This window comes from Periplaneta americana, chromosome 2, assembly GCF_040183065.1.
Source record: "Periplaneta americana isolate PAMFEO1 chromosome 2, P.americana_PAMFEO1_priV1, whole genome shotgun sequence".
Classification (NCBI taxonomy): domain Eukaryota; kingdom Metazoa; phylum Arthropoda; class Insecta; order Blattodea; family Blattidae; genus Periplaneta; species Periplaneta americana.
Genome location: NC_091118.1, coordinates 27,164,557 through 27,308,735, shown reverse-complemented (window position 1 = coordinate 27,308,735; position 144,179 = coordinate 27,164,557). Strand labels below are relative to the sequence as shown.

The following is a 144,179-nucleotide window of genomic DNA, read 5'->3' as shown; positions in this document are numbered from 1 at the left end:
GGGCTTATGTGAGGGCGGCAATGAACCTCCGGGTTCCTTAAAAGCCAGTAAGTAAGTAAGTAGGCCTAAGTACTAATAGGACTTACTAGTCAGGCAAACAGATTTCACAAACGAAAATAATACTGTAATGCTATTTAGTACTCTGAACTCTGACTTAGTAATATTACTTCATGGAAAATCTTTAGTAAAATACGGGAACAGTGATATTACGTGGCACTTGACTTTCCGACTTTCATGAATACTCTGATATTTTTTAAAGTAATGTCACTAACTTATATCCGGGCTTCATGAACATCCTAGTGTTTATGTTTATGATGTCATCAATGGTTACCAAAAACATTTTTAAAGTTCACCGTAAAAACATATTAAAAATGGACCTGATCACTCACAAACATCATATTATGCTTATTTCACAAAGATTAATGTATAAATGTGGCAGTCACATGCTTTTAAAAATAGATTAACAAAATAGCAATATACATCTTATTACTTACCGAAAGTTTATTTCTTTTCCTCACATAAATAAAGCGATGTTTTAACAAAAAGCTAACGCATTCCTTTGTTGTCCAATTAGTTAGGTAAAAACGCACTAGATAACGCTGATGTAGACCTGCCAGCAGTTAACTGAATTCAATGTACTGAAAATTAACGCTGGACGTTTATTTAAGACAAAAATTTAATAATTCAACTTAAATACAAAAAATATAACTATTTTAACATAAGGATATGGCGGAAATATGAACATGTTCATGTATTGGAGACGGTCTTGCCTAGGCCCAGCTACTAGAATAGCAAATTTTTAATTTTACTATCTGACCTTCCAAGGCTTGCCTATAGACACAGAATAACACACGATTTACAATAATGGTTGCATATGAATGGGCACGTGAAAAAAAATATATAGGCTAGATAATAATAATATAATAATACCGGACAAGGGCTGGCAACGACGGTAGTACTCGTCGCCTTCCCTCAACAGTCATGTGGTAGGATCGTACGACTTGTACTGTCATTGCAAGTTATCTTGAACCTTACATCCCCTAAGTCTGTCTTTGGAACTGCACGGTACGGCGTGTACTCATCAACGTAACGGCACGGCAAGGATGCCCCTCCCTCGGGTAACGTGACTCTTTTCAAAAAACGTTGGTTCTTTCACTTTACGGCTCTCTACTGTAAAAGAACTTGGTTCAATACAGACATCATCTTCTCTCGATAGTCCGGTTTTGAGAGGAGAACATAGTTTCGTAGCAAGCTTTAATTAACCTGTAATGAGTAATTATTTAAATATAATCGTGTGTACACTCCTCTCTCATCCGGGCTGGGGACCGGCAATGGAGGAGTTACTACAGCTACTTCTATACATTATATAGGCCTGCATGACTTACACCTTCAGTTAATATGTACATATTCTTGTAACAATATTTTACAGGCTTATTATTTGAATTTACATTAATTTACAATTATACACAATCCATATCCCTATCATTGCTGCCATCATCGCTTGTTCCAAAATTAATTATTTCGTCAATGGCATCATCCATTCGGAATTATCTTCTTAATCGTAGACTATGTACTACTTTCTGAACACGATAGAATTCTTCGATTGTATCCCGAATAACGTGTTGATCGAAGTCGTCCACTTCAACTTTACACAAGTCCTAATTCTGGAATGAAATAATATGTTTAGTAGAACTATAAGAAAATAATAACTTACAACAGTAATTCATTATGTCGTTCACAGTACACACACTATTTTACATAACTATTATAGCAATAATTTCTAAACATTACATAATTATTCTTTCCCGAGTAGTGTGAGGTTCGTTCGGTTGTAATTCAATATTATTCTTAATTCTCTTCACGGAACTAATACTTTTGCCAGAGTATTTAGCCGCTCACTCATATTCCTTAGCAAGAGGTTCCAGCAAATATTTGTTTAATTTTTCCTCCTCGCAACGCTTAATTTTATTATATTTGCGATAATTTCTCTTTCTCGGCTATGGATAACAGCGTTACTTTTTCTCCGCGGTGGTGTGATTTCACCACAATTACTACCCTGTGGTTGCTTCTCCATGTTAACACTACTGGTAGGCAGTGAAGGAAATAGCTCTATGTTTCTTGACAAGAGATTATGCTGCGGAGCATGCGCAAACAACTCAGTTGGCTCCACCCACGTTACGGGCTTCCTTCCCTCTGCCCCTCTGAACCCGCTCAGAAGGTTCAAGATAACTTGCATTAACAATAGGTGTGAGAGGTTCGCTTATGTCGGACTGTGCAAAGCAGCAGCATTGATGATATGAGTCCGAACAGCAATACTTAATTGAATCTTCGTTGCGTGGTTTGCGTCGACTGCTGTAATGTGTGAGCCGGCACACTGAAGATCATGGATGGCTTCACTAAAGATCGGACATCCTCTCTCCTTTCTTCGTGGAAGTTTTCTTCTTGTGAACTTTCTACCCATGCTGAAGCAGGTAGGCTACACATTAAATTAGAAAGATCTCTTCCAACGAAATAGAGTTAGGGAATGATCCCAGGATGGAGGCAGCATTCCGTCGCTGAACCGCTATTCCAATGCGTTGACGAAGGAAATTGATACATCTAGGATCGCCGGTACGGGACAGTAGGCGTGTACCAATTTGGGTGAGTAAAAGGCGACGAGTAGTGCCGTCGTTGGCAGCCCTTGTGAGAAGTCTTGAACTGTATTTGCCAATAAAACGCAGAATACTTAATATTCTGTACGGAACAAAGCAAGGATTGCATTTGAGGGAAGTCTGTACATCGAATTTTGACAAAAAAAAATTGGTTTTTATCGTTAAAAATTGAATTTTTTTTTTCAATAATACCGGACAGCTAGCAGTTTTGCGCGTGAACGACGCTGGTGCTGCTACCTAGGTGGCCGGTGTAGCGATACTCGCGACACAAGCTGTAATCAACTGCAATGTATATTGTTGCTGGGTTAGTTAATAGTTTTATTAATTAGTGCTGTGTTAAAATGTCAGGGTGTATATGTGCTGTTTATAATTGATACAAAATTACAGCATTACAAATTGCTCCAAATCGTACTTTCGATTTCCGAGGGATCATAAAACGTGAGTCAACAACATTCTTTAGTAGGCCTAATTCCTTCGTCTTTGTGTTGATAGAAAAATACAAATTAGCTTTTTTATTTAGACCTAATAAATGAATAGAAGTTAAAATGTATCGGAAATTTTAAGGTTTTATCAAATTTAGTTTTATTGTTGTCCACATGCATTTACTAATTATTACTAGCATGAAATTACTATCAATTTTATATTTGCAGTTGTCAGCAATGCGTATATAAAGCATTATTGTAAATTCATTCTTAATGTCAGAATTGACTTTGTCTCACTAAACTAAAGAAAAAATATGTAATAATTAATAATTATGGAAATTAATATGAAGTATGCAATATTTCTCATAATATGCAGCTTTGGTATAGGATAATAATTCTACATTAAATTTTTATTTATTTATTTATTTATTTAACAATAACATAGGCTATACATAAAAAACGTTAGGCCTATATTAAAATACCCCGAAAGAGCAAAGCTCGTGTTCGGGGACAGTTCCGTTACATAGATATACATACTTTGTAGACAAAATACGTCAGAAAATGGTCACATAAAGATGATTAATAAATTTAGTAAGTAATAATAGTCTACTAGTAATAACTGAGTGAAAAAAGAGACGATATTGAGATTGGTGAATTAATATAAAATTATTATTAGTAGTATAATTAGTACAGGTCATGTTGATATAGTAATCAAGATAAGATAGAAAAAGTATACTTAGGATAGAAATAAACTTAAATAATAAATACTATTCAACATTTCTTATGTGTTTCATATATTATTCCACATTAGTACCGTAACTCAGGTTTTAAACAATGGTCCGAATCCCGCTATGTTAATATTTGTATTTGTGGACGTAATTCCACGCCGCTAGATGTCAAGTCCGCGATATTTCGCACACACGTCAATGCTGCTAGCATACAGCTGTCCGGTATTATTATAGTAAGGTATTTGCTACTAGTTGCAAAAAGTAGGCCGGGTTGGAACCGACAAGGGGCATTCCAAGACTCATGAGTGAATGAAGCTACTTCTGCAACTAAAAAAATTAGTTGTATAGGCTTACGGTATTTTATCTAAGCCTATTCCCCTCGCAGGGATCCTCTCGTGAAATATGGACAGTAAAGTGCCTTAGACATATTAGCAGCGACGATTGTTGTGGTATTGTAACGTATGGTGATCATGAAGTTATGACTTGAAACTACAATTTCGCGAATTATGTGAATTATGGAAACTTTGCTCAAAGTCATTATAGAAAGATGAGCAGGTCCGTATTGTTTCATTCATGCATTCACATATTTATCCATTAATTTACAAATTAATTAAATGACTCATTTATTCAATCACCCGATCATTAACAGACATATTCATGGAATCAGTATACACATCCTACAGGTCCTAGACAGAGCTACGAATGCATTCAGAATAATTACCGGATAGCAAATGTTTCTAATACAATTCTGTCGTTAATGAAAGTATGGGTGTTAGTAATGTTACAACCACAGAAAATAAAAACAATCATACAAATGAATCATTATTTATTTTACTGACATTCAAACGCAACTGACAAGACAACTCATGGTCAGAATATAAAGCAATGAATTAGCTAATTTTTACGTAGTATTTAAAAACACGAACTAAGGACGTAGATTCAGGCTTCTGATGATTCCGCATTAATCTTCAGTCTCCGAATGTTGTTAATGGCTGAACTCTGATGACTCAGCACATTCCTGTTGACTATGGCTGTCGTCTGATACTTCACACCTCACTGCAGTCACAGATGTTGACTATGGCAGATGTCTATGACTCAGAACCTCGCTGCAGTGGTTGAAGTTGACTGAGCTGAACTCTCATGACTCAGCACTCTCCTGCAGTCTTAGAGGTTTACTATAGCTGACGTCTGATGACTCAGCACCTCACTGCAATCGAAGAAGCTGACTCTGGCTGAAGACTAATGACTCAGCACCTCGCTGCAGTGTTGAAGTTGATTACGGCTGAAGTCTGATGACCCAGCACTTCGCTGTAGTCGATGAATTTGATTATGACTGAATTCTGATGACTCAGCACCTCGCTACTCTAGCAGCACCTTGCTGCTGTCGCAGAATGTAGATTATAGCTGAAATCTGATGACTCTCTACGTCACTAGTCGAAAAATACAGATTATGGTTGAAGACTGAAGATTCAGCACCTCACTGTAGTAGTATGCCGATTACGGTTGAAGACTGATGACTCAGTACCTCATCGCAGTCGCAGTAGGCTATGTCGATTACGGTTGGAGACTGATGACTGAGCATCTCACCGCAGACGCAGTAGGCTATGTCGATTATGGTTGAAGGCTGATGACTCAGTACCTCATCGCAGACGCAGTAGGCTATGGCGATTACGGTTGAAGGCTGATGACTCAGCACCTCATCGCAGACGCAGTAGACTATGTCGATTACGGTTGGAGACTGATGACTGAGCACCTCATCGCAGACGCAGTAGGCTATGTCGATACGGTTGAAGGCTGATGACTCAGCACCTCATCGCAGACGCAGTAGGCTATGTCGATCATGGTTGAAGACTGATGACTCAGCACCTCATCGCAGACTCAGTAGACTATGTCGATTATGGTTGAAGGCTGAGGACTCAGCACCTCATCGCAGATTCAGTAGGCTATGTCGGTTATGATTGAAGGCTGATGACTCAGCACCTCATCGCAGACGCAGTAGGCTATGTCGGTTATGGTTGAAGGCTGATGACTGAGCACCTCATCGCAGACTCAGTAGGCTATGTCGATTAGGGTTGAAGGCTGATGACTCAGCACCTCATCGCAGACGCAGTAGGCTATGTCGATCATGGTTGAAGACTGATGACTCAGCACCTCATCGCAGACTCAGTAGGCTATGTCGATTAGGGTTGAAGGCTGATGACTCAGCACCTCATCGCAGACTCAGTAGGCTTTGTCGATCATGGTTGAAGACTGATGACTCAGCACCTCATCGCAGACTCAGTAGGCTATGTCGATTATGGTTGAAGGCTGAGGACTCAGCACCTCATCGCAGACTCAGTAGGCTATGTCGATTAGGGTTGAAGGCTGATGACTCAGCACCTCATCGCAGACTCAGTAGGCTATGTCGATTATGGTTGAAGGCTGATGACTCAGCACCTCATCGCAGACTCAGTAGGCTATGTTGATTATGGTTGAAGACTGATGACTCAGCACCTCATCGCAGACTCAGTAGGCTATGTCGATTATGGTTGAAGGCTGATGACTCAGCACCTCATCGCAGACTCAGTAGGCTATGTCGATTATGGTTGAAGGCTGATGACTCAGCACCTCTTCGCAGACTCAGTAGGCTATGTCGATTATGGTTGAAGGCTGATGACTCAGCACCTCATCGCAGACTCAGTAGGCTATGTTGATTATGGTTGAAGGCTGATGACTCAGCACCTCATCGCAGACTCAGTAGGCTATGTTGATTATGGTTGAAGACTGATGACTCAGCACCTCATCGCAGACTCAGTAGGCTATGTTCATTATGGTTGAAGACTGATGACTCAGCACCTCGCTTCAGTTGTAGTATGTTCATTACAGCTGAAGTCTAGTTACAAAATCATGTTCATAAAAGTTTTATTTCTTCTTCTATGGATATACTGTAGAGATACTTCAGCTTCTATTTCATGTTATATGCTACATTAATTCCCATTTTCATAAATGATTTCTTCTTTATTGTTGATTAAGTGCTTCTTGTTGCATTTCTTCTTGGTAGAATGTATTTCTGTGACTCCTGGTTGGCAGCATACAATTTTCTTGGTATAAGATGTGTTTTCACAGTTGCATTACTTCTTGGTAAACAGTAATGTTGTTTACCTTGAGTTGAATTCCTTGTTAACAGAAGATTTGTGGTTTCTTTTTAGTTTCATTTTCCATTCATTAAAGAATATGTTATTAAAGATAATGTTTTGCTTTAGTTGGAACTCTTCTGTATTGGTGATGCAGTTTTTTTAATTATAGAGGAACTTTATCACTAATGGAGAATTGATTAATATTTCCTGTATGTTATCACTCGTGAGCTCTTGATGTATTTCTTTAGCCTAGAAGAGTTAGGATTCTCATATGACGAGAAATGACATGTTGTTGACTTTATTCTACTTGTTGGATAAGAAGAAAGTATTTGGTTGAAGAACTGGATTTCATTTATTAGAAAATATATATAATTATGACCGATAGTTGATGGCTTTTGTTTGATAGGAGGAGATAATGTGATGAGTTCTTTTTATTGAAGATGAAATGCTGATTAGTGCAGTTGGACTTTGTTATGTTAGAAGATATTATGATTTTTATTGGATTTTTTATAATTTGATTGAGAAGATGCTATAATGGCGATTTCAAGAGGTGGATCTTCTTCCCATTGGAGGGAATGTTTTTTTTTTTGCGTGATAAAAGTTGTGATAGCTTTCATGAAAGTGAACTTTTTTTTTTCCAAATGATTGCGATATGATTTTTGGAATTCAATTTTTTTTTTTCACATGATATTTTCTTTTGTGGGGATGATATATTTTTTTCACATGATGGCGTTCTGATTTTTAAAATGGATATGATTTTTTTTTCAAGTGGTGGCGAGTGATAATTTTGTTGAGTTATACTGAACAATCTGTTTTAACAGTGGCCTTGTGAATTGCTTTCGTTTGTATGTAAAATGTTTTGTAAAAGTTTACACATTTTTGTTTTTGAATTTTATACCACTGTAATAATCCATTAGCGTCCATGTATTTTGTTTTCCTAAATACATGGGAATTACTGAGAGTTCTGAGCTGTATTTAGCATTCTTACTTTTTATTGCTTACTTTTGGCGACTCTGTTCTACCAAAAGTAGTATCTACAGAAAGCATAGAGGTAGGGCTCCATGCTCTCTGTACCGTGCGGAGAAAGATTGACCAATACTTGTATCATCTCGCTCCTCTTATTCAGTTCCTGGATAGACAAACCAGGTAATTATTGAAAGGCACATGGCCGTTTCGTATTTTATGGCATAAGTTAGTTCATTTCCCTCCTTATGTCGAGGGAAATGAACTCAGCCATCTGCAGTCAGTTGCCCTACCAACTGATATTATTCAACTGCAATTTGTACTTAATAGCTTCATTGTGTACAGTTTCATTTTTATGTGTTAAATAATCTTTATAGAAGTAATATGATTCTTTGCAATAAAATTCAGGGTAAATATAAAATCGGTGAATGCCACATTCTTGCAGTCACTGTTAATTTGGAATTTTGATACCAATTTGTTATGACATGAATGCGTGAAAATATAAATTCGTAATATATTTGCTCAATGGATTGTATTACTTGTCTTCGATTTCCTTTGTCAACGTACTTCTGGTGACCATATAGGGCCAAAAGTACTTTTTTTTACAGAAAGCACAGAGGAAGTAGGGCTCCGTGCTTTGTGTACTGTGCAAAGCAAGATTGAGCTATTCATGATTATCTTGTTTTGATTATTCAGTTCCTGGGTAGAGACACTCGGTCACCCCTGAAACAAGTCTCGCCTGATAGCAGCCATGCTGCATTTTGTGGCACAGATAGTGCCTCTCCTCATCTCGGAGGGAACTGAACTCAGACACCTTCCAGTCAGTTGCCCTACCAACTGCTATTAGTCAAGTCCGATTTGGACTCTGTAGTTCCGTTGTGTGCAGTTTGCACTGCGTATATTTTATGTACTAAATATTATTTTTTATAATATAATTAATATTTTTTAGGGAAATATATGATAGGTGATTGTCACATATGTGCAATCATTGTTTTTTTTTTTTTCAATTTTTTATTTTTCTACCAGTTTATTTTTATATGAATGCATGGAAATGTAAATTTTTTATAAATATTTTCAGTGGTTTATATTATTCTTCATACAGCTTTTGATAAGCGTGGATATTTGAATGCATATCGCTTGATAATTAATCTGTATTTCTCATACTTTGGCGAGTTTAGTAATAGAAGTAGTGTTTACAGAAATGATATAGTTAAGGGGGCTCCATGATTTCTGTATTGTGTCGCTGGACATTGGGGCATAATTTACCGCTTTTTCTACTTAGGTCAATATGGAGTTCTCGGGAAAAGGCATCCGGTAAACATTGAAACATGGCTGGACGAAGAACAGCCGTTCTGCAGTTTGTGGCAGAGTTGATTTCTCTCCTTATCTGTGAAGGAAATGAACTCTGCCACTTTCCGGACAGTTTTCGTGCTAGCCCATATTATTGAGGTCCGATTTGAACTTTGTAGTTCTGCTATGCGCACTTTGCAGGGCATAATATTCCCTGTGATACCTCCTATATTTATATGTTTAATACTAATGATTGCTTACGATAATAATATTATCTTTCAAATCGCTTCTCAGGGTTATTTTCCAAATTATTCTGGGAAACATTATTCTGTAGATTTAAATCTGGTTTTTATAATTCATTTGGATTTCCCTCTTTGCTATATAATCTCGTAACTTTTGCTCTATTGTGAGGTCAAGGTTTTAGTTTACATCCCTTTAGATAATAGAGACAGAAATCCTGTTTATTCCGTATTCATGCCGGGGTTCTGTTCGTCCATTCAAAATTGTAAAGTATGTTATCTTATTTGGACTTTACATTCCGGTTACTAAACCCAAACCCCTATTGGAGGTCAATAAAATGTTCTGTTACTTTCTGTGCCTTATAGACGAAGTTTGAGGAGCACATTCCCCGAACCCCGGCAATGTGAATGAAATTTGTAGTTTAAACAAAGCTACAACCACATTTCCCAACCCAACCCCATCCCACCACAACACAACCCATCCAACCCTACCCCAAACCCTACCCAACCCACCCTGTCCCTAACTACCAACTCTAACCCTACCCACCCTTACCCTACTCACACTATCTCTACCCGCCCCTGTACCCACCCCCCTTAATCCCCACGAGGAGTTTTACCTCCATCCTCCACGGCGATCCTGCAGTTGGGAGGTGCGCCCGATGTTCCTCCCACCGCGCCGCCGGTGTACCATGAAAAGAAAGAAACTTTATGTTCAGACAAATTGTTCGCAGTCAACTAACTAAGTGTAAGCTACTTCATAAAACTAAGTCCCATAACACGAGTCGCCAAATAACGCCAACTATGACCGTGCGGTGTTATCTTGAGGGAGCCTTTGACATGTGCGGGCTGTATGGTGTATTTGAGCACATCGCACTTGTGGGCGTAGGGTTTTCTAGTGACTTGTTTTACGACGTTTTATCAATTGCTATGATTAAGTGAAGTTACTTGTGGCTCCATATTGAACGTAGACGATAGCAGTCATTCTAGACTTGCTGTATAATGGTCACAACTTGTGCAGCCAACCACTGTACATACATTGTACATAACATGTTCGACGTTAAGTGGAGCTACTTGTGGCTCCATATTGACGTAGACGATAGCAGTCATTGTAGACTTGCTGTATAATGGTCGCAACTTGTGCAGCCAACCACTGTACATACATTGTACATAACATGTTCGACGTTAAGTGGAGCTACTTGTGGCTCCATATTGACGTAGACGATAGCAGTCATTCTAGACTTGCTGTATAATGGTCGCAACTTGTGCAGCCAACCACTGTACATACATTGTACATAACATGTTCGACGTTAAGTAGAGCTACTTGTGGCTCCATATTGACGTAGACGATAGCAGTCATTGTAGACTTGCTGTATAATGGTCGCAACTTGTGCAACCAACCACTGTACATACATTGTACATGACATGTTCGACGTTAAGTGAAGCTACTTGTGGCTCCATATTGGACGTAGACGATAGCAGTCATTCTGGACTTGCTGTATAATGGTCGCAACTTGTGCAACCAACCACTGTACATACATTGTACATAACATGTTCGACGTTAAGTGGAGCTACTTGTGGCTGCATATTGACGTAGACGATAGCAGTCGTTCTGGACTTGCTGTATAATGGTCGCAACTTGTGCAACCAACCACTGTACATACATTGTACATAACATGTTCGACGTTAAGTGGAGCTACTTGTGGCTGCATATTGACGTAGACGATAGCAGTCATTGTAGACTTGCTGTATAATGGTCGCAACTTTTGCAACCAACCACTGTACATACATTGTACATAACATGTTCGACGTTAAGTGGAGTTACTTGTGGCTCCATATTGACGTAGCGATAGCAGTCATTGTAGACTTGCTGTATAATGGTCGCTACTTGTGCAGCCAACCACTGTACATACATTGTACATAACATGTTCGACGTTAAGTGGAGCTACTTGTGGCTCCATATTGACGTAGACGATAGCAGTCATTCTAGACTTGCTGTATAATGGTCGCAACTTGTGCTGCCAACCACTGTACATACATTGTACATAACATGTTCGACGTTAAGTGGAGCTACTTGTGGCTCCATATTGACGTAGATGATAGCAGTCATTCTAGACTTGCTGTATAATGGTCGCAACTTGTGCAGCCAACCACTGTACATACATTGTACATAACATGTTCGACGTTAAGTGGAGCTACTTGTGGCTCCATATTGACGTAGACGATAGCAGTCATTCTAGACTTGCTGTATAATGGTCGCAACTTGTGCAGCCAACCACTGTACATACATTGTACATAACATGTTCGACATTAAGTGGACCTACTTGTGGCTCCATATTGACGTAGACGATAGCAGTCATTCTAGACTTGCTGTATAATGGTCGCAACTTGTGCAGCCAACCACTTTACATACATTGTACATAACATGTTCGACGTTAAGTGGAGCTACTTGTGGCTCCCAGAGTTCACTAGTTGCTACCAATTTCTGCTTGTCCACACATACACACCCGCACATTGTCACTGTTTTGGTACTTTGGACTCATGCCACAGCGTTAATCGCAGGATTAATTATCTTTCAGTCTGTATTTTTCATTTCATTTAGTCGGTTAAGCGCGACAGGTATGCTCTCTGTCGGAGAAACATCACAGCTGGTTGATTGTACTCTCCTACATTGAGAGGAAAGAGCATTAAGAGGCAAACCTCTGAATAGTGGAAAAGCCTATCAAAAATAACTTCACTAAGCTCGTAAAACTGGAAGGTCTCCACTCAAGTATTTTATTTGTAATGGTCATTGACTAGACTTGCAGCTAGAGCTGCGGTTCTTAATATCGCCCTCTATATTGAGCATATGCCTGATCGTATGAAGTGAGGTTGAAAAGCTAACATTTGAGCCATGTTTGCGTGCTTGTGTTTTCAGAGTGGTGATTAAATAACATGCTATTGTTAACCTACATGGACTTTAGTGTCTTGGTGAACATTTTGAACGCATATCTCTGTTTCCACTCACTTTTCTGAGGAATATGAACCACTATTGAAGGTACTGTAACACTCACTTCTTGATCAGGTTTTTCAGACAGTGTGAAATCACAGCTTAAGGCATTGCGGTGGGAAGGAATATGGAACTAAGTCTGATTAAAATCAATTCTTGTATTATTATTTTTTTTTTCTTTTCCGACCATCTTTTACTACATGTATTCTCCCAGCACGTAGGCCTTATGATGACAGATACTGTTGTAAACGAAACAGTGAAAAGATTATTCCAGTCCAGTAAAATCGGATAGCAATAGAAATGTGTACATGAGAACTAAACTGTATATAATTTCAGTATTCCACAACTCAGACTTGTAGAATAACTTGAAAATTGTATGTTAATTCAAAATAATCACGGTTTTGTTATGTCGGGAACATGGCCGTGGGTTTTATGTGAATACTTCTGCCTTAAGTGGACAGATCTAGACGACATCTTTCGTTTGGTACAAAATTCAGCGTTCTATCACATCGGAATCGCGAGATATACTGCCCTGAAATTATCGCCTATGCCCAAAATGGTCGTCAATCCAATAGATATCATCGGAAGCATATTTTAACTGCCAGTTGGGATACGCCTGTGTCAAATTCATTATCTGAAGAGTATATTGGAATTATTATTAAATCAATGCCTCTTTATTCATTTGAATTCGCTTTATTGTGTGGAATGAAAGAGTGCACATCATCATTATCATCATCATCATCATGATCCTGAACTCCTTCGGTTTCACCCAATTGTAAGCTGATCTCGTTGTCTCTGTGAACTTCGTATCGTCCTGTAGATAAGGGTGACGCTGAACACTCTAATTTTAAGAGCCTGTTCCTACACAGCTTAACTACATTGAATTTTATCATATTTTCCGGTACCAATTTGTGCCACCTAACTAAAGCTGAGCCATGTAGGACTGCAGGACTATATCAAGTTAACTATATCGCGATGTTTGTCGAAGGTAAATAGTATGAAGGGGTGGGGGGTGGTTGCGTACAGGCATGCGACTCAGGCAACAGAACACATTTACGTTGTGTAGTGGACAGACCTCCAGAGTTATCTTCATTACCAATCTTACGTAACGTATAATATTTATAATGGCTGAAACATCAAATATACCAATAGTAAACAAGGTGATGGAGAAATTAGGCACATAAAATGTCGCAGTAAGTGGGGTAACTATCATAATATGAAATTTATGTAGCACAGAAATTAAAGGTACGAAACGTACATTCGTAACACAACATTGTAACACGAAACAACATAAAGCACAGATGACAGTTTAACTGAGGAAGGAGGATAAGAATCGCGTGTAAGTTACAATTCAATGTGTACCACACAAAAAGAGATTTTTCACGTTTTATGTAAAATGATGGTATGTGTCAATATACCAGTAGCCTAAATAACGTTGAAAATACACACTTTAAAACTTTATGCGAAAATACGTAAAAAGGGAACTCCCTAGTCAATCAACTTCTCGGAAATAATCTTCTATATACCGAAATGCTATGATGATGTTATATCTCGCATACGACTAAGTGTAGGAGATAGTAAAATATAGGTTTCCATCTATGGAAGCACAGACGCCGCTGCAAGATTTGTTGCAATGTCGTTACGGGCATTCTTTCACCAGACAAACCCAATAAAACTTTATTAACCTCTGAAATTCGTGAGAAAGTGGATCATTTAAATAGAATCAAAGTTTTCCAAATGCCTATGACCCTCTTATGGCCAGACGAAATAAAAAATGATAATGTAGTTATTTTCATCACGAATGCTACATGTTGAAAGCAGATAAAGTATACTTCAGCTACTTTAGCCGAAAGTTATCCTAGCCCATGGGCTACATCGAATAGCCAAAGAAGTTTCCTCCTGCTACAGTGATGTGAACAGTTTCATATGGAATGTCAAATAAATATTTTCAAGGCACCAAGTCGGGTTACGAAATTCAGAGAAATGGTTCCTGGAATCCCTCTACCGCCGTAACCCATTGTAATGAGATGGACAGAGCTGGATACTGCAGTCTATATTGCTACACATTATAAAAGGTCTGTAGGCGTAATCAAAATGTAGGTAGTGTTTACTGCAACAGACTCCACAATCCAGTATTGACGACGTGACCTGAGCTCCAGTTTATTCGTCATGTGAGTGTACACCTTATTCTCTATTGTTTAGCGTACAGAGTCTGTACACTGACCTTCCCTGCTCTCTGTACTTGCTATGCTATAGTTTGGGTGCACGTAACTTAACGACAAACGTCCTAGATGTCTCAGCTTTACACCTAACATAGAGGCTATGTGTTCGCTATGTTGTCATGGATTTTCTCTAACCCTTCCAGGCGCACTATTCACCTGCATTTTATTCAGCCCCTATCAGAAATGAATGAGTACCAGGGACATTTCCTTGAGGATAAGAACGGCGGGCACGTAGGGCTGATATCCCTACTGGCATTAATGCCGATTGTATAGCTGGAGCCTTAACGTCCCGCGACCCTCTGGGCCGATTTGGCCTGTAACGGAATTGCGTTTACTGACTACTTTGTTCAGTTGTAACTTTTCACTGAGGAATTCATTTTGCCATTCAACATGCGTAACTACTCGCATATTAGGAAGTACCTTCTTCCAACGTAACTTCGGTTTGTTTATTTATCGCATAATTTGAGCAGTGAATTAAATTGTTCTATAGGAAATTATTTTTATAAAAGTCTGTACTCTTCATCTGATCTGTTTAATACAATGAAGGACCTTGCCATGTGACATGCGTAATTGGCACGTGTTTGCATATTTGCTGGTTACGACTCGTGAATCACTTACAGCTGGATTCTGAAGTAGGCCCTACCGTAGTCATGATTTGTTTTCTTCGGCTATTAATAGCGGCCCTACTGTGAGACATGTTCGCCTGTTTTTGTTCCTGTTGAATTCGAAAGGTCTGTGATTTGGTGCTTCCAGTGTAGTAAGTTGCTCAGTTCTTGCAATATGAAGGCGATATTAGAACCTGTGGCGTTATTTGGCTTTTCTCCTTTCCAATCTTTGACTCAGTAAGTCGATGCATAGCACTTGTGTTATTAACAGTGATTATGCTGTATGTGATTAAATCGCTATTAGTGATAGCATATTTATAGTAGCGTTGTTTTAATCGCTTCATAATTTAATGCTATTTTTAAAGTGCTATCTTCAATTGAGTCTGTGACCTCAAAGTATGTGCAGCACTGTCAGAAATTTGACACAAGTACTTTCCTTGTGATTATTCTCTCGTCGATTTACTGAGAAAGTATTTATTTTATATTCTTACTCGTGTTATGAGACTGCATCACTTTTATAAATCGTGATTCCTAAATGTAGGTGGTAAATATCCTTACCTACATGCAGATATTTTAAAAAATGTAATTAGCTTGTTATGACTCTTTACCAACTGCGATGTTTATTTAGCATGTGAATGAGATGAAGGTGGTAAGATAATGCCAGAAATTGAACCAGAAATTACTACAAATTTTGAATAATGACGAAACTGTTAATAACATTTTATTAGAACAAGAATTTAATTTTTGCTGTATAAATATTGATGATATAATGCACTGAGTGTATACTATAAATATAAAAAACTATAACTACAATAACCTATACCTATCCTACACACTAGAACACTAAGAATAATGATAATAGTAATGAAGCAGATTCTCGACTTACCTTAATTGTCTTGGCGACGAGCCCTACGAGGACCGCGGCCGTGCAAGTTTTGCCCTAATCCCGTCCGTCCCTGTGTCTACGCTCCGTCCCGTAATTTCTAAGGACCTTTTCATAAAATTCCAATTGCTCCTTGGTAGGATTAGATGCCAAATATCTTCTGTACAAAGCCTCGTGTTGCTCCTCTGTCATGCCTTGGTGGAAGTCGCGTCTGCCCGTACTGGACGCGCCAGCAGGCTGCGAGGCAGACCCCCCCGGAGTCTGCTGGCTGGCGACTCTGCCCGTACTGGGCTTCCTAGCAGGCTGCGGGGCGCTCTCCCTCGGGGAGGAGCGCCTCGCTTCCTGCTGCCTTTGACGACTTGACCAGGGAGGAATTCTGTCTGTACGTTGTGGGGTGGACGGTCTGTCTGCCATTCCCGCCCGCATAGAGGGTGACGGCTTGTCTTCCTCCCGAGGTATCTCACGAACCTCGGGAACAAGCACAAGCGTCACCCTCTTGCGCGGACGGTCGGCCCCCTGTTCTTCTGGTGTACCCTTTTTGAGAATAGAGCGGGGCGGCGGGGGTGGCGGTGGTTCGGATGAAGATGGATGTGGGGATGAGGGGGGTGACTGTAGTGTCACTGGTGGTGGGCGTGTTGGTGTGCAGGGGGGTGCGTAAAAGTATGGAAAATGTGTGCAATAACGGGAGTGTGCGTGTGGTGACTGTGAAGGCGGAGACGGCGGAGGAACACGATCAGGGGACGTGGAGGCATCACTTCTCTCCGGTAGACGGTTCCATAGGTAGTAGCCCCCCAACCCCACAGTCCCAACGATACCCACGGTTCTTACCAAATCTGGCATACCCCACGAAATCCGCGATGGTGCTTGCACAACCGCAGGTCCTCCCCAGAACGCATTCTTGAGGGATTGGAGCTTCAGAGAGCGAAACTTAAGAGACTGAAAAATTTTAGACATCCTAAAGCTTCAAAATCACAATCCCAAGTGTTTCCAGGGAAACGATCCCCACGTCCTGTGTGTTGAGCATTGTTGATGACGTCGCCATGACAATAACCAAACTGCGAGTGAGTGAGTTCAAATACCTATATAATAAAAGATACGAACGTTTACACTTCTTCATTCCTTGCGATATTATTATTTCCTTGTTTTATGCGAATAGTTAAAACATGTGATTACTATTATATAGCTAGACGAGTAGGTATTGAATACCGACATACAAATACATCGGAATTAAAATTTCTATTAGAAATCAATCAGCTTTCTTATACATAAATTGTAAATCAGGGTCAGTTCTTTACTCGTTTTGATTTCATACGGTGATATATCATTTAGAGGCATCTTCTTGTTTTAATAGTAGCCTATATATTAATGTGTCGTGAGATAAGCAATTCTTACGCCGAGAACAGGAAGATTTTGGTATAGGCTACCACAGATTTTGTTATTAGTTACAGACGGATGTCGATTACCTAAAAATAACTGAAAATAAGGAATTTACTTAATGCCCTTACATTTACATAAAAATATTCTTAACACTTAAGCAGCAATGACCTTAAAATTTAATAAACTCTTTGACGACCTTAAAGTTCAGAGTGTCAGTGCTTGCATTGGGACAAAATATAACTCCGCCGATGGTTTCAATAATTATTTCTTTTTGAATATAAACTGTACTGGATAAATGCATCTACAACATATTACTACCACATATTATGTAATTCATTAATGTTTTAATTACTTATTTTTTTATAATGGGCAATTTTCAATTGATGAGGTAGATAATAAAGATATAGTACATTTTTTAAACAATTCTTTCTTATATTGAGTCAGTGAACCTTTGTGCAGTAGAACTACTCCTTTGTACACTTTGTCCTTTGAAAATTAAAGCAAAGCAGAAGTTGAGAATATTTTCATATCTTTCACGCAGTTGTTTTAGCTATTTGATGGCGGAAGTAGCAATTGTCTATCAGCGATCCTGAAAACATGGACGTTATGTTAATTAAACTCTCAAAACATAGTCCAGTACTTTACATACAGCTGCTTCAAGCAGAAATAAAACCATAGCAGATGTAGATAACACAAATTGTTAGCTAGTATTTGAGACGGTCAGGATGCCAGAACTAACCTTTCTCTGAAGTTTGTATGCAGCCGGTAAAACTCTCAAAGTATAGCCCAATGCTTTCTGCAAGTTATACTTCATATTTGGGGAAATGAAACGTTGCGTAAACTGCACAAGTCGTAGTGTACTGAATAATTTTATTGAACGTTCTGTGGCATGTACAACAGAATAATAATAATAATAATAATAATAATAATAATAATAATAATAATAATAATAATAATAATAATAATAATAATAATAATAACAACAACAATTTGTAAGGCGTAACATGGACACTATTGAGAGAGGAAGTGCACTGGTGGTGGTGGTAGTCGTAGTGGTAGTTATAAGCATTATTTTCCCTTTCAGAGTTAAGCCATAAGGCAGTGATGTTTAAGCGCCTGCACTGCGTGCTCTCAGCAACCCGCACAACATTTCCTTAAATCGATGATTGTACTTTATCTTGCTAGAAGTGAACCTTATTTGATTTATATCGCTTGCGGTATTAGCAGTTAATACAGTCGCTTTGACATTCCTGCCATAAGGTCTTATCTGCCACTAGTAAAAACTATACACTAAATACCATAAATGAGGAGCTTATTTAAGAATAAGTCACACAAAATTACGTAAAGACAATGAAAACACGTGACATAAAAATAACTGTACATGAACATGAACCTAAATAAACAATTGCAGGCACTAATTTAATAGAGAATAATAATAATAATAATAATAATGATTATTATTATTGTTGTTCTTGTTATTATTATTATTATTATTATTGTTGTTGTTGTTTTTCGTGTTGTTATTATTATTATTATTTTTATTATTATTGTTCTAATTATTATTATTATAATTGTTGTTCTTGTTATTATTATTATTGTTCTTGTTATTATTGTTGTTGTTCTTGTTATTATTATTATTATTATTGTTCTAATTATTATTATTATTATTATTATTATTATTATTATTGTTCTTGTTATTATTATTATTATCATCATCATTATTATTATTATTATTATTATTATTCTTGTTATAATAATAATAATAATTATTATTATTATTATTATTATTATTATTATTATTATTATTATTATTATTATTATTATTGTTCTTATTATTATAATAATAATAACAATAATAATAATAATTAGAACAATAATAATAATAATAATAATAATAATTATTATTATTATTATTATTATTATTATTATTATTATTATTATTATTATTATTAGACAATAAAAGTACAAAAGATTTATGGAAGACTTTAATAAAATTACATAAAGTTAAACAAGGTGAAGACTGTTATGTGTAATTAATATAGAAATATAAACAGGGATTAATGAATCAAAATAAAGGAACAACAAAAGGCTATTATCATAGATCCAACTATATGCATGGACAGAGATCTAAACCAAGTTCATCAGTTATATTATTTTAATGTACCGAAGTACATATGATATTTCCATGCAGATATTCTGCGTCATCATACGATGAAAGAGTAATGGAACGGAGAAAAATTCTTTCCGGCGCCGGGATTTGAACCCGGGTTTTCAGCTCTACTTGCTGATGCCACACAGAGGGCGGCCACTAGAGGGAACCCAAGAGTTGGAGCTTAATCTGAGACGATTCTGTCCGACGCCGGGATGGTATCCGGTGTGGCTTAGTGGATAAAGCATCAGCACGTAGAGCTGAAAACCCGGGTTCAAATCCCGGCGCCGGAGAGAATTTTTCTCCGTTCCATTACTCTTTTATCGTACAAGTTCATAGGTTGATCATGAAAAGAGGGCCATTTATGAACCTTGTATTCCCTACCTTAGTGCCAAGTATAACATCCCTCTCTTCAATTGGTCAGTGACAGGTTTATTTTTTGGTGCTCGGAGTTCTTTGCCAAAATTTACATATAGTTTTTTTTTTTAAACAATCATCAATACCATCTTTTGAAATTCAAAAAATCATCTCGCAAATTCTTAAGGATTCCCTGCAGATTATACAATTCATTTATACCACCCAGAAGGTCTTAATTAAGGATATGCTAATTTTAAATAAAATCTTTTATTTATAAGTATAATTTTAATGGCATCTTTTACGATTTCATTTTATAATTGGTATAATCAATGGTGCTTAATTATTACATTTTATTTTCATAACAATATTCATATTTAATTAAATATATTTATTTGCTATTAATTTCCGGATCCTCGTGGTCATCCTTAATTAAGGCCGGACGATTTATTTCTCTCTCTCTAATTTAAACCTTTTATTTCACAAGGCACTAGTTTTATTCAGAGGTACTGTTTTTCAGCAGCAGAGATTTAAAACTTTCAGACCTCGACTATTCCTGACGTCTTGTGACAAAGAATCCCAGGACCGACTGTGGCTATTTTGAAGGAGGCAGAGCACAGGGATGTTGCATGATTCACAGACACAGCAGTAACAGTGGTGGTGGTGGTGGTATTTAACGCCGTTTTCAACTGTAAATGTTCTTTACCGTGGAAACTGAACGTGGGCTAGGTATTTTCGAATAGATCGGTAGCCACTAGCAATAATTACGTCACAGGCCTGGGCCTAGGACTTGTCGCTGTACTGAGAGACACGGTATGACTAAAACCACTTTTTTCGGTATCAGTAATACCGCATGCTACTTACTGACGTTTTTGTTTTGTTTTCCTGTCCCACTTATCTAGGCTAGAGTCACTCGCTATTCTTTTCCATCCACCATATTGTTGCTCCTCAGCCTCCATTTAACTCCTAACCTCCTTCCTCTGTTGTGTTACTCTCCTCCCCAGCTCTCTGATCAGAGCAAATGCAACTTTTCGTTCTGCAAATGTATTTCACAATGTTACATTTGTTGGGATGCAATTTCTGCACATCTGATGGACTGAATTTTGGTTTTGTCCTTTACTATCATAATACACCGCTCTCTTAAATTAGCTGATTTTGGGCATTTTGGAAATTCAATCAATATTTTCCAAAGGAGTCCATGAAATATTTCGTATAAAACTTTTTTTATCTTAGAAGGGAAGCAAAAACGATCAAAATTATATTAAAGCCTTTTGTTTGAAATATCTCAAAGAATAGCTCCCTGTAATTACTTACGGTTCATCCTGTACATTTGTCAGTCACGTGTGGAATAATCATAATGAGAAAAACGTACTGTATAACTATTTATAATTTCTCATAACGGACAGGGTGATTCGAATGGTGTCTGTGAAATGCTAAGTAGTGAACTGTATGACTATTTGGATCAGGAATTATAAATGACTTTCTTTTTTTCTAAAAATATGAGATTGTTTCACCGATATATTTTGCAGTGTAATTTGAAACACTGTGATATTATAATGCGATTTCTATTACGTGGGGTTGCTATTACTGCATTTCGATTGTAGCCAATAATATTATAACAACATTAAAATATCATTAAATAGTGTTTTTATTATTGTAGTAAACTGGGATAAACTTGATCATGTGGGAAAATTTGATCACAAAAAAGAAAGATTTAAATTATGAAGTCATCTCTAATTGTGACCAACAATAAATTATAAAAATTAAGTTCTTAAGAAATGGGGAAGAAATAATTAACATTAAAAACATATTCAGTGCATTCCTTATCACGATTTGAATTTTTTGTGGTCAAATTTACCCCATTTATCAAGTTTCCCTCAGTTTACGATAGTTGGAAATTTCCCGTTCGTACCAGCATTATTATATCTACATTTGTCGTACTATATATGGAATATACCGATTCAGCTATTTCAGGTTCATGACTTACAGTATGTCGTCATCTGATCACCTAATTGGAATAATAAATTATTATGTAAAATAAGACCTAAATATTACAATTAAATTTTGAAAAGGAGCAAATAAATAAGGTTTAAAGTCTTAAGGGTTATCACGATTGGTTTAAACATGCACTAAAACAAGACGTGAGTGCAAGTTTGAACCAATAAATTATTGAGATCTGCGATAGATTAATTAGTTTAGGAAATTGTATATTTATTATGTAGAACTACATTTGTATATAGATCTTTTGTTAAATTATTAAGTTTTGTACTTTCGTGAACTATATCAATAAATCTATCTATAAATCTATCCATCAATAATCTATCTACATTTGTCGTACAAAGGAGCCTTAACCTTTGTTTACAAGCTCTGTTCAGAGTGTCCTGCATCCATAGCGACGCACGCTGGCAGCGTGTAGTCCAACAGCTGTTGCTGCACGTATCAGTAGGTCGGGGTTCGTGACGAATGGCTTCTGATGCTTGCTCAGTGCGCTGCAATAAGTTCTTCTCGACTTAACACTTCTTGGTCGGTTAACTTCCTTCAGGTTAAATTAATTTTAAAATAACCGGTTAACCGATAAACTGTTATTTTCGAATAACCTCCCAATCCTAATGGACAGGTAAAGAAAGACTGCTGTACACGATAATTTGACATCGAGTGTTAGAATGTTATTTATTATTTCGGAATTATCTCGAAAACTATTTCAAATAATGGATTTGTTTATTTTCATTATTTATTCCACATATCTTTATCTTTAATCACCTAGCACTTCACAGATATCTTTTGAATCACCCGGTATAAAACACAGACTAGGACAAACATTGGTCACAAAGTAGATAAAGTCCTATCTGTCTTTCTGTCTTCCTACCTATTATGCATATCTATAACTATACAGCATCGGACTCTGGGACAACAAATTGAGAGTACCAGGAAGTCTGATTTTTTATTTCATTTTGGATACATTTCTAGGCATACCTTAAGTCTGAGATCTGATGCCTTCCCATGTTGACGGTTCATCTCCTAAACCGACACTGAACAATCGTTACTTACTTTAAGTCGCCTACCTACTACACTGATCTATCTACTCCGATACCGATATTGAAATTAACTTAACATGGATGCGCGTGAGTGGGGTATGGATAAAACTTTTAAGTATTCATTCTATTATGGCGCACACTGGAAATTTGTATAATAAATAGGCCTACTGTTTTTTAATTCTTTATATTCATACAAATATCTGTGTATCTATACAAGCACTGTACTTACGTTTTTCTGTACAGCTTTGAAATTATAGTCGCGACGCTGTTATTCCCGGCGTGACTCCTCCTCTTTGCTTAAGTCTTAAGAAGTGAAGGCTCTATAAAGTCTAGGTAGGTAGTATCGTTCGCCATTTTTGTTCTTTTGTTACCGAGCTACCAGACGAGGAATCTATTTGCCACACCGTTAAACATTATCATGTCGTAGCTGCTATGATAATAAATGAAACGCATTGTAATTCAGCAAATAATTGAGCGGCAAATAACGTCCTCGTGTGCTTTCTGCGAACGCCAACGAAAGAGCCAAAATGGCGGGCGATTATATTAAGTATTTATCGAGCCTTAGGAAATGCATGACGTCTTCACCAGCGAATCACAAGAAGCACACATTTAAATGTAGCCGACTTGTAACGTGATTGGCTGCCGGAAATTAGAGCGACGGGACTATATATCTGTATTTCATGTAATCTCTTGTATGTATCTAATTTGACATAATTTCATAATATGGAAGCCTCAGAAGATAATCAGTGTAAGTTATCAAATGGAGGAAGAGAGGAAGTGTGGGCTTTATTAGATTATTTATTATTATTATTATTATTATTATTATTATTATTATTATTATTATTATTATTATTATTATTATTATTATTATTATTTCTATGTGCCTAAGAAGCAGCCCTTCCAACAAGCATTTATTTCCTTTCCAGAAAGCGATGGTTAGTTTACTTATCAGATATCACCCTTAAATTCATTGTACTTGGCAGATTTGGTGCCTACAATCTCTGATATAATAATAACAATGATAGTCAGATAGCCACTGCAGAATAAACCATCGGGAACAATTCGCTATTATCGATATGACTTGTAATTCACTGTTTCTATGGTGATCTGTGCAATGCTATTTCTCTCTCAATTTAATTCCACAATTACTCCGTTTTCGTCCCATTGTCTCGAATATCTGTAAAGGTTTTACAGTTAATAAGAATATTTGATTTTACTATCAAACTTTGAGTTCTTTTAGAGAGTTTTTAAGGGACACGAGATTTTTCCCTTATATATCCCATATAATTTTGCTTTATGCATTTTTATTACGATCTTTGATTTGATCGTCTTTCTGTAGGAGAAATATCAATGTATTTCAAATGATTTGGGCTTTCTCTCTACAAATAACTCACTTTTTTATTTTAATTTAACTACAGCTGTATCATCGACATATTGCTGTTTTTCTCTTACGTATAATTGGTTATTACTGTTCCACATCCGTTCTTTCATTACGACCTCATGACTTGATTGCCTTTCTGTAGGAGATATATGAATATATTTGAACTGTTTTGAGCATTCTCTTTACAAATAATTCATAATTTAATTTCCATTTAACTATAAGTCCATTATCGAAGTAATGATATTTTTTTCATTACATATCAGTTTGTGTGACTGCAACCTGTGTATATTTTTGTGCGGCTTTACTTTGTTTATAGTGCATTTTTTCTCTCTCTTTCTTTATTTCTTGTGTAGCTTTACTTTGTAAATATATAGTGTATTTTTCTTTTGTTTATTTCTATTATTGTATTTGTATTACTGGTGTTGTGGAAGAGAAGGCCTGATGGCCTTAACAACATCAGAATAAATAAATAAATAAGTAAATAAGTAAGTAAATAAGTAAATAAGTAAATAAATAAATAAATAAGTAAGTAAGTAGTAAATAAATAGTAAATAAATAGTAAATAATAAGTAAATAATTAAGTAAATAAATAAGTAAATAAATAAATAAGTAAATAAATAAATAAGTAAATAAGTAAATAAATAAGTAAATAAATAAATAAATAAGTAAATAAATAAATAAGTAAATAAATAAATAAGTAAATAAATAAATAAGTAAGTAAGTAACTAAGTAGATAAGTAAGTAAATAAGTAAGTAAGTAAATAAGTAAGTAAATAAGTAAGTAAGTAAATAAGTAAGTAAATATGTAAATAAGTAAATAAATAAGTAAATAAGTAAGTAAATAAATAAATGAATGAATGAATGAGTGAGTGAGTGAGTGAGTGAGTGAGTGAGTGAGTGAATGAATGAGTGAATGAATGAGTGAATGAATGAGTGAATGAGTGAATGAATGAGTGAATGAATGAGTGAATAAATGAATGAGTAAATAAATGAATGAGTAAATAAATGAATGAGTAAATAAATGAATAAATAAATTCTTTCATTACGACCATATGATTTGAATGTCTCTTTGTAGAAGATATATCAGTATATTTCAATTGATTTAAGATTTATCTTTCCAAATAACCTACACTTTAATTTTCTTTTAACTGTACCTCCATTATCGACATATCACCGTCTTTATCTTTGAATAATATCTGTAGTTTTAATTTAGTAGCGTAATATGGAATTCCATTACGACTATTATATTCAAAGATATACTTTCAAATTGTCGACCTGATATGTATAGGCCTTAACCTTTACATACTGATATGTATAATTATGTTAGCAGCGACATTTCTTGTGGTAGTGTAACGGAAATTGATCTTAAAGTCATGACTTCGAATTACTTTTCCGTCGTGTGTGGTGCATGTAATGCACGTATTTAGGAAGATGAGCATAAATAGGCCCGTATTATTTCATTCATGCATCCACATAGTTTATCCATTAATTTACATTCATTCATTCATTCGTTCAATCACCCGATCATTAAGGGCCGTATTCATAGTCATTCTTAGCGCGGGCTTCCGGTGGATGATCAGCGAACTAACGTTTTTCGTATTCATAAACTAGTGTTAGCGATATGATATGATATGAATCCTGTAGGCCTACAAATAATCGGTCGATAACCGGGGCTAGTTTAGCACGCTCGTAGCGCGGGCTAGTGGAAAGTCTATGCATAGCACCCATTAGACGTATTCCCTGTATCAGTATTATATACATGCTACAGGTCCCAGACAGAGCTAGCTGTAAAGAAAATTGATTAAACATCGAAAATATTACTGGATAGCAAAGGTTTTTAACACTTTTCTCCTATTGATTAAATATATGTAATAGTAATGTTGCAAGTACAAAGAATAAAAACGCAAATAGTAGTATCATTATTTATTATACTGACTCCAAATGGAACTGACAAGACAACTAATGGTCAGAATATAAAACAATCAATTAGCTAATTTTGGCATATTTGAGAAACAAGAACAATGAACGTAGATTTTGGCTGTTGTCTGATGATTCATCACCTTTCTCCGTCTTCAGATGTTGTTAATGGCTGACGTCTGATAACTCAACACCTCGCTGCAGTTGTCAGAAGACTCAGCACCTCACTAGGGTGGTATAAGTTGACTATGGCTGAAGTCTAATAATTCAGCACCTCGCTGCAGTCGAAGAAGTTGCCTATGAGAGAAGAATGATGATGTAAGTGTCGTAATGAACACGTCATTAAGAAGGTTGTTCCAATAATTACATGTAATCCGTGGAATCCTGTTGCAGCACAGAATGTGGAACGATAAACGGAATCTGCAATAGTGAAAGGTGCTTCTACATACTCATAAGCTTGTTGAACGGTGAAATAAATACCTAATACAAGTGTAAAGAAGAGACCTCTCAGCACCTAGCTGCAGTTGCAGAAGTTGACTATTGCTGGAGTCAGATGACTCAGCATGTCGCTGCAGTGGTATAAGTTGACTGGCTGAAGTCTAATAACTCGGCACCTCGCTGCAGTAGAAGAAGTTGCCTATGGCAGAAGAATGTTGACTCAGCACCTCACTGTAGTTGCAGAAGTTGACTATTGCTGGAGTCAGATGACTCAGCATGTCGCTGCAGTGGTATAAGTTGACTGACTGAAGTCTAATAACTCGGCACCTCGCTGCAGTCGAAGAAGTTGCCTATGGCAGAAGAATGTTGACTCAGCACCTCACTGTAGTTGCAGAAGTTGACTATTGCTGGAGTCAGATGACTCAGCATGTCGCTGCAGTGGTATAAGTTGACTGGCTGAAGTCTAATAACTCGGCACCTCGCTGCAGTCGAAGAAGTTGCCTATGGCAGAAGAATGTTGACTCAGCACCTCACTGTAGTTGCAGAAGTTGACTATTGCTGGAGTCAGATGACTCAGCATGTCGCTGCAGTGGTATAAGTTGATTGGCTGAAGTCTAATAACTCGGCACCTCGCTGCAATCGAAGTTGCCTATGGCAGAAGAATGTTGACTCAGCACCTCACTGTAGTTGCAGAAGTTGACTATTGCTGGAGTCAGATGACTCAGCATGTCGCTGCAGTGGTATAAGTTGACTGGCTGAAGTCTAATAACTCGGCACCTCGCTGCAGTCGAAGAAGTTGCCTATGGCAGAAGAATGTTGACTCAGCACCTCACTGTAGTTGCAGAAGTTGACTATTGCTGGAGTCAGATGACTCAGCATGTCGCTGCAGTGGTATAAGTTGACTGGCTGAAGTCTAATAACTCGGCACCTCGCTGCAGTCGAAGAAGTTGCCTATGGCAGAAGAATGATGACTCAGCACCTCGCTGCAATCCTAGATTGCTGGGACTGCTGAAGTCTGGTTGCGTAATGTTGTTTATAAGAATTTTATTTTTTCTTCAGTGGATATAATGTAGAGATATTTCAGCTTTTATTTCATTTTATTTGCTTCAGTAATTTCTAATTTTTGGGAATTCTTTCTTCTTCATTGTTGATTAAGTGCTTCTTGCATTTCTTCTTGGTGAAATGTATTGTTGTGAATCCTAGTTAGCAGCGTACAATATTCTTGGTTTAAGATGTGTTTTCGCAGTTGCATTATTTCTTGATAAACAGTAATGTTGTTTTTCTTGTTGACAAAAGATAATGTGGTTTCTTCTTGGCTTTCATTTTTCGTTCATTGAGGAATATGTTATTAAATATAATGTTTTGCTTTATCTGGAGCTCTTCTATTGGTGATGCAGTTTTTTTTTCAATTAGGGTAATACTTTCACGAATGGAGAATTTATTAATGTTTCCTGGATGTTATTACTTGTGAGCTCTTGATTATTATTTTTTATTATTTATTTGGAAGGGATTTTGCTTGTCATATGAGAAGAAATGACATATTGAGTTGATGTTGCTTGCTGGAGTAAAAAAGAGATTTGTTTGAAGAATATTTCGGATTTCATTTATGAGAAAAGATGTAATTAAGATTGCTAGTTGATGACTTTATCATTGATAGCAGATATTGTGATGAGTTTTTTTTTTTTAAGATTTTGAACTTTTATTGAAGGTCAAATGACACGTTGGATCTTTTTCCCCATTGGAGGAAGGATGTTTTTTTTCACGTCATAAATTCGTGATAACTTTCATAAAGGTATTTTTTTTTCAAATGATGTTGTGATTTTTGGAAATGAAAATGATTTTTTTTGGCATGATTTTTTTTTGGAGATGATATTTTTTTTCACATGATTTTTTTGCAGATGGTTTTTTTTTTCACATGATGTTATGATTTTTTAAAATGGCTATGAATTTTTTTTCAAGTGGTGGCGAGTGATAATGTAGTTCAGTTATACAGTGGCCTTATGAATTGATTTCGTTTGTATAAAGGATGTTTAGTAAAAGGTTACATATTTTTGTTTTTGAATTTTATGCCACTGTAACAATCCATTAATGCCCATGTATTTTGTTTTCATAAATACATGGGAATTACTCATAGTTTTGAGGTACATTTTGCATTTTTAGTTCTCTTTTATTTCTTACTTTTGGCGACTCTGTTCTACAGAAAGCATAGAGGTAGGGCTCCATGCTCTCTGTACCGTGCGGAGCAAGATTGACCAATACTTGTATCATCTCGCTCCGCTTATTCAGTTGCTGGATAGACAAACCAGGTAATCATTGAAATGAGATTAAACGGCACAGGCCATTTCATATTTTTGGTACAGTTCGTTTCCTCCTTATCTCGGAGGGAACTGAACTGTCACATTGCAGTCAGTTGCCCTACCAACTGAAATTAGTCAATTCTAATTTGGACTTACTAACTTCATTGTGTATAGTTTCATTTTTATCTGCTAAATAACTTTTATATAATGTATATTTATAAGATAGGTAATTGCACATTCTTGCAATCACTGTTATTTTGGAATTTTGATACCGATTTATTATTGATATGAATGCAAGGAAATCTAATTTTATAATATAGTTACGCAATGGCTTGCATTATTTGTTTTAGATTTCCTTAGCCTACTTCTGGTGACCATATAGGGACAAAAGTACTTTTTACAGAAAGCACAGAGGAAGTAGGGCTCCATGCTTTGTGTACTGTGCAAAGAAAGATTGATCTATAATTGATCATCTTGTTCTGGTTATTCAGTTCCTGCGTAGAGACACTCGGTCACCCCTGAAACAAGCCTCGATGGATAGGAGCATGCTGCATTTTGTGGCACAGATAGTTCCTCTCCTCATCTCGGAGGGAACTGAACTCCGCCACCTACCAACTGCTATTAGTCAGGTCCGATTTGAACTCTGTAGTTCCGTTGTGTGCAGTTTGCACTGCGTAATATTTTATGTATTAAATATTCTTTATTTAGCATAATTAATATGATCTCCTGAATGTAAATTGAGGATAGGCGATTGTCACATTTCTGCAATCACTGTTATTTTGGAATATTGATAGGTCTGCCAGTTTATTTTTATACGAATGCATGGAAATATAAATTTTCGATATATATCTACTTTCGTTTTTATTCTTTTTTATAAACCTACATATGGTGGTATGCATATCGTTTTCATAATCTTTATATCTCATAATTTGGCCGATTCTAGTAATTAATGTATTGTTTACAGAAAGCATAGAGGTAGGGCTCCATGATTTCTGTGTTGTGTCGGTCGAGATTGAAGTATATTTTATCACCTTGTTCTGCTTATGCAGACTTCTGGGGGAGACGCATACGAAGCAAGGCTGGACGGTTAGCAGTCCTTCTGAAACTGATATGTCTCCTTATCTCGGCGGGAACTCAACTCTGCCACTTTCCAGTCAGTTGTCATGCTAGCCCTTGTTATTCTGGTCTAATGTGGACTTTAGCTCTGTTGTGCTTAATGTGCACTGTATAATATTCCCTGTGCTACATGTACTTAATTGTTTACGATGACAATATAAATAAATGTATCTTCATTTCTGATATCAGGGATATTTTGTAAATTATGCTGTGGTATGCTATTCTGTAAATTTATGTATGACTTTACAACTGATTTGAATTTGATTCATTACGATTTAATTTCGTAAATTTCACTCTGTTATGAGTTCAAGATTTTTAGTTTACATCCCTCTAGACAATTGAGGCAGAAATCTTCCTTTATTCTGTGTTGCTGCCGGAGTTCTGTGCTTCCATTCGGAACTGTGAAGTGTGTTAAGTCAGTTGGACTTCCCATTCGGGTTACGAAACCCATACCCCTATTGGGAGACAATAAAATGTTCAGTTACTTTCTGTGCCTTATAAATGAAGTCTGGAAAGCACCTTCACCGAACTCCGGCAATATAAAGTAAATTAAAATTTGCACTGTTGACAAAACTAATGCCATATTCTCCCCAAACCCACCAACCCCGAACCCTAATAACCCAAACCTACCCCCATCTATCCCACCCCATTCCTACCCACCCCATCACACTCCTACCCCAACCCAACCCACCCATCCCACCCCTACCCGCCCCATCCCACCCCTACCCACCCCATCACACCCCTACCCGCCCCTGTACCCAACCCCCCTTAATCCCCATGAGGAGTTTTACCTCCATCCTCCACGGCGATCCTGCAGTTGGGAGGTGCGCCCGATGTTCCTCCCGCCGCGCCGCCGGTGTACCATGAAAAGAAAGAAACTTTATGTTCAGACAAATTGTTCGCAGTCAACTAACTAAGTGTAAGCTACTTCATAAAATTAAGTCCCATAGCACGAGTCGCCAAATAACGCCAACTATGACCGTGCGGTGTTATCTTGAGGGAGCCTTCGACATGTGCGGGCTGTATGGTGTATTTGAGCACATCACTTGTCCCTACTGGGATTTTAGGGTTTTCTATGTCTTAAGACAAAGCACAATATCTTAGTAAAGCTTTGAATGACATCCATGCAGCTGTACCATCTTTTGTACATTCGACGTTGATGGAGATCTTTTGACTGTGAGTTCACGTAGAGTACAGGAGTCGTGCTAGGCCTCCTGTAGCATGGTCGCACCACGTGTAACCAGCAAAACACATCGTAGGCGAATACTGGACCACTCATGGCTATATATTGAACGAAGTGATAATAATCTCACTAGAACTCTTTCATAATGGCCACAATTTGTGCAACCAATTACATACACAATAGATAAAATATCGACTTTAAGTGGAGTTACTTGTGGCTCCATATTGGACGTAGACGATAGCAGTCATTCTAGACTTTCTGTATAATGGTCGCAACTTGTGCAACCAACCACTGTCCATACATTGTACGCAAAATGTTCGACGTTAAGTGGAGCTACCTGTGGCTCGATATTGACGTAGACGATAGCAGTCATTCTAGACTTGCTGTATAATGGTCGCAACTTGTACAACCAACCACTGTACATACATTGTACATAACATGTTCGACGTTAAGTGGAGCTACTTATGGCTCCATATTGGACGTAGACGATAGCAGTCATTCTAGAATTTCTGTATAATGGTCCGCAACTTGTGCAGCCAACCACTGTCCATACATTGTACGCAATATGTTCGACGTTAAGTGGAGCTACTTGTGGCTCCATATTGGACGTAGACGATAGCAGTCATTCTAGACTTGCTGTATAATGGTCGCAACTTGTGCAGCCAACCACTGTACATACATTGTACATAACATGTTCGAATTTAAGTAAAGCTACTTGTGGCTCCCAGAGTTCACTAGGTAAGACCAATTTCTGCTCGTCCACACATACACACCCGCACATTGTCATTGTTTTGGTAATTTGGAACCATGCCACAGTGTTAATCGCAGGATTAATAAGTATCTTTGAGCTGGCCTCTGAGTGAGTATTTTAAATTTAATTTCATCTGTTAAGCACGAAAGGTCTGCTGTCTGTCGGAGAAACATCATAACTGGTTGATTGTACTCTCCTCCATTGAGAGGAAAGAGCATTAAGAGGCAAACCTCTGAATAGTGGAAAAGCCTATCAAAAATAACTTTACTAGGCTCGTAAAACAGGAAGGTCTCCACTCAAGTATTTTATTTATAATGGTCATTGACTAGACTTGCAGCTAGAGCTGCGGTTCTTAATATCGCCCTCTATATTGAGCATATGCCTGATCGTATGAAGTGAGGTTGAAAAGCTAACATTTAAAACATGTTTGCGTGCTTGTTTTTTCACAGTAGTGATTATATAACATGATAATGTTGACCTTCATCAACTTTAGCATCCTGGTCAACATTTTGAACGCATACCTCTGTTTCCACTCACTTTCCTGAGGATTATGAACAATTACTGAAGGTACAAGGCTCAGATCATGATCAGGGCTTTTATAGACAGTGTGATATCACAGCTTAAGACATGGCGGTGGGAAGGAATATGGAACTAAGTCTGATTCAAATCAATTCTTGTATTAACTTTTTCTTTCCGGAGAATCTTTTCCTACATGTATTACCCAGCACATAGGCCTTACGATGAGAGGTACTGTTGTAAACAAAACAGTGAAAAGATTGCACCACTTCATTAATTAGGATGCGATGTCGTGTCACAAGAATACAATTGAAATGCCGGTAAATTTAATTCAGTGCGTATACAGAGATGATTAGACAAAATGCAGTTACGGAGGCGACGGTTGTCTGTACCGGCTAGCCGTTAATAAGAGCCATTGCACTCCAAAGGAAAATCATTCCTATGAATAATCACTAGTCTGCGACGAAATTCCTGCCTCCAAAGTTTTAATGTTTTTAGGGCATTTTTAGCATGCTGAAATCAAATTCAAAGCCAAAAAGTTCCTATCACGTACCATTTTTTTGTTATTTTAATTTTCTTATAATATATTACGACAATTTATATCGTAATTATTTAAACTGTAATACTTTAACATATGTAGGTTTTGTATGTTAGGATATGCAAACCAAATGTATTCAACATATTTTTAAGGTGTTTATATTGAAAACCAAGGACACGGGATGTTTCTTAGCAGATAGGGGTGCAAGCACATACGGGAATTAGGGTGAAATAACGTGTAGCCTTGTTGTTATTTTTATTTGTGGAAGATATAAATGTCAGCCACTCCTTGGTGAGAGACTGAACTCAACTCGTCTAGTTTTTCTCACATTTCATTAGTCTGCGTTTCATCTGGAAACGAAACGAAATCAGTTTGAAGCTTCATTGTGGAGTGGAATGTTGAAAGTTTTTTGTTGAGTAATAAAGTATTTACCATGTTGCATCGAGGATGTCTAAATAATCCAGACCACTTTTGTTATATAACTTATGTAGGATGTACACATTGTCTAAGCAGAGGTGTAATATTACGGATTTTGTGAAAAAGTCATACCATGCCTATTTTGGAATCAAACTTGGAGTCCAAAGTAAAGCTTGGGCATCACACAAAGTATGTAGAGTATGCACTGAAGAACTTCGTCATTTGATCAATTGGAGAAAACCGTTGCTATCTTCTGGAGTACCTATGGTTTGGAGAGAGCAGTCAAACCATAGTATTGACTGATACTTCTGTTCGTGAGATGTGAAGGAGTACGATTCTAAACATAAAAATCAAATCGTGTGTTCAGTTGTTTCGTCAGCCATTTTACCTGTGCCTAATGTACCAATCCCTGTGCGATCAGAAAAATCTTAAACAAACATCATTCTATTGGTAGTGACAACGTGAAATAGGTTTTAAATACTTTTTCTCCGAAGATGATAATCTTGTATATTGCAGTAATGTGAAAGAATTTATGCTAAAACTTGGACTTCCAAACTATGACCTAAGTGAATGGAGACTGTTCATTGATGCTTCCAAGCGAAGTTTTAAAGGATTTCCTCCTTCATAACGGAAACATTTTTGGTTGAGTGCCCGTTGCCTATTCAGTGATCCTCAAAAAATCATACTCAAATTTGCAACTGCTGTTATTGCGACTAGACTATAGGAACACAACTGGCAAGTTTGTGATGATTTCAAAGTTCTTACTATGTTGCTTGGTCAACAATCTGGTTTTACCAAATTTCCATGCATTCTTTGCCTGTGGGATAGTAGGGCACGAGTTGATCACTGGACTATGAAAGACTGGCCACCTTGACAAAATTTGGAAGTCGGTTGTAAGAATGTTGTGCGCCAAAGCCATGTGAGTTCTTGTAAAGTTGTGCTGCCATCTCTCCACATCAAGCTTGGCTTAATGAAACAGCTTGTAAAAGCTTTAAATAAGGGAGGAGGCTGTTTTAAGTACATATGTGAGAAATTTCCACTACTATCTGAAGCAAATTGAAAGAAGATGTACTGTATATTTAATGGTCCTGACATAAGAAAACATGTCTGGTGCAGCATTTAAAAACAGTATAGATGAAAAGGAGAAATCAGCATGGATGTTGTTTTGTGAAGTTGTTTTAAAATTTCTTGGCAACAAGGATCCTAATTACCGAAACATTGTGGCTAACATGCTTGAAGCATACAAGGAATTTGGTTGTAACGTGAGTATCAAAATTTTCTATTTTCTCAGCTAAATTATTTCGCCGAAAATCTAGGATTTTTCAGCTAAGAGTAAGATGAACGATTTCACAAGGATCTGCAGTAGTTCGAAAGAAGGTGCCAGGGACGCAACTAAGAAGCAAATGGTGTAATTTTTTGTGTGATACATTGTGCTAATTTATACAGCGAATAGTGAAGTAAACAAGGCAAAACAAAGTAAAAATACTCTAGTGACATGTATGAACAACCATACACATAATTTCAGCAAGTTGTGTCTTTTAAATATTGTTTTTGAATTTTAAATAAAAAAGTGAAATGAAAAAGTTTGTGATGAAATTCACGTAATTATAAAATATATTTAAAGTGATTTTGCAAACAAACTTGACGTGATAGAAGCAAATGGATTGAAAATTCGGATTCAGCACATCGACATTATACAAAATGACATTTAGTTTAGGCTACAAACACAAAGTAGAAATTCGCAGGCTAGTGATAATTATTATACTTAAAATTGGATAACAATAGAAATGTGTACATGAGAATAAATCAGTACACAATTTCAGTATTCCATAATTGTAGAATACCTCAAAGATCGTATCTTAATTTTAAAAAATCAGAGTTTTGCTGTGTCGGGTACATAACCGTGGATTTTACGTGAATACTTCTGCCTTAAGTGGACAGATCTAGACGAGATATTTCGTTTGGTACAAAGGTCAGCGTGCTACCACATCGGAATCGCGAGATATATTGCCTTGAAATTATCGCCTATGCCCAAAATGGTCGTCAATCAATAGATATTATCGAAAGGATATTTTAGCTGCCAGTTTGGATACGCCGGTGTCAAATTCAATATCTGAAGAGTAGGCCTATAGGCTATTGGAATTATTATTAAATCAATGCCACGTCATTCATTTGAATTCCTATTATTGTGTAGAATGAAAGGGTGCATCATCATTATCCTAAACTCCTTCGGTTTCATCCAAGTGTAAGCTGATCTTGTTTTCTCTGACAACTTCGTATCGTCCTGTAGATGGAACACTCTAATTTTAAGAGTCTGTTCCCACACAGCTTAACTACATTAAATTTTATCATATTTTCCGGTAACAATTTCTACCACCTAACGTAATTATATAGAAAGTTAGCTTGCTAAAGTTGTAACGCTGCAAGCCGGAAGTTCGCGGGTTCGATTCGCTATGTGGTCATGGATTTTCTCTAACACTTCGAACCGCACTATTCACCTGGATTTTATTCAGCCTCTATCAGAAATGACTACCAGGGATATTTTATTCAGGGTAAGGACGGTGGGCGCGTAGGGCTGACATCCCTACTTCCGATTGTATAGATAGAGCCTTAACGTCCCGCGACCCTCTGGTCCGATTTGGCCTCTAATAGAATTGCATTTACTGACTACTTTGTTCAGTTGTAACTTTTCACTGAGGAATTCATTTTGCCATTCAACATGCGTAACCATATTTGGAAGTAAGTCTACCTTCTTTCAATGCAACTTCGCACAACTTGAGCAGTGAATTAAATTGTTCTATAGCAAATTAATTTTAGAAATACAATCAAAGACCTTGCTATATGACAAGCGTAAATGGTACGTGTTTGAATTTTTGCTGATTAGCCCACGTCTCATGAATCACTTAGAGCAGGATTCTGAAGTAGGCCCTACCGTAGTCAAAATTTGTTTTTTTTTTTTTCGGCCATTAATAGCTGGCCAACTGTGAGACATGTTCGCCTGTTCTTGTTCGTGTTGAATTCGAAAGGTTTGTGATTTGGTTCTTCCACTGTAGTAAGTTGCTCAGTTCTTGCAATACGAAGGCGATATTAGAACCTGTGGCGTTATTTGGCTTTTCTCCTTTCCAATCTTTGACTCAGTAAGTCGATGCATAGTCCTTGTGTTATTAACAGTGATTATGCTGTATGTGATTAAATCGCTATTAGTGATAGCATATTTATAGTAGCGTTGTTTCAATCGCTTCATAATTTAATGCTATTTTTAAAGTGCTATCTGCAATTGAGTCTGTGACCTCAAAGTATGTGCAGCACTGTCAGAAATTTGACACAAGTACTTTCCTTGTGATTATTCTCTCGTCGATTTACTGAGAAAGTATTTATTTTATATTCTTACTCGTGTTATGAGACTGCATCACTTTTATAAATCGTGATTCCTAAATGTAGGTGGTAAATATCCTTACCTACATGCAGATATTTTAAAAAATGTAATTAGCTTGTTATGACTCTTTACCAACTGCGATGTTTATTTAGCATGTGAATGAGATGAAGGTGGTAAGATAATGCCAGAAATTGAACCAGAAATTACTACAGATTTTGAATAATGACGAAACTGTTAATAACATTTTATTAGAACAAGAATTTAATTTTTGCTGTATAAATATTGATGATATAATGCACTGAGTGTATACTATAAATATCAAAAACTATAACTACAATAACCTATACCTATCCTACACACTAGAACACTAAGAATAATGATAATAGTAATGAAGCAGATTCTCGACTTACCTTAATTGTCTTGGCGACGAGCCCTACGAGGACCGCGGCCGTGCAAGTTTTGCCCTAATCCCGTCCGTCCCTGTGTCTACGCTCCGTCCCGTAATTTCTAAGGACCTTTTCATAAAATTCCAATTGCTCCTTGGTAGGATTAGATGCCAAATATCTTCTGTACAAAGCCTCGTGTTGCTCCTCTGTCATGCCTTGGTGGAAGTCGCGTCTGCCCGTACTGGACGCGCCAGCAGGCTGCGAGGCAGACCCCCCCGGAGTCTGCTGGCTGGCGACTCTGCCCGTACTGGGCTTTCTAGCAGGCTGCGGGGCGCTCTCCCTCGGGGAGGAGCGCCTCGCTTCCTGCTGCCTTTGACGACTTGACCAGGGAGGAATTCTGTCTGTACGTTGTGGGGTGGACGGTCTGTCTGCCATTCCCGCCCGCATAGAGGGTGACGGCTTGTCTTCCTCCCGAGGTATCTCACGAACCTCGGGAACAAGCACAAGCGTCACCCTCTTGCGCGGACGGTCGGCCCCCTGTTCTTCTGGTGTACCCTTTTTGAGAATAGAGCGGGGCGGCGGGGGTGGCGGTGGTTCGGATGAAGATGGATGTGGGGATGAGGGCGGTGACTGTAGTGTCACTGGTGGTGGGCGTGTTGGTGTGCAGGGGGGTGCGTAAAAGTATGGAAAATGTGTGCAATAACGGGAGTGTGCGTGTGGTGACTGTGAAGGCGGAGACGGCGGAGGAACACGATCAGGGGACGTGGAGGCATCACTTCTCTCCGGTAGACGGTTCCATAGGTAGTAGCCCCCCAACCCCACAGTCCCAACGATACCCACGGTTCTTACCAAATCTGGCATACCCCACGAAATCCGCGATGGTGCTTGCACAACCGCAGGTCCTCCCCAGAACGCATTCTTGAGGGATTGGAGCTTCAGAGAGTGAAACTTAAGAGACTGAAAAATTTTAGACATCCTAAAGCTTCAAAATCACAATCCCAAGTGTTTCCAGGGAAACGATCCCCACGTCCTGTGTGTTGAGCATTGTTGATGACGTCGCCACGACAATAACCAAGCTGCGAGTGTGTTCAAATAGTGATACAATAAAAGATGCGAACGTTTACACTTCTTCTATCTTTGGTATATTGTTATTTCCTTCTTTTATGCGAATAGTTAAAAAATATGATGACCATTTTATAGCTAGACGACTATTAAATACTGACATACAAATACATAGGAATTAAAATCTTTCTTAGAAATCGATCTGCCTTGGCATACATAGACAGTGAGCCAGAGATATATTTTTAATCGTTTTGATTTCATACGGTGATATATTATTCAGAGGCATCTTCTTGTTTGAATGGTTAATGTTAATTTGTCGCAAGATAAGGAGTTCTTATGCAGAGAACAAGAAAATTTTGGTACATTCAGTTTCGTTATTAATGAAAGACGGACTTTTATTACCTAAAAATGGCTGAAAATAACGAATATATTGCCCTTACATGTACATAGAACTGTTCCAAACGCTTAAACAAAAGTAACTTTAAAAGTTAATAAATGTTGGACGATCTTAAACTTCAGAGTGCCAGTGCTTACAGAGGGACAAAATATAACTTCTGCAAATCTGGCTTTCAATTAGAAGTTGTGTAATTTTCAGGGAAAAATTGTTCCGGAACCGTGTATCGATCCCGCGACCCTTCGCTTTGCGCACGAATGCTCTACGGACTGAGCTACTCCAGGAACTATACACGATACCGTCACAATTCTTCAAAATGTAATTTCATTGATGGTTCCAATAATTATTTCTTTTTGAATATAAACTGTAGCTACTGGATAAATGCATCTGCAACATATTATGTAATACATTAATGTTTTTATTACGTTATATTTTTATGAAAGGCCATTTTCAGTAATATTGATGAGATAAAAAATGAATATATAAAAATTTTAAAATTATTCGTTCTTAAATGCATTCAGTGAACCTTTGTGCAGTAGGACTACTACTTTGTATATTTCGTCCATTGAAAATTTAAGCATAACCGAAGTTGGGAATATTTGCATATCCTTCACTCAATTGTTTTAGTTATTTGATGCGGACGGTATGGCGGAAGTAGCAATTGTCTGTCAGCGATCCTGTTAATTAAACTCTCAAAACATAGCCCAGTACTTTACATACAGGCTAGCTGTTCAAGCAGGAATACACAAATTGTATTTGAGACGGTCAGGATGCCAGAACTAACCTTTCTCTGAAGTTTGTATGCAACCCGTAAAACTCTCAAAGTTTAGCCCAATGCTTTCTGTAAGTTATACTTCATGTTTAGGGAAATGAAACGTTGCGTAAACTGCACTAGGAGTAGTATACTGAATAATTTAGTGAACGTTCTCTGGCATATACAGCAGAGTAATATTCATTTGTAAGCGTAACATGGGCAGTATTGTGAGAGGAAGTGTGCTGGTGGTGGTGGTGGTGGTGGTGGTATTATGCTTTATTTTCCCTTTCAGAGTTAGGCCATGAGGCAGTGATGTTTAAGCGCCTGCACCGCGTGCTCTCAGCAACCCGCACAACATTTCCTTAAATCGATGATTGTACTTTATCTTGCTAGAAGTGAACCTTATTTGATTTATGTTGTTTGCGGTATTAGCACGTAATACTGTCGCTTTGACATTCCTGCCATAAGGCCTTATCTGCAACTCGTTGTAAAACTTTACACCAAGTACCAAATGAGGAGATTATTTAAGAATACGTCACACAAAATTACATAAAGACAATGAAAACAAGTGACATAAAAATAACTGGACATGAACATTAACCTAAATAAACAATTGCAAGTACCAATTAATAGAGAATTATTATTATTATTATTATTATTATTATTATTATTATTATTATTATTACTATTATTATTACTATTATTTTATTACTATTACTACTACTACTACTACTACTACTACTACTACTACTACTATTATTATTACTATTATTATTATTATTGCTATTATTATTATTATTATTATTATTATTATTATTATTAATTTTAATAATTATTTGTACGCACTATTTGGTTATTCCTTGTACACTGTAAATCTTGCTAACTCTTATCTTGTGCTGAACTGTTATTCTCCCCAGGCTTTTGTACAGCACAATAAATATTAGTAAATAAATAAATAAATAAATAAATAAATAAATAAATATTATTATTTCTATTATTATTATTATTATTATTTTTTGTAATTATTATTACTATTATTATTATTATTACTATTATTATTATTGCTATTATTATTATTATTATTATTATTATTAATTTTAATAATTATTTGTACGCACTATTTGGTTATTCCTTGTACACTGTAAATCTTGCTAACTCTTATCTTGTGCTGAACTGTTATTCTCCCCAAGCTGTTGTATAGCACAATAAATATTAGTAAATAAATAAATAAATAAATATTATTATTTCTATTATTATTATTTCTATTATTATTATTATTATTATTATTATTATTATTATTATTATTATTATTATTAGACAAAATAAAAGTACAAAAGAGTTATGGAAATTACATGAAGTTAAAGAAGCTGAAGAGTATTATGTGGAATTATTATAGAAATATAAGCAGGGATTATTGAATGGAAATAAAGGAAATTATAATTTATAACTTTTATTTCACAAGGCACTAGTTTTATTCACAGGTACTGTTTTTCAGCAGCAGAGATTTAAAACTTTCAGACCTCGACTATTCCTGACGTCTTGTGACAAAGAATCCCAGGACCGACTGTGGCTATTGTGGAGGAGGCAGATCACAGGGATGTTGCATGGTTCACAGACACAGCAGTAACAGTGGTGGTGGTGGTGGTGGTGGTATTTAACCCCGCTTTCAACTGTAAATGTTCTTTTTCCGTGGAAACTGAACGTGGGCTAGGTATTTTCGAATAGAACGGTAGCCGTTAGCAATAATTACGTCATAGGCCTGGGCCTAGGACTTGTCGCTGTACTGAGAGACACGATATGACTAAAACCACTTTTTTTCGGTATCAGTAATACTGCATGCTACTTATTGACGTGTTTGATTTGTTTTCCTTCCCCGGTTATCTAGAGTCCACTCGCTATTATAAACACCTTTAAAAACAGCTTAAAAGATAACCTTATTAGCATTTCACTCCAATCATACTGATTTAAACTGTCACTGACTACATTGTTACTTCATTCTATAGACATCATCCTGATAGTGCTATATTTTCAAAATTGTCTCCTAATAATCTCTTTCTATTATCTAATATTATTTGAAATATATTAACATTCTATGTATTTTAGCTTAATTCTGCTACACAGTTTATTTCAGTGTTTAATTAATAGTTCATAGTATTTTGTTGTTTAATTCGTAAATAATAATAATAATAATAATAATAATAATAATAATAATAATTTATTTTGGCTGGCAAAGTTAAGGTCGTAAGGCCTTCTCTTCCACTCAACCTGCAAAAAGTGTATATACATATGCATGAACTTATAAAGAATTCAACAATTTTATTTAGGTGAGAGTTACATGTATACAAGAGTTATTTACGAATTAAACAATAAAGTACTATGAACTATTAATTAAAGACTGAAATAAACTGTGTAGCAGAATTAAGCTAAAATACATAGAATGTTAATATATTTGAAATAATATTAGATAATAGAAAGAGATTATTATGAGACAATTTTGAAAATACATCATTATCAGGATGATGTCTAAAGAATGAAGTAACAATGTAGTCAGTGATAGTGATAAATAACTCTTGTATACATGTAACTCTCACCTAAATCAAATTGTTGAATTCTTTGTAAGTTCATGCATATGTATATACACTTTTTGCTGGTTGAGTGGAAGAGAAGGCCTTACGGCCTTAACTCTGCCAGCTAAAATAAATCATTATTATTATTATTATTATTATTATTATTATTATTATTATTATTATTATATTGTTACTCATCAGCCTCCATTTAACTCCTAACCTCCTGCTTCTATTGCTTTACTCTTCTCCCCAATTGTCAGATCAGAGCAAATGCAACTTTTCGTTCTGCAAATGTATTTCACAATGTTACATTTGTTGGGATGAAATTTCTGCACACCTGATGGACTGGATTTTGGTTTTGACCTTCACTTATTATCATAATACACAATAATTAAAATAGGACATCTGGTCCAGGGAACATTCGTTTTTTTATAGAAGGATAAATCGTTTAATATGTCACTTAATTTAAATTGTATTTAAATAATTAAAATGCGATCATTTTGGTCCAGAGACCACTCATTTAGTGCAATGATAATTCCTTCAACATGTTTCTTAATTGTTATTACATGCAAATAATTAAAATATGATCATTTGGTTCAGAGAACATCCGTTTTTGGTGCAATTTCGCCCCATAAAAATTTTGCTTGGAATGAAACGTATCGGAAATCATTTTTAAAGAAACTTTTGTTATGTAACATTTTTCACAAAAAACAATAATAAGCGAGATATTTCGGTTTATTTAATTCAGGCCCCCTTATAACCCCCCTTTTAAATAAAGTATTTTGAATGCCATATAGCCTAAAATCTAACTTACAACGAACTTAATTTATATTCCAATTTTCATCGAAATCCGTTCAGCCATTATCGCGTAAAAAGGTAACAAACATCCAGACAGACAAACAAAAATTTCAAAAAAGCGATTTTCGGTCTCAGGATGAATAATTATACATGTTAACACCAATTATTTTTGGAAAAGCGAAAATTACCAGAAAAATTTTGGTTAGAGATTTATTATTAGTATATATTATAATATATTATATTATATTATATTATATTATATTATATTATATTATATTATATTATATTATATTATATTATATTATATTATATTATATTATATTATATTATATTATATTATATTATATAAAAATTGTGCTGATAACGGATGTACTCAGATAAGGAAGTTTTTAATTTGTTGTGGGGGCTCTTGAATCTCAGAAGGAACAACTTTTACAACAGCGTAACGTAATCTGCTTGGCTCATTACCCAATTTTTTTGCATTGCATTTATTGCATAAGTATTTCATGTATTTTAACACGATTCTATTGAGCATAGTTAAAATTTGAATTATAAAATAATGGAATGCTAAGCTAACGTACTATTACTGCATACTAAATCAATACACTCTCGTTGTTCGTTAATTCTCTGGGATGAAAATTAATGTGTTCATAAACATTATTTTAAGAAATACAGGAAACGAATATACAGAATAGCCTATCAAATTTTCTGTGCATAAGAAGCTATTTTAATCTTACCTGTCCTCAATTCACTCAGAAGTTACTGTAATAACATTATATCATTATGTCTATCTAGAGAAACTACACTTTCCAATGGTGAAATAATAATTAACTATACAAATCGGTTAATTAGCTTTCGATATTACTTCATGCAAACACAGAAACATTCTCTGTAGGCTAAGTTTCATAGCTTTCGATTGTTGTTGTCCAAAGCCCCTTATAGACAAAGCCATTTGTTTTTATTTAATTGCAGCGCCTTAGATGGCGCTATTTTAATTTTAAAACTCATTTATCTCATGAAATATCAGTCCTATCAAAATTTTGCATAGAATAAAACTTATCAGAAATCACTTTTAAAAAACCGTTTGTTATGTAACATTTTTCAGAAAATTAATAATAAGGGAGATATTTCGATTTATTTCATTCAAGCCCCCTTATAACCCCCCTTTTAAATAAAGTATTTTAAAAGCTATATAGCCTAAAATCTAAGTTATAACGAACTTAATTTATATTCCAATTTTCATATAAATCGGTTCAGCCATTATCCTGTGAAAAGGTAACAAACATCCAGACAGACATACAAACAAAAATTTAAAAAAAGCGATATTCGGTTTCAGGATGGTTAATTATAAATGTTAACACCAATTATTTTTTGGAAAATCGAAAATTACCAGAAAAATTTTGGCTACAGATTTATTATTAGTATAGATGTCATTAAAGGACAGTCGGAGAGATAGAGGAGAGTAAAATATATTTCAAGAGAGGAAATAAGGGATGGAGCGTATGGCCAAGAGATAAATTACCATGACAGCACTGATTATAGATCATATTATAGATTATGATTATAATTGTAATTTTCTAATATTATTTTTCCTCTACAACACAGAAAAGTGTTTCCTCAACTATGCGAAATTGTTTGCGATAACATAATTTGCGATAAGACGCGAATATATTTTAAACAAATGCGAAATTCTGTGATCTGTAATCACAAAGTATAATGCAATTTAGATTTTGACAACGAAAGCTCTAATCCGTTATAGGTTTATACAACAATGTTAGAAGATAGTCCATGACATCATGACACATACGTTGCACGGTACTTTCCAATTAGTGTTCAGCCACTCCAAATAGGGTGCAATGCGGAGAACGTCCCTTCAGTACTGGAGGTCGTCAAACAATTACGAAGTTATAGAGTCGCCCGGAGTGGCGTTTCAGCACAGTCTCTCCCTGTGTAATGTGAGACAGTTCTACTTGCAGCCGAAAGATGTCGCGATGAGTACTCTGGAACGTCAGTGGGAAGTTCAAACGTCATGACGACGCGATACAGTTTTAATCACTTTTAGTGGCGAGTGTGTGAGACCGCATCGTGTGTGAAGTGAAATTGAATGTGTGTTTCAGGACGTTATAATAAGTGACAACGAATCCAGTGGAATTAAAGTGAGTTATATTCATGTATTCTACAGTACACAACATTTCATAACATAATTTACTGCTAGAAAACTTTATGTTATGTTTAGGTTTCGTTGTAAAGGTCGCGACACCGGATATTCTTACGATTTATGCTCTAAATTACACAACTTATATTTTAAAGAAGCTGTCAGTTGCTTTATTATGTCTCAACACCATGTTTTTACCTCTCTTCTTAAAACTTTTTATAATACACACTCTGTATGATTAATTAAGTATGGGAAACGTAGCTGTAGTTTAGGTTTTCTTAGAGTATTTTGATAGTCCCTGCACTATTCCTTCCACGGTTGTTCTGTTAGTACCATATCACGCTTCATTCTTTCTGAATATTCCTTTTAGTTTGAGAGAGGGATTAAATCAATAATTACAAATAGGTCTACGATTATCATCTCATCGTCTGTGAATAGTCTTTGATGTTTTAAAAGGAGTTAAATTAATAATTCAAATTACAACTAACATCTCATGATCGCTTAATAACATCTGTAGTTCAAGAGGGACGATAAATAAATAATAGCAATAAATTATCATCTCGTGATCTGTGAATAGTCTTTATTGTTCTAGAAGGAGTTAAATTAATAATTCAAATTACAACTAACATCTCATGATCTCTTAATAACATCTGTAGTTCAAGAGGGATGATAAATAAAAAATTACAAAAATTATCATTTATCGTCTCTGAAAAGTATTTATTGTTCTAGAAGAAGTTAAATTAATAATTGAAATTACAAGTAACATCTCATGATCTCTTAATAACATCTGTAGTTCAAGAGGAACAATAAATAAATAATTACAATAAATTATCATCTCATCGTCTGTGAACAGTGTTTGTTGTTCTAGAAGGAGTTAAATTAATAATTCAAATTACAATTAACATCTCATGATTTCTTAATAACATCTGTAGTTCAAGAGGGACGATAAATAAATAATTGCAATAAATTATCATCTCATCGTCTGTGAACAGTCTTTGTTGTTCTAGAAGGAGTTAAATTAATAATTCAAATTACAGTTAACATCTCACGATCTCTTAATAACATCTGTAGTTCAAGAGGGACGATAAATAATTAAATAATTACAATAAAATTTATTTTTATGATATTATCGTCTATGAATAGTCTTTGCTGATCAAGGGGAAGTTAAATGAATAATTATAATTTTCATCTCATCATGTGATTGACATCTGTAGTTCAAGTAGGACGATAAATAAAATAATTACAATTTCAATTATCGTCTCTTAATAACATTTTAAGTTCAAAAGGAGCAGACAAGTATTAGGCTAAGTTGCCTTTTACGGTCTTGTTTTCTGTCCATCTCTTTTGAGGTCTGCCAATGGATCTTTTTCCTCTCGGTCGATAATTTAAAATTGCCTTTAGAAATCTGTTGTTGCTTATTCAGTTGACGTGATTTTTCCAGTTTTCTTGATGTCGCCAAATGTATTCCATCAGTTGTTCAGCCTTGAGTTCCTCCATGATATCTTTATTCTGTTTATGGTCGAATTTGGTGTATCCTGCAGTCCTATACTGTCACATAGGAAGTTTCGTAAAATAAACGACGATAAATAAATACAAGAATAATGATAACGTTTATTTGTTCCTGAAATAGGAGATCAGCTAAAATTCTGCGGATGTATGCGGAGCGTTTCTAGTTACACAAGATTGTCAACGTCTTTAACTGCAAACGAATGTCATCGTTCAACAACTACCATATGTCGTAAAAGTTACTTTTTTTGTTTGCTTTCATGTCAAATGATAACTGGAAGCAATCGGTGACTAGAAAATGCAGAATATTTCGCAGCATTTTCTTTTGAAAGTTGTATAAAATTTTAGGCTGATTAGTTTATTGTTTTCTTTCCCGAGTTTTTCACGAACTATAAAGCGAATGTCAGGTACTCCAATGCGAATAGGTATCATCTCACTTTCTCATCTTCATTTCCTTTCTCATTTCTTTCTAATCTTCTGCTATTCCTTTCCTCATTTCCTGTTTTCCTTCTTATCTTCCATTCTCTCCCCTTCCATTTGCTCCCTTCTTTCTCTTCTCAGTCTTATCTGCTTCTTTCTATCCGTTTCCCGCCTCTTCTTCATGTCCTTCACTTCTCCCTTGCCTTTTCCCTTTTTCTCATCTCTTCCATTTTCCTTTCTTTTCCTCGTCATCCTTATTTTTCCTCATTTTTTTTCTTTTCCTCTTCATCTCTTCTATCTTTGCTTCTCTTCCTCCTCATCTTCTCTTCCTGTTACTCATCTCTTCTTTTCCTCATCTTTTTCTCTTTCTGCTCATCTCTTCTCCCTTTGCTACTCTTCCTCCTCATCTGTTCTTTTTCTCGTATTTTTCTCTTCCTGCTCAGTTTCATCCCTTGCTCCTCATCTCCTCTTCCTTCTACTCATCTCTTCTTTTCCTCATATTTTTCTCTTCTTGCTCATCTCTTCTTCCTTTGATCCTCTTCCTCCTCATCTTCTCTTTCTTCTACTTATCTTTCCTTTTCATCATCTTTTTCTCTTCCTGCTCATATCTTCTTTCTTTGCTCTTCTCCCTCCTCCTCATCTTCTCTTCTACCCAGCTTTCTTTTTCCTCATCTTTTTCTCTTCCTGCTCATATATTCTTTCTTTGCTCTTCTTCCTCCTCATTTTCTTTTCTACCCATCTTTCCTTTTCCTCATCTTTTTCTCTTCCTGCTCATCTCTTCTTTCTTTGCTCTTCTTCATCTTCTCTTTCTTCTACTCATCTTTCCTTTTCCTCATCTTTTTCTCTTCCTGCTTATCTCTTCTTTCTTTGCCCTTCTTTCTCCTCATCTTCTCTTTCTTCTACTCATGTTTCCTTTTCCTCATCTTTTTCTCTTCCTGCTTATCTCTTTTTCTTTACTCTTCCTCCTCCTCACCTTCTCTTTCTTCTACTCATCTTTCCTTTTCCTCATCTTTTTCTCTTCCTGCTCATTTCCTTTTCCTTTGCTCTTCTTTCTCCTCATCTTCTCTTTCTTCTACTCATCTCTTCTTTCCCTCATCTTTTTCTCTTCCTGCTCATTTCTTCTTCTTCTGTTTCTCTTCCTCCTCATTTTCTCTTCCCACTCCTCATCTCTTTCTTTTCTCCACCTCTTCGCTCTGTGTCCAGAATTTGTATAGTACTGTAGTTTGAAGAAATCGTTGTACCTGGATAGCTAACCATACAGACACAATAAAATTCTATTTTTCGTTATCATGGACGCCGGAATCTTATTTCTTCTCAAAAATATTGGACTGTGTTTACAGTTGTACAATATTATATTTATATTTCGTACAAAAAGAAATTGAAGACTGCACTAATAGATAATGACGAAATGTATTACTGACTACCCGTTATGTATTCTATTAGCACGTGAGTTAGTATTAATTATCGCCATGAAAGTGAATGTCTTCTATCTGCAGTAAGCGTACTTGAACGCCAAAAACAAAGGTTAACTCAAATTCCTTCTCGGAGCTCTCTAACCCTGAACCTACTCCGAAATATCAAGCAAACGTGTGGTCAGATAAAGGGGAAGGGAAGGCAGCCTCGTCCGCGCACCGCAACGCATAGGGGAAGGAGGGAGACGCTGATCGCAAAACGCGTAAATTGCTTTCGATTTCCGACGCAGACAAGCCTCTTGCTTCCCTTCTCACTCGCCGTCAGTCTGCTGCAGCAATCAAAACACGATCTTGCTCAGCCAAGAAGTCAAGTGGACGTGGTCGAGATTTCTATCACGAGACGATCTCAAGAGATGAGTTTCTGATACTGTTTCTATCGTGTGTGTAATATGAACTAAGGGCAGATTTTACCAACGTGTGACTAATCCACAATTGTTGTAGTTTAACTTAAACACGGAAGTTAAATCATTTATTTTTATTTTTTTTTTATCTGAGTGGGTTATTTTACTACGCTTTATCAACATCTGAGGTTATTTAGCGTCTGAATGAGATGAAGGTGATAATGCCGGTGAAATGAGTCCGGGGTTCAACAGCGAAAGTTACCCAGCATTTGCTCATATTGGGTTGTGGGAAAACCCCGGAAAAAAAACCTTAACCAGGTAACTTGCCCCGACCGGGAATCGAACCCGGGCCACCTGGTTTCGTGGCTAGACGCGCTGACCGTTACTCCACAGGTGTAATATATGTATATATTTTTTTCTCTTGTACGGAGGAGGGACCCAAAGGCTTACACTGCAGCTAGAGGCTAAATCATTTAATTAGTTTACATTTCACCAAAGTAATACGCATCTACACTAATACAGTAGACTAATAAAACTGTAACCAACATTTTTCTGATAATTTTCGCTTTTTAAAAAATAATTGGTGTTAATATGTAGACTATAATTAACTATCCTGGCACCAAAAATCGCATTTTTGAAAATTTTGTTTGTGTGTCTATCTGTCTGTCAGCATGTTTGTTACCTTTTCCCGATTTCTAGGAAAATGGTATATAAATTAAGTTGGGTCCCACTTAGAATTTAGGCTATGACATTTCAAATACTTTCTTTAAAAGGAGTCCTGAAGTCAATAAATCGAAATATCTCGCTTATTATTGATTTTTTAGAAAAATATTGTATATTTAGGCTATGACATTTTAAATGCTTTCTTTAAAAGGAGTCCTGAAGTCAATAACTCGAAATATCTCGCTTAATATTTATTTTTTAGAAAAATATAGTATATTTAGGCTATGACATTCAAGTACTTTCTTCAAAAGGAGTCCTGAACTCAATGAATCGAAATATCTCGCTTATTTTTTATTTTTTAGAAAAAATATTGTATATTTAGACTATGACATTTCAAATACTTTCTTTAAAAGTAGTCCTGAAGTCAGTGAATCGAAATATCTCGCTTATTATTGATTTTTTAGAAAAAATATTGTATATTTAGACTATGACATTCAAATATCTTCTTTAAAAGGAGTCCTGAAGTCATTGAATCGAAATATCTCGCTTATTATTGGTTTTTTAGAAAAATATTGTATATTTAGGCTATGACATTTCAAATACTTTCTTTAACAGGAGTCCTGAAGTCAATAAATCGAAATATCTCGCTTATTATTATTATTGATTTTTTTAGAAACATATTGTATATTTAGGCTATAACATTTCAAATACTTTCTTTAAAAGGAGTCCTGAAGTCAATGAATCGAAATATCTCGCTTATTATTGCTTTTTTAGAAAAGTATTGTATATTCAGGCTATGACATTTCAAATACTTTCTTTAAAAGGAGTCCTGAAGTCAATTATCGACATATATCGCTTATTATTGATTTTTTAGGAAAATATTGTATATTTAGGCTATGACATTTCAAATATCTTCTTTAAAAGGAGTCCTAAAGTCAATGAATCGAAATATCTCACTTATTATTTCTCTTTTTCTCTCTCGTACAGAAACAATATATTTATCAATAGAACTACGTAACAGTGCTAAGAGGAACTTTTTATAGTAAGCTTTCCTGAAGATATCATATGAAATGTAAACTCTAATTATTTTATTTAATCTCGTCTTTAAGTTTACACATTATACCGGGATCACTTTTCTTCTTGCTACATTGCAGTATGTTATTCATATTTCTCCAAGTGGCGGCCTGAACACCTGGAGACTTCTAACACATGAGTACAGGCTGTTACAAAAGAAACATTACAGTGCTTCCATTCCTCAAATGTGGTATAGAAATTCTTATAGCATACATTCAGAAATTTAAAATAAATATTATAGTCCAGACACATGGTCTGAAGACATTAATTCGTCAAATTAAGTACAGAAACTTGATCCTAAACAAAAGCAAAAAAGATTTTTTGAATTCAAGATTTTCTAACAATAAAAAGGAAATGAGTTCAGACAAGTTTGGAGGGCATGCCCCCCCATAACTCCGCCTATGTGTATTACAAAAGTTGTTGTAAAATATTCTATACAAAATTTCGATACGACCAATATTTAACGAGATATATAAATTTTAAAATAACATTGGGTTTTATGTCAGTGCCTCCTCATTCAGACTACAATGAAGTGAAAACAAATGACTCTGCGTTTATATAAGGAGGCGTTGCACAACAAACGGAAGATATTCAATAAATTAACACTATTTTTATGTGGATGTTATTGTAATCTATTATGTGCATATTATAAATGTTTATCAATACTAATATGTAAAGAGAGTGTGTTGTGTGTTTGTATGAAGTAATCTCAGAAGATACTTGACCAATTTCGATAATTCTTTCACCATACTGCGATTGATATGGTGTCTTAAGTGAATATTTCATATAAAATTAATAAAAATGCTGGTATTTAATTATACACTTTTTTGATTTCACCAAAAAAACTTGCATGGCTCTTTTGTTTGTAATATTTTGGTATTTATTGTAGCTTTGCTGTTATAAAATTATAGACAGGATTAATGTTTCCAACAGATTAATATCTTACAATTGCTTTTCTTAATCAGCTCTAGAATTATTAATTAAGAAGGATATTTTCAATTGTGTTATTTCGAATTCTCTTATTTTTGGTAAATGGTATAATATACAGGCAAATAATTATACAAGAAATAATCTATAGCAATTTAATATATTGTAATGAACTGATTTTGATTGGTTAATTAATTTTATGCTCGACCATGCCGAAATGTAGTAATTATACACCTGGTAGCAGTCCTTTAATGCATGTCATTAAAGTACACCTACTCATTAAAGTACAAGTGTTTTCAGCCAATGACAACTCAGCTTACAGGTGTTCAGCCAATAACAAGTCAGCTTTGTACCGTTATAAAACCGCAAGTATCGATTATTCTCGGATATGCAATCGAAAGAGAATTAGCGAAAAGTCACGGAGGCTGGAAATCCAATACTGTCGCAGAAGGTTATGTTCTGTTACTATAATAATTAGCGTTAATTGTAAATAATATTCAAATAAATTGAATTTGTCATCTCGTTTTTCAATGTCGAATTCAATAATCAAGGTTATACCAAGTTTAACGGGATTATACAAGGTCAATGACATTATTGTTCCTAGGAAAAAATCAATACTTTCGCGTCTGCGCACATCTCACAATTCACGACCTAGAGCAAGGTCACTTCCCATCTTGTCAGATACAAATAAAATGTATACATCTGAATACTGTAATTTCAAGTTAGAAATATGGTCGAGCATAAAAAGTCGTATGAAACTCGGCTATAATGGTAATTAAGAAGCTCGTATGAAAATTATGAAACTCGCTTGTGCTCGTTTCATAAACATCCATACTCGCTTCTTAATTACTATCATTATAGACTCGTTGCATAATGTACTATTATGTAATTAAAGTCATTGTTACAATTTCAAGGTTATTTTCAATAATTTAAGTAATTTTATCTCACCGTGCTTGGTTTGTGAGCATATTGAAGTTTCACCAAAAATTAAAAGGTAGTAACAATAAAATTAGAATTGTATGTGGATCAAATAAAGTACAAGTATACATTACTGTGGTTCACTCAAATATGGAATTAAGTATTGAAAATGTGTACTTTACGAAATATTTAATACTTAATATTTGCCGCGTGTATATTTTGTAAAATTATTCCATCTCTCACTTTCATTTGATCATGAAATAAAACAACTCAAATCAAACATCAGTCTTGTGTGTGGTGTGGGACAGAACTCCAGTGCACATAGTGTTGATTCCAGGCATAGTAGGGGCAAGATGTGTGCATCAGTAGCTGGCCCGGATGGCTCAAGCGGTAGGGGCACGCCATGTCCCTATCGCTTGGTCCGAAGGGTTGTGGGTTCGAGTCCCGCCTCGGGCATGGGTGTTGTGATTGTATTAGTATAAGTAAAAAACAAAGGAACCAAAGGTAAAACAAACAGAAAACAAAAATAGATAACTTTGGAAAAACGGCCTCTGGCCGGTCGAAATTAAAAAAAAAAAAAAAAAGTCCGAGAGGAATGTATTTTCTCCATTTGTAGTCAGATAAGCAGTTAAATTTTAATAGTGCTAAATACTGTCGTTTTGATTACATAGTTTGACATTTGAAACGTCACTTCAAGTCTACACCAACTCACATTTCCTGCGACACCCACTGATTCTATAAAAATAACACATGTAAACTTTGGCGGTAGCTTTCTTCCTGTCTCTGATACGTAACTTATTGAGCGAGAAATATACACGAACTTCTGTAGTTTAATCGTATAATATTGTGTTTATGAAACTTCCTTATTTTGTGTTTTCCTCTTACGTACAGTAAAACCTCGATAACACACGCCCCCGCTTATTACGCTATCCCGTGTAATACGCATTTCATATATAACGCCTTTATAAAATACTCCGTTTGTTGCGCTCAAGTCCCGCATAATATTTGTGGAATATTTTCGATGTAATTTTCAGCAATGTACTGTAACAGCAATGAAACATTTTGACCATTGAACTCACTGGTGCCATTAACCTGACAAGTATTGGTATTCAACCCTTACCTGCGCACTTAATCTTGATACTGTACAATACCCCACCCTCTTGTTACGCTCTCTTATTCGACTCCTTACCTGCGTGGTTAAAGCCTACATACAGTTACAATACCTCACCCTCTTGCTAACCCTCTCTCTCAAACAGCATTCCTCACTCGGCCGTAATAAAATTCTGGACATTTGTACTTGTCAGTTTGTTGTCCCTTAGTGCAGCGTTTCTCAAACTTTTCTGAAGTGGGGACCACTTTTTTAAATCAGAAAAGTTTCGCGGACCACCTTACTCTTGTTCCCTTCGAAAGCAAATTGATCATTTATGTAGCATATTTTAATATCAATATACTTACATTTTAATGTAGAAATAATTAATTAAAATTAATTTGATTCTATTAATTTTAATTAATTATTTTAATTAAGATGAATGCTAACGTAGCACCAGTGAGAAGTCTTCATGGGAGATCCTTGGACGGTTTCCGTTGCAGATACTGCAACGAGATTGAAACCTTGGCACACGTCCTAGGATCCTGTCAGCATGGAGAACTCCTGAGAAATTCACGCCATCATAACATCCGAAAACTAATATAGCACAAGCCCTTAGAAACAAATCCTTCGAGGTCCATGAAGAGGTGCACTGCGTTGCGTCTGAAGGCGGCGGAATTAGAAGAGCGGACATCGTGGCTCTAGACAAGACTAATAGTAAAGGCTTTATACTGGACCCAACTGTTAGATTTGAGATGAGCCAGACCCAACCATCCGAGGTCAACAAAGAAAAACAACAAATTTATGAGCCTACTATTCCGTATTTTAGAGAAAAATATCAGATGGAAGGCACCTGGGAAGTACACGGTTTAATGATCGGAGCGAGGGGCACCATCCCACGATTAACTGTAAACACTATCAAAACATTTGGAATCCATGACATCATTCCAAAAATAATTACTTCAACCATTAAAGGGTCTGTGGCAATTCTGAAAAATCATTTATACGGAATATCATAATACCCCCCCCCCTTTTCTATTCGTTAGTGTGTGATTGTTACAAATATATGTACAAATTTATTATTTCTTAAACTTAAGCTCCTAGTTCACATTTAAATTTGGCTCATCTATCTTACTGTAATCATTACTATTCTTATATGTGTGTTATTCTGTGTTTTTGGCAACCCAGGATGCCTGGGCAGACTATTTCTTGAAATAAATTATATATTAACTAATTAAGTTAATGTTAATAGAAGAAAATTTCTTATATCGTTATCTGCAAAAAGAGAAATAAAAAAATTAATGCAGAGACATGCCCGATTTTATCAAGTAAAGATGCAATTTTGCATGTTCTATTATTTAGTATTTATTTATTTAACCTGGTAGAGATAAGGCCGTCAGGCCTTCTCTGCCCCTCTACCAGGGGATTACAGCTATAATATGAACAATAAAATTACAATTAACATTAAATTTACAATTACAATTACAATAAAAATTAAAGTACGACAAGATTACCTGATTAATGAAAGCTAGGCATTTTATCATAGAAGTTAAGAACAAAGAATATTTTTGTATTTACTGAATTACAAATTAAACCTACAATAACAAAAATCTATAGTAATGAAATTACCTGATATTGAAATATTTTGTGATAGATTAAGAGAACTATTTACAAGAAACCATGTCTGAACGAGTCTCAATTACTGACCAAGTGCCTAGTAAGTTTGCGTTTGAATTCAGCTTTATTTCGACAGTCCCTGATGCTAGCAGGTAACGAATTCCAGAGTCTTGGCAGGGCTGTTGTGAAAGAAGATGAGTATGAGGAGGTGCGATGGGATGGTATTGTTAGTATTGTTTCATGGCGAGAGCGTGTGTTCAGATTGTGGTGGGAAGAAAGGTAAGTGAAGCGAGTGTACGACGTACAGTACGTGACCATTTCAATGTGCAAACTATTAAGAAAGTCATTAATATATGAAAAGGTTCGGTACTTTGGTCCTGTTATGAATTCGGGTAGTCCCTAGCTGGGTTATAGGCACGACGCCAGATGTGCAGGGAAAAGATAGCGAGAAACACCACGTCCATAGTGATTTAAATCCCCCCCCCCTTTTTTTGCTGAGAGTAGAATGGGAAGTCGGTAGACGGGTAGGGTAAATAAATTTCATAAAATGTCAGTACTGGGAGAAAAAGTGAAAGGCAATTGCCATGTGTCATTTACAAACTTTGAGATTTTCAGTTATAGTGTGATACACAATTCGTTTGAATTTTATTTTTTCTTCTGTCTTTTTTGAAGGACCACAAGGGCAGATCTCGAGGACCACAGGTGGTCCGCGGACTATAGTTTGAGAAACGCTGCTTTAATGTACTGAAGTTTCTGTGAGTGTGATTGCAATGAATGTTAAACGAAAAGCGCTTTCTGTGTCGGAAAAATTGGAAATCTTACGAAAGTACGATGAAAAAGTACTCTTAATCAGAAACAACTCTCTGATTCATTAGGAATCCCATCATCGACGTTAAGGATGATAATAAAAAATCGCGACTCAATCACTGCAGCTCTGACGTGGGGAGGATGTAAGCGCAGGAAAGCGCAGGACTTGGAGAACATGCACACTCCAAACAACTATAAATTACTTTTTTTTCGAAAGAATTAAGTATCGCACTTGATATTGCACCCACCTGATGTATTCCTAGTTCAGTTAAAATTTTTGGGGCCTTCTTTTGTACGGTTAGAATTGCTACTGTTGCTCATATCGCACCGGTGCGAATTAGGCACCTACAAAATGGTGCGAATTGAGAAACTACGCCATAAGTTATTATTTCCTTCATTCTAGCCTATAATCACTACATATTCGAAAATCCTACTAAGTTAAATGTTCTTTAATACCTCTTTAAACGAATAACATCTTAAGATTATGGATTCCTTTGCGTACAAATCCGTTATTTAGTGACAAAATGTTAGCTAAATATACATCCACCTGAGCGATTACACTATCACCACGCTGTTGACACACAGAAGTGGCAGAAATCAAGTGACATGGTGGAAGTTCATATGGTAACATACCACTAGATGCTACACTACTATAGTAATTTGTTTTAAACTAGCAGTGGTGCGATTTATGCTACTCTACCCTACAGTACATATTATTGTAAAGGACTTTGACGTACATACAGTACTTACATAATGGAATAATACTGTATTACCTTCCATGAATCATGCACTTCAATAAAGAAAAATGCTAATAGATACTGTATATAGGCCTAAGTTAAAATTAGTATACCACCTAATACTCGGTCCCTTGAACAGCGTCTTATCGGGGTTTTACTGTAGATGGCGAGTTCAGTACTATGTGTACATATGGCATATCATGAGACGCCTTCCTTTCATTTCTAAATATTTACAGACTTCCTTTAGTAGCTGCCGCGTAACAAGCGAGTTTAAAAGGAATGGTGAATTCTTCACAACAAACACGCTCTAACCCGTTCCACGTAAGTGTTGTAGCTTGCGATGTCAAGATTGAGAATGAAAGTAAGGATAATTGTGTACTATACTAATTATATGCCTAATATCTAAACTCTCTTAGCCAAATCTTTTTCGGAAGGCATAGTCCGGATCAACTTGCATAATACATACCCCAAGGGTGAGACCTAACCATTTTTCCCCCCATTACTATATATGCTAGTGGATTATGGTGATTTTCTAGTTTGAAGATTGAAGTTTCTTTTGCCAACTTCGTTTCGAATTTCGGTACTGAGAAATATTACAACTGGTAGTGATTTTCTAACTGTTACGTTGGCAGCAGTGATAGCAGTTGTCGGTAGTGCAAATTCTGAAAATTCAAATTGTTCTAGATTTCTGACCGATTTCCTGGAAGCTAGTGAAATTTGAACATAGTAATAATTTGAATAATTTCAAGGGAAAAATTGTTCCGGGGCCGGGTATCGATCCCGGGACCTCCGGTTGAACGTACCAGCGCTCTCCCAACTGAGCTATCCGGGAACTCCAACCGACACCGTCTCAACTTTCCCCTTTATATCCACACAACTCGCGTGGGCTGACGAAACGCCAGAGACCCACATCGAGTGCACACAAACTCTGTGTGACCTGGAATTGTGGTTTTCTGTTACACAGTGACGTATATATTATGCATTGGGAGAGCGCTGGTACGTTCAACCAGAGGTCCCGGGATCGGTACCCGGCCCCGGAACAATTTTTCCCTTGAAATTATTCAAATCTGCTTTACAGGAAACTTCACCTGAAAGACTAGATTTGCATAATAGTAATAATTAATATCAGTATTGATTTAACACATAATAGTTATTTTATGTTTTGCATTGCGTTGTGGTTACAATTCAAGATTAGGGCTATAGTAAGATAAGTGTAAATAAATATAACATACGGTGTGAACTTGGGTGATCGATAGAAATGCCATTTCACATTTTAATTAATTTCTTCCGTGTTAAATTTTTATTACAATGATGTCAAAGAGAGGAAATAGCGTGGCAGTGACACCTCCAAGAAAGAAAGCGTGTGTCATTCTGAGTAGGCCTACGTTTGAGAAATCTATAGTTCATATGTATAATGAAAGGGAAAAAGAAGATAATGAAGAATGAATTATGGGCACGGAGACAACAATTATAACTAGAATAGCAAAATTATTACGATTAAGTATTCTTAAGCATATATTTGAAAGTGACATTCGGTTTTCGAAGTTTGTACTAATCATTTCACGTGATCAAACAAAATACATTTTTAGGTTAGGTCTCGTCAAAGCAATGAATTTCAGTTGTCAGACAAAATACATTTTAATATTAGATCATACTAATCTACTAATTACCAACATAATGTGCGAGAAGAACATTAGGACAAAAACAAAAATGATGATATGTGAATCCATAGTTAAAAGCACATTGCTCTATGGATGTGAAGTTTGGCAGATACCTGAGCGCATGAAAAATAAGCTTCTATCTACTGAAATGGATTTCCTGAGAAGATCAGCCATGAAGTCAAGACTAGATAGGGTTAAGAACGAGGATATTAGAAGACTTGTGCATAAAGAGAAAACAGTCATCGAAGAAATACAAAGAAGACAGTTAATTTGGTACGGACATGTTCAGCGGATGGAAAACGAAAGACTGCCGAAAACTATCTTGAAATGGGTTCCAAATGGGAGAAGAAGAAGAGGGCGACCGCGAGATACATGGATTAAAGGAGTTAATAATGCTATGTCACAGAGAGAGTTACAAGACGGTGATTGGGAGGACAGAAAAAGATAGCAACTAGGATCCGGAAGGCAACCCTTCTCGCCGTGAAGCCGGACACACACACACACACACACACACACACACACACACACACACACACACATGTGTGTGTGTGTGCGAGAGATCCACAAATTATTTATTGGATCTTCCAACATAAGTAAATAGGTAAGGCATCATTATTGTTATAATACTATAATAATTTTGGTCTCAAAACCCATAAACTGCAAGACACTGTTCGAAAGTGAGTGAAACCAGTGGTGATTCCTCCATGAAGGATATGAGGATGATCCTACTGTTTAATTTCGTGCCTCTGAGGATAGAAAACATTTTAATTACAGATTTTATTTTTGATGCGTCCCAATGTAATAATTTTCTTCAAACATCCACTTTCTGTCGTGAGTTGTCGCCATTGCACATCTCAGATCTCAGGAATACTTTCCGAAGAACCATCCAAATATCTTACAGCAAACGGTTTTTTCTAGCAGTGAAGTTACTGGACAGGGGAGAGTGCGGAGGGCGGGGTATGGCTTGTCTTTAACCGCGTTTGAGGATATGACCGCGTATCCTAATACTACGACCCTTCTTTCTGGATGGTGGTGTGGAAACCCCGTCAGAGATTACAATACGAATTTTAAAGTACCCTTGTAGTCTCCTTAAATGCAGTTCATTTGTTATTTTAAAAGCATAGAATAAACGAAATAATAAATAATTTAAAATGTTATAATATAAAAAATAAAATGAATAAAAATCAAAATTACATGAAAATAAATAAAATAAACTATAATAAAACACAAGAATCAACAGAACGGCTCAGTCGATTAAGGCGCTTGCCTGCCGGTCTGAAGTTGCGCTCGGGCGCGGGTTCGATCCCCGCTTGGGCTAGTTACCTGGTTGGTTTTTTCAGAGGTTTTCCCCAACCGTAAGGTGAATGCCAGGTAATCTATGGCGAATCCTCGGTCTCATCTCGCCAAATACGATCTCGCTAACACCAATCTCATCGATGCTAAATAACCGAGCAGTTGATACAGCGTCGTTAAATAACGAACAAAAAAAACAGGACTTTCAGATGACAGGTCTGCCGAAAGAATATCTGAAGTTGTATTTGATCATTTAGAAGAATTTAATTGTAGCAAGAAATTAATTCCGCATACTCTATTATTATTATCGGCTAAGCTTGAGAATATTCAAAGAAAATTTATTTCTCTTTGTTCTTATAGATTTTTACCTAATTCTAATGATTATAAATATGAGATTAACTGCAAATATTTTAATTGCTGTAGTTTATTTGCCAGACGTCAAGATCTTGATTATTTATTTTTTTGTAAAGTTCTTAAGGGTGATATTGATTGTGAATCTTTCCTAAACAATATCAGTCTTCGTATTCCTGCTAAGGGTTTAAGATATCATAAAATATTTTACAATAGAAATTCTAAATCTCTCTCTCCGGTCTGCAGATGTATAAAATATGCTAATTTGCATGGATTAAGCTCGGATCCATTTAATGTGTAGTATATATTTTGAAGTTTTTATCAGTTTTCATTTATATCTTTTGTTTAAATATGTATTTTAATATTATTTCGCTCATTATGCTATGTAGTTTAGTCATCCATTTTATCCCGTCCATTCATTGTCATTATTGTCGTTGTATTATATTCTTGTATATCTTTGTAATACTATTTTACATGATTCCATTCTTCATTTATGATTCCATTATTTCATTTGTAATTATCATTTTAATTAATTTCCATTATAATAATTTTTGTTTGTACTTTTATTGTAAATTATTGCTAATGTTTTTGTTACATTGTTTGTACTGAACTGTAATTGGCCTCTGGCTGTTGTACAGCACATTAAATATAAGTAAATAAATAAATTATTATTATTATTACTATTCTTGCTATTATTATTATTATTATTAATACTATTCTTGCTATTATTATTATTATTATTATTATTATTATTATTATTATTATTATTATTATTATTATAAATTATTATTAGTTTCTGTCTTGGTCATCAGTCGTCAATCTCATATCCTACAAACAAAAACTATCACGAGTCGCCACTGAGTGAAACTTAATATGCCATATCGTCCTCTATAGTACATGCGGTAGTTGAACGCATGGAAGCCCTCTATGCAATTATTTGAACGTTGTTAAGTCATACCTGGCAATTGCTATTGTAAACGCTCCGGTACCTGCAATTAAGTCGATATCTGCACCGTAAAACTTCACGCTTTTCATGCGATACTGGTTTTACTTCGAAAGTGGGCGTTGTCCGTTTTGCAGGCGATGTCCTCAAATGAATGACAAGAATCACGAAGTAGTTAATCATGATGCAGCTGACAATCATTCCGGCAGTTCATAAAGAGACTACATGCTTTCAGGAGCACCAAATTTGTTGATATTGTTCCGGATGGAAGTTCAGCTGCAAAACCAATTACGGCGGAGTGAAATTAACAACGCTTAAAGATTGGGTTGTTAGTAGCAACGAACATTACCATTTGCTGTCATTTGTTTTCTGTTTAGACGAAGTATTGTAATACTGAAAAAGATATATTCCGAAATTCTCGCGAAAATACGTATTTTGAGCATTTCTGAGATAGAAGAAGTGGTTTTAGATATGCTGTTTATCTGTCTCTCTGCGTGCAGTGATTTCTGCTTTGTTATTGTTCTGGTTTTGTTTATATTCGGTATCTATGAGTAAATTTATCCCGAAATGATGTAGGTACATGAAATGTAACACTTTTAGTAACATTTTAAAAACACAAAATGGCTAATAAACTCGAAATTGATTCTAACGAAATTTTAACAATTTTCTTTTTTTTTTTTTTAAATAAATTGTCTCCTATGTTCACGGACCCCTGTATTCCGGAGAAATTAATTTTTATAAGCAGGGTTATCTATATTTTCATTTGCGTATTTTATTAGAGTCCCAAAATCAAATGTTTGAAATAAAACTACTGCATTATGAAAAAATAAGAGAGAAAAATGTTCGAAGAGAAGAAAAATACGAGAGTCGGGAAACTATTCAAAATTACTGCCAAATGCGGGAGATCCCGGGAAATAAGGGAGGGTTGGCAACACTAGTACACTTATACTTCATCACTCATTCATTCAAGTGTTCTGTCCAAAGGCAGGTCTTCCATTGCAAACCCAGAATTCTCCAGTCTTTCCTATTTTCTGTATTCCTCTTTGTCTCCTCATATGATCCACATATCTTAATGTCGTCTATCATCTGATATCTTCTTCTGCCCCGAAGCCTTCTCCCGTTCACCATTCCTTCCAGTGCATCCTTCAGCAGTCAGTTTCTTCTCAACCAGTGACCCAGCCAATTCATTTTCCTCTTTCTGACCAGTTTCAGCATCATTCTTTATCCATTCTTTCCAACACAGCTTCGTTTCTTACTCTGTCCATTTCACACGCTCCTCCCTTCTCCATATCCACATTTAAAATGCTTCTATTCGCTTTTCTTCACTTCGTCATAATGTCCATGTTTCTGCCCCCATACAATGCCACACTCCATACAAAGCACTTCACTAGTCTCTCCCTTAGTTCTTTCTCCAGAGGTCCGCAGAAGATGCTCCTTTTTCTGTTAAAAGCTTCATCATATTAGAGACAAATAGAGGGAGGGTGAAAACAGATTTAATTTGAGGTAAAGGTTGGTAATACTGCGATACGAATATTATTGTGACAGTTCTTTTTGAGAATTTTTTTACAATTTTACTGAGCGAGAGAAGGACCGGTTTTGTGCAGCAACTTGTCCATGAACATTCCCTTAATACGTTGACGCAAAAAACCGATCTTCCTCTCGCTCAGTAAAATTGTAACAAATTCTCAAAAAGAATTATCATAATATTACTCGCGTCACAATATTATCAGCCTTTACCCTATAGCAAAACAATATCTATACTAATAATAAATCTGTAGCTGAAATTTTTCTAGTAATTTTCGATTTTCCAAAAATAATTGGTCCTAACATATATAATTAACCACCCTGAAACCGAAAATCACTTTTTTGAAATTTTTGTTTGTCTGTCTGTCTGTCTGTCTGTCTGTCTGGATGTTTGTCACCTTTTCACGCGATAATGGCTGAACGGATTTCGATGAAAATTGGAATATAAATTAAGTTCGTTGTAACTTAGATTTTAGGTTATACGGCATTCAAAATACTTTAAAATGAGTTTTAAAATTAAAATAACTGCCATCTAAGGCGGTATAATGGAATAAAAAAAAACAAACGACTTCGTCTATAAGGGGCCTTGGACAACAACAATCGAAAGCTATAAAACATAGCCTACTGAGAATGTTTCTGTGTTTGTATGAAGTAATATCGGAAGCTAAATTAACCGATTTGTATAATTAATTATTATTGCACCATTGGAAAGTGCACTTTCTCTAGGTGGACATAATGCTATAATGTTATTACAGTAACTTCTGAGTGAATCGAGAACAGGTAAAATTAAAATAGCTTCTTATGCACAGAAAACTTGATAGGCTATTCTGAATATTCGTTTCCTTTATTTTTAAAAATAATGTTTATGTACACATTAAATCTAAATGACGTCAATCTTTCTTAAACTATGGTTGCATGTAATAAAAATTAGAAACATGTTAAAGGAATTGTCATTGCACCAAATGAGTGTCTCTGGACCGAAATGATCGCATTTTAATTATTTGGATGCAATTTAAATTAAGTAACATATTAAACGATTTATCCTTCTAACAAACACGAATGTTCCCTGGATCAAACGTTCTATTTTAATTATGTAATTACTATATATTTATTTCTGACGGGTGCAGCGGAGCCCACGGGTACGGGTAGTTATATAATAAAGTATAATTTTAGATAATAAAAAGAGTGGGCAATTTTTGCCCAACCTTGGTAATGCTAGGGTTAATGTCAACGATAGCTAATGGATACTTATGATTATATTGAAACAACGGAATTAAATCTTTTTGCGATCCAAGATCGAATTCCCAGCCTCCTGAAGTCTGGACAAGTAGTGAGTGGGCAGAGGATGTTCCGCTCCGGAAGCAGGACTTCCCCGTGCGTTATCGACTTAAATCCTAAGTCTGCGCGTATTATAGAAAGCAGACCGGCCCCTCTCAACAGACTGCTTTCTTCAGTTTGTTATTTCAGACACTTGCTGCTGTCGAGTAAACCGCGAGGCGAGATGTGGGAACTCTCGTGCTGCCTTCCTCTATGATTCAGTGCAGTGGCTACACACCATGCCACCGAGTAGACTGCATTTTAGAAGATTGTCATATTGATGTGTGGAATAAGTCACACACACACACACGCCTATTGCCTGTAGGCTAAATAGCTCTACTTCTTGAAGGGAGAACATCCGGCTAATTATACTCCCTCCGTTTCAAAAATGGTATAGTAACAAAGAAAACAAGTTTGATTATTGCGCATGCGTACACGAATTGTTTCGTGGTGTGGTAATCTGTTCTAATAATAATTTTAATTATTTATTTATTTAATCTGGCAGAGCTAAGGCCAGTAGACCTTCTCTTCCTCCCAGCCGGATTCTAATTCAATAGTTATTACATTAATATCTAGACCATAAAAGAACATGAAAGTGAATAATGAAAGTTAGATAAGTAATGTTAGTGAGACAATAATAAACATTGGTAAGAAATAGTAGTAGTACTTACTTACTTGCTTACTGGCTTTTAAGGAACCCGGAGGTTCATTGCCGCCCTCACAAAAGCCCGCCATTGGTCCATATCCTGAGCAAGCTCAATCCAGTCTCTATCATCATATCCTACCTCCCTCAAATCTATTTTAATATTATCTTCACATCTACGTCTCGGCCTCCCCAAAGGTCTTTTTCCCTCTGGCCTCCCAACTAACACTCTATATGCATTTCTGGATTCGCCCATACGTGCTACATGCCCTGCCCATCTCAAACGTCTGGATGTAATGTTCCTAATTATGTCAGATAAAGAATACAATGCGTGCAGCTCTGCGTTGTGTAACTTTCTCCATTCTCCTGTAACTTCATCCCTCTTAGCCCCAAATTTTTCCTAAGCACCTTATTCTCAAACACCCTTAACCTATGTTCCTCTCTCAAATAGAGAGTCCAAGTGTCACAACCATAAAGAACAACCGGTAATATAGCTGTTTTATAAATTCTAACTTCCAGATTTTTTGACAGCAGACTGGATGATAAAAGCTTCTCAACCGAATAATAACACGCATTTCCCATATTTATTCTGTCTTTAATTTCCACCCGAGTATCGTTTATATTTGTTACTGTTGCTCCCAGGTATTTGAATTTTTCCACCTCTTCAAAGGATAAATTTCCAATTTTTATATTTCCATTTCGTACAATATTCTGGTCACGAGATATAATCATATACTTTGTCTTTTCGGGTTTTACTTCCAAACCTATCTTTTTACTTGCTTCAAGTAAAATTCCCGCGTTTTCCCTAATCGTTTGTGAATTTTCTCCTAACAAACAGTAGTAGTAGTAGTAGTAGTAGTAGTAGTAGTAATAATAATAATAATAATAATAATAATAATAATAATAATAATGAGATAATTTAAATATTTATTCTGTGATATAATTAATCATTAAACATTGAGAAACTTGAAACAGCTGTTATTGTTAGAAAAATATTTCCTTAGTCTATTCTTAAAATGGTTTGATGTCTGACAGTCTCTGATATTACTCGGTAGGGGATTCCAAAGCCATGGAACAGCCACAGTGAAAGAAGATGAATATGAGGATGTTCGGTGGAAAGGAATGGATAATATTGAGGAGTGTTGTGATCGTGTTTCTAGGTTATGGTGGGTGGATATCAACATCTAGGTTATTTAGCGTCTGAATGAAATGAAGGTGATAATGCCGGTGAAATGAGTCCGGGGTCCAGTACCGAAAGTTAGCCAGCATTTGCTCATATTGCGTTGAGGAAAAACCCCGGAAAACCCTCAATCAGGTAACTTGCCCCGACCGGAAATCGAATCCGGGCCACTTGGTTTTGCGGCCAGACGTGCTAAGCGTTACTCCACAGGTGTGGACAACAAAATTATATTATGTGCTTTTATTTACAATGGGTAGCAGCCACTAATGTAGCAAAGGGTAACGCCTTGATTTACATTTGAGCAAAGTGATTACTAGGTAATCTTTTATGATTTTTTAAGCGTTTTAAAAGTGGAATATTTTAATATTAGAAGTACAGTTGTCATATTTTTCTTTAGTAGTTCTATTCAACTTTTATTTTTTTAATATAAAACTCAGAGGGACGGCTCCTCCATGACGCTCCTGTAACGATCATTTACCGGTTGGCTATATCATCTCGCAAAACAAGATAACCCGCGGACCGGGGTTTACATCTCTGGCGTAATATTCAATAGCTAAGTAGCCTATCTTTGTTCCTATAAGAAAATTGACCAAGAATGCTATACAAAGCCTTTGATTTCCATGGATACCGTTAACAATCTTGAAAACAGCGACCTCTGTACCAATTTCCTAGTTTCGTCCGGGAAGTGACGTCACATGACTTCCGTTCTGTTAACTCAGCCCTTCCCCTATTTGAACATCAGCTGACTAGTTAACGCTTCTACAGAGTCGTTCCTGCCCCATCCAGACTCTACCTGACGCAACAAACAGGAGCTTACTCTCTCTGTCAGCGGCATCTCCAGGCCGAGGGCGTGTGAACGGCGTCACACAAATCATATCTCATAGGCCATAAACTCAGAACGATTTGATTAGCTAATTTTCCTTCTTGAAGTACAGGAAGCCATAGTGTAAAGAACGGTTAAGGCACTGTTCTAACAGCTGCGTAAAACCCACAGTCTTAATTTCAGTTCAGTTACTCCGTTCGTGGGGTGTAATTTATATAGGGTGGGAGGACGATAAACATTGTCTTTTGTTGCCAAAAAGCGTCCTAGTCAATACTCATACAATGCTATGTCTCCCATAAATTTGAGCACCAACGGTTCCTTCCGCACTGAAATATTTCACACAAATGTGTACAACTTTCAGCTATTTTTTTATTTGTTCTGGAGGCCTGGTTCGAGATTTCGCAAAGTGAGGGTGATTGTGGAGCACTGGTGATGATATTGGTGAGGGGAAACGAAGAACCCCGAGAAAAAACCCTCACGCTAGCATGGTTCACCACAAATTCCTTCGTGACCCAGACGGGGATGGAATCCGGATCGCCATGGTAGAAGGCAGGGAGATTAACCACTTGGCCACGGGCGAGGACGTAAATGCGTCTATATAAAAGGGTAATTTGGCGAAGCCAGCGTAACGATACGAATAAGTGTAACGGACCTCGGAGAAAACTATTAGTTGAAATATTTAATAACTCGCTTTATAAGTTAAAAAACGGCAAGGAAATGGTATTAAAGCTTATACGCAAAATGATCACAAAATAAAGTATTTTTTTACATCAGCATTATAAACAGTCTTTATTGTTGGTGAAAATCCTGCATAATATGCCACATTATCGTACTAGTGCCGTAAAAATATTACCATGACAACTAAAAATCATGACTTCTATTAAGGAGGCATGATTTGTATCATAAAGGTTAACATTATGAAATGATTTGCCAACGATACAATATTTAATACATCATTGTTGTGATAGCAACCTCTTTCTTCACAGATCATGATATGAAACTACCCATCATTACAAATCTGATGTTATTTCTTTATTAATTGTTTTATAATGCTGTCGTACAAACATAGCGTATGAAACTCATTTACAATGTTAATCAATTATTACATTATAAACTTGTTTCATGATATACTATTAAAATAATGCCTTTATAATACTGTATAAACTTTTATAACAGCTGAACGTTTATTGCCCCTGTGTAATATTGCATGTTGAATCACGTTTAAATGCGTGCCATTAAACATTATAGATGGATCTAGATATGCAGCGTACAAAATACACGCGAAACCATGACATTTACAAATACGTAATTAGATTCCAGGTTGGGAAAATAGTTTGGAAATTACAGACTTATAATATTGTACAAATTAAAGCGCTTGCAGTTTGTTAACAATAATAGTTTGAGTGTTGTATCATCCTTTGTAGAATGGAATGGAATTTAAGGAGGGGGCACTATGGCCTAGCACTGCGACCTATTTAGATTTATTGCGCTAACCCTCTAGTGGCGCATTTCCAAATTCACACCGGCTGACCACAACAAGGTTCTCTGTGTACCCAGGTTTCGAGCAGGCAATCCCACTCCTCCCTAGGCCAGCACCTTCCGTGCATCCTTTAAGGGGTTAGGTACAGCTTACAAAAGTAAAATTTTGGAAATATTCAAAATTTTTTTCCTCCATTACTGTACCTTGTACAACAATGAAAATTGGTATGTGTAAAACACTGTCCTTCTGCTATATGATAAAAACATTTTTACGATGTAATATATATATATATATATATATATATATATATATATATACATTTTTTTTTTCAAAATTAAAAATGGTGGCAGTTCACTGTGCAGTGATGAAGAATTTGCCTGATAACTCAAAAAACTATCCAACATTCTGTGACGAAATTTTTTTGTGTGTATTTATACCTGTTGTATCTACAATCTGATGCAAAATCACTTCTCTACCTTTGATAGATTGTCTGATAAAAAATAAATTCTTTTTGAAAAATGGTCGAATATCAGTATTTTATTCTAACACAAAAATAAAATAAATAATATTTATTAAGGAATGTAGTTGAAAGCGCATGATATTGTAAACATGAGTTTCAGCAATAAAATAAAAGAGAGAGAACATGAAAAAGTTAACAAGTTTATGAGGTATGAGGGAAACGCTTCATCACGCACAGTGAACTGCCAACGTTTGGAATTAAAAAATGTATATATAAATAATTTTTTATTGTAAAAATATTTTTTTCATGTAGGAGGACAGTGTTTTACACATACAAATTTTCATTATTGTACAAGATACAGTAATGAAGGAAAAAAATGTAAATATTTCCAGAAATTTTACTGCTTTAAGCTGTACCTAACCCGTTAAGCAAATGGAAATTTGCCTATCCTACAAACATGTGGTCAATTAATACAAGTGGTCGTGTTACAGAAGTGGTCAACTTTACAGGTTTTATAGTACCTTGTTTTTATATCGGTGCATATTGAATGATTTCACTTAGAATAATAGTTGAAGAAAATAAACGACTGTAATCAGTAGTATCATTCACAACGTGATAAAGTAATAATTGAATTGTTACGAAACGCTTGATGAGAAAGCACATGTCAGTTTCGTAATAGTATTTATTTTTTGTAATGCCGCATACAATAATAATTGTTTCCGTACTTCGTTATTTTCATTTGTTGATATAAGAACGTTAATTCTCCCCTGATACATAACCCTGATACATCAATTGTTTACTTAACCACTTGAGGCTTCTGAATAATGCAATTTCCCTCTCGAGTGGATAACAGCCGTTAATTAATAAACAATGCATTAACTAGAGAACCCTCTTTCGCTCATTTAGAGCTGGAATGATGTTGCTATATGAAGTGCTAGACCAGCATTGAATCGGCAGGACTGCAACCAACCTACCAGCAATCTTTATTGATCTCGGTGGCCGCGATTTGTCGACAATTAGTACACAATGGAGTCGACGTTATGATGGACGTGGCGTGACATCAGACAGCTGAACAGAGACACGCAATTTACACGTTTCATGTAGATAGGACTACGTATGTATGTATGTATGTATGTATGTATGTATGTATGTATGTATGTATGTATGTATGTATGTATGTATGTATGCATGTATGTATGTATTGTTTTATTTTACATGGTTATTTAACGACTCTGTATAAACTACGAAATTATTTAGCGTCGATTTATTTTATTAGGTTATTTTACGACGCTGTATCAACATCTCAGGTTATTTAGTGTTTGAATGAGATGGTGATAATGACGGTAAAATGAGTCCAGGATCCAACACCGAAAGTTACCCAGCATTTGCTCGTATTGAGTGAGGGAAAACCCCGGAAAAATCTCAACCAGGCAACTTGTCCCGACCGGGCTTCGAACCCGGGCCACCTGGTTTCGCAGTCAGACGCGGTAACCGTTACTCCTTTAGCGTCGATGGGATTGGTGATAGCGAGATGATATTTGGCGAGATGAGGCCGAGGATTCGCCATAGACTACCTGACATTTGCCTTATGGTTGGGGAAAATCTCGGAAAAACCCAACCAGGTAATCAGCCCAAGCGGGAATCCAACTCGCGTCCGAACGCAACTCCGGATCGGCAGGCAAGCGCCTTAGCCTACCGAGCTACGCCGTTGGCTGTATGTATGTATGTAAGTAAGTAAGTATATATGTAAGTAAGTATATATGTATGTATGTATGTATGTATGTATGTATGTATGTAAAATGTAAAAAAAAAAAAAAAAAAAAATGTTATGTTTTATTTAACGGCGCTCGCAACTGCAGAGATTATATCAGCGTCGCCGGTGTGCCGGAAGTTCGTCCCGCAGGAGTTCTTTTACATGCCACTGAATCTAGTGACATGAGCCTATCGCATCTAAGCACACTTAAATGTCATCGACCTGGGCCGGGATCGAACCCGCAACCTCGGGCACAGAAGGCCAGCCCTATATTAACTGCGCCACTCAGGGCGTATGTATGTATGTATGTATGTATGTATGTATGTATGTATGTATGTATGTATGTATGTATGTATGTATGTATGTATGTATGTGTTTTGTGTATGCGTTGCTGTTATTTGTAGGTTTCGTTTGTGTGTGTGTGTGTGTGTTTTTTTGTATATAGTACGTCTGGGTGCGTATGAACTTATTATATCCGTATGTTACTCATTACCTAAGTGCATATGGTTGGTTAGTGGAGAGTTTATTTTCTTGACCGCGACACCAGCTGGAATGTTTTGCGTCGCACTTCCTTGTAAAGTGGCGTGTCTGCGATATTACTGCTTTTTGCATTCTATTTGTGACAGTTATTTTTTAGGTTTTCTTCTTGTGTCACTTTACGAAAAATGTATTAATTTATTATTGTTATTACTTACTTACTAATGGCTTTTAAGGAACCCGCAGGTTCATTGCCGCCCTCACATAAGCCCGCCATCGGTCCCTATCTTGTCCAATCTCCACTCTCTATCATCATATCCCACCTCCCTCAAATCTATTTTAACATTATCCTCCCATTTATGTCTCGGCCTCCCCAAAAGTCTATTTCCCTCTGGTCTCCCAACTAACACTCTATATGCATTTCTTCATTCGCCCATACGTGCTATTTAATATTCTTAATTATGTCAGGTAAGAATACAATGCGTGCAGTTCTGTGTTGTGTAACTTTCTCCATTCTCCTGTAACTTCATCCCTCTTAGCCCTCTGTTCCTCTCTCAAAGTGAGAGTCCAAGTTTCACAACCATACAGAACAACCAGTCATATAACTGTTTTATAAATTCTAACTTTCAGATTTTTTGACAGCAGACTTGGTGATAAAAGCTTCTCAACCGAATAATAACAGGCATTTCCCACATTTATTCTGCGTTTAATTTCCTACCGAGTGTCATTTATATATTTTGTTACTGTTGCACCAAGATATTTGAATTTTTCCACTTCTTCAAAGGATAAATCTCCAATTTTTATATCTCCATTTCATACAATATTCTGGTCACGAGACATAATCATATACTTTGTCTTTTCGGGATTTACTTCCAAACCTATCTCTTTACTTGCTTCAAGTAAAATTTCCGTGTTTTCCCTAATCGTTTGTGGATTTTCTCCTAACATATTCACGTCATCCGCATAGACAAGAAGCTGATGTAACCCGTTCAATTCTAAACCCTGCCTGTTATCCTGGACTTTCCTAATGGCATATTCTAGAGCGAAGTTAAAAAGTAAAGGTGATAGTGCATCTCCTTGCTTTAGCCTGCAATGAATTGGAAAAACATCAGATAGAAACTGGCCTACACATTTTAATTAATCGAATTAGTTTCTTCTTCTTCTTCTTCTTCTTCTTCTTATTATTATTATTATTATTATTATTATTATTATTATTATTATTATTATTATTATTATTACCGTATCATCATCATCACATGCAATTCCAGGAATAGATAATTTTGCAACAAAGGATTGAGAACTGTGAAATATCTTTACAGTGAAGCCATTAAATTTCCTTCAGAAAAGCAATTTTTGGAATTAGTAACAATTCTTTTCAAGTACCAGATGAGCTCAAAAGAAACGACTATTTTCTTAGCTTAACACATACAAGAAAAAGTATAACTTGGAACCGTAAATAAAACCATGACGTTTGAGGTCTGTTTTAACGTATTCTAGGAAGATGTCACGCGAAAGGCTTGCAGCCAAATTGCAAACTGAGAGCTAGTCCAAGAGCAATGCTCTCTGGTTCTGGAGCATTGCACTGCACATCTTTATGAACGTGGATGTCAGGTTAATCGCAAATACTAAACGGTAACTATTTAAAGTTAACGTCAACTACAAAGGTGACCAGAGATGATGCGATAATTTTTTGTACTCCAGCATTGTAAATAGACCTTATCGTTAGTGAAAATCTTTCATAATATGCCACATTATTGTACCAGTGTCGTAAAATGTTACCATGCCAACTAAAAACATTATGACTTCTATTACATAGGCATAAATTGTGTCATAAAGTTAATATTATGAAACGATTTGCCGTGCAATAACATTTAATACATCTTTTGTGCGAGATCGTGCGTATTTGCTTGGTTTCCGCACAAAACCAATACGCGGTAAGTGTGAAGTACCACATTCAGTATTCCCAACGTAACACACATAACAATTTCCCTCTTCTTACCGCTTAAGCGCCACATTCATTTTACTACTTTAGGCTTTTAACATATTATTTTAGAGACGTTTAACATAGTAGTAATTATAAATTGGAAACTTACCACTGCAATTTCACCTAAATTGCACTGTTAATTATTGTTTTTAAATATTTGCAAATAAGTAAACTCTACTACTCCACAAAAGTTATTGCATTCCTGATGCAAGTAACATTAAGGAAGCCGTGAAAAAATCAACAAGATTCCAGATGCCGATGTTATTACTGCAATATGTTATATAAATAATATTGTTAAAATATTAAAATGAAAAATAAATCATTACATAACCTTACCGTTTGTTTTAAGTTCGGATTTATAGACTGGGGGGATAAAAAAAGACAGACGTATATCACGGCCTGCTGGAGTATAGTAAACACAGAAAACATTTTAAAGCAACAATGTTGAAGATAGATATTTTTGTTTTGCAAATTTGCCGTCATTGAACAGAAAGCAAGATGGAGATTTCATTGCAACTAATTAGAAATTCCTCTTTCAGGTATGTAATAAACGATCTTCGCACAAAATAATGTACGATACACGAGCGGTATGTTTTCTTTCAATTCTCGGAAATTAAAAAAGCTCAACTACGTTTCGCTTTTTCAAACTTTTCCTTGAACATGAAAACTTCAACATACCGCTCTTGTAACGCATATTACTATTATCGTTAGTGAAAATCTTTCATTATTGTGCCAGTGTCCTAAAATATTACCATGACAACTAAAACGTTATGACTTCTATTACATCGGCATAACTTGTCCCATAAAGTTAATATTATGAAACGATTTGCCGTGCAATAACATTTAATACATCTTTTATGCTATCCTAGCATTATACACAGGTTGTTACTACATCCAATATCGTTCGTAATTGGCTCATTATAGCACGCGTGCCAATAAAAGCAATGACGTATTTGCTATGACGTAATACCGGAACGCTTGCTATCGTGCTTAGGCCTACCGCTTCTATGCGCGACGTAACAAGAAATAAAATGCAGGACAGAAGGTAACGTTAATTTATTTCCAATCATTAACAATTTTGTATCACTTTTGTAATATCACATAAAACAGTTCTGTGGTTCAGAGAAACTATATTAACAAAATAAAGGAACATCTGTAACATAACCTGCAAGCACAGTCTAGTATATACAGTCACGAAGCTCAATACGTAGTAAATATGCAAACATTAGATAGTTGCTCACCACTAGGATCGCTAATATCGCCTTATTACAGGCAATGCAAAATAGAACCGTCACACTCTATTGTTTCTAGCACCCTCAAAACTCAAGCTTCGTGACTGTATATAGTAGACTATGCTTCAAGGTCATCCATTTCTCTTTATTCAGTGTCAATGCCAGGCGCAACTAATCGATACGAACATATGAAGACTCTGTCAGTTATGGATCCCGAATTTCTTTCATAATTTATTTCCTACAATTTATATTGCTAAGATGCCATAAAGTGTTGTATTGAACTCGTGGATAATCTTATTACGACACTCGTGAAAATTGTCGCACTTACTATCGTTCATGCGACAAACATTCACTCATGCCATAATCATCAAGATTATCCACTTGTTGCATAAATAACTATTGTTGTCATAGCAACCCTTTTCTTCATAGACTATGATATCAAAATACGCATATCATAATACGCATCGTTACATTTAATCTGATGTCATTTCTTAATTAATTGTTTTTGAATGCTGTCGTACAAAAATAACGTATGAAACACGTTTATAATGTTATACAGTTAATGCACTCGTCAAAATTTGGAAATTCCTTTCGCTCGTTCTCTAAACATTGACTCGTACAATAAAGTACGCACATTATAACATTACAAACTTGTTTCATAATACAGTACAGTATGATAGTTAGATATCTTGTTATGGCAATTTTAGTTTTAATTCTTCGTTCAACGTCAATCTTCAAGTGCTAAAGCAATTCAGAGACTGTTGGATGATAATTTTGTTGTAAATTTTAATTGCAAATTTTTTCCTGAAGTGTTTTTCAACTACAGAAGCTATTCAAAGACATCACGATTTTTTAATCTGTTTTTAACTACGCTTTATCAACTGCTAGGTTATTTAGCGAAGATGGAATTGGTGTTAGCGAGATGGTATTTGGCGAGATTAAACTGAGGATTCTCCATGGAATTACCTGACATTCACCCTACAGTTTGGGAAACTTCAGTTCATAGACGATAAATTGTAATTATTCATTTAAGTACTAAGTTATTTAGCGTCAATGAAATTGGTGATAGCAAGATGGTACTTAGAGAAATTGAGCCGAGGATTCTCCATGAAATTACCTGACATTCACTCTACAGTTAGAAAAAAATTCAGCCCAAACGGGATTCATAGACGATAAGATGGAAATTTTAATTGATATTTTTCATTAAGTAATAGGTTATTTAGAGTCGATGGAATTGGTGATAGTGAGATGGCATTAGAAGAAATTAAACCGAGGATTCTGCATGGAATTGTCTGACATTTGCTCTTCAGTTTGGAAAGTCTTCAGCCCAAGTGGGATTCATAAGATCATAATTGTAATTCTTCATTTGAGGGCCCTTTTTCAACTGCAGAGGCTATTCAAAGATGATAAGATGATAACTGTAATTGTAATTGAGGAGTTTCTACACGTTCTAGAAGAAAAGTCCCTTACGTTTCTCCATTATTTTGCTAGTTATGTGCGTATAAAATCCCGGACATCTTATTTGACCATTCTGTATATAACTTCGTTACTTGTCGCCTACAAAAATAAATGGACGTGGATTTAGAACAACGATCTGCAATAAATTTCTATTGTTGTTTGAAAAAGTCTGCGACGGATGCATTCAGTTTACTTGAAGAGGCGTTAACTGAAGAGGTTATGTCACGAAGTGTTTTGTGGTGGCGTGAAGTGCTTCAAGAGGGAAGAGAAATGGGCAGAGACAAAGAACGAGTTGGTAGCTCTGCCGATGGTTATGATCGTCCCTATACGAAGCTGAATGCGCGTACTGCAGGGTTGTCAGAACTCTCGTATTTCCCGTACTTGTTCCTAATTTTAAATCTCTAATATTTTTGTCCTCTTCGAGAATTTCCTTCCCTATTTTTGCATAAAGTAAAATCTTAATTTTAAACGTTTAACTTTGCCGTGAATGAAGATTATTTATGTCATGGTCAATTTTCTTGCTCCAGAGACGCATTAAAATGTGCGGTTTGATAGGATAATTAGTCCACCGGTTAGTATGTCTGACCGTGTAATGAGTGAGACCTGGTTCAAATACTGGCTGAGACAAGTTACCTGGTTGAGGTTTTTTTTCCGGGGTTTTCCCTCACCTCATTAAGAGCAAATGCTGGGTACCTTTCGGCGCTGGATCCTGGACTCATTTCGCTGGCATTATCATCTTCATCTCATTCAGATACTAATATAACCATAGCAGTTGAAAAAGCGTCGTGAAATAACCAATTATAAAATATGATAATTAGCATACCGCTTAATTATGCTGTTCTTGCTTTCAACACGCATATTTCAAAAATATTTTTTTTTTTTTGCATGATCGTGTTTCTTTGTTGCATTTACAGCTATTGTTGTTAAACCTTGAAAGTTAGAATTACCACACAGAAACCTGTTGCTATGGAAACCATTCTTCATAACATAAAACTATACTGCAATATACCCATTACAATGCACTTATTGTTACTTAGTTACCATTACAATATAGTTTTGCGAAGTCTTTGGAATAATATTATTGCTCTAAATTTTCAATGCAAAATATATTGTATTTATAATAAATATATATATATAAGGTAATCAGTAAGTAAGTAACTAATAAGTAAATAAATAAGTAATTAATAAATAAGTAAATATGTAAATAAGTTTGTAACTAATAAGTAAATAAATTAAAATCTCTAAGTAATTAATAAACAAGTAAATAAATAAGTAAATACGTAAATAAGTACGTAACTAATAAATAAATAAATAAATAAATAAACAAATAAATAAATAAATAAATAAGTTAATCTGTAAGTAAATAACTAATAAGTAAATAAATAAGTAATTAATAAATAAGTAAATAAATAAGTAAGTAAATACGTAAATAAGTAAATTAGTACGTAACTAATAAGTAAATAAATAAATAATTAAGTAACTAAATAAGTAAGTAAATAAATAAATAAAGTAAATAAATAACTAAATAACCAAATAAATAAATACGTAAATAAGTAATTAAGTAAGTAATTAATAAGTAAGTAGATAAGAAAATATATAAGTAAATAAATAAGTAACTAATAAATAACTAAATAAGTAACTAAATAAACAAGTAAATAAATAAATGAATACGTAAATAAGTAACTAATGAGTAACTAACTATATAAGTAAGTAAATTATTTAATAAATAAATAATTAAACAAACGAACGAACAAATGAATGAATAAATAAAGAAATAATTTTACTAACTGTGAGTGCTTGTGTGACACAAAAGGCATATCCTATGTGTAAAGATTTCAGTACTATTTGAATGCTCTGATTGCAGCTCACACACACACATTATTCCTCCTCCATTGGCATGAATCCCGCAGGCGTGGGCACGCGTGACCTCAGGCTTGTCCTCAGCTCTGAAGTGACAGCCGACAGTGAGTCAAGATCGTGCGAAACAGATGTGGACAGTCCGCGCTCACATCCCGCCCAGTCATGGTCCATTTCGGGCCCAACACTAAGTTTATTTCGAGGTGCCAAGCTAATCGATCTTACTTGGCCACATAAACAGCTGTAATGATAATAATAATAATAATAATAATAATAATAATAATAATAATAATAATAATAATAATAATAATAATGGTGATGGTAGTGATGATGATGATGATTATTATTATTCTTAGGGACCCTGGAATTTCCGAATGAATTTTGGCACGAATTTTTAAGGCAGAAAACTTGCTTCTTTGACGTATGTAGCATGATAAGTCATTTGAAATACATTTTAACTTCGAGAAATTCTTTTCTATGAAATTTTGCACTTTGTAGCTTTTTGTACGAAATTTTTCGCGAAATAGGATGTTTTCGAGATTTTGTACAATGTTTGGCACGAAATATAATTTTCTAAGATTTTACTATTATGACTCATGTAATAGCATCACGAAGCCAGTTTAGCCAGTCGCCATGTTGGATTAAGGTTTACAACATATCTACACAAGTCTACAAATATTATAAATAGTTCATTTTGAATCTTGCGTACACTACTTTTGACACTTGAATATAAGTAATTGATTAACTAGCGGACTTACTCGTGTTAATTATGTAAGTCTGTGCGGCTTACAGCTGTTTCGGTGCTTCATCGCACCATCCTCAGAGCCTACTAGATCTCGGCGTCATCTCGTACTTCTCTGCCTGTTGTGTGGGTGCGTTTGATTGTTGAAAAGTGTTGCAAAGTGTAGTCAAATAGTGTGTGTGTACTGAAATTGATCTGTGTGTTGAGAATTTGATCTGGGTGTGTTTTAGTGTGTTTGTATATTTGGTATTGTTCTAGTGTGTTGAGTTTTTGGTTCTTGGGTTGTATGTGTAGGATTTCCATGTCCGCATTTATGTTATTGTACGTATGGTTAGCATTGGTTATGTAATCGGCGTATGTAGATGTATTGTGTCCAAACACGCTACAAAGAACACATTAAAGCAATAACCAGAGGACACAATACATCTACATACGCCGATCACATAACCAATGCTAACCATACATACAATAACATAAATACGGACATGGAAATCCTACACATACAACCCAAGAACCAAAAACTCAACACACTAGAACAATACCAAATATACAGACACACTAAAACACACCCAGATCAAATTCTCAACACACAGATCAATTTCAGTACACACACACTATTTGACTACACTTTGCAACACTTTTCAACAATCAAACGCACCCACACAACAGGCAGAGAAGTACGAGATGACGCCGAGATCTAGTAGGCTCTGAGGATGGTGTGATAGGCACCGAAACAGCTGTAAGCCGCACAGACTTACATAATTAACACGAGTAAGTCCGCTAGTTAATCAATTACTTATATAAATAGTTGTTGATTTTAAGATTAGTTTAGAACTGTCAAGTTAAAGCTTGAGTGGTTGTTAAATGTACACATTTAACAACCAATATCAAGCGTGATAGCGCTAAGATACACAGTAATTTTTGCAACTAGATGTTAGATATATTATCTAATGTGTCGATATGTGGTAAATTTGCAGCTTTTATTTGGTTTTAAGATTTTTTTGTTTACCGCTATGGCAAAAATATTATGGTTTTTAACCCGCTATGAGCAACTTTTTACACCCATCCTTCGTTAATTTATTCACCACTTTTCAGGGCTCATAATAATAATAATAATAATAATAATAATAATAATAATAATAATAATAATTACCTGGAAGACCTATCTGCTGATAAAAGGCGACTGAAGGCGTAAAATATTGCTATGTTATTTTCAAAGATTGTACTAAGTTAAAATCATGAAGATTGATAACGCAAGATGAATCTGACAAATTAATTAAGAATCAATATAAAAAAGATGGATGATCAATTTTTTTTTGCATAGTAATTATAAGAACTTTTGAAACAAAATGTTATTCTTTTCTGTAAATAAAACACAAAACATAATAATAATAATAAATTATACGATTTATACTTGAAAGACGTCCATTGCTTGGTAAACAGGAGCCGAAATTATAGCAACTTTAGTATTTTTTTATGTTATTCACAAAGATTGTAATACTAAATCATCCAGATTAAGACGAATCAGGGAACCTTATGCTCTGTAGCTATTCGCTGCGGTGTTGAAGTACTCCATGTTGTCATGGTAACTGCCACAGCTTTCTTTCTTCACAGTTTTTTTACACAGGGAATTCAAAATCGTGGCGCTGGGGCAGTGGTCAAGGGATTGAACATAGATCCTTCATGTATGTATTATTGCTTCATATTTTTTTTCGAGTTGTAAATGTGACCCTTAGATTTACTTTATTAGTAGTAGATTATTAGTTCGTTAAAGTCAATCTGGTTATTTAACATGGCGAAGTGCATCAACATTGATTAAAAACGCAGTAATCATAGATTACGAAACGATGGTTAAACAGTAGCCGTGGTTAAAATGTAATTTATGTGCACCATTCATAATCACCGATTACTAAAACTTGGCTAGCTGACACCTCATTTAACCAGAGTAAAGTCTATGATGGTACATTGTTTCTACAAAATGATTAAAGGAAAGCATCCATACCGCTGCAAAGATAATAGTCAACGTCTAAAAACGACTGCGCTCACTATGTTCTACTTCGAAATGAACGTATCCTACATTTTCGCGTTGCATTTGTTTGCCTTTGGGCGCTGTTATATTTGTGAGTTCCATTTCTTTGTTTTTCAGTACTTTTAGGTTAAAATCGTACAAAATGGAAAATTGAATCCAAAAATGATTATATCTCAATGTTAGGTTGAAGTATCGATAGACTTAATTACTAGATTTAAATGTAGGCCTATTATATAAAAAAGATGGAATATCCATAAAGGAAAAGGATGCAGAAAATTGGTAGAAATGTGTGTACGATCTTGGACTACACCAGGGAATTGTGCATTATCCTAAGATCCATCCATAACCTCTCTTTGTTCAGCCAGTGACATAGAGAAAGAGATACTGGTATTCGAGTATTCCCTCTTAAAATACAGAAAATAATAGTTACATAGAATCGTAATATAAGCAGCCGATCCGTTGGAGAAATATGATTGTTCTTGTGTTATTTCAATTGATCCATTTGTAGATTTTGATAAACGAAATCCCTCCTGAAATTTTCTGTCACCTAATTGCTCGCAAGAATTCTCTCTTTCCACTAAAGAACCTTCACGCTCACGCTCTATCCAAGTAATTCAAGTACTGCACAATAATAATCGTCTTCGAAATAATCACCTGTGGTTATGGCCGCCATTTTGCTTCACTTGCTCTACTAATCGCTGGTTATCTCCTTTAACGGCTCATATTTGGCCGGTTAGAGATTACTGTGGTTAACTTCCTATTTAAGTCGTAACCGAGGTCGATCCACCGTAAAAATGCTTAATCGGGGATTAGGTCACAATTTTAACCGATGGTTACACTAACCGACGTTGATGCACGTGGGCATTAATGAGTTTTCTCCAAAGTAAAGCCCTAGCTTAATAGCTTTCTCGCACCCGAAACGGTAGTTTCACATCATTTCATGAAAGTATTTAGGCCTGTTTTCAAGGTAAAATTTACAACTAAACAAGAATTGCTCGTTTAATAGAATTTGTTGTTAATAATAATAATAATAATAATAATAATAATAATAATAACAATAATAATAATCATGCAGGAAATGTCATATTAAACCATATCATAGGAAGTTACGCTATCTTATCTGGTTCGAGTACACACTCACTCTAAATAAACACACAAGAATGCTGCCAAAATCCTGTCTGTATTGAAACATGTGCGAGATACGATATTTGCACACTACTACACACTAGTATGTTGCTTGCTTTACTGCTCGTCTAACGCGAAGTTTTTAATTTAGTCCTCTAGAATCATAGGTGGGGTATGATGATAGAGACTGGATTAATCTTGCACAGGATAGGGACCGATGGCGGGCTTATGTGAGGGCGGCAATGAACCTTCGGGTTCCTTAAAAGCCATTTGTAAGTAAGTAAGTAAGGATCATAACTAACAATGTCCAAAAACTTGTTCTTTGACAACTAAGCAAAAACGTACATTTCACTAATTACCATTTGACAGTAATTAAAATTGGTATAGCGCTGGCCTTCTATGCCCAAGGTTGCGGGTTCGATCCCGGGCCAAGTCGATGGCATTTAAGTGTGCTTAAATGCGACAGGCTCATGTCAGTAGATTTACTGGCATGTAAAAGAACTCCTGCGGGACAAAATTCCGGCACATCCGGCGACGCTGATATAACCTCTGCAGTTGCGAGCGTCGTTAAATAAAACATAACATTGACAGTAATTATTTCAAATATGCCATCTATTATAATTCTAAATATTAAGTTGATTTTAAGTAAAATCGTTTGTTTTATATATGTTTATGCAGTATTAAAGAATAAATATTTTTTTGGATACTGTGAGTTATAATTAGGGCCTGGATTCTTATGTAATTACATATTGCATTCCATTACTTGTAGACTAGTGAAAATGACAAATGTCGGCGATTTGTGGTTCTGATACGGTTATAGCTGAGTTCCATTTTACATATTTTTACATATTCTTAGCAATATTACATATTTTACATATTATGTAAAAAAAATGTAACATTTTTGTACATATCTAGGCAATTATTGAGTTTTTTGCTTTTTTATTAAATTCGTTTTATTTTTCAGAGTAAAGTAATGCATTTTTTTCATAACATAATACTTGGAGATAAATATTAACGTTCCTGTCCCATAACACCGCCTGGAGGGCACCTTTTGTTCTCACTATTACACGATGCAGAAGGACAGTGTTTTAAACATACCAATTTTCATTACTGTACAAGAAACAGTAATGGAGAAAAAAAAGTTGAATATTTCCAAAATTTTACTGCTGTAAGCTGTACCTAACCCCTTAAGTTTGAAAAATATCAACTTGCGAAAAACTGCGTTAAAAAGTATTAATTATATGCGCTACCAAACTTAAAGAGGTCAATTAAATGGCTTATCTACAGAGTTAGCCCCACAATATATGTTGTTTCAAAGAGCTAGTTTTGTACTTCATAAAGGTAAAAGGTAAAGGTATCCCCGTAACATGCCATGAAGGCACTTGGGGGGCATGGAGGTAGAGCCCCATGCTTTCCATGACCTCGGCACTAGAATGAGGTGGTGTGGTCGGCACCACGCTCTGACCGCCTTTTACCCCCGGGAAAGACCCGGTACTCAATTTTATAGGAGGCTGAGTGAACCTTGGGGCCGTTCTGAAAGCTTGGCAACGAGAAAAGATCCTGTCACCATCTGGGATCGAACCCCGGACCTTCCAGTCCATAGCCAGCTGCTCTACCAACTAAGCTACCCGGCCGCCCAGGTTTGTACTTCATTGAAACACAAAATAAAAAATCGTTTTTTCTTACCCCTAATCACTACCCGGTCCTCTTAATAGTGTAATTGATTAACATACATGCAGTTATGGAAGCAAAGTTCCAACCTATAAAGAAGAAAAAGTTAGTGAAAGATTAATAGAAGATTCTCTTTTGAACAAGACAGATAGCAGATGGGGTTCCGTGATGACTCAGATGATGTAAATCCAGCTGAAATAGTGTTCAGTCAACAGATATCGTTGAAAGACTAAACGACGTAATTTAATGTTCGTGTGCTTCGTTTCATAATGCAAGAAACTGGTGAAGTAATTCCTTATCTGACAATTCTTTTAAAGTTCATAGGCTAGATTTAGCTATAGCTTGGTATTGCTGATGTGAAAAATAGCGTTAGTCTATGTTGTTGGCGGACAAAGTAGCTACTGTGCTCCAACCACGAGAAAGTCTCCTCCGGATGAGACGAAGGAGGGTAATGCTGTGAATGAATGTTGATGTCATAAGGTCACACACGTGGGTACTCTTATCTCTATTGGCTAGCTCTCACAGCACAAACCATAACATTGATACAGACATATTGATACTACCCTAGTTACAAAATTAGATCACAGTTAATCTCCTGGTCCTTTAGGGTGGCATTCATAGTCATTTCGCAGCACGCGCTACGAGCGTACTAAGCTAGCCCCGGCTATCCACTGGTTACTTGTACAGAATTCAAATCATATCCTATCGCTAACACTGGTTTATGAATACGAAAAACGTTGATCATCCACCGGAAACCCGCGCTAAAAATGTCTATGAATACGGCCCTATCTCTTCATACAGGAAATAACATATGCAGGAGAGCCATGGTTTTTAAACTGGCGTTATAACGGTAATATTATTTATCTACTTCGCTCCAATAGATGACGCAATAGTAAGCACATTCCTTTCACGGTTGATCTCCTGGTTGGAGAACAGTAGTCTGTATTGTTGTTCAAAACGTAGTGGTAGACTAGTGATGAGAAAAATAGGATCTGTTGTTGTGGAAAACGAAGTGTCAATCTATATTGTTGGTGAAAAAAAAAAATTATCTACATTAACGGTGAAAAAATATCGGTTTTGTTGTTGATGGAAAAAGTCAATATATAGTGAGGGTCAAATAAGAACAGTTCCTAAACAGCAAATATTTCCGTCTTGTCAGTGTTGCCAACTGTTACCAGATATCAGCATATGAAGTAAAATCACGATCCTAAGTATTGAATGACTTATTTACATACCGTACTTTAGAAGGTATCCTAAATAATTCAATAATTTGTAACATGTTTTCGTAGGCAAACTATACCAGTGAAAATAGTGACAACAATAAAATATTGGCAGTCTGTGTTGTTGATGAAAGAAGTGGCGAGTCTATATGTTTGGTAGAAAAATAGTGACAGTCTAAATTGTTGGTGGAAAAAATAGTGACAGTCTATATTGTCGGGGGATACAACATACTTACACTATATCCTCTGATTGAGGTTCTAGCTGATATGCACATCTATTGTCAGGCAGTACATCTCACCCTAGATCATATATGTAACAGATATGTCGGGGTTATAGGCTTTGAGGTTAACAACTTTTGTCAGATTTACTACGCTGCCATCTAGTTGTTACATAAGGAGTCACGTCATAATACCCATTTGAATTGCATTAGCGACTGTGCTGCCATCTCGTGTTCGTTTACGGCGGACGGGTGGCGATCCTGGCGGTTGTTCTCTTCAAAGTGCCGTCGATTTTAACGTAGCGAGGAGTTATCTGTTACATATATGATCTAGGATCTCACTTGACGATTTGTCAGAGGAAGAACAGTTGTTTCTATGCATCTGAAGTTTGACTAGTGTAATATGTAGCTAGTCGGCGATGTAGGCTATGGAATGGAGGGGGAAAGGAACTGGCCACCCTACTCCAATATCTCCTGGCCTAGTTGCCTCGTAAGTGGTGCCTTGTTGGTATCACTTGTGAGGTTCAGACTTGTCTTCGAACAGCTGACTAAACAACAACATAAACTAGTTTCATCATTGTTTGTATTGTAGGTGGTAATATAGCGGTAGTCTTGCAATATGGTTTAGTTATTGAACAATACTTGTAAACTACAGAGACTAGTTTAATTAGTTTTATATCACACTCTTGGAAAGAACCAACTCTTCAGTGAGGTGGTGGGGACGTTAATGTCAAAGTTATTTCGTTGAAAGCTGCATTGTGAAAACATATCATTGTGTCACTGCAATAAAGCTACAGTTCGCTTTCTGACGTTACACAATTGAACAAAACGCTGACGTCGAACTACTGTTAAGTACGGTACACGATGTTATTCAAGGGCAGTGTGACACTGGAAGCTTATTCAGTAAAGTGGTCGTATTACAAAAAGAAACCAGTATCATACGATTCACACACATGCGTACATCCAGTTCCTTGTTTGAAGATTTATCAATAGTAATCTCACTAGAGGTTTTGATTTATCTAGAGAAAATCAAAACTCGAGTGGGATTTAACTGACTATTACACGATTAGAAGAAAGTATATAAAGATTAGAAGTAACAAAGTATTCCAATATAATAAAATATTAATTGGCTTACGAAAATACAACTGTCTTCAAATGTATTATTGTACCATCTCAACATTAGGCCTACGCTAGAGGGCAGTAGTGTTTTATGATTATGTTTACTTGTTATCAGTTGTGCCAACTATGGAATCTTCATTGAACTCTGTGGACGGTTACTAGTCAAGAAGGCTTTGTTGATTCATTTTTATTAAAACATTTGCATTCCACTTCAATCATCCGATCCCAGTAATCAACGTCACTTGACAGATGATTTTCAATAAATCTTAGTATTAAACAATCTCTGATACGTGACTATCCATAATATCATATAGCAGAAGCTATAACAAACATAACCTAAATAATATAAACGAGTGTTAGAAAAGTTTTAACTAGGGATGATGAAATAAACAAGAAACGTTTTAATTAACGATGATGAAATAAAAAATAAACATGAATAATTTTAAAAGAAACAATTATTGAAAGTACAATTTTCAAATTTGAATGTTTTAGTGGTTGGTGGTTCAGTTGATGTTATATTGGACGTGTGCGTAAAAGAAGTGAGCTCGTTGATGTACATGGTGTATCCCTCATCTTATTCAGGATTTCCGAATGGTGCTCTTCAAATATGACGAGTGATCTTTATTAATTCTTGTTCTTGAATGCCAATGCGAGTCATATTTGAAAGTGCTGTGCATCGACTGGAGTGGTTTGTAATTTTCTGTTTTTTGACGTCCAGATCAGTGCAGTTTGAAATGTTGGCAAACAAAGAAACAAATGCTAGGGTAGTGATAAAAATAAACAAATGATAGGGACGCGATAAAATTAAACAAATGCTAGGGACGCGATAAAATTGTGCGATAAGCAGCCATGATTGGTTGAAAGACGTCCTTTCGTACCGTTTTATTGGTCAAAAGTAGTGTGACGTAGTAAAAGTGTAACAGTCATTGTAATCATTGTGTGTGCAGATTCCCTGAGATTATTGTTGTATCGTAGGCCTGTAAATACTCCTTGGAATCAGTTTTATCCAAATGCAGATACTTCAGTTTTCCTCATTTTTCGTATTTCACTATTGCTGTCATAGTCTTGTCATCACTTCTACTTTATAATGACGTTACATAAAATATTATAATTACATTTACCTTTGTATCGTCTCATAATAGTCTCCATGTTCAAAAGGGACAATAAATGCAAAATGGCAATTGATGTTGTCATTCCATAGTCGCTTCGTTTAGGGGAGAGTCGGGTAGTATCGGACATCGGGTAATATCGGACAGTGAGTTTCTTTCATCTACCACACGATGATAGTACCTGATTGACATGGTTACGTTTCTGTGATGTCGCATAGAGAAACGTAACCATGTCATTCAGGTACTACCATATGGTGGTAGATGAAAGAAACGCACTGTCCGATACTACCCGATGTCCGATACTACCCGACTCTCCCCTAAGCGTTGTCCGAAGCGACATTATCTCTGATATGTTATTATTGTCATATCTTTGCGCAGTAATGTTACTTTTGTTTAAAACAAAGTTAGAGTCGACGTTATCTTTGATTTAATATTACTCGTATATCTTTGAATAGTAATATATATTTTGTTCAAACAATGTTCAAAAGCAACATACCTGGATTTGTTTCACAATGTTCAAAAGCAACATACTGTTTGGCAGTGCTCAAAAGCAACATATTTGGATTTGTTTGACACTGTTCAAAAGCAAAATACCTGAATTTTTTTGACAACGTTCAAATAATTGACATTATATGTAATTTAATATTTATTTATTTATCATGATAACTTTGTGTAATGATGTTTCTTTTGTTTAAACAATGTTAAAATCGGAATTATCTCTGCTGTAATATTATTCTCATACAATTTTTGAGTAGTAGTTTTTATTTTGTTCAAGCTATGTTCAAATCGACATTGAACATCACATAAAAATTTACCTCTGCTAAGAAAATGTTCAAAATCTATCTGGCTGTAGAGTATTATTTGTCATGATAACTTTCTGTAGTGATGTTTATGTTTAAATGATATAAAAATCGATATTACCTCTCGTTTAATATCATTTGTCATGATATCTTTGCGTAGTAATGTTTCTTTTGTTTAAACAATGTTCAAGTATTATTTTTCATGAGAGCTTTGCGTAGTGTCTTTTCTTTTCTTCAGTGTTCACGTTCACATTAGCTCTGGTTGAATATTATTTGTAACTATGTCTTGGCGTAGTAACTTTTCTTTTGTTTAAGCAGTATTCTAAACGACATTATATGTAGTTTAATCATTATTATTTGTCATTATAAATTCTGTGGCCGGGAGGAGAAAGGTCTTAAGTAAAAATTTTGTGCTTTTCAGGAAAGCAGTAGAAAGATTGAAATTGGTGTCAATTATAGATTTTTTTTTTTTAAATTAAGAGGTTTTTCCTGGGTATTATTTGTTTATATTTCTTCTAAAATAGATAATGTTGCTCATTTAACAATTTTCTTGATTGTTTCCAAAAATAGCCTTTCAAGACTAGAAGCCAAACTGAGTAGAAGAGACTATTAAACATAAGACCTTTTTCATGTCAAAATAAATGAGAAATGTAAATTATTAGGAATGCAATAGGACTGTTTATCCTGGTGCTTAAAGTTTTAAAAGGAAAGGGCATCAGTATGTGATAAAATGGTTAAAATACAAGTTAGACCTTTTTAATAGGGAAGCATGGAAAGTAAATATGTGATGGTTTGTAAGGAATAAAGTATTAAATATACTTAATTCCTTTATTCTGTATGTGCTCCATTCAAAAAGTACTTAGGACATTTGGTATCGCTCTATAAATCCAGTCAGGAGTCTTATTTGACTTTAGCCGTTTTACCAGATTGTAGAGAACTGTTTCCCCTTTCAGAATATATAAAAATCTCATTTTCACAAAAAATTAACTTAAGACCTTTTTCCTCTCGGCCACAGAATTTGGATAGTGATGTTTCTTTTGTTTAAGTAATGTTCAAATTGACTTTATATATGGTTTAACATTATTTCGCATGATAGCTATCTTTGCGTAGTAACAATTTTTGTTGTTGTTGTTTAAACAGTGGTCTGATCGACATTATATCTGTTTTAACATTATTTAACATATCTTGGCACAGCAAAGTTTCTTTTGTTTAAAGAATGCTCAAATCAACATTATTATTATCAATAACAATGTTCTAATCGACATTATATCTGGTTTAACATTAATGTCACCTGCCATTACATGTTTGTTTAGTTTCTAATCTTTTTAACAGTGATTTATACATTAACACTTTCAATACTGTGTGCCATAATATTTACTTTATTACAACTATTTTGTTTAAACAATGTTTTAAACAACAGTTTAAGCCATCCAGTTAATTTTATTCTTAGGAAATTAATTAAAAACCAGACATTCAAGTCGCTCATTTTAACATATCGTTCGTAATGTCTTTTCATAGATGCGTCTTCAATTCATATCAGCCGCTACAGACTCTCAAAGAGATAGATCTTCATTAATCCTCTTTGCTTACGTCCGAGTTTGTTCGACATCTCCTTTCTTCAGTTGGCGGTATACCGATCACTGCGTGATGTCACATGTTGACACCACAGGAACGTCTGTTTACGGCCATAATTGGAATCGTGTACACAAAGGACATACGAGTCTGGTTCCAAATGAGGCAATGCAGTTGTCATCTGATCTCTTCTGACGGGAGAGAAGCACAATTCATCACGATTTCAACTGTGACTGAAGGTCTTGGGAATAAATTAGATCGAAATAGATGATGAAACACCGTAAAAGAAGGATATCAGTTAGCCTATACTTTTGTATACTATCTCATACTTATGTACTTAAATATAAACTTTTTTTTTTTCATATCGTCACTTGCATGAAGTTGTCGACATTGGTGTATTGTGGTTCCTATTAGCGTCGAGCATTACAGGCCCTATGTTCGATTCAAATTTGTCGATTCTGGCTCAGTTCGATATTCGCCGATATTCGCTCTCCAAAAGAAAGCCTGTAGTGTTTGTTCCACCTTGTTATAAGAGTATTCACTATCCTACACTCCCACCCCTTCATGTTTTAATCGCTTAAGGATTTTAGCACAGAACTTGCGATTAGTTTTTCAAATGGAATAATAGAATTTGTAATAGCTTGGTTGCCTCTCTCATGTTCGAATATAGCAGGATTTTAGTTACTACGTTTGATATTAGGTCTGAGGTTCGCCTGTTCAATTTTAGCTGTGGACTATGGATGTTTAAGATGGGGTTAATCAGAGTTAGACCAGTTCTTTTCCGGTTACATGCAAATATTCATATTTCATAAGGTAATATCTCAAATCCAATTATTTATTACAGAAGAAAATAACTAAAATATGTCTTCATAAATCTATTCATTTTCCATCTCAAAAAAATTGTTTTTATACTTTAATATTCTTAAAATAAAACAACTTTATTATAGTGTATTAATAAAATTCCATTGTATTCTTCATCTGACATAATTAGGAACATTCAATCCTGACTTTTGAGATGGGCAGGGCATGTAGCACGTATGGGCGATTCCAGAAATCCATATAGTGTGTTAGTTGGGAGGCCGGAGGGAATAAGACCTTTGGGGAGGCCGAGACGTAGATGGGAGGATAATATTAAAATGGATTTGAGGGAGGTGGGATATGATGATAGAGAGTGGATTAATCTTGCTCAGGTAGGGACCAGTGGCAGGCTTATGTGAGGGCGGCAATGAACCTGCGGATTCCTTAAAAGCCATAAGTAAGTATTAATAAAATTCATACATAAAAATCGAAATAATTTTGAATTATATTCTCATAGTTATAAAACAAAAGGTATGAATTCTTTAAGGTTGTTTGAACCAAAATGCAACACTGCTACAGTATTTAATCATAGTAGTAATTTAGGCCCAAGAATATATATTTAAATGTCCTAATCTTGTCAATTCTAATAGTTTCTAGTAATAAATTAAAAAAAGTTATGTATGGATTTTATAAAAATTGAAAAATTGTAAATTTAAATTTATATACTCTTATTACCTAGTAGACATAAGATAAATTGTATTGTATACTTCTTAATTTCAATTCAGGAATCCGCCCCTGAGCACGAGTTCTACTCTTTCAGGGGCGAGCTAAAGTTTTTCTGTTTATATTATATTTTATGTTACAATCATTAGCAAAATAAATAAATAAATAAATAATTAAATGTACAGTCTTAGAAAAAAGTGTTGTCGGACAGATACTTTATAAGTCCCAGAAAGGAGGCAGTGCGCATGACCAGACATATAACGAAATAAAACTAATTTTATTACTTCAACTAGTCCTCTTGTGAACCAGGTCGCACATCCTCTGATCATGCGCACTGCTTCCTTTCTGGGACTTATAAAAGTATTTGTGCGACAAAACTTTTTTTCTGAGACTGTACATAGCACAACAATATGTAGTAACTTCATGTTTTATGTGTGTGAATTTAGTGATAAAATTATAGAAATTTCTAAAATAGCAGCGCCATTTTGATTTTGGTTGAAATTCATGCAAGTAAATAATGAAAATATTTTTTTCTTTGCATAAACATAAAGTTATTTGTTTTACAATATTCGCGATAAGCTTAAGAGGATATTCACAGCGAATTACTGGTAGAGTGCTCCAGTCCCCTCGTAACACTTATGTCTGTCTAACTCTAACTTAAACCTAAAGACAACATAAACATCTAGACCATATATACCAAGAAACAATCGAAGAGATGAATTCCAAATTGGCCTACGTCCAAATGACAAGTTATGATAAAAACTGATAAAATAAATTTGACGCCCTTAGTTTCTGCATGTGTTTTTCAAACGGATCCAAGACAAGGCACAGTAGAGTAGGAGAGTCTGTTAAATTAACTTACACAGTTATACACTGGTGGAAAGTGAAAATGATACACCCAAAAGGGATGGTCGCAGGATCATGAAACTTGGCAGGGATAAGCCCTTGCAAAGGGTGTATAATGATCCGGTTATGGATATTGAACGACGGTAGATGGCCACATGCCACGTATGGGAACATTGTTACAGGTCATCTTGTAAAGTGTCGTTTCTGGGATATGGAAAGGTGTTTTTTTGGTTTCCACGTGTAGGCAGTGAGTAAAGATGCCTGGACGCCGAAGGAGACCCCCATTCGTGCAACTGTCTCAGTTTGAGAGAGGACGGATTATTGGGATGCTGGAGATGGGTGCATCATATCGTTAAATTTCCCGCCAAACAGGTCGCAGTCTACGAACCATCCAGCATGTGTGTACCCAATGGACGCAGGAAGGCACTAGCACTCGGAGACATGGCTCAGGACAACCACGTGCAACATCGGAGTGTGAGGACCGACGCATAGTGCGCACAGCAGTGGCTGATCGACGGGCGTCAGCATCACAAATCCGAGCAGCAGTCAACTGCAGGATGTCCCCACGCACCGCTGTGAACCGTTTGCTTGCAGCTGGTTACCACTCCAGGGCCCCTATGCAATGTGTATCATTAACCCCAATGCATCGTCGCCAGCGGCTCCTATGGTGCACAGAACGGCGACAATGGAGAGCCGAATGGAATGCTGTTGTGTTCCGTGTTGAGTCCCGTTTCTGTCTCCAGCACAATGAATGACGGCAACATGTCCGCCAACGTCGTGGTGAGCGGGCCCATGCATCCACTATTGTTGAACGTCACACAGGGCCAACCCCTGACATCATGGTATGGGGGGCGATCAGTTACGACAGTAGGTCGCCCCTAGTTGTGGTTGACTGCCGCCCATATGTGGACCAGGTCATACGGCCAGTTGTGATACCCTTCATGGGGTGTTCCAACAAGATAATGCGCGCCAACACACTGCAGTCATCACACGAGTGGCCTTGCAACATGTTCCCATCATGCATTGGCCAGCCAGGTCACCAGACCTATCGGCAATCGAACACGTGTGGGATGCCATGGGGCGGCGCATCCATGCCCATGCTCGCCCTGCTGCTACTGCGGCCCAACTGACGGAACAGGTGTTGCAGGTGTGGAGGGAAATCCCCCAACAAGACATCCGCAACCTGTATGCATCCATGCCGACCTGGGTTCAACAGTGCATCGCTGCTCGTGGTGGCCACACCGGGTACTAAGTCACCCGCTTCCAACCCCCGCAGAAAGGTGATATGTTGATCGTTTGTTTCTAGTGTGATGTGCAATAACTGTGCCAAGTTTCATGATCCTGCGACCATCCCTTCTGGGTGTATCATTTTCACTTTCCAGCAGTGTATATAGGCTTGGAAAGTATATAATATTAAATTGCGAATAAAGCAAGTTAAAATCTAAAAAAAAAAAAGAACTTAGGGCACTTTGAAATTCACCTCTTCAATTCCTAACCATGGAAAAATCCTTTAGAAAAGTTGGGAATCGAACCCGAAACCTCCTGGTTAAAAGCCAGCGTTGTTAAGCAATAGAACACCAACGTCATTCTCCTCGGTTAAACCCAGAGACACGGGTATGTCGGAAATAGTAGTTTTTTTTCCTATTTGACACTCCATAACCCATAATAAAATTAACACAAACTTTCTTAAAGAAAATTGAACTCAAGATGTATTCAATAACACAACAATATGGCATTAAAATGACAAATGATAAATCCCAAACAAATTTCTTATAAAGGCTCAGTTTCCATGGAAAACAAAAACGCTACGTAGTTATGCATGAACCTGTTAATAATTTTGTACGAGATCGTGCGCATTTGCTTGATTTCCGCACAAAACCAATCCGCGGAAAGTCTAAAATTCCACATTCAGTATTCCCAACCTAACACACATAACAATTTCCCTCTTCTTACCGCTTAAGTGACATATTGATTTTACTGCTTTAGGCTTTTAACATATTTTTAGGGACGTTCAGTATAGTAATAATCAGGGAACGGATTTATATGGACTAAAAATATATGAAATATGTAAATATATATGTAGTTATTTTTACCAAAATATGGAATTAAATATGGATTTTTACCAAAATATGGAATTAAATATGGACTTAAAATTATAAAAAAATGACTATGTACGTTAAATATTGGTACATTTTAATCAAACTAAACAAAAAATATAATGGACGTACCTTATCTTCCAATGTAGTTTCAACAAAACACAATTTTTATTGTCTGTTACCATAACAATAGGTTACAAACATTTCTTTCAAGTGCTGAAAAGTGAATCTTCTTCTATTGTCTCTGAGGATAGATTTATACTGACTAAAAGAGCGTTCGACGTCACAAGAAGTAACTGGTACATAATTCAATTTCACAATGTCTGCTGGGGATAAGTCCAAGTTAATCTTCACTGTTGATTCACCACTCATCACAGCAACAACCTTTTGTAGTTCTTCATATCCAGGGTTTTTTGAAAGTACAGTGTCCACCTTAGCTCTTACTGCATCTGCAACTTTACCTCTACCACGATTCAGTTGTTCCACAGTACTATTTATAATTTCAAAACTTTCAGATAGTGAAAGGTGCCTATTTTGGAGACTTTTGAGCGTTTTTATGATGCATGAAAATGTATGCTGAATGTGAGCTAAGTCATTCTTCACACTTATGTCACAGGTAACTGTTTTCGCAGTATCAATTGAGACTGCATCTTCAGAGTCCAATGCAAGGAGAACATTGTTAATAGAGTCTATATGTTCGGCATAATATTCAACTGCTTCTAGCCATGTACCCCATCTAGTTAAAATTGGCTTTGGTGGCAATGGAATTTCAGGGTACATTTCTTTCAACACGTTAACTCTACTGGGAGCTTTGAGAAATACTTTTTTCACTGATGAAATCAACAAATCTACTTTAGGGAAATTGTCTCTGACCACTTCTGCCACACGATGAAATGCATGCGCCACACAAGTAAAATGAGTCAATTTAGAATATACAACAGATAATGCTTGTCCAGCTTTGACCATATAAGGGGCAGCATCGCTAATAAAGAATAACACATTATCGTACATAATACCCTTTGGCCACAGGATACCCATAGCTTCGTTGAACAGTTTAACTATAGTTTTGTTATTGCACTTTTCTAGAACATCACAATGTAAAAGAATTCGTTCAGAATATTGTTCACTTAACAAACCGATAACTACATTACCAACAAGTCTACCTTCTTTGTCGGGAGTCTCATCAATGGAAACCCAAATTGAACTATCTTTAATTTCATCTCTTATCTTCTGTATTGTCTCATCGTAGATGGATGGAGCATACGTCTTCCTAAGTGTTGACTCATCCGGGATTGTATGTTGAGTATATTTTTCAAGGAATTCCCTGAAGACCTTATTCTTTAGTTTGTAGAGAGGAATATCAGCAGAGATGAGAGAACGGCACAGGTCGATGTTAAACTCAGATCTTACATTCGATGTTGTTGGTTGTGTTAAAAACAATTGTCTCTGCTTGGAATTTAGTTGTTTGTTGGCCTGATGTTTACTAGTTGTAATGTGTTGTTGCACCAGGAACTTTTGTGTAGATGATACTGCACACTGACACAAATTACAAAATAATATTTTATTGTCAGTTGATAAACCATCTTCTTTAAATTCTGAAATGTAACTTGTTAGTTTTGATTTTAAATTGACTGAATGACGTACTTTTGGCATATTTACCGTCTTTATAGTATGATTTACAAAACTGAACCTATGTGTACTCTGACTGGCATTTAACTGTTGAGCTGCACAACTGAAGTCTGTTAAAAATTTTAAATTAAATTAATACAGTTTTGTAACTTACTTTCCCATTGTTGATAGGACTGCTAATTTTCAAATAACTCTGATGTTAAAGGGATTACTGAACATGTGTTTAAATCTCTATTGTTGAAATGTATTTTTAAAAGTTAATGGAATTTTGTTTTGTTTTATTGTTAAACCTAATATAATATGGACTGTTTTATATGAAATATGGAAAATATATGGAAATTAACGAAAATATGTACTAAACTCTAAAATATGGAAAAATATGGAAAATAAAAGTAGGATTTTTCAACCCTACACATTGTGAAACATAAAGATAATGCAAAATATAAATTATATTAGCTTTATAAGTAAATATGTATTTACATATAAATCCTTTCCCTGGTAATAATTATAAATTGGAAACTTACCACTGCAATTTCACCTAAATTGCACTGTTAATTATTGTTTTTAAATATTTGCAAAAATTAAGTAAACTCTGCAACTCCACTAAAGTTACTGCATTCGTGATGCAAGTAACATTAAGGAAGCCATGAAAAAAATCGACAAGATTCCAGACTCAGCATAGACTGAGGGAAAAAAAGACAGACGTATATCACGGCCAGCTGGAGTATAGTAAACACAGAAAAATTTTAAAGCAACAATGTTGAAGATAGATATTTTTGTTTTGCAAATTTGCCGTCATTGAACAGAAACCAAGATGGAGATTTCATTGCAACTAATTAGAAATTCCTCTTTCAGGTATGTAATAAACGATCTTCGCACAAAATAATGTACGATACAAGAGCGATATGTTTGTTTTCATGTTCTCGGAAATTAAAAAAGCTCAACTACGTTTCGCTTTTTCAAACTTTTCCTCGAACATGAAAACTTCAACATACCGCTCTTGTAACGCATATTACTAATGTATGTTGTAGGTACTAAAGAAGGCAGAAAAGCACGTGAATATTTAACGCTATAAACGAAGTGCTATAGGCCCACAAACGTCAACTGTATTATAAATTATATTTTAATTTGCGGGACAATAAGTTACATGAAACAAAGAGATACAATTATTATTGTCATTCTGAACGAAATCAACTGGTTGCCTTCGTGTCACAGCGGTAAACCATGATTTGAAACCGGGCGTGTTGCGACGAAACATCCCACAAGACACGAGTGAACTGTCAGAATATGGGGAGCAGCTGATTCTGTAATTGGTGTTTAACAGGATGTGAGTGGGAGTAAACCACACGTTCGGGCAACAAAGGGCAACCCCTCGTCGCTCTTCCTCAGTCACTACAGCCCAGATCATTTGTTACCGTGGCATTGTTACGGCAGAGGGAGACCAATTTTTAAGGCTGACTATCCATTCCTAATCACCAGGCTTCGGGACTTCGGACCCGATAGAGCAGTTCGGTGGGAAATCTGCATAACGGCGTACTGAGTTTAATGGTAAAGCGTACAGTGGGTTGGGGTATTGTAGAATGAATTCCAACAAATACGCAAAGGAAAACGCTCTAGATTTGAAGGTTCTGACGAATAATTTAGTTTTCATACAAATCTATTTTCAAACTTTGTCTGAAACTATTACACGGTTAGAAAAGTCAGAGCAAGAGATGCCGGAAGCCCTCAAATTAATTGAGGAAATGACACAGAGAATTAATGAGACACCAAGTATACCGGTTACTGAACGTGTAAAATAGAAGTGGAAATCAATTTTATGTAAAAATAACGGATATGGATCACTGTGTAATATAAACAGCAAATCAGTGGATACAGAGTCACCTGAGAATAAAGGACTGTCTCTTACAGACTGCAATGGTGTTAGGTTTTTTCGTCATGCGACGTAGAGCGCAGCTTTTCAAAGTACAAACTGTGTTTGGCAGATAACCGAAAAAGATTTACGTTTGAGACGCTGGACATGTACCTTGTAGTACATTGCACTTCGGTACTGTAACTGCACTTCCTAAAGACGACCAATAGGATAAATGAAGAAATTAAAATTGCTGCATGTTTATTTCCACCATTAACACTGTGTGTAATCAAACACAAATGCTTAGAAAAGACAGGAGAATAAATGCTTTTCACATTCTTTGGCATCATCATTGTGTAATGTATATTTACTTTCAGAATGTACATATGTGTGTGTTTCCCCATACTACCGTACTCTACTCTAAATAGCAACGTTGTTACCTCAACACATCTCTACCTTTCACTACCTGCAGCGAGTCAACAACCTATAGTACATGCACAGTAAACTTATTTTACCGGGTCCCAAGTCTCGAAGCCTTCTAATCACCGTACCTCTTTCTGTTCATCCTCTTTCACCGTGTCAGTTTGTCGCCTATGGAACTCGTCATGTCAGGGATTCTCGAACTGTTAATTAATTTACATTAAAAATTAAGAGTCACATATTTCTATACGGAATTGATTTGTGAGCGTTACTCTATTTTTATAGATTATTCTGTGTGTTTATATAATGTAATTTAGGCTTATCATAAACTTGGACACTCGCTTTGAGATAGGAACAGAGGTTAAGGGTGTTTGAGAATAAGGTGCTTAGGAAAATATTTGGAGCTAAGAGGGATGAAGTTACAGGAGAATGGAGAAAGTTACACAACGCAGAACTGCATGCATTTTATTCTTCACCTGACATAATTAGGAACATTAAGTCCAAACGTTTGAGATGGGCAGGGCATATAGCATGTATGGCAGAATCAAGAAATACATATAGAGTGTTAGTTGGGAGGCCAGAGGGAGTAAGACCTTTGGTGAGGCCGAGACGTAGATGGGAGGATAATGTTAAAATATATTTGAGTGAGATGAGATATGATGGTAAGGACTGGATTAATCTTACTCAGGATAGGGACCGATGACGGGCTTATGTGAGGGCGGCAATGAACCTCCGGGTTCCTTAAAAGCCATAAGGAATGAAGAAATACTTATAAAGTAGAATTAGGATACATACGGGCTATTCCATCTCAAATCGACCGAAATATAGAGAAAATTGACCTTGAAATTTTTAAATGCAATGAAAGTTTTTCTGTCCGTAGATAACTGTGATATAATGCTTTGTGCAAAGTTTGAGGCATCAGAACTTAATAGTGTTTAAATTAATAATATTTAAATTTATCATATTTTCATAAAATTAGCAACTTTAAACTGTTGTGCCTCCGAAACCCTTTCACCTAATGATCAAAATCATGGTTTATTTTCATGCTGAGAAGTTAAAGTTTATATTGATATTGACATGTAAACAGTTTTTCTTACTTTTTATGGAAATGGAGAAATTTATATTTTTCTTCATTAAGACGCCTTTGGCCACGAAAAAATATTTTTAAAATATATGGTTAGATTCCGCATTGAAAGTACAAATAAACACATATTTTTTACCGGTGGTATGTTGATAAGAAAGTATTGAAAATATAAATTAAGAAAATAAATAGTACGCGCGTGAACTAACCAGCTGACTGTGAGGCGGGAGCTAGCCGAGGGAAGCAAGGCCAGTAGACATAAACACGTGATGTGTCGTCTAGCAGTCATGGCTGTGCTAGCTTTATCACAGGTTTTCATAAACACAGGAGTAAAATGACGCCCAACGCTCGCTTAACTTCAGCTCTCGGCCAGTGCGTGCGGTACTGCGCCGTTCAAGTCTAGGCGTGTGAAAATAATCTATTTAATACCCTAGAAACTTATTGCCGAGCCACTAAGCAAACAATGCCGAATCCCTCTTAATAATGCAAGGTTTTTTCTCAATATATTTTTACATTTTTACAAATGGCCAAAAAGCCTAAAAGCAAGTAAAATCAGATTATCTGTCTCTCTGTGTACAATAAAAATAAGGATTACTTCTTAACATAACCTACCAAATGTCAGCTTCAAAATGAGCTCCCGTTCAATGTTCTGCAGTAAATGGTTCCAGAGTTCTGAGCGCTGAAAGAGGCTTATTTTTATAAAATACGCTAAATTTGTCGCTCAATAATACGAAAACAGTTTGACTTTCGATAATATATTTTTGAAAATGCACTCCCCTCAGCACCTTGTATAAGTAGGAAAAAATTTAGAGTATAAAAAAATGCGAGTTTTTTTACTGATCGATTTCATATGGAATAGCCCATACATACATATTTAGTGTTATAGATATGGAGAATATGGTGGCTGTGGAAGGACAGGTATTTTGTGTTGTGCGAGGAATTCGCTCACCGAGAGCGACCGATGTGCTGGGGAATTTTCATGGTGAAGAAACCCAATTCTGTCCTTGCCACAAATTGGGTCTTTTTCGTCGAACTACATCACGAAGATGTCGAAGAATTTCAGCATGTCTTCTTACTGACAGTTCGATCTTCAGGAATAAATTAGAAATTTACGAGACTCTGATATCGAAAAGCACGTCAAGCATTACTTCCCCTTTGGTCGGTCGGCACACTGTGTCTATATGCCTGGAGAGTAGGCCACATACCACAGGGACAGGGCAGAGAAGTTGTCTATAGAGCACGACGTTGCCACCCGAAGTTCCGTTACTTTCTGACTCTACTACAGCCGTGGCGAAAAGGCCATGGTGCGCCGAGCCACTGTGTAAGCTGCAACGTGCATAGCACCTATGGAGGGAGGCGGACAACCGAAGGGGAAGTTAATGTTTAGGACTTGTAACGAAGAAAGAAATGAACAAGAAAACATAGGACACATTATCACAACCTAAAATTAACTGTCTTCAGAATGTCTCTGCGACAAAGTTTCAAAATCAGGAATTATGTCACTTACTGCTAGTCGTAGTTGATCACGAAGGTGTTTGTCTGTCAGTCGTGATCTAAATTTGATTTTTACTATTTTCATTGTTGAAAATAATTTTTCACAAACGTAAGTTACAGCGAACATGGCTTCAACAGAGCAAGCGAAAGAACGAAGCTTCAAACATTTATTTTTTTCCAAAGATTTGAAAAGTTCAATATCTATCAAGTCCTTACATCTAGCTTTCACTTAACGTCACATTGTAAATCTGTGAGTTTAAATTGAAAATCTAACCGCATTATTCGTACATCTGCTGTAAAAGAATCGACGTACAGAGATGATAATGATAATAATAATAATAATAATAATAATAATAATAATAATAATAATAACACTTAACCTTTTAATGTTTCATCAGTAACATGTAGTAACTTATAATGCCGTTTTATGTTATACAACCGTTTTCCTAGTAATATTTGTGAACAAATCATACATTTAATATTTTCATCATATTGTAAGTAAAAGAATGCATCCTCCCATCCTACTTGAAACTTTCGTTTTTTTATAGAGGTACATGGTTTCGAGAGAGATATTGCGACGATACGCCACTCGCAGGTCAGAGACAAATACAAATGGAACGGAGTTTGACTCCAGTGAGTGAGAGGGTGGGGGTTGTAGGTAGGAAGCGAGAGAAAAGCATTGTGAGCCACAATGTGCTCGTGAGTCGCATTTTCGCCGCGGCTGCTAGTACAACAGCTTAAGGCTGGTTCACAATAAACCGGGAACGGAAACTACAACGAGAACGGAAATAATGTTAAAATAAATGTATTTAATTACACAGGCCTTCGGATTTCACATAGAAGATTAACTCGCGTTATGATCAGAGATGTTAAAGCGAGTATTAATAACAGCGATGAAAGAAAAGTAAAATGTTAAAAGTCGTATAAAACAAATGAAGTTACATTTTAGAATTTAATTGAATGAATTCTTCTGAACCTATAAGAAAATAGTCCACACCTGTGGAGTGACGGTCAGCGCGTCTGGCCGCGAAATCAAGTGGCCCGGGTTCGAATCCCGGTTGGGGCAAGTTACCTGGTTGAGGTTTTTTCCGGGTTTTCACTCAACCCAATATGAGCAAATGCTGGGTAATTTTCGGTGCTGGACCCTGGAGTCATTTCACCGGCATTATCACCTTCATTTCATTCAGATGCTAAATAATCTAGATGTTGATACAGCGTCGTAAACTAACCCAATAAAATATTTGATAGTAGATGGTGGATGTATTTTTAGTCCCATAATTTTTTCTCATACAATTTTCTTGTCAAACATGCGTGGAAAAATCGTATTTATAAATAATTGATTTTCCATGTTAAATCAAATTTCAATTAGTAACTAAACCTAGTTTACATGTTCATAAATTAATTTTATACAACATATCGTATGTAGAAACTAACCTCGAGCTATTTCAGTTAAAACGACCTATAGTTAATTACTTTTATACAACTGGAGCTATGTAGGCCTCTAGTATACTGTGTTGCACAGTGTGTGTGTTTGTGTGCGTGCACATATACACAAAATACTTCGGCATTCATTTGACAATTCATTTTACAGACTGAAATCCCACATCCGCTTGACGAATGTCAGAGAGAATGATGGTTGTTGAAATGAAAATAAACTCTTGTTATAAACATTTGACATTCGACAAAAGATCTTCATTCGACTGAAGTAGCATGCTGTTCAAATGTTACATTTGATGGACTCTTCTTACTTGATAAAAATAAACGAAACAAATTGATACTGATGTCGCAATACGAAACAATGTTGTTCGTGCAGAGTTTATAGTCTGTTGTCGGGGCATATCCCCCACATTCCTCTCACCAGCTACAAACAGTGCCACCTCTGGCGCGCTCCGGGAGGTTTCTGCGATCCCCCGTAATGTAGCGAAGCGACTTGCAGGCTTGCGTGTCGTGTTATTGGAGTTTCTCATCTGTGACTGTACAAAGATCAGTTTAGAGAAAGGATTTTCATTACGAATATACTGCCACTGAAATTGCTAGAGTCTATTTTCCATGCTGGAGACCTAGCCTAATTATGGTTGTTATTTGAGAGCTTTCCAATTACCCCTTCTATCTTACCGCCAATGATCATAAGTCTTTTGGCGAAATTCCCTCTCTCATAAATATAATTTCTCTTTCCATGCTCAAATTTTCCTACAGTGAACAACACATTTTTACGTTCTGATCTAGGCCTACCCTAAACTCTGAAAATATCATAGGCAATATGACAAGATGTTTTCATTTTGTTGATACATTTAAGAGCGCGAAACGCAAGTGGATTTATGCAAAGAGAATGAAAACCTCGCGTGACGTTCGTAACAACATTAAATTCGTTAATTGTTGCGTCCTCATTCCACAGCCTACGAAAATCCAGCCATATCCAGAGGCAAACCTATGTATAACAGATGTATAACAGAGGCCTTCTAAGACACTAGTTTTTTCCTTTTTAAGTGATAGGAGATTCGTAGGATCCCTGTAATTTCCTTAAATGTTTAAAATGGAACCAAATCTACACATTAGGAATCAAAATAACCAATGCTCTAACATTAAATACCTTACTCTATGCCGATGATCAAGTCATAATTTCCAATTCAGAGGATAATTTACAAAGAGGATTATATACATTAAATAAAGTATTAAAAGATTTTGGGATGGAAATTTCAGCACAAAAATCAAAATTATGGCATTTTTAGGACAAGACTCAGTCAGAATAAGATAATACACAATAAACAATGCCTCGAACAAGTACAAAATTTCAATTATCTGGGGTGTTAAATATCTTATCAAAATGAAAAAGATGTGAACAAGAAAATTACCAAATTTACAAAAATTTTAGAAATAATAAACAATACATTAAAAGCTAAATTAGTACAAAAATCTACAAGAATAAAAATATATAATACACTAGCATTACCCTCCCTTTTATACGGTAGCGAGATTTGGACATTAAAGAAAAAATACATGAACAGAATCAAAGCACCGGAAATGAAATTTTTCAGGAGGACAGCAGGATATAGGCTACTCTCTTAGACCGAAAAAGCAATGAAGAAATTTTAAAACAATTAGAATTAGAGTCAGTAGAAGAAAAAATCAACAGATACAAATTAAATTGGCTAGATCATGTAAGAAGAATGGAAAATTCAAGAATCCCAAAAATTATGATGCAGCGTAAACCTGGAGGACATCGTCGACCAGGAAGACCTTTTAGAAGACTGCTAGATGGGGCTGAAACAGGTCTACAGAGGTATAATTCGTGAAGGATTATGATGATGATGATGATGATGATGATGATGATGATGATGATGATGTTTACCTTCTCTGTTGGCTGTCACTGTGATATTTAGATTTTTAAGGAATTGATTCTTATTTATAAGGATTGTGATTATGAGAGTGAAATAAATTTAATGTAGTTTACGTGTTGTGTTATTAATTATTATTTTTCCTTTATTTTCATCGAATATACTTTATACGATAAATATATTGGTATTTGTATTCATTCATTCAAAGTGTTCTGCTCAAAGACATGTCTTTCACTGCAAACCCAGCTTTCTCCAATCTTTCTTATTGTCTGCCTTTCTCTTTGTCTCTGCATATGATCCATATATCTTAATGTCGTCTATCATCCGATATCATCTGTATCGTCCACACCTGTGGAGTAACGGTCAGCGCGTCTGGCCGTGAAACCAGGTGGCCCGGGTTCGAATCCCGGTTGGGACAAGTTATCTGGTTGAGGTTTTTCCGGGGTTTTCCCTCAACCCAATACGAGCAAATGCTGGGTAACTTTCGGTGCTGGATCCTGGGCTCATTAGCATTATCATCTTCATTTCATTCAGACGCTAAATAACCTGAGATGTTGATACAGCGTCGTAAAATAACCCAATAAAATCATCTGTATCATAGCGAAGCTTTGTCCGCCCTGCTGTTTCTGTTTCTTACGACGTCATCTAAAAATAACAAACTAAAATTATGACGTTATAAATTTAAAACAAGTGCCGTGTTAATAAGTATGTTCATTTCCCTTCATTGTCTACACATTTCTTGGAAAGCGTCCTGTGTTACTGAACTCGATGAAGCTCTGACTGCTGTATTTTGTACTGTATATGGGAAACCTTTTCGTAATATGGAATGTCTCATGCAAAGTAAGGTTTAATTGGTGTGTCACAATTCCCACGTAGACTTGTCTCTCAGACTGCAGGAAGACCACTTGTCAGCTACACACGCTAAAAGGCATGATGCTGTTTTTATTTTTCACTGCACCAAGACTCAGAAAATAGATTTCATGACTTCTAAGGAAATACTCTTTCTCAATATCCCTGATTCCGTATAAATGCTTTGGGCATATTGTCTGAATATTAATTGTGTGTGTATGTGTATGTGTGTGTGTGTGTGTGTGTGTGTGTGTGTGTGTGTGTGTGGTTTAATATAACTTAATTTGGTTTAGTTCAGTGATTCATGTAAAGAGAGTCTCAGAATGTATGGCTATTAGATTAATTAAATAAGAATAACAATTTGTAGATGTATACAGGGTGTATTAAAATGGTGGGCAAAAGAAGGACCATTGTGCACTCCAAAACTTTTGTTTGCTGGAATTAAATGCTCGACACATGTTGATGGTGCTCTCCCAACATTTCAGTCTTCGTGCATGTAGACACCTTGATGCACTTTACCCTGGCCGGTGGATAGGGCTAGGTGGACTAATTGGTTGGCCCCCAAGGTCACCAGGTTTCAACCCGCTAGACTTTTACCTGTGGGGGCACTTGAAGGCGCTTGTATATTCGACTTCTTTGAGTGAGGTAGAAGCTCCTTCCAGATTGTGTTTTATAATATACAAATCAGTTTAATAATAATTTTATCGCTCCCCTTTCAGAAGTAAGGTGAACTATTTTAATTTCTCTCCGCATTTTTTTTTGTAGTAAGTGAATAAGTGAATAAAACAAAAATATTTTTACCTCGAGATATAATATAATGTAAGTATTTTTAACGACAGAGTATATTATTATTATTATTATTATTATTATTATTATTATTATTATTATTATTATTATTATTATTATTATTATTATTACTATTATACTTTCATGAATTATTCTCACACGGAAATAATGTTTAACGGAAACATGATTTCTTTAGGAAAAATATAAGTACATTAGGAACTAACTATTTCGGAAAGTTGGTTTCGAAAAAGTGATTAGGAAAAATGTACAATTAGGAAAAACAGACGTTAGAAATAATAATAATAATAATAATAATAATAATAATAATAATAATAATAATAATAATAATAATAATAATAATAATTCAAGTTTTGAACCATTTATGATCCGTTCCGGCTCCATTATTTAAAATTGCTGTATCCATTTGTAACTGGCCTTCCTTGAGATCTTCTCCTAATGGATTATACTGCAGCATTTTCAAGGGAAATCTGGTCTTGCAGACATGATCATACCAGTTCTGTCTCGGTACTCTTCTATTTTTTTTTTCAAAGAAAATATTTTCAGTTCTGTGCGGATATCTTCATTACATGTCTTATCGTCTACAACTGTGGAGTAACGGTTAGCGCGTCTGGTCGCGAAACCAGGTGGCCCGGGTTCGATTCTCGGTCGGGGCAAGTTATCTGGTTGAGGTTTTTTTCCGGGGTTTTCCCTCAACCCAATATGAGCAAATGCTGGGTAACTTTCGGTGCCGGACCCCGGACTCATTTCACCGGCATTATCACCTTCATCTCGTTCAGACACTAAATAACCTAAGATGTTGATAAAGCGTCGTAAAATAACCTACTAAGAAAAGTTTCTTATCTAACAGAGTGTATCCTACAACTTATTTCAACCACTTCTACACGTTTTAATATAATAGTTTCGGAAAAACGGAATCGGAAAAATATTCAGGAACGGAAGGCACAACGCTGAAGTAGGACTTCAGAGCTCCGAGTGACGTAACAGAGTTCTCTCTGAGCGTCTCCCATGGTGTCATTAACACTAGTGGTATTGTCTCATGTAGTTATATTAATAACCAAGATTGGCACAGCGCCTAGTCATATCTAAAGAGCGTGCAAATCTACGATTCTGCTCGTAGACTGCCAGGAACTGAACAGTCAATTACAGTGCAGCAGGCAAGACCTGTCCTGCAACCTTATCATGTGTCGTGGCTATATCACCAGTGGACATTGAGATGGAAGACAGGTTTTAGTCTGAGATGAACTTCCGTGTCTGTAGATTCGTATAATATTATCCATCATGAATCAAACCCTCTTTCTGATAGCCCATGCTTTTCCCTCTCGCACAGCTCACATGCCAGGTTTCGCCTCCTCATCTATACAAGGGCACAATTTAAGTACCATTGTTTGGCCTGTAAACTAACTACTATAAACTTGACCCATTCAGGAGAAGAAATTTGCCAGTATGTTTACTAGCTCAGTTTTTAACGAGTTATGCGTCTAGAAAGTGTGTGAGAACAAATTTTGTAAAATGGTAATGTGGATATAGGACAACATTACAAGAATTTTTCAATGAGGAATCCATGTTAGATTATGCGTCCTTTGGCGGCCATACCCCTCAAGCTTAGCAGTCTTAATTTGCATCTTATTAATATTTAAATAAAATATTGTATCGCTTTATATTAAACATCCCTTGCGTCACAATTTAATTTATTTTTTAACTGATATTTACTTATAAAGTCCCCTTGTATATGTGGGAACAAAACTTGGTAATTTCCTAGAAGACGGGCAAAATCCAACATGGCTGACGAAAACTACCAAAACCGTTCTGCCAACTATGAAGTCCAAATGTCACCAAACATCGCAAAATCAAAGATGAAAAATCAAATATATATTCGTATTTTTAAAGAAGAACAAGCCCTCCAAAAAATGAAAATATATTTAATTTTTCGCCTTTGATTTTTTTTTTTTTTGGCGTTTCGTGGCATTCGAACTTCATAGTTGGTAGTACTTTTCTGGTAGTTTTCGTCCGCACTTTATCCCCAAAAACACAAAACAAAACATAATAATTTATCACCTTATCAAATAAAATTCAATTCTCATTGACGTCTTCATCGACAACCACTTCACTTCCAATATAAATGACACAGGCTTTAAGGCAATCTAAACTTAAACCATGCAAGCAACAAAGAACTAAACCAACACTTTGTCGTACAGTCAACTGTGCATAAATAAACCACGTCTTTACACTAAATGAAATTCTCTTCGAACACTTATTACACCATAACATCTACAGAAAATTCAGTAAGTAATTTCTTTAAACCACAGAAAAACAGTTTTCTCCTCAACATTGAACACAATCCTTAATCACCAGCGAAAGAACTAAACCAAAATCGACACAAAATTTAATCAATAATTTCAGAACACGGATTCCTTCCTTTCCCTCTTACTTCAAAATTCCAACCTTGTGCACACAAAATAAATTATTGGCACTGAAAAGTGCCTTTTCGTAAGCATGAAGATGCTCATTCGACAAATGCAGACAAATCTACAATGTAACATCACTCACGTTAAACAACCAGGAACAACTGACGTCATTATCCATTCAAAATTAATGAAAATTCTAGAATAAATTGCAACTATAACCAATCAAATCGAAAGAAAATCATAAAATGACAAACTTTCAATAGCTTTAGCCATCAGACACAACATAACACCACTCACGTCAAACAACCAAGAACAACTGATAACGTCATTATCCATTCAAAATTAACTAAAATTCTAGAATAAATGACAACTATAACCAATCAAATTAAAAGAAAATCACGGCGACACCTAGTATAAAAAACCTAGTACTAACATGTAAAAGTCACTAAAAGATCACTAACATTTAACTCTGAAATAAAAAAGTTTGTAATACGTACTATATTCAACCAAGTGCCCGTCTTCTATGAAATTACCCAAAACTTATTGTAGGGTTTTGCTGTAAAATGGATAACTTGAAAATGTTCATTAAAAGTAATAAAAAATAAGAATAACAATGATAATTAAATATTTCACGTTATTTACTAATTCATTTTACAGCAAATTCAAACAGACTCCACGCTAAGTTAGCACCCTTAGTGAAAAGGGCCCAATTATTGTATTTCAGGCAGTACCAGGAAAGATTTTTTGCGATTTGTTACGAGTGGGCAAATCAAAGCAAAGTTTATTATTTATGGAACCTTTAAATGTTGATTTTCATAAATAAAAAAATAACATTGAAAATGTTTACTGTATATATCCACGGAGAGCCCATTGAAGTCAAAATCAGTATGCGGCGTTTGTGATATCTTCAAGTACGGATAACGCAGAGTGGCAGTGATGCAACATATATATAGTTTCCTTAACAATTTATGAAATAAAAGTTAAGAAGTTACTTACCAGTTTTGTGATAGGAAGAGCTAAAATTACCTCCTTCGTTTCCCATAGATTTTTGCACTTCTTAAAAAACTATCCCTCAACTGCTATTATTCTTGTTGAGAAATGGTGACAATTTCATGATTGATAATTAAGTTTCAGTTCTTCCAGGAGTGTTGGTTTGTCTTGTATGCATATTTTCATTTTTTTCCAGTGATAAAGTCCCAGGGGGTTAGGTTGGGAGACCGAGGTGGCCACAAATGACTTTATCTTGGTTGAACACACTCATTTTTGTCATCGAAATATTGGCTATATGAGTTGTAAAAGAGTTCTGTTGAAAAAGGCAAAATAACGTGATATGTTAATATATCTTAATCCTGGGATTTTAAATGAAGGAGTATTATGACTACTGGCAATATACTCTCAATTATTTGACATAATTATTCAGGAATCTGATTAGAATTTATAATAATATTGCCAACGACTTTGAAGCATCTTGCAAATGTAATAGTTACGACATTTTGTCAGAATTGATGCGATGCACCATTGTTTAAACCAGTGTTTCGCAACATTTTTAATGATGAGGTCTCCCTTTTCCTGATATTACTTCAGTGCAGTCTCTAGCCTAAGGTTTAGAATAGAAGTAAAATATAGTAATGTGAAATATGGTAGAAATATAAAAAGAAAACAATGTAATTATGGTTTTATTTAACGCAAAATAGTCTAATGTTTAAATTTTCATAGGTCAACTTCATTATTATTATTATTATTATTATTATTATTATTATTATTATTATTGCCCCCCTCCCTGATTCGGAACCTCAGGGGCCTCAGTCTACCGGTTGAGAATCACTGGTTTAAACCAGTTTTCTTGGTGTAATTTTGGATGAGATACATTATTACTATTTATTATTTATTACTTACAAATGGCCTTTAAGGACCTGAAGGTTCATTGCCACATTCACATAAATTATAAATTCTAACTTTCAGTTCTTTTTTGAGAGCAGATTGGATGACAGAGGCTTCTCAACCGAATAATACCAGGCATTTCCCATATTTATTCTCGTTTAATTTCCTTTCGAGTGTCATTTATATTTGGTCCTGTTGTTGGAAGGTATTTGAATCTTTCCACCTTTTCGAAGAATAAATTTCCATTTTTTTATTATCATTTCGTACTAAATTCTGGTCACGAGACATACTCATATACTTTGTTTTTTCTGGATTTACTTCCAGACCTATTCCATTAGTTGCTTCAAGTAAAGTCCCATGTTTTCCCTAATCGTTTGTGGATTTTCTTCTAATATTCACGTCATCCGCATAAAAAAGCAGATGATGTAACTCGTTCAATTCCGAGCCCTCTTTGTTTTCCTGGACTTTCCTAATGGCAAATTGTAGAGCAAAGTTAAAGAGTAAAAGTGATAGTGCATCTCCTTGCTTTAGCCCGCAGTGAATTGGAAGAACATCAGACAGAACCTGGCCTACAGTATATGGATTCTGTAATACATGAGTTCAAAACATCCCGCTTCTGTAGGTGTAGATGGCAGCAGTAAATTCACCTGAAACAAAAGAGTTACACAAAGCGTAATCCAAGAAACAGCAGACGAAATCTAGTATCAGTGATGTTCTGAGCTCTGGGTGGAAAACAAACATTCATGAATGTAAACTTTGTGTTATAGTGGAATATTCAAAACTGAAGTTAGTAGTGGAAACTTAGATATGTCCTAAATAGGGATATAAGTTTTTTAACTAGGCAGAAAGCATGGATTTGACAGACTAAGGAGCAACGGTGGGCGTGTTATCTTATCAGTCGCGATATAAACTTGTAAGTGTGATGTCTGGAAATTAAGCTATTTGAGGGTAGCATAACTTCTGCACCTTCCAGATAAGGGAGCGGTTTTTATGCTGTTATGTTTCGCATTGGAATGTGATAGACTGTATTAATACGTGACGATTTCTTTTCAGCTCTGAGAATGATGAAGCTGTAGGTCCGTCAGCCGATCATGGGCAAATTATTGAGCCTGCTGGCTCGAGATGACTCCAATTGCTGCTCTCCTCAGAAGTACGACGTCTTCCTGGATTTCGAGAGTAAGTAAATAACATTTATTCCAATTATGCATACCAGGGGGCATTGTTTTCATTAGAAATCTCACACCTAACCTCAGTGGTGCTGCTGATTGCCAAGTTTTGTATTTTGTTTTCATCCACTAAATTTGTACAATATTGATCGCATATCAAAATACTGAGTAAAGTAATGGAATCCATCATGTTCTTCTTTGTTATCTGTCTTTCATTCTTCGTGGAATTTAAGTAATTTATTTACCTATAGGCCATACTGGAAAGTAGGCATGGCAGGTGTTTGCAAAGGAAATAATGAAAAGGTTGTATTAAACAGCCATTCTTAGTAACGGATGTAACATACATAGTTTTAGAAGTTAATTTTAAAACATGAAAATATATTTTTTTTTGTAAGTTCCATTCTCACCTCCCTCGGCCTCATCTCGCCAAATATCATCTCACTATCCCCAATCTCATCGACGCTAAATAACCTAGTAGTTGATACAGCGTCATTAAATAACCAACTAAAATTAAAAAAATTCTCACCTCGTCACCTTGCAGTTTTTCTTACACTAGTGTGAATTTTCATCATTATTACTTTCAAGACTTTCATTTTATCGTCATTTTTTTGCGCTGTAACAATGTGCCAAAAATGACACTCACCCCAAAATTTGTTATATTAGCTTAAGAATATATTAATCCTTTTGGACAATTTTATTGTACCTACCTTAAAAATTATTTACCGGTACTTAAAGTATAGAGATGCCAACTTTCTGTTAGCTGATTCCTGGACATACTTCAAATTTTACATTTGAATTTAAATGGAAATACTGACACAAAATAACCACAGAAGTGTATATACTGATCATCAATCATAATATTTAACAGTCACCACAACACAGAACAATGGAAATCTGAAACACTAGATAGACGGTGCTAACTTTCTAATGAAAAATCGGGAAAATTTCAGTATTTCCTCACTGAAAATTATATCTTAAAACACTAAAAGAGAGCAGATTTGTCTCCATTTGTCAAATGTGCATCATCATGCTTACGAAAAGGCAATAATTTATTTTGTGTGCACAAGGATGGAATTTTGAAGTAAGATGGAAAGGAAGGAGTCCGTTTTCTGAAATTTGTCCCAGAAATCTTCATTAATTCCTCTTAAACCTGTATTTATTTTCAAGTTTTGCTGCAGAAATGATACTGGGATTGTCCTTAGAAAACTGAACAGTTTCAGAACATGATACTCCAAAATTAACTTTTACTTGCAACTGTGTCTTGATCAGATTTCCAGACAGTTTGTTTCGTTATCTGTTTAGATGTGACGGAGTAAACTGAAAATTATTTCACAGAAGGCATTAGATACTGGAACTGGCATTACAGATATTACAAATTTCAGTAATTACAGCATATCCACAGACTGTTCATCAGAAGCATTATATTCATACACATTTCTTAAGATAGACCATCATATCATCCAACTGAATATCCAGCTCGTTCAGACAGCACGAAAATCTCAATTCCTGGACATTCAACGTCAAGGGCAGGACCAAAAGTCCTTTTCCTGGACTGTCCAGGTCAAACTTGGACGGTTGGCAAACCTGCTAAAGGATGACATTAACAATCTGTGTTCATGAGTTCCATGGGTGTTTATTTTAAATTTCAAATGATGTTATTTTCTGTAACGGATGTGACATTAATTTGTAACGGTTGTGACAAATAACATGTGAAACATATTTTACTTTATTTTAAACGGAAAATTAAGGCATCACAAAGATTCTACGAACACATCTTTTCTTTTTTCGCAGCATGGTAAATAATTTTGAGTGTGAGGTGTATGTTACAGAAGAATGGCTGTAAAATGTTTTGATTAATTTTGGTAATTCTCCCAAACTAGACCAAAGGAGGTATAATTTTTCTTTAATAATTGCATACCGGTACTATGTTCAGGCCTAGTATACCTAGAGTACTAAACATGTGTTTTAACTTTCTGGCATCCAATACATGGCACAGCATAACCTAAACTATTCTTCTGTTGCACATAGTAATGAATGGCTTTATTGTCACTATAATGACACGTGCTGATGAGACATGTAATTTAAATACTTAGACCCTAAGTTTGCCCAAGAGGTCCAGGCGAAAATTTCTGGACAGTGGGTGCTTGGGGACCTGTACCTCACCAACAAGACAGCATTTTTAGTGTCAGTAAAGATAGACTAGATTGTCCACACCTGTGGAGTAACGATTAGCACGTCTAGCCGCGAAACCAGTTGGCATGGGTTCGATTCCCGGTCGGGGCAAGTTACCTGGTTGAGGTTTTTTCCGGGGTTTTCCCTCAACCTAATATGAGCAAATGCTGGGTAACTTTCGGTGTTGGACCCCGGACTCATTTCATCGGCATTATCACCTTCATCTCATTCAGACGCTAAAGAACCTAAGATGTTGATAAAGCATCGTAAAATAACCTACTAACTTACTAGACTAGATTATTGTCGAAGAGATGATACTTCGATATAATTAACAAACATGTTTTGTGTCAGGAGTGAACAGATCACGATTTAAATTGATGTCTGATGTGGATAATATAGCGGTGATACAGCCATTCATTGCTACATACAACAGGTGAATAGTTACCATATAGATTAGTCTGTGGCAAGTATCGGGTGCCAGAAAGTAAAACCACATGCTAGTATGGTACTCTACACTATTTGTAGTAAACAATACACAGTGTGATTGAGAAGTCTCTCCGCAGTGTTTCTGTAGCCTGTGGCAGGAAGAGAATCCACTAGGCAGAGAATTGAAGTGGCAGCACTGGCTGCTAAACATATGATGGACTGGGGATGTGAGGTTGTCAAATCGAAATTAATGGAGAAGTGCCAACTTTCTACAGCACTAATGGAGCTGCGGAGGGACTTTTCGATCGCACTGTATAATGTTAAAGAAAAATAGTGCCTCCTTTGGTCCACTTCTTCTGTAGAATTACCTTATTTTATTTTAGTATTTCTGGCCGATATATGTTTACCACTTTATTTTTCCTTCCCTTTGTTAGACATGTTCACTTTCACAAATCATTGTCACATGCCATTGTAAGACAAATAGTAATATGCGTTACAAGAGCGATATGTTGAAGTTTTCATGTTCGAGGAAAAGTTTGAAAAAGCGAAACATTGTTGAGCTTTCTTAATTTCCGAGAATTGAAAGAAAATATACCGCTCGTGTATCGTACATTATTTTGTGCGAAGATCGTTTATTACATACCTGAAAAAGGAATTTCTAATTAGTTGCAATGAAATCTCCATCTTGGTTTCTGTTCAATGACGGCAAATTTGTAAAACAAAAATATCTATCTTCAACATTGTTGCTTTAAAATGTTTTCTGTGTTTACTATACTCCAGCAGGCCGTGATATAGTCTGTTTTTTTTCCCCCAGTCTATAAATGCGAACTTAAAACAAACGGTAAGATTATGTAATGATTTTTGCAAATATTTAAAAACAATAATTAACAGTGCAATTTAAGTGAAATTGCAGTGGTAAGTTTCCAATTTATAATTATTACTATATTGAACATCTCTAAAAATAATATGTTAAAAGCCTAAAGCAGTAAAATCAATATGTCACTTAAGCGGTAAGAAGAGGGAAATTGTTATGTGTGTTAGGTCGGGAATACTGAATGTGGAATTTTAGACTTTCCGCGGATAGGTTTTGTGCGGAAACCAAGCAAATACGCACGATCTCGCACAAAATTCGTTGTCAGATTGTTAAATTCATTGTCATAATAATAGGTATAATTTACATTATTTTGCTATGAGCTATTGATTTTATTAACAAGAAAAATAGTCGGCCTGGGTGGCGCAGTCGGTAGAGGCTGGCCTTCTGTGCTCGAGATTGCGGGTTCGATCCCGGCCCAGGTCGATGCCATTTAAGTGTGCTTAAATGTGACAGGTTCATGTTAATAGATTTACTGGCATGTAAAAGAACTCCTACGGAATAAAATTCTGGCACATTAGCAATGCTGATATAACTTCGGCAGTTGCGAGCATCATTAAATAAAACATAATTGAAGAAAAAGAAAACAAAAATATAGTCTTTGGGACCATCGAGTTTGATTATGTAGGGATATCTAAAAGGTATTTAAAATGCGGCCACAGAATGTGGAGATAAAAATGCAGCCATTCATGAAGAGATAGTAAGGAAACGTTATGTTGATCTTTAATTTATCAAAGCATATGTTGAAAACTATGTCATACACCGCTGTGAAGTAATGGTTAGCATGCCTGACCGTGAAACGAGCGAGCCCGGGTTCAGATCTCAGTTGGGACAAGTTACCTGGATGAGGTTTTTTCCGCGGTTTCTCCTTAACTCATTAAAAGCAAATGCTGGATAACTTTCGGCACTGGACCCTGGACTCATTTCACTGTTATTATCACCTTCATCTCATTCAGATGCCAGATAACCACAGCAGTTGATAAAGCGTCGTAAAATAACCAATTATAAAAATGAAACTGGTTTCAGTACTCACTATAGTTTCCCAAGTTCATCACAATGCTGGATGGGCATTGGTCCCATATATTGGCCGACATTTCAAGAAAAGTTTCCTCCCTCATGAGGACTCAAAACCAGCACAAGTCAAAGCATGATGAATTAGACCACGCAGCTATCGAGCAAGGAACTTAGAAGATATTATCTTAAAAAAAAAGGTATTTTATGTAATTTCAGCCAGCAAATGTGGAAATTGATAAGTAAATATTCTTAAATATAATTTAAACTGTTCTTTTATAATCGCCTGCTTGCCCATCAAATCTTGTATAGTTAATGATATCCACTTAAATCAAGTGATTTATAAATTAAGTTACATACATTTCTTTTTTGGCATTATGTTGTTGTTGTTTTCTAATGCCAGGCGTTTGACAATAAAGTCATTTGACCTCTTGCACTCCAATATTTTTCAAAGATATTATCATGGCCAGCCACTGAAGCACAGATTTTTTTTTGGCATTATAAAGGAAGTGCTTGTAGAAAAATTCTCGATTTCCAAAAGTAGCAATGTCATACAAGTCGAGAGGAGGCAGAAAAGTCTAAAAGGTCACTCAAAAGATGAACGAACCAATAAAAATCAGAACACGAACTATATTTTAATCTGGAAAGTCAAAAGAAGAAGAAGAAAAATATTTTTGTGTGCATTCAGATATCTGAAGTTTATTTTTAATTTATTGTTGTTGTTTTCTAATGCCAGGCGTTTGACAATAAAGTCATTTGACCTCTTGCACTCCAATATTTTCCAAAGATATTATCATGGTCAGCCACTGAAGCACAGATTTTGAGGTGTTGCGAATCCATTTCTTGGTTTGAGTTGCACAATGGACAGTTAGGGGACTGATATATTCCAATTCTATGCAGGTGTTTGGCCAAACAATCATGGCCTGTTGCCAATCTAAATGCAGCTACAGACGATTTTCGTGGTAAATCGGGAATTAACTGTGGATTATGATGCAGAGAGTTCCATTTTTTCCCTTGAGATTGTGTTATCAAATTTTGTTTGTTGAAGTCTGAGTATTTGTTGTTGTTTAGTCAACTGTCCGAAGACAAGTCTGAACCTCACAAGTGATTACCAACAAGGCGCCACTTCTGAGGCAACTAGGCCAGGAGATAATGGGGTAGGATGGCCAGCTCCTTTTCCCCCTCCATTGCATACATCGCCGACTAGCTATATATTACACTAATCAGACTTCAGATGTATACAAACAATTTTATTGTTCTTCCTCTGACACACATCGTCAAGTGTGATGTACTGCCATGTGGTCCATTTCGCTCCATTCTCTGTGTATTGTGTCTCGATGTTTCCATACGTATTGGCTGTATAGGTTATGTATACAGGGTGGATGGTAACTTCTGCACAAAAATGAAACTTGTAATAGATCATGAGGAGAGATTTGAAAAACCTAAATAAGTTTTTTTTCTCAACATTCACCATTTTGGAGGAAACCATTATGTTTCTATGAAGCATTTGACATCACAGTTATTGCAATAACTCTACTAAATGTGGGCTATACTCCTTACCTTCCCCTCCCCCTCTGCTGTACTCAGTTGGTGATGTGCGGCAGAGTGTTGTGTTTTAAGATTCATTTTTAACGATTTTCGCAATTATTCAATTTAAATTCATGCTTAAACGGTTTGATATGCAAAAAAAGATTCAAGACATAAACTGTTCAGATTATTTTTACCTATCTGCGTGTATAGCAATTAGCCATTTCTGTTGGGCCATTACCGCAATGGAGCACTGCAAACATTGGGCAAAGACTATTCTTTCCTGCATAATGGTGCTTTATCGAAGGAAAATTGTAATAAAAGTTTTGTTACATTTAACATGTAGAATCACCTCTTAAATTTTGGTGCGTCAGTTTCCTTCCACCCTGTATACATGAATATCAAGTAAAAGACAACGTTAAAAAAATAACATATTGTATTTTATTACTGTAATTGAGGACCGTTTTTGCAGAACTTGCTAACTGTAAAAACTAAATTTTATAGGAAAAACAAAAAAACTGAAATAACTGCAAGTTTTGCTATAGCTCTCTCATAGCAGAAAGCAAGTTTTGAAAAAAACGATCACACTTTGACACACTACTGTGAAGGAAATAATAAGATTTTCCTAAGAAGCCTTTAGCATCATGTAGAGGCCTGTCTTATGTTAACTAATCCACCAAAATCTCAATTTTGAAAATTTTGCAGTTAGCAAGTTTTGCAAAAACGGTCCTCAGTTGGAGTATAGACATTTACACAATCAATGAGAGTTCCTTAAATCCTCTGTCAGTCTCTTTTATTTATTAACACAGTCATCTTGGTGATTATTTTTAAAGCAGCATTACTTACTTACTTACTTACTTACTTACAAATGGCTTTTAAGGAACCCGAAGGTTCATTGCCACCCTCACATAAGCCCGCCATCGGTCCCTATCCTGTGCAAGATTAATCCAGTCTTTATCATCATATCCCACCTCCCTCAAATCCATTTTAATATTATCCTCCCATCTACGTCTCGGCCTCCCTAAAGATCTTTTTCCCTCCAGTCTCCCAACTAACACTGTATATGCATTTCTGGATTCGCTCATATATGCTACATGCCCTGCCCATCTCAAACGTCTGGATTTAATGTTCCTAATTATGTCAGGTGAAGAATACAATGCATGCAGTTCTGCGTTGTGTAACTTTCTCCATTCTCCTGTAACTTCATCCCGCTTAGCTCCAAATATTTTCCTAAGCACCTTATTCTCAAACACCCTTAACCTATGTTCCTCTCTCAGAGTGAGAGTCCAAATTTCACAACCATACAGAAGAACCGGTAATTTAAAGCAGCATTGTGAATCCTTATTCTTTGACAGGAAAGTGCATTAATTAACAGAGTATTGTTTCCAGATGCCCAGCCAACAGAAGGAGAGCAGGAGACATTTGAAGAGGTTCAGCGTGTGCTGAGGAATTCAGAACCCATACTGGAAGAGATTCAGTGCTACAAAGGAGCAGGGAAAGAAATCAGAGAAGTAAGTACAGTCAGCATGCTGTGGTGGTGTTTTACTCGCAGCTGCATGTTGCAACACTTTTATGAATACAGTATTCATGAGAGTGAAGTTTTCTATTAGTGATGATTTATAGAAGGAAGAATATGATTCTGATTGTGATCCTGATAGCATTGGCAATTACAACAGTAATGGCATTAATTAAATGACAAGATTTTAGTGGCCATGGTAAAAATAATGATTCACTGTAGAAATTTATATTGATATATATGCGAATGCTCAGCGCCATTGGATATTCCATTCCGTGCACCCTAAGTTTAGGAGAGATAATTAAAAAAAAAGTAGTTGTAATTTGTGTTTTATTTACAAAAAATTAATCCTACATAATAATGTACTCCAAAACTAAGTAAAATATCAATTTGTCATAATCTTCACATGCTGTTGTGACTCTACCTACAATAGCAAAATAAATAAATATATAAATAAATAAATAAATAAATAAATAAATAAATAAGTAAGTAAATAAGTAAATAAGTAAGTAAATAAGTAAATAAATAAGTAAGTAAATAAGTAAGTAAGTAAATAAGTAAATAAATAAATAAATAAATAAATAAATAAATCAGTCAATCAATAATCAATCTTCTTAATGTATCCAGCTGTTTGCTGGCAACATAAAGTCCACTGTAGTCTATTCAGTTGTTGTTTTTCACGAGAAATGAGGGGTATTTTGATCGGTGTTCATTATAGATGCCTGTTGCTAGTAGCCAGAGGTAGGGTGTAGTCAATATATACTGTAGGGCTGTGTCTTCTGCAACTGGTACTGATGATTTTAATTTACTTCTTTTGTGGTTTATGGACGGACAGTATAGAAGAATGTGTTCCAGACCTTCATCATGATTATTACACCACAGACAAGTAGGATTATCAGAAATGTGAAATCGGTGTAAGTACAATTGAGTGACAATTTGACTTGTTCTGGCTCTTGTTAAAAATGTTTGAACATGTCTGGGCAAGTTTTTGTACATTTCCAGGCCATTTGGTTTCTTTTGTACAGATTGTAAAATTTTTCCTTTGTCGGAAGAGAGCCATTTTTTGATCCATAGGTTTGTAAAATGAGACTTTACTGAAGCAAAAGCACTGGATAGAGATATCACTTGAAGAGGTCGTGGTTGCAAATATGTTGCCTGTTTGCAATATTATCGACTTTCTCGTTTCCAGGTATACCACAAGGACCAGGTATCCATTGAAATGTTATTTCCTTTTGGAGTTCTTTTAGTTTACTTAGTTGTTTCTGAATTTGAATAATTCTATAAGTAAATAAAAATAAATAAATGAAAAAAAAGAGTTACAACTTAATGTTAATATGTGCAACAAAATATCAGTCAATAATATATGCTCCCTTACCTCTATTCATCATCACTTTCATGGTCGTCACTAGTGAAAGAATCAGTGGTTGGGGGGAGGGGGGTGGGTGTGTGTGTGTACGTGCGTGCGTGCGTGTGCGTTTTTTTCGTAGCTTGCATTTTCTTCACTTGCTTGTAAGCCTTTCTCCCCCCACCATATTTTTTCACCACTTTTCGTTATCCCCATCATCTCAATTAACTTTTGACTTATAGTCCCGTCGCTCTAATTTCCAGCAGCCAATCGCGTTGCAGGTCGGCTACATTTAAACGTGTGCATCTTGTGATTCGCTTATGAAGACGTTATTCATTTCTTAAGGCTCGATAAATACTTAATATAATCGCCCGCCATTTTGGCTCTTTCGTTGGCGTTCGCAGAAAGCACACAAAGACGTTATTTGCAGCTCAATTATTTGCTGAATTACAGTGCGTTTGATTTATTATCATAGGAGCTACGACATGATAATGTTTAACGGTGTGGCAAATAGATCCCTTGTCTGGTAGCTCGGCAACGAAAGAACAAAAATGGCGAATGATACTACCTACCTAGACTTTGTAGAGCCTTCACTTCCTAAGACGTAAGCAAAGAGGCGGAGTCACGCTGGAAATAACAGCGTCGCGACTATAATTCCTCGCATTTTCTAACCATCATGCTTCTAAAATTTTCCATATCCCCAATAGTCACTGGATTTGAGTCTTCTAAATTTCTGTTTACAATCCCACCCTTACTACTCTCACTTCCTCCCCTATTTTCACTTCCCAACTCCTGGATAATCTTTTTTCGACCACTTGTCTTCTTCCCTGTTCCCATGCTCCTTGTGCTGCTCATCCTCACATTCAAGTGCTTTCTTATCATTCCTCTTACTCTGCAGTTTAATGCTACTTCCCTCTTCATGTCGAGTCATCATGTTTATACTTCCTCGTTCGTCATCATGTGGGTTCTTAACCTCATTACTATCTTCTGTTGCCGTGTGGTGACCTTCGACTATCTGATGTTCCGTTCTTGCAGCTGGGATGATTTTAGAAATTTGTATACTGTAAAACTTCTCTATATTAAACACCTATAGATATGTAAAAAATGTCTGCTGTTAAGAACTGTCCACTAAAATGTAATGTTCAGCATTGTTGGCCGTGTTTTTTCTAACCTGAAGACATCTGATGCCCCGACCAGGCATTTGCCTTTATTACTGGAAATATATAATATAAAAGATGGAGGAAACCACGAAAAAACCTCATATCAGGTTGGGGTTTGTACCCGGAACCTCCTGAATACAAGTCTTAAATGCAAGCGTCCTAACCACCATCCTCGATAATGGTGTATATTATTAAATCAAAATTCTTTTAATTTTTTTTAAATTATTTTTATTGGGTTATTTTACGACGCTGTATCAACATCTAGGTTATGTAGCGTCTGAATGAAATGAAGGTGATAATGCCAGTGAAATGAGTCCGGGATCCAACACCGAAAGTTACTCAGCATTTGCTCGTATTGGATTGAGGGAAAACCCCGGAAAAAACCTCAACCAGATAACTTGCCCCGACAGGGATTCGAACCTGGGCCACCTAGTTTCGCGGCCAGATGCGCTGACCGTTACTCCACAGGTGTGGACTCCTTTAATTCATTTTCTGTAATACCTGGTCCTTCAGTTTGCAGGTTGTGCAGTAAGATGATTCCCTCCCACATAAAAAGATATCTAACTCAGCAGTTTTACAAACAAAATTATATATTTATTAGTAATTTATTAAAATATTTTTTTTCTTTAGATGTGATATGAAACGTTGCTGCAGTAGCAAGAGAGATGTTTACAGACACCTATTAGAGCCAATATTACTTACTTTTAATGGAAGAAAAGTAAAAAAGTGAATACATTTTTTGCTATTTAAGTTTAATTTTAGAGAAAGGAGGAACATCAAATGTGGAAATTGCAAAAAGAATTAGTAATATAGTCCACATCTGTGGAATAATGGTTAGCAAGTCTGGCCGCGAAACCAGGTGGTCCGGGTGCGAAACCAGGTGGTCTGGGTTCGATTCCCGGTCGGGGCAAGTTACCTGGTTGAGGTTTTTTCCGGGGTTTTCCCCTCAACCCAATATGAGCAAATGCTGGGTAACTTTCGGTGCTGGACCCCAGATTCCTTTCACTGGCATTATTACTTTCATCTCATTCAGACGCTAAATAACCTAAGATGTTGATAAAGCGTCATAAAAAACCTAGGCCTACTAAAAAATTATTAATGGAAGGAAAGTGATTATCGCATTTAAGTGGGTTTAAATGCGACAGGCTCATTTCAGTAGATTTACTAGCAAGTAAAAGAACTCCTGCGGGACAAAATTCAGGCACACTGGCATAACCTCTGCAGTTGCGAGCATCGTTAAATAAACCATAATTTAAATTTTTTTAAGGAAAGTGATTGGTATGTTGAACTCGATTCTGCGGAGTAGGAATATTATAAATGAAACCAAATGGATGATATTAAATTCAATTGTACATAGCATTGTATTATACGGCACAGAAACCTGGACAATGAATGCTCAACATAACAAGCAACTAAGGGCAATTGAAATGGATTTTTTAAGAAGAGCTTCCAGAAAATCAAGAATAGAAAGAACACGAAATACAGAGAGTCGACTAACAATGGAGGTGGAAGAAGATATATCTACAATAATGGAAAAAAGATTACGGGGTATGAACATGTACAATGAATGGGAGTAGAGAGGATTCCTAAATGAATATACAACTGGGATGTAGAAGAAAGAAGACCAATGACTACTTGAAGATACAACGTTAAATATTCTCTACAATTTTTTTTTTCTTTCAGAAGAAGATGCAGAAAATAGGAATGTTTGGAGAGAGAATTTAAAGTAGCAAATTGGTTTGGTTGAAGAGAAACCTTTGTATTAAGGAAAAATCTCTGTTAATAAAAAAAAAAAAATACTTACTTTAGCTGCTTCTATTCAAGCAGGCAATAATCTAAATATTTTAATAATAATAATAATAATAATAATAATAATAATAATAATAATAATGTGCACAAATGCTCATAGCATAGCATGTGTGTTTATTCTTAGTCTATATTATAGTCCATGCAGCTATTCTATCGATAGTCTCTAAACACACACCTTCATCTCAAACAGCAGAAATAACTAAAATGCTCTCTCAATTAATATCACTCAATAAAAGAATTGTATTCCAATGGATGCCATCCCATTGTGGAATCCTGGGAAACGAGAATGCGAATGCTTTAGCAAAGAAGGGCAGCACTGCTACTTACAGACCTGTTACTAAATCTACATATTACTCTGTGAAGAGATTTATTAAATCTACATACTTAGACTTCAACAAACAAAATTTGATAACACAATCGCAAGGGAAAAAATGGAACTCTCTGCATCAAAATCCACAGTTAATTTCCGATTTACCACGAAAATCGTCTGTAGCTGCATTTAGATTGGCAACAGGCCATGATTGTTTGGCGAAACACCTGCATAGAATTGGAATATATCAGTCCCTTAACTGCCCATTGTGCAACTCAAATCAAGAAATAGATTCGGAACACCTCAAAATCTGTGCTTCAGTGGCTGACCATGATAATATCTTTGAAAAATATTGGAGTGCAAGAGGTCAAATGACTTTATTGTCAAATGCCTGGCATTAGAAAACAACACCATTATAGTCCATGGTGCTTATGCTTGCTTATTCACTTCAGAACCTGAAATGGTTGCCTTCAGTGAGAAATTCACATAATAACTTTAATGCTGTATTTTCCGTTCAATAAACATTTGATTCGTTCCTGATACTAATTAATTTTTTTTTTTCAGGCAATCTCTACGCCAACAGAAGAGTTCCAACAGAGGGCATGGCAAGCGGTAATGCCATTGGTCTCTAGATTGAAACGATTTTATGAATTTTCTACAGAACTGGGTAAGAAATTTAATAAATAATACAAGTGTTAAGGCTGCGAGTGCAAGTATTTTGATAGATAATAAATTCAACACGAATTGAAAATTCCTACACAACTCTTAATGATTTATGCAGTAATTTGAAGGGGAAATCTCTTGGCAAATGCTTGGCGTCATCCCACCAAAATATAATATTTCTGTTGCCACTTCTTTTGGTGCTAGATAACTGTGTAGTTGGAACAGCATCGTTAAATAATCATTATAAAATGTTATATTTGTTATTTATGTCTGTTCACAGAGGTGGTTGTGCCCAAGATACTGTTCCAGCTGTGTTCAGGACCGATGACGCCTACCCAACACCTCGAAACGCAGCAGGCTCTTGTGAAGCAATTTGCTGAGATTCTTGAATTCGTACTCAAGTTTGATGAGTATAAGGTATGGCGTGAGATAAAATATTAGATTGTAATTACAACCCGAAGGCTTGTCTTAAGGGTATATGTACGTGAACGACCACAAATATTGTCAGAAAATGCAGGCTCTAAATTTCTAAAATTTTATAAGGAAATGAACTCACAATTGGACAAAAATTACAAGGTACCACAACAAGACTTATTAGAACTTAAATATCTGATAAAAGTATAAAAAAGATTACTAATGATATTTTTTAGAATTCACATTTTACTTTAAATTAAATTTTCCAATATTTGAAAATTTTCACACATATTATTTCATAACTCCACAACTATTAGAGATATAAATCTGAAATTTTGTACACTTATTTAACATGCATTTATACAGAAGGTAGACTACAATAATGCCCATTTCTTTGAAAATAAAAGAAATTAATTCACAAAACATTATGTAAATTTTAATATATCTTATATAGGACAATTAAAAAATTAATTGTATTAAAATAAACAACTCTACATGTCTGAGAGTAGTCTACTTTTCAGAAATAAGTGTTTATGACATGCAGGAAAAATATTAAAGATGTCAGAGAGACCATAACAATATTATGGTTACCAAACGATGTAACTGCAGAATTTTTTTTTTTTTTCATACTTTGATAAAATTGGTTTGAAAAATGTTATTAGTAACCCTTTTTATACTTTAATCAGATATTTAAATTCTAATAAGTCTTGTTGTGGTACCTTGTAATTTTTGTCCAATTATGAGTTCATTTTCTTATAAAGTTTTAGAAATTTAGAGCCTGGATTTTATGATAATATTTGTGGTCGTTTACGTACATATATCCTTAAATACAGTACTTGCTGAATATGTAAATAATATGATGATAAAAAGTTAAAAATACGTAAAGAAATGAATTAATAACTATAAACATTTACATGTTCTTTGAAAACACGAATATTAACAGAGGGCGCAAGTTTAAGCTTTTGGAATTCCTGTTTATAAATAAGAAACATGTTCAAAATGTTCCTTTTTTTCAGCTCCTATAAGTTATATAATATTTTATATATATATATATATATATATATTTATATATTAATTTATTTATCTATTTATTTATTTATTTCTAGAATATGCCATTAGGAAAGTTCAGGATAATAGACAGGGTTTGGAGTTGAATGGGTTACATCAGCTTCTTGTCTATGCAGATGACGTGAATATGCTAGGGGAAAATCCACAAACGATTATGGAAAACTTGGAAATTCTAGTTGAAGCAAGTAAAGCGATAGGGTTGGAAGTAAATCCCGAAAAGACTAAGTATATGATTATGTCTCGTGACCAGAATATCGTACGAAATGGAACTATAAAAATTGGATATTTATCTTTCGAAGAGATGGAAAAATTCAAATATCTTGGAGCAACAGTAACAAATATAAATGACACTCGGGAGGAAATTAAACGCAGAATAAATAATGGGGAAATGCGTGTTATTCGGTTGAGAAGCTTTTGTCATCTAGTCTTCTGTCAAAAAATCTAAAAGTTAGAATTTATAAAACAGTTATATTACCGGTTGTTCTGTATGGTTGTGAAACTTGGACTCTCACTTTGAGAGAGGACCAGAGATTAAGGGTGTTTGAGAATAAGGTTCTTAGGAAAATATTTGGGGCTAAGAGGGATGAAGTTACAGGAGAATGGAGAAAGTTACATAACGCAGAACTGCACGCATTGTATTCTTCACCTGACATAATTAGGAACATAAAATCCAGACGTTTGAGATGGGCAGGACATGTAGCACGTATGGGCGAATCCAGAAATGCATATAGAGTGTTAGTTGGGAGGCCAGAGGGAAAAAGACCTTTGGGGAGGCCGAGACGTAGGTGGGAAGATAATATTAAAATGGATTTGAGGGAGGTGGAATATGATGGTAGAGACTGGATTAGTCTTTCTCAGGATAGGGACGCGGCAATGAACCTCCAGGTTCCTTAAAAGCCAGTAAGTAAGTAAGTAAGTTTATTTATTTATTTGGTTGCAGTACGTTACAGTATTTAATGACAGTTATATAACTATCACTCACTTATCAACATAAAAATTATATATATACATAGGCAGACCTTCTTACATTATATGCACACATACATTTAAAATTTTATTTTACATAACTACTGAAGCTTTCCTGGCGATGTGATAATTCAAAACGTTATCGACTTCCAGCCAGGTAATAAGCTGGTGATCCACCAATGTATCGAGGATGTTCATCTTCCTCATCTTCAGAGTTAACTGGTAATTAGGGAGATATCTTGCTCCTTATTTAGGCTAATTTCAATAATACTGAGGTCCTGGCAAAGTGTTCGGGTTACTGGGATTGGAGAGTATAGGAAACCCTGGCCATAGCAGCGGAAAGCGGTAACCTGAATCGAGACTCTGGTCTCCAACTCAGCAAGGACATCGACTATAAAATTTCTTAATACCCAGACTGCGGCTCGTAATCAATGGAGGACACATGAGAACATGTCTGCCGGGCCTACCAAGAGACCCGCGGTCAGTCAACTGCACCGCACAACTCAAGACAACATGTCAGCCGTGTTCACGCTGCGGTCCGCAACGCATTGGAACATGGACAGCCAATCAGTGCCCAGCTCCTCGGCTGACTACTCCCTCCGGCACTATAAATAAGGAGCAAGATATCCCCCTAATTACAGTTAACCCTGAAGATGAGGAAGATGAGCATCCTTAAAACATCGGTGGATCACCAATTACCTGGCTGGAAGCCCGAGAACGTTTTGAATTTCTTTTACACGTCTTTTAATTATAAGTTATATATCATTGCTGTACCTCTAAAATCCGCTATGTGCAGGAGAAAGGAAAAAAAACATTACCACTTTTAATTTCCTTTATTTTCAAAGCTACTTTTGGTATAAATTCTTAATTTTTCATGTAAAGATTGAAATTATACCGAAAGTGGATTTGAATCTCAAAGGAATTAAAACTGATACTTTCTTTCCCCTGAAAAATCTGTTTAAAGCACAGCAAATTTTCGAGGCGCAGAGACGATATATAATTTATATTTTATTTGCAAAAGAAAACCTCAGTCATATTCTTAATACTTAATAACCATAAACTAAACACAATAAAAAATATTAAACTGTAGACTTATTACTATGTTCCTAATGATAAAAATAAAACAAAGACATATTCACGCAACCATCGCGATTGTCTGAATCCCCTGTAATTATTATATTTATGTATATGGTGTGAAGATCCAACAATGTGCACAGAAGGGGAGGTTTTGATAAGTTTCTTGGTGAATTATTTGTGCAGATGAAGACTCCAGCAATCCAGAACGATTTCAGCTATTATCGGCGTACGATCACAAGACAACGTATGTCTAGCCATAATGGCTTCGAGCACCTGGATACGAGGGAAGTGACCAATGAGCTGGCCAATCGCATGTCTCTGTTCTACGCGCATGCCACTCCTATGCTGAAAGTGCTCAGTGAGGCCACTTCCACGTTTGTCAAAGAGGCAAGTAAACTTTTCTTCACTTCTTTTCGCAACATGAAATGCATTAGGATATAATATAATGTAACGTATGTACGACAATTTGTATCGCGAGAATTCGTCCCAAACAATTTGTCATAACACCATTGGTAGAGAATTCGCCCCAGGTTTGTAACAAATAAGTCCCAGTTTTGGAGAAATATTTTATATCACAACTTTTAGTCATACACCATTAAGTGTGCTGTGTATTACATTAATAGTGAGTAAAATCCAGCATTAAATTTTAGAAGACCTACAGTATGTATAGTATGTATAATATTTTGTGTACAAGTTCATTTTAAAAATCATTACCCAAGATGGTGTCCAAACATTGTCCTTGTACTCCTGGTAGCAGGAAACAATTTATTTCACTTGACTGTCCACTTTTTGATATCGTCTCTCGTTATTTTTAGAGGATCCATCAGTGTCCAGCTGAAAAATTTGACTGCATGGGCATTCCATAATGACATACATTTTTACATTTTCTTAATTTCTACTTCTTACTTCTGCCTTATTTTCACAAAAGAAGCTGTCCGTCCTTGCCTACAACAATCTTGTGTCAAATGATGGCGCTGTTACTGCTTTAGAAACGGTGAAACATTTTGTAACACACCATGATCACAATTTGAGGGCATAGTTTATTCATTAGTCAAAATAACTAACTTTTTTGTGAAATAATCACGTGTTATTAAATAAAGATCACACTGGAAGAAGAAGGTAAGTCAATATTGTAAAATTTTCAGGATTGGAGTTTGAAATGTGATATATCAGCCAACTTTGACTTTAAGCAGCTACACTTTTCTAAAAATCTTATATTCTTCGAGAATATATGTTATAAATTTGAGTATTTATCTTTAGGACTCATACTCATGTATGTTGTGGCTTTCATGTAACTGTTTTCTTAACGGGCACCAGTTTTTACAATGTGGCAGTTACATCACCCGACGTAAACCCCCATTATGCAAGGGGGACCGCACCTGTCGTTGGTCAACGGGTCCTTCGGACCTAGCCGGGAGGACTAAATAGTTGTTATTTAGATCCACTAACCTTTCCCTCATGTTCAAAAGTATTGGAAAGCACGACTGCTAATGGCTTCATTGCCAAATGCAAGGCACTAGACAACAACAACAATTTGAGTATTGTATTATAGAGTCAAATATGGCTCAACTGTGAAGTTATAAATTTCTCTTGTGAAAATTTTACTAAATTGACTTAATTCATTCTTCCCATATGAGTCTTCAAATGCTATTTCAGATGTTATTAAATGCCATTTCAGTTATACGTTTTTCTCACTTATGCATTTTTTATTTCAGGCCCATAAAAATGTATAAATGAAATGCTTTTTAGAGGATTATTTGTTTAGAATAGACATTTTTCTAAACAATGAGTATTTGGTAATTACTGAAGAGTTCTTGTTTGTTCCAGAATTCAGACATTCCAATAGAAAACACAACAGAAACCTTAAGTACAATGGCGAAAGTATGTCTTCGCATGTTGGAGAGCCCGTAAGTAGACTCTTAGAATGCTGTGTTGGTTGCACTTCTCATGTGGTTGCGTACTGAGCCCTTTAAATCGTTGCAGGAACCTTATAGCTCAGTTCCAGCGTGAGGAAACGCAGCTGTTCGTGCTGCGGGTCATGGTGGGGCTAGTCATCCTGTACGATCATGTCCACCCACAAGGAGCATTTGTTAAGGCTTCCAATGTAGACGTAAGTATTACAGTAAAAGTCCATTTTAACATCCCATTTCCTGTTAAGTCCCAGCCAAATTACCATAAGAATACTTACTTACTGGCTTTTAAGGAACCCGGAGGTTCATTGCCGCCCTCACATAAGCCCGCCATTGGTCCTATCCTGAGCAAGATTAATCCATTCTCTATCATCATATCCCACCTCCCTTAAATCCATTTTAATATTATCTTCCCATCTACGTCTCGGCCTCCCTAAAGGTCTTTTTCCCTCCGGCCTCCCAACTAACACACTATATGCATTTCTGGACTCGCCCATACGTGCTACATGCCCTGCCCATCTCAAACGTCTGGATTTAATGTTCCTAATTATGTCAGGTGAAGAATACAATGAGTGCAGCTCTGCGTTGTGTAACTTTCTCCATTCTCCTGTAACTTCATCCCTCTTAGCCCCAAATATTTTCCTAAGAACCTTATTCTCAAACACCCTTAATCTCTGTTCCTCTCTCAAAGTGACAGTCCAAGTTTCACAACCATAAAGAACAACCGGTAATATAACTGTTTTATAAATTCTAACTTTCAGATTTTTCGACAGCAGACTGGATGATAAAAGTTTCTCAACCGAATAATAACAGGCATTTCCCATCTTTTTTCTGTGTTTAATTTCCTCCCGAGTATCATTTATATTTGTTACTGTTGCTCCCAGATATTTGAACTTCCCCATCTCTTCAAAAGATAAATTTCCAGTTTTTATTTTTCCATTTCGTACAATATTCTCGTCACGAGACATAATCATATACTTTGTCTTTTCGGGATTTACTTCCAAACCTATCTCTTTACTTGCTTCCAGTAAAATTTCCGTGTTTTCCCTAATCGTATGTGGATTTTCTCCTAACATATTCACGTCATCTGCATAGACAAGCAGCTGATGTAATCCGTTCAATTCCAAACCCTCTCTGTTATCCTGGACTTTCCTAATGGCATACTCTAGAGCAAAGTTAAAAAGTAAAGGTGATAGTGCATCTCCTTGCTTTAGCCCACAGTGAATTGGAAACGCATCTGACAGAAACTGACCTATACGAACTCTGCTGTACGTTTCACTGAGACACATTTTAATTAATCGAACTATTTTCTTGGGAATACCAAATTCAATAAGAATATCATATAAAACTTCTCTCTTAACCGAGTCATATGCCTTTTTGAAATCTATGAATAACTGATGTACTGTACCCTGATACTCCCATTTTTTCTCCATTATCTGTCGAATACAAAATATCTGATCAATAGTCGATCTATTACGCCTAAAACCACACTGATGATCCCCAATAATTTCATCTACATATGGAGTTAAATTACCATAAGAATAATTTAATTAATTCCCGCTCTTAAGGAAACTGGTTTAAGGAAAATCCCACTTTTGAAGTAGATTTTGTGATAATGAAGCCCGAAATATCGAACCAATTTCTAATAATACCAGAATATTTGATAGTGCATCTCGTAGTAATGCGGTATCACACAGCGGCAGTATTCTGTATTGTCTTGCTATCACAGAGTGGTTGCTTTGCTTGTTTTGTTCTCGCGGGTTGTGTGGATCCCGTTTTCTTTCCAAGTTTTTTTTTTTTCTCTTTTCTTATTTCTATTCCTTTGTATTTTATTTTATATATCTTGATTACACAACTTTTAACACTGTATCACTTCGGAATATGTATGATAAGAACTTTCTTGTGTTAAATATTTAACACAAGAAAGCATGAGTGACAAAACGTAAGAAAGTGACAAAGTGAAAAGAGTGATAGTGACAGAAAAGACAGTAAGGCAAGGGAATAATAGTGAAAAAGGATAAGATACAAGTAACAACCAGAGAGTGATAATAAGTAAGTAGTGATACAAATATAATAAAGAGAGCGAATTGAAATATAATGAAACTGTAGAAACTACTTCGTCTGAAAATATACAGATTAGATATATATATTATTTTAATGTACCGAAGTACATATGACATTTCCATGCAGATATTCTGCTTCATCATACGATGAAAGAGTAATGGAACAGAGAAAAATCCTGGCACCGCACAGTGGTAGAGAATGCAAATTTAGCGGGACATATTAATAACTTTTCAGCTACCTAACAGATTTTTATGAAATTTTATACAGTAGTTACAGGTAGCATATATGTTTTATATACAAGCTCTCGTTACGTTGGTATAAGGGGAACTACCCCTTATAAGGGGGCGAAATTAGACAAAATTAGTAACTTTTCTCCTATTAAACAGATTTTTATGAAATTTTACAAAGTAGTTACAGGTAGCAAGTATGTTTTGTATACAAGCTCTCGTTGCGTTGGTATAAGGGGAACTACCCCTTATAGGGGGACGTAATTAAACAAAATTAGTAACTTTTCTCCTATGTAACAGATTTTTATGAAATTTTACAAAGTAGTTACAGGTAGCAAGTATGTTTTGTATACAAGCTCTCGTTGCGTTGGTATAAAGGGAACTACCCCTTATAGGGGGACGTAATTAAACAAAATTAGTAACTTTTCTCCTATCTGATAGATTTGCATGAAATTTTACAAAACAGTTACAAGGAACATATATGTTTTCTATGCAAGCTCTGATTACGTTGGTATAAGGAGAACTACCCCTTATAGGGGGCACAATTAGACAAAATTAGTAACTTTTCTCCTATTTAACAGATTTTTATGAAATTTTACAAAGTAGTTACAGGTAGCATGTATGTTTTGTATACAAGCTCTCATTACGTTGGTCTAAGTGTAGCTACCCTTTATAAGGGGGCGCAATTAGACAAAATTAGTAACTTTTGTCCTATCTAACAGATTTTTATGAAATTTTATACAGTAGTTACACTTTGTACATTTGTTTTGTGTACAAACTCTGTTTACGTTGGTATAAGCAGAAGTGCCCCTTACAGGGGGATGCATTTAGACAAAATCTTATGGGGGGAAAAATGTAACATTTTAGGTTCTATTGCACCTTCTGGGCACTCGGGAAGCTTATTTGGTACATAAATAACAAGCTGTCATCTTGAATTCTCTGAATTATGCTGCGGAAGCGGATTCGGTTCACAGATATTGAAATAACTGCAACCGAGAAAAATTGCACTACTGCACCTCGAAAGAATAGTGCTCATAAATTATTACTTCCGCAAATCTGCGCACCTTAAGACTAGATTTAAAATAGAGGTAAATAGTGGAGGAAGTGAAAAAAAATCATTTTTGGACGAACGAAAGGGGTTTTTTTTTTCTCTACCTTAGCAAAGTCTGCACTCAATGGTTATATTTATATTTTGTCCCGTGTCCATTTATGCTAATTTTACATACTATAATAACATTAAATGTAACAAAAACAAACAGTGTTACATACCTAAAGAACTACTTGACATGTTGGTACCAAATATGAATGGAATCGACCACTTACAACAGAGTTACAGCACAAGGAAAACGGCAGACTCGCGGCGCTTGCTGAGTAAGAATGCTGGGTGGCGAAATGTGGCATGTTACCGGCTTCTTATCTCGCTATGCAGCCACCTCCGCTGATAAAGATAATCAATTGAGTGTTACTCAGTTATATAGGAAAAATAATTTAAGGATTTAATTTCATTTTTTTACATGTCATTTTTCTGCATTTGTCCTCATAAATATGGATTTTAGACCACTGTGCGCCGGAGAGAATTTTTCTCCGATCCATTACTCTTTCATCGTATGATGATGCAGAATATCTGCATGGAAATATCATATGTACTTCGGTACATTAAAATCATATATATATATATATATGATATGCGTAAATCACTTCGTGATTTAAGACGGCGCTTATTCCGTCAGATCCCGGCCAACTAGTCGCTCATTACGAGTGCACCTCAGCACATGTGTGGACTTCGGTCCTAGGTTCATAGATATCTATGACGTAGTGCAGAGGGCGGCCACTAGAGGCAACCCAAGAGTTGGAACTTAAAACTGAGACGATTCTTCCGACGCCGGGGTGGAATCCGGTGTGGCTTGGTGGATAAAGCATCAGCACGTAGAGCTGAAAACCCGGGTTCAAATCCCGGTGCCGGAGAGAGTTTTTCTCCGTTCCATTACTCTTTCATCGTATAAAGATTAGATTAATGGGAATAAGTGGTCAGTGGACGTTTGTGATTCAAGTGAATAAATAAGTTGACAACTATGGAAGAATTCAACTAATGTAAACAATGTTGGAAACAATAAGAGATTGAGAGAAGTGATTGTTTAGTTGAATGAGATCAGTAAGAATAAGATAGATAACTAGGAAAGGGAAGGGTAAATATAAGAAGAAGGGAGGGAAACAGAGGTGAGGGACGTGATAGAAAAGTGATCAGGGTCATTTATATGTAATAGCCGGAGGTTTAGAAAAAGCGTAAGCAGAATGTTATGTATGCAAGGGAGTGATGGCACTGTATACAGAAATGTGAAGGGCCATCACGACCAACGTAAGCTGGTGGAATAAATATATCATGTCATATCAAATATTTAACACAAGAAAGTTCTTATCATACGTATTTTGTTTATTTTCTCTCTCTTTCTCTTCATCTGCTAATAATGTTTTCTTTATTTCGTTTCTTATAAAATATGGGAAGATAAGTGAAATGAACAATCCTGCATGTTTCTAGACTCTTGTACTTTGCGTGCAGAATTATGTCTACTTTTGGTTGCAAATATTCCAAATCCAAACAGCCTACAGGCTGTAGTTAGTCACTATATTTAGGAAAGAACACTTCTTTATAGGGTAAAGGTTGGTAATATTGTGATAGTTCTTTTTGAGAATTTATTAAAACTTTACTGAGTGAGAGGAAGATTGGTTTTTTGCGTCAACGTATTAAGGGAATGTTCGTGGACAAGTTGCTGCACAAAACCGGTCCTTCTCTGGCTCAGTAAAATTGTAAAAAATTCTCAAAAAGAACTATCACAATATTACCAATCTTTACCCTACTTCAAATAGTAGTAGTAATAGGAAGTATTCTTTTTCCTAAGCTCATTTGTTAAATGCGATTTGACCAAAACAAAGTCTATATACAGGACGTTCCAGCAATAGTACTGGTTTATTCTTCGTCCGCTGGGGGGCACATGCTTGAGTGACCGCCTGCAACCGGATCCTTAAATTCATGGTACTTCACCAAATTAAAACTTACATGCATACTTACTAACCATAATATGTTGTATTTAACATTAATTATTATATGTTATATTAATTACAGAATTTTATATTCACCGTCATGACAGTAGCTGCTGAGAATGTTGACTATTTTGTGCTGTACAGAGTTCATATCGCCATAATAAACCATCATTCACATTCCAACTTCGTCAATTTTTTTCTTCTGTAACCACATGAGATTGTGGTTGTTTTTTTCCGTCAGTTACACAACCTGTTTCAATAAAAGTTTTCACTAACTGTTTTATTGCCCTCCTGATCGGAACTGGACGGCCTGGAAAACTATTTCTAAATTTGCGCCTTGTTTTTCCATACGATTTTTTTTTTTCGTATAATAAGTTTTCACAAAGTATGTATATTCAAGCACAGAATATCTCACCATTACGCAATCTCCACGTGACATGGCACAACACGACACGACTCCTCTACATATTCCAATCTCAGACTGACTAGTCATTGAAATATTACATAAGGTATTGAATGCCGAGTGAAGGGGAACTGGCCGCCCGGCAGTTGCTCAACCACCACTGCCACCTAGTGGCCGACAAATAAACTGGTACCTATCACTGGAAAACACTGTAGTTTAACATCCATGTTACTTTTAAAGTCCGATTTTTGTTGTATGCAACGAAGTATAAATGCGGATTTATTTTGTTGGTATGATTCCAGGTTAAAGGGTGTGTGAAACTCCTAAAAGAACAGCCAGCTGCCCGTTCAGAAGGTCTTTTGAATGCGTTAAGGTTAGTCCTTATTTTTGAAGTGACAAGGTAATAATTCATTTGGCAGAACACTTTTACCAATTATACCAGAATTGATTCTGATTCAATCTCGGTGTGTTTTAATAACTTATTTAATGACGCTATATCAACTACAAGTTTATCTAGCTGCTATTAATACTTATCAAATTATTTGTTTTAACTGTGGTGTTTCATTAAACATCATAATTTCTACAGCTATTGACAAATTTTCGGAATATTTTTAACATAAATGTTTATGTTAACTCTCCGAATATTTCGCCCTACACTGTAGTTCCGTATAAACCATTTATAATAATATTATATAATAATAATAATAATAATAATAATAATAATAATAATAATAATAATAATAATAATATATTATGAATTTCATAGTATGCCATTTAACTGTTTACTATTATTAAGTTAATGCATAAGTTTGTAACGTTTTTGATCGTCATCATAACACTACGTTATTAGGAGATTGTTTATCATTTGTCATTGTTACTTGTGCTTGTAAATACACCTTGAATTTGTCGGATTTGGAGGAACTTTGTGCTATTTGTGGGCTAAAAAGGATGCAGTGTCAACTGAAAAAAAACATCTCTGACATATTCTTCTGTTTGAGTTTAATAGAGGAACAAAGGCAGTGGAGGCAGCTTGATACATTTCTGCCGTGTACGGAGAGAATGCCACCGGAGAAAGCACTGCAAGAAAATGGTTTTGTCATTTCAACACACAACATCCCGTACAAAAGTTACTGTCCATCCACCGAAGATGATGTTATGTATCTGGTGGGAACTACGAATTGCTTTCCAGGAATGTGACATAACTTCCGACATTTATCGCCAATAACTCGGACGACATGCGGCCGCAATTGAAGAAAAACGACTGGGAAGATTGCATAAAGTGCTGCTGCAACACAATAATACATGTCCACATTTCACTAACATTATAAAAGCAGCTATTCAAGAACTTGGTTGGGAGGTGATTCCACATCCTCCGTATTCTCCCGATCTTGCGCCCTTAGATTTCCACCTTTTCTGTTCTCTATAGTCTTCAAGGAACTCCTTTGTTAACGAAGCTGCTTTACATACTTGGTTTGACGACTTCTTTAATTCCAAACCAGCAGATTTCTTCAGATGTGAAATCGAAAAACTATCCCAGTATTGGCAGAGAGTCATAGATGATGTAGGAGAGTACTGTATATTACTGATTAATGTCTGCTTTCTATTCATCTGAAATAAAAACTTTTGTCACAGTGAAAAATGCTACGAACTTTTGCATCAACCCAATATGACATTCGTATTCATTCATTCATTCATTTATTTTATTCCACAGATCTTACATGAGCAATGAAGCTTTAAGATGTGGAACAAGTCAAAATTGTACAATATTACAATTACAATTTTTACAGTTTTACAATTTAGTAATTTTCTACAATTTTTACAATTTTGTGAAATTTTTTACAATATTTTGGCGAGATGTAGTGAGATGAGGTGAGGTCCGAGGATTCGCCAAAAGATTACCCGGCATTTGCCTTTTGGTTGGGGAAAACCTGGGAAAAACCCAATCAGATAATCAAATCAAAGGGGTTGATGCCGAGGACTCGCCATAGACCATCCGGCTTCAGTCCCACGGCTGGAAAAAACCTCGGAAGAAACCATTCAATGAGATTAAAGGGGGATCCAACCCAAGCCCGAACGCAGCTCCGGTTCAGCAGCCCAGCAAGTCTGCCGACTGAGCTACATAGGTGGCTCTACTAAAAATATACAATACATAGCCATTCAGATTATTAAATTTACAAACACAAATGATCATTCATCAGTTGAGCTATATGTATAATACAAAACAAGTAAGTTAATTAAATTTAAGGCATAATCAGTTGTGATAGGCCTATACAGAAATTGATAATACATATCATGCAAACTACTTCAAATTACAAACACAAACAATTTATCAATAGAGCTGTACAGCTTACTATTCAATTTAAAGCATATACAATTCATCAGCCAAAACTATACAAACATATACAATACAAAGTAAGCAGATTAATTCAATTTACAAGCATACTTTCATTAAGCTATACAAATTTGTATATTATTATATTGAAAATATCCGGAACTCGACTTTAAAAAAATTTTAATTTTTGTATGGATGCGTGGGTATGTACAATTTCTATCTTGTTCCAGGTATACAACGAAGCACCTGAATGAAGAAGCTACTCCAAAGAATATCAAGAACCTGTTGGCTGCATGAGAGTTGTATAGTTAGACAGAACAATTTGGTGTGGGCTTGAGAAGCCTCAGTCACATGACACAAAGTGTTAAATGTTGAGACAACACATCACTGCCTTAGTGCAAGTCGCTGCAACATTTTGTACAGATTATACAATGGGGTGGCAACATGGCAGCATGGTAACACTTTTCAACTGTTTTTAAGTGACAAAATTAAGGCGTGGCCTACTTTAACTTGTGATAGATTTCTTTCTATCGTTACTTCAAAGAAAAAAGCTTGTTATTCTGATTTCAGAGATGCTGTTTTGCAGTTTTATTGCATTTATGAATTTTATACTTCGAGATTTGTTTCTGAAGTTGGTTATCTTGTTAATAGTGAGATTGTGATACTTCGGTACCATTTAAATAGCTCTATTGCGAACTTTAAACTCACTTTCAGTTACGTTTTTATAAATGTAGTTATTTTAACAACACTTTCCCTCAACGAGTTTTTTTTTTTTTTTCGGATTATGATTGCAAACTATTTTTGTTTAAGTAACTGTGATCAGGGAATCGAAAAAATTTCAGTTAGTCGTTATGCTTCTACACAAAGTTGCATTATAATTGAAAAAGTATGGTAATTTACAAAGATAGGAGATAAATAAAGAACAAATTTTTAAATTTATAATGAATGGCTTGACACATCTGCAATGAAGTAAAATTATCATAGTTTGTACCAGTACTCTTAAAAGTTTTACATGTTTAGTATATATCGTTTTCGAAACAGTCAATTGTCACTCTTGTTTATTAATTTATTTAAAAATGTTTCTCATTATGTTCGTTACGACCATAAATCATAATGAAGTTTTTAATACGAAATTACATATAGTATTAATACCGGGTAGTAATTATTTTGTATGACGCAAAAAATGTGGCAAGAACCCAGAAAAACATGAGAGATGGGAAATCACAAACAGGTGAAATGTGCGAGATCTGGGAAAAGAAAACAGTTGGCAAATTTAATTTTAGGATAGAATTTTTTACATCTCCACAATAAAAAAAAAATAAAATGATTCTGGTTTTAGAGATTTAGTGTGCAGTATTTATTTAAGAATTTTATACTTGCAGATTCGTTTTTTCAGTCTGTTATTTTATCAGTATTGATGTTATGGTATTTTGGTGCCATTTAAATGAATTACGAAACATTTGACTTTTATAAAGGTCAAGTAATGAATTGAAACGAATAAGTAAGTGAGAGATATGTATTAGGCAAAGAGCATAAAATCATTATTTTTGTTTCTCAACTGTCTTCATTATTTTCAATATTTTTGTTTCTCAACTGTCTTCAATATTTTTGTTTCTCAGCTGTCTTCATTACTTTCAATTCCTCTTCCTTTGTGTGGGAGGGTTGAAGGAAAAAACTGCTTGAAAATTCTCGTATGTACATAATCAAAAAATAAAATGTAACAGCTAAAAAATATGTTTCTACTTCCTACAATATGGTTTTGCATTTTGTTAATATGTGAAGTTTAATTAAAATTCAGTACAAAACCAGCTAAGCCGTTTACAATAACTTGAAAAGACACTTATGCAGAAGTCCTTCTGTGAAAGTTCAGGACAGTATTTCCATTATAACCTATAATATAACTTCTAGAGTTGGAAGGGGTGTGAAGTAAGTAATGTGATGATTCCATACAATAATGGTGAGTTCCTTGAAAAACCAGTCAGAAAATGTCTTTGTATTTATCATAAGCTTTTTCTGTGGATGATGATTTTTTTATATGTACTGGCAGGGTCCTTAAATTGCCATTATTCGTCCCGACTGAATGTGGCTCATAGATGTCACTAATGCCAAGAAGTGTAGACCACTTAGTTCATCAGAGACTATTCAGAGTGCACCACAGGCAGTGGATCTACATTACACTCGTAATGAATGATGATGATGATGATGATGATGATGATGTCACAAGAGAACCGAAATACCCAGAGAAAACTTCTGTGTTGCCTAGAGCAGTGTTTCTCAAACTATGGTCTGCAGACCACCTGTGTTCCTCAAGGTCTGCCCTTGTGGTCCTTCAAAAAAGACAGAAGAAACAATAAAATTCAAACGAATTGCATATGACACTGTAGCTTAAAATATCAGAGTTTGGAAATGACACATGGCAATCGAATTTCACTTTTTCTCTCATTACTGACATTTTATGAAATTTATTACCCTACCCGTCTATTGACTTTCCACTCTAGTCTCAGCAACATAAGAGGGATTTAAAGCACTATACGCGTGGTGTTTCTCGCCATCTTTTCCCTTCACATCTGGCGCCGCACCTGTAACCCAGCCAGGTACCACTCGAATTCATAACAGAGGACCAAAGTACCGAACCTTGATTCAATTTTAAAATATAAGTATACTGGTTTTAAAATATGCTAGGAAAATGATAAATTTGCTTTCGAAGGGAATAAGAGTAAGGTGGTCTGCGGAACTGTTATGACTTTAAAAAGTGGTCCCCACTTCAAAAAAGTATGAGAAATGCTGGCCTAGAGCATAGGACCAACACAAGTTATAAATTCAGTGTGGATCGACCAGGATTTGAACCCAGGCCCCAGGGTTTATAAACCCAACGTGCTAGCACTGATGAGAATATCATCATACTTCTAGATCAACAGTTCCCAAACTGGGGTCACGACCCTCAGGAGGGTCATATAAAGAGGTGGGGGGGGGGGGGTCGTGAGATGATTTACAAAAATAAAACAAAAATTCCTTTCTTACATACCGGTACACTTATTGTATGTTTAGAAACATAAACAACATTTAACACAAAAAATGAGTAGTTATATGCTAAAGTAGAAACTAATTTTATTAATGTGACAGATATTCCCATTTTTCAGATGGTAGCTCTCAAATCTGGACTTTGCATTCAACACACACATAGCGATATCACTTTCAAGTTCAGTAAGATTTCTCGTCTTTGGTTTGATGGCAATCATAACGAAAATAAATGAATTTTTTATTCTCTTTTTTTTTTCTAATTTCTTTTCTTTTCTTTTTAATTTCAGCTACCTGAACACAACTGTCTAAAATGGATTTAGTAACCATCTGTAAAAGTTGTATTCTTTGAATGTCTTCCAGAAAATACTAAAAAAGCTGTTGTTTAGAATTTTGCAAACTTAATTGCATGTTCGCAAAAACAAACTCATTACTTGTCATATCATATGTAGCTAAATTTTCCAGAGTTCTTTAACATACTGAAATGCATCACATTTCTTTTTGTCAACTGATATCTACCAGAAATACAGTTTCTTTATAAATCCTTCGATTTTATCTCTGTTAACATCTTGGCCTTGCAAACTACTATTCGAAGTGTTTAGGTATTCTGAAATATAAAAAAATAGGCTACTAGTACTAGAAATGATGTTCATTTAATATGTTGCGTCATTGTTGCAATGTATTCTTCTGTTTTGGTCTTTCTTTGACTGGTATCCACTAATGTTCAGTAAAATCATCGTTGTTTTCGATTTCACAGGGATTTATATTTTTCGAGCGAGGTTAAGTACACTGTCAGTTCGGTAGTGGGGGTTGCATACAGAAGTCCCACTCAGAAGTGGGTTGCGCCTTTAAAGAGTTTGGGAACTGCTGTTCTAGATCATTCTCTGTTCGGCAACTCTCAACATTCACACTGCATTTCAGATGGATTGTGATTATGATTGTCTTCTAAGAGAACGGATATCAGAATGAAAAAGAATGTTCATTGGAATACAGTTACAGATTTTTCTTTGCTCTGTTTTGAGAAAACATATGTAATATTCACACTCATTTCTGTTTGTTTCCATATATCCGTAGTAAAGTAATGAAACATATCAACTGACTCAGTGAAGAAAATAATAGTAGTTTGAATACTTGGAACTTACACTTGTGGTGAGGAGTTCTGTATACATATCCTATTTAACAAAAGTTAATCCATATTTTTAAAATTAATTTCGAATTCAAACTCAAAGAAATACAGACATTACTTGATGGTGAAAATTATAGTTCTGATTTGTTTTTGTTTCACTTTACTGATTTTTTAAGAGGTTTGCCATCTTAAAAATAATATAAATAATATCGATCGTCCAGTTCAAAAGTGCGACAACTCAAAAATTGTCATTTTTTAGTTATTTATACTACTGAAAGCCCCTTTCGGAGCTCTTTCCGATTCCATATTGAGATAAGTCATATTTACAACCAAAAAGAAAAAAAAAACGAAATAAACTGCTTTAGAAGTAATTGTAACTATGGACTTCACTAATTCATTATTAGTACATTTCGAAATGTATTAATAATGAACTGGAAGACTGTGATATACTCGTCCTGAATACTGACTCATTTCTAATTGTTGTGGTTATGAACCAGAAATCTGTTCCTTTCTATGTGATTTATTTGAAACTTTCAACTGAAGATATCTCAAAACTTGTTTTTTTTAGTCATCGCACTTTTGAATAAGACAATCGATATGTGCGGCCACAATAAATAGCACAGAACTAACAGTGGTTAGAAATACACAGTAATAAATATTACACTTTTTATTTTACACATATCGAGAATTTTTCTTTCTATAAATTCCTGTATATATTTCACAAATAATAAATTACAGACCCTGTTCATTAGAACATTGCCAGTAGAATTAACTATCCCGAAAGGGCCCCATTTCCGACATTTTAAAATTTAATTATCTATGTACTTTTCTCTCTTGTATGGAGGAGGAACCCGAAGGCTTGCACTGCAGTCTGAGGCTTATTGTGCTTACCACTCCTATTCTGTGAATGATTGGATAGCCGAACAGCCACACTCTTGTACAAGTACAGCATGAACTCAACCCTGGCTATGGAATGGATGATGATGATATGTGAATTAACGGTGGCAAAATGAGTCCGAGGTTCAGTGTCAAAAGTTACCCCGCAATTCTGCTTCAATTGGTTGAGGGGAAAAAAACCGAGAAAAACCCCAAATTAAATCATTGAAGATTATGAAGAGCTGATGTTTAAAATAGTCTTAAAGAGGGTGTAACAAGAAGCGTCAGTAACTAGCTTGTTGAAAATGTTGTTCAGACATGAACTACTGTTGTGAAGAATAATATTCGGGTTTTTCAACTGGATGTCAGTATTTAATATGTTTTGGAAGGATAGAATAATTCAGAAATACTGGAGAAACTCTTTCTTTATTATATGAGTTGTTATTGTCTTATTTGGTCTTTTATCACTTTTATCGTTTCTTTCTGTGTATTCTCTTCTTTTTTCGTGTCTATTTCCTACTTCTTGTTCGTATTATATTTCGTTTGCTTTTCACATACTAGTTTCTTCTTTGTTTCTGTCTCATTTATTTCCTTTTGTCTTATTTCCTTATTAATGTACTTTTTTTACATTCCCATACTTTATCTCCATATGCACTTTTCTTTTGCATTCCTTCCTTGCTTTTCATTGTTTCTTTCATAGTTTATCTTCTTCCTCAAATCTTTTACTTCATTTTTTGTAACTTCTCTCTCTCATTGCTATTTTCTTTGCTTCTTTTCGTTAGATTTTCTTTCTTCCTGCTTTCTTTTCTTATATTCTATTTTCTTTCGTTTATCTTGTTTTCTTTCTGTTTCTTGTTATCTTCCATCATCCTTGCTTTCTTCCTTCTTTACAATTTAACCCATCATTCTTACTTTTTTCCTCTTGCTTTCGCCAACTAAAGATTGCTTGCAAAATGTCCATGTAAGTGACAACAAGCTGGATGGTGTAAGAATTGTTTCCATGATGAATGATTTTCTCATGACTTCAGTATATGTTTTATATTTTTCTCACGTACTTGAAATATACATAAAAATAAACACAATCGAATTATTGTGGAAGTCTCAAGTTGCTTGGTTTTATGTCCATGGGGGTTAAATCATACATGAAAAAAGAAAGAATTGTTTCAGTGATACTTCTTGATAGGAGTTATGGAGCTTTAGTTACCTGATTATTTTGCTGAATACTGTTTGTTCTTGATTATGTTTATCAGTAATGTAACAAATGTTTCCGTATTATGATAATAGAGGTCATTTTTATAGAGATATGAATGGTTATTGTTTAATGTTCACTTATTTGGAATATAATATACAAATTAGAGTTTATTAAGAGTGTGGCTAATGCAAAACCTGCGACCACATTGAAGTGATGAGTATAGTTCTCGCAACTGTTCTTGACCTGTGAAAAATATGAATTCAAGTTCGGAAGCAAATCACTAATCTGAGCACTGCAATAGTATATACAGTAAGTAAAAGATTATGAATAATTAAACCGCATCATACAGTAGAAATGCCCTGTATTGCTTCCTATTTTTATTATGTCTGTTTACTGACTATGATTCATAAATTGTTTTGATGAATAATTTTCAGACGATAAACACGTATTCTACAGACACTGCCTTCTGTGTTATGATGTTCAGATATTTCAAGGCCTCTTGAAGAGTAATTGAAATAAAGTCCATTGTTGATATAGTATTGACAAGATTTGCATATTAGTTATCCTTGAAATATGCAGATTGTAAATTTGGCGTGCTTAGATTGTCACATTTGTCTACAACTGGAATAGTGTGATACTTGCTCTGTTATTTCTGTTCCATATGTCAGTCTACTTCTTTTTCTTACACCTTTGCTGAATAATATTTTTTAGTATCTTGTATGGCTTTTAATATGATACAATTAATGTTAGCAGGAAATTATGCAGTATTAAAGAAAGTACATATTGTACTTTAACTTAATTGGAGTATAGACGTTTCACGCAATCATTAGGATTTACTTAAATCCCTATAGTTCTATAGCAAAATTTCGATTACATAATAATAATAATGATAAACACGTATTCTACAGACACTGCGTTCTGTATTATCATAATGTTCAGATCATAATCATAATATCATGATCTATTACATAATACATGATGAATATTATCTGTAAAAATTTAGGTTTTTTTTTTTTGTATAATTCACACTCTGTTCCATCTCTTATTATCTATATTTCCTGCAATTTAATTGGTTAATAATAATAATAATAATAATAATAATAATAATAATAATAATAATAATAAGACCGAAACCTCAATTCTTCATTCAGTCTAATATAAGTCCAAATATAGTTAAACACAGAAAAGATATATATTGAAATAACTGAATGTGCAATAAACAGAACTGCCTTCCAATGTGACAGTCACAATAATCCTCTCTCGCTGATAAAGATTTGTTTTATGTGGTGTAGTTGTTTGGGATGAAGGTCTGGGATCTTTTTAATGCAGTGGCTCATGTATCCAGAATGCCAACAGCCAAGAACAATTGCGCGAACTATACATTGAATTTATAGCATAATTGAAATTTTGCAGTCATTTATTTATTTATTGTTGTAATATAGAATTGTGAACATGTAACACCATGTTGCCACATTGCCATTTTTCACTCACGGAGGTGTACATTGGCTTTAATGCACTGTCATATCGTAACTTTAGAGAGATAATAATAATTTATTTGAGATTAGTCTTGTAAAGAGAGGATGCTCCATAGCATTGCTAGCC

General features: G+C 35.6%; 1 protein-coding gene across 2 annotated transcripts; it reads left to right on the top strand.

The window, feature by feature from the left end:
* Nucleotides 1–44,944: 44,944 nt before the first annotated feature.
* On the top strand, nt 44,945–137,143 carry LOC138691251 (CYFIP-related Rac1 interactor B). 2 transcript variants are annotated; one of them, XM_069813076.1, is made up of 10 exons: nt 44,945–45,067; nt 109,943–110,065; nt 117,452–117,573; nt 122,767–122,869; nt 123,146–123,282; nt 126,574–126,777; nt 128,218–128,297; nt 128,374–128,500; nt 134,336–134,406; nt 136,596–136,813. In XM_069813076.1, exons 2-10 carry the CDS (start codon nt 109,981–109,983, stop codon nt 136,660–136,662), a joined length of 996 nt encoding a protein of 331 aa, XP_069669177.1. In that variant the 5' UTR covers nt 44,945–45,067; nt 109,943–109,980; the 3' UTR covers nt 136,663–136,813. The 2 variants fall into 2 exon arrangements, with proteins under 2 accessions (XP_069669177.1, XP_069669185.1); XM_069813084.1 differs by lacking the exon at nt 44,945–45,067 and adding an exon at nt 109,553–109,802 and having other exon boundaries at nt 136,596–137,143.
* Nucleotides 137,144–144,179: the final 7,036 nt, after the last annotated feature.

Excerpts from the sequence above, each read along its gene's own strand:
- LOC138691251 (XM_069813084.1), top strand. The coding sequence starts at position 109,981 with ATGGGCAAATTATTGAGCCTGCTGGCTCGAGATGACTCCAATTGCTGC. Across the intron at positions 122,870-123,145 it reads TGAATTTTCTACAGAACTGG|AGGTGGTTGTGCCCAAGATA; the intron begins GTAAGAAATTTA and ends GTCTGTTCACAG. Across the intron at positions 126,778-128,217 it reads CTTCCACGTTTGTCAAAGAG|AATTCAGACATTCCAATAGA; the intron begins GCAAGTAAACTT and ends TGTTTGTTCCAG.